This window comes from Delphinus delphis, chromosome 3 (genome assembly GCF_949987515.2).
Source record: "Delphinus delphis chromosome 3, mDelDel1.2, whole genome shotgun sequence".
NCBI lineage: Eukaryota > Metazoa > Chordata > Mammalia > Artiodactyla > Delphinidae > Delphinus > Delphinus delphis.
Window position 1 is genome coordinate 16,619,049 of NC_082685.1, and position 120,295 is coordinate 16,739,343.

The 120,295-nt window shown below is 46.7% G+C and overlaps 3 protein-coding genes and 2 non-coding genes across 7 annotated transcripts; 3 read left to right on the forward strand and 2 right to left on the reverse strand.

Moving 5' to 3' along the window:
- Nucleotides 1-3,624: 3,624 nt before the first annotated feature.
- Nucleotides 3,625-15,859, reverse strand: SH3BP5L (SH3 binding domain protein 5 like). 2 transcript variants are annotated; one of them, XM_060008182.1, is made up of 7 exons: nt 15,768-15,859; nt 14,708-15,322; nt 9,634-9,696; nt 9,336-9,464; nt 7,685-7,846; nt 6,041-6,214; nt 3,625-5,474 (listed from the first exon to the last, which is right to left on the reverse strand). In XM_060008182.1, the coding sequence occupies exons 2-7, from the start codon at nt 14,888-14,890 to the stop codon at nt 5,028-5,030; spliced, it is 1,158 nt and encodes a 385-aa protein (XP_059864165.1). In that variant the 5' UTR covers nt 14,891-15,322; nt 15,768-15,859; the 3' UTR covers nt 3,625-5,027. The 2 variants fall into 2 exon arrangements, with proteins under 2 accessions (XP_059864165.1, XP_059864166.1); XM_060008183.1 differs by having other exon boundaries at nt 15,778-15,827.
- An 8,974-nt stretch (nt 15,860-24,833) lies between these two features.
- ZNF672 (zinc finger protein 672) lies at nt 24,834-33,482 on the forward strand. Its single transcript, XM_060008184.1, has 4 exons — nt 24,834-24,977; nt 28,635-28,790; nt 29,506-29,609; nt 30,912-33,482. The coding sequence occupies exon 4, from the start codon at nt 31,150-31,152 to the stop codon at nt 32,548-32,550; it is 1,401 nt and encodes a 466-aa protein (XP_059864167.1). The 5' UTR covers nt 24,834-24,977; nt 28,635-28,790; nt 29,506-29,609; nt 30,912-31,149; the 3' UTR covers nt 32,551-33,482.
- Nucleotides 33,483-33,981: 499 nt separating this feature from the next.
- Nucleotides 33,982-42,603, reverse strand: ZNF692 (zinc finger protein 692). 2 transcript variants are annotated; one of them, XM_060006735.1, is made up of 12 exons: nt 42,469-42,603; nt 41,605-41,792; nt 41,291-41,322; nt 40,684-40,947; nt 40,095-40,143; nt 39,877-40,002; nt 39,313-39,534; nt 39,148-39,225; nt 38,972-39,050; nt 37,377-37,491; nt 34,598-34,697; nt 33,982-34,455 (listed from the first exon to the last, which is right to left on the reverse strand). In XM_060006735.1, exons 2-12 carry the CDS (start codon nt 41,778-41,780, stop codon nt 34,158-34,160), a joined length of 1,539 nt encoding a protein of 512 aa, XP_059862718.1. In that variant the 5' UTR covers nt 41,781-41,792; nt 42,469-42,603; the 3' UTR covers nt 33,982-34,157. The 2 variants fall into 2 exon arrangements, with proteins under 2 accessions (XP_059862718.1, XP_059862719.1); XM_060006736.1 differs by lacking the exon at nt 42,469-42,603 and adding an exon at nt 42,293-42,376.
- A 21,460-nt stretch (nt 42,604-64,063) lies between these two features.
- Nucleotides 64,064-64,169, forward strand: TRNAL-CAA (transfer RNA leucine (anticodon CAA)). Its single transcript has 2 exons — nt 64,064-64,101; nt 64,124-64,169. It is a non-coding gene; the product is annotated as a tRNA-Leu (tRNA).
- Nucleotides 64,170-64,473: 304 nt separating this feature from the next.
- Nucleotides 64,474-64,545, forward strand: TRNAE-CUC (transfer RNA glutamic acid (anticodon CUC)). Its single transcript has one exon. It is a non-coding gene; the product is annotated as a tRNA-Glu (tRNA).
- Nucleotides 64,546-120,295: the final 55,750 nt, after the last annotated feature.

A 120,295-nucleotide genomic window follows, 5' to 3' on the forward strand; every position in this document is an offset into this window, starting at 1 on the left:
TACTGCCCTGCATCACCCATTAGCTATGTGCACCCCCGTGCTCCTTACCTGGATGTCCCACCCACGGTATTATATTTTCTGGTCTTCCTAGCAAGCCCTACCACGGTGTTTTGCAATCTGAAAGATCCTGGTAAATATTTCTTAATAAACCACACATATTTTTGCCAGCCAGTGAAATGGTCCCCTGGTGTCCTTCGTTCAGGCTATGGCACAGGGTGGTAGTCTGGGGCTCAGGAGTGGTGGTAGGGAGAAGCCAATGGGATTTCCCAAGAGGGGAAAATGGAAGGAGGGTGAGGAAGGGAAAGCGATAGGATACTAGCGAGGACAATAAAGGTGAGCTCTGAAGAGACAGGGCACACCACAGGCACAGAACATCTGGTCTCAAATGACACCAGCCCCAGCAGACCTGGCCCAGCTTTCACACAGCTGATGGTTCCAGTGACATGCAGGGAGGCAAGAAGCCCCTGTCTGTGTCGGGACAGACAGGGTTCAACTCTGGAGTATGGACCCTAACCCGTACCCCACCATGCTCCCAGGCCCTGCTGCCCAGTGTCCAAGAGGTGAACCTCGTAGTCCTGCAGGACTAACACAGTAAAGCCCACAGAGCTGGAGACCCAGATCTCACTTCGCCTGCTTTCTGGTGGTTGCTGCCCCCTGCCGACAGAGCAGGACCATGACAGCACTAGAAGCCCATCTCCCCTCCACGCACAAGGCAGAGTCAGGAAGACTTCCAAAATCATATCCAAAGAGGGGAACCCAGCCCTCAGTGGGGTCTTTATAAACAGCCTCCTTGTTTAGCACAAGATGGGACGAGGCCTCCTTTCATGAACTTCACTGCCTTCTGAAGCTTCAGAGAACTGCTAACATACATCATTGTGGCTATCAACCTGGCATTGTGCTACGCACATGTAGATTTTCTCATCATACAGGTCATAAAATTGAAGCATAGAGAAACTTGGGAACTCCCCACTTGGAGACATGGAGTTCCTAGGACTGTGGATACAGATCTTATCTCCTAACTGCAGTACTAACAAAGTACAGATCTTCCTAGATTTACAATGGGGGTACATCCTGACAAACCCATTGTAAGTTGAAAATACCCTAAGTCAAAAATGCACTTAGGGGACTTCCCTGGTGGTCCAGTGGCTACAACTCCGTGCTCCCAATGCAGGGGGCCTGGGTTCAATCCCTGGTCACAGAACTAGATCCCACCTGCTGCAACTAAGAGTTCACATGCCGCAACTAAAGATCCTGCAAGCTGCAACAAAGATCCCGTGTGCCACAACTAAGACCCAGCGCGTCTAAATAAATATTTTTTTTAAATGCACTTAATACACCTAACCTACTGAACATCATAGCTTCGCCTAAGCTACCTTAAATGTGCTCAGAACACTTACATTAACCTACTGTTGGGCAAAAACATCTAACACAAAGCTTGTTTTATAATAAAGTGTTGAATATCTCATAGTTTATTGAATACTGTACTGAAAACTGAAAAACAGAATGGCTGTATGAGTATAGAATGGTTCTAAGTGCATCAGTCGTTTACCCTCATGATCGTGTGGCTGACTGGGAGCTACAGCTTGCTGTCGCTGCTCAGCATCAGAGTATTGTACCTCATATCACTAGCCAAGGAAAAGATCAAAATTCAAAATGTGAAGTACGGTTTCTACTGAATGTGTACTGCTTTCTCATCATTGTAAAGTCAAAACATCAAGTCAAACTATCATAGGTCAGGGACAACCTATAATCTGGTAGAGATTTGGATCGGCGCAGGGAGAAGGGAGATGCAAAAGCGTTTTCTGAGCATCTATTAGGTGCTGGGCGTGAGCTGGGTGCCAGGGAGACTGAGGCCCAGCTGCTCACTTGAGGGGGACATAGCTCAAAAGAAGTCATTACCACTAGGACATATGACATGGGGAGAAGAGACTCCACATCCCCCATAACTTGACCATCTCTTGCTTACTTTAAAATTCCTTGACCATCCTGTTATTTCTCAGCTCCCCTTCCCAGTAAAACTTCCTAAGAGCTGACTACACACACTCCCTCTACTTTCTCACCTCTAGCTCCTGTGAGGGGCTTCACTCAAGGGCTGAAGTGTTTAGACTCTAGAGTCCAACTGCCTCCATTACCTCCTACAAGGCTAAGGGCAGAATGGGCACCCCTACTATGCCTGTATTCTTACCTGGAAAAAAGCAACTGTGGTGCTACCTACCCCATAATATTGTTATGGGTACTAAATGGATCGATGCATATGCCTGGCATGTGAGATACACAGGGTGAGTGCAATCCACTATTGTTACGATAGGGCTAGGGGGCACATTTGCCATGGTTAGCCATTAGCGCCAACCCTCACGTTCTCTCTCCACTATTGCCTTTTCTGGTAGGTGATTCTGCATGGAGAAACTAGGTGGGCACAGCCTGCCCTTCTTTTCTAGGGTTCCTTTGCACCAGGAGCCTTACAGGTTCCACACTGCCACAGACTGGGTAGGGAAGTATGACCCTGGGGAATCATCTCAGAAAGCCCACTTGCCCAAGGACACAGACCACACATACAGTCACAGCAGCTTTTCCAGTGATAAAGGAAGTATTTTGGCACCCATGTGCCTTATCACACTTTGCTTATTTCTCAATTAATAAGCCAGGTCAGGAAAGGCAGTCTCACACCTGGACAGTCTGGTCAAAGGGTACAAAGGCTCCTAATGGCCCATCTACCACCTGAGGTCACCAGGGTCACTCTTCTGCCCTCCTGTCCCTTCAATTCCTGGCCTTCACCTTGCCCCTTAAAGATCTTCAGGACACCCTTTTCCCACCAGGTTTCCAGTGGGTCTCCCCCTCCTCCTCCCTGGCAGCACCTTCTCCATCCCTTAGCTGACTCCCTCCTCACCTGGCTATAAATATAGGTGCACCCCTGGTGAGGTTTGGTCGAGAGCCTTCACTCTCCACTTCCTCAGCTCCTGAAGTTCTCATCTCTTCCCCAACCTGATTCCACCAGATGTTTCACAGGCAGTGGGTCCAAATGTATTCAAACCCCTCCTGACCCACCAACAGGTCAAGCCCTGACTTGGGAGTCACCTTTTATCTATGTTAAATTTTAATTTCAGATAGATGACAAACAACTTAGTATCTAAGTATGTCCTTAACACTGCAGGGGACAAAAACATCGTTTATCTGAAATTCAAGTTTAGCTGGGCATCCTGTATATTTGCTAAATCCCACAAGGCTACTTGTCCCTCCCCTTTCTTCATGCTCACATCCAGGATTGGCACCATCATCTTGTCTGCACCACCAGTGGCTGACAACACCCACTCCACCCTGCAGAGCCCTCCTTGGCGGGTAAGCTGGAAGGGTAGGGGGTTGCAGGGCACCACCGACTTGGTGCGCATTCACCCCAGCCCTGTGGCCATAAGCCTTCCCTCCTCTCATTGCCTGGGTTTGATCCATCTCAACCTTCACCTCCCAAGAGACCTCTGACTACCCCACCAAAAGAGCATCCCGCTTCACCCTGTTCCTTCCCACTCTCCATCCTCACCCCTTTCTCCTCTTCCCTCCCTGAAAGGGACAATAAACATTACTGTTACATAAACTATTTTATTTAAATAAAATCAGGGGCAGACCCTTTTCCCCCATACACACAGGCACATGCATGCACGCACGCACGCCCACGTCCTCCCCCTTCTTCCCTCCCCCCATGGCCACCTCAAACCTGGCAGTTCTCATCATGACCAAACTGCCTCAACCCTGGGACAGGGAGACACCTTCTATTCGAAGGCCTGCTCCTCCCCCAGTCAACGGCAGCAGCACACAGGCCTAGGCACAAGTTCTCCTGTCCAGAGTCCAGCTCTCAGCCCTCCTGGGGTGGGACAGGAGGATTGGTGCTCCCAAGGCACCTAGATCCAGTGTGGCTTCCCTACCTTTCCCCCGCCCCACGCAGCACAGGAGTACCACCAGACACCTGAAGCAGCTCCCTATGGAGGGCGGGTTCCCTCACCCCAGGCCAAACCTTCCCCATATCAGTGGAGGCTCTGCAGCCAAACCTGAGCACCCCCCAAGGGATCATGGACTAGGTACTGTTTGGTTTGGGGAAGAGCGAGGGAGAGCAATTGAGCACCAAGTTCCCCAACTCTACCCTGCAGGAGGATGCTGAGATTTGGTTCAGCATCCTCTACCCAGAAAAAGTAAATTAACCTAACTCCACAGCAGGAATGGCAAGGCCTTCAGCCATCAGGACCTCACTACATCTCCATCCCCCAACATGGACTCACTAGCACCTTGGCAATGTTAAGGACCCAGCCAAGCTGGGGAAACACCACACACACGGGAGTCTGTTTGGAGTTGGTGGTGCCCCCTTTATCAATGATGAGATTGGGTTTCACCTTCCCTGACACCAGTATCCCTCAAGTCCTGCTTTGAGGCACACATAGCAAAGTGGCTTAGGTCATGAGGAGGGAGCACTAAAGGGATGGGTGGTGTCTTCCAGAGTCACACAGTCCCACAGTGCATCTTACATGTTACACACAGGCAGGCTGGGACAGAGGACTGGGGCGCTGGGCTGCTAGGAGGGCTCGGCAGCATCCCTGCCACTCGGGACCACTCGGGAGATGGGTAGGTGGGAGGGGCACCCGTCCATTCACTCAAGCTTGGGGGGGCCAAGATGCCAGGACCCAGGTCCAGCACCCACCTTCTCTGATGGTGTCCCTGTGCCTTCTAGACAAATTTCCCTGAGGGGAAAAACCAGACAGATGGAAGAAGTCAAAAAGAGGGCAGCAAACAGTATCAGACTGTGAGGGGCCAGCAGGCGGAAGGGAGATGTGAGAGCCAAAGACAAGCCTTCTGAAAGGGTAAGGCAAAGAGAGCTGCCACCTGTCGGGGGCAGGGCAGGGTGAGGAAGACAGGACAGACTCAAGACACAGCCAACCTGACCTCTCTGGGGGAAGCGAGGGCCCGAGGAGAGGGAGCTAGGAGCCTGCAGGGCCCTCCATGGGCCAGTGGTGGTTAAGACTGCACCAGCCACCCTGAGCACAGGGCTACAGGCTGATACTGCGCTGGTGGCGGCCGCTACGACCCCCACTCCGGGGACCCAGCTCCTGGCCATCCAGACTGGCGTGGTCCGAGAGGCCCCGCAGGTGCTCCACGGAGTCGCACTTCTGCAGGTCTGAAGCCACAGTGCGCAGGCTCAGCAGGCTCAGCGTGTCCGTGTCGGGGGCAGGGCCAGGCCCCAGGCTGACACCCTCCTCCAGCCCCCCGCCCTCGGCCCCCTCGATGATCCCGCTGTCCCCATCCTCGCCACCATCAGGCCCGGCCTCGGCCCCCACTGGGGAAGAGCGCAGCTGGCCCGCGGGGTGAGGGAGCTGGCCCCGGCGCCGCGCATGAATCTGCTCGCTGATCTGCTCCAGGTTGCGCAGGGCGACTGAGTAGCGGGTCTTGGCCTGGGCTACCTGCTGCTCCAGCTCTGTCACCTTGGCCTTGTGCTCCTGCAGAGGGAGGGTCAGAGTCAGGTGACCCTCTGGGCAACTATCCGAGGCCCCTGGAGCTGCCAAGTCCTGTCAGGCCCACTCAGCATTCTGCGCTGGGGTCTCCCGTCCCAGGCCCTCGGCTCTGCTCACCACCAACCACTAATCTGCAGTGCTCCACCCAGCCTCTCTCCACTCCTCCTCCTCCTGGGGTCCTCCTTCCCCAGCAACCTTCCCTGCTCCTGCCTGACCTTCCGGGGCCTTCCTCCCACGTCTTCATTCCCACCCGCTCTTCCCCCTCTCCCCATTGTTGCCTTTCCCTATCTGGCCGATTCCTTTGCCCCATTCTCCCCGGTCTCCCCCAATTCTCACCTTTTCTCCTTCACCTCCCTTCTCTGCCAGCACTCACTTCCTAACCCCACCTCCCACTCCTGCGGGGTCATTCTGAGCACACCGGTTCCTCTGCACTGGCCTGGTGGATGGCCCAGAAAAGCAGATTGGTGTCCCCTCTACCTGCCCTCCCTTTCTATGCCTGCCCCCTCCCCCATCCTCCATCCACTCACCCTCCCCCTCTCCCACTCAGCTACCTCCAGGATCTGGCTGAACTGGGCCTTGAGCTCGAAGTAGGGGCGGCTCTTGCCAATGGCCCGCCGGAGGGTCTTCTGCAGGGCCTGAACCCGAGCCTCAGCCTGCTGGCACAGCCGCGTCACCCGCTGGTGTTCCCGCTCACCACGAAGCCGCTCCTCCTCGGCCTCATTCACCTGGCCCAGGTGGGATGGAGGGCACACATCACTGAACTCGGTCCCACCCTCCTGCCCCTATAGCCTGCTCAGGCTGCCACTCCAAATGTTACCCTGGGGGAGATCCCCCACTGCAGAGCCTGGAGAGAGTACTGAGCTCCCAAGACACAAAAGAGAACAGTGAGTCCTTGTACCTGCCTATTGTTACCTGTACCAACCGCCTCTCAGGTTCGTTGCTACCAAGAGGTGCCGGGGCCCTCTGGACCACTTGTGAGCGTGTAGGGAATGTCCACCTGTGAGCACATCTGCCACAGCCATGGTCCTCAGAGAGCCCTCAGTGCTGGGGGCTAGGGCTGGGGGAAGGGAGGAGCCTCACTGTGGGGAGCCACAGCTCTGCACTGAGTTCTCCAGGTTTCTGTGCCTGAGCAGGTAGCAGGCAAGGGCTCCAGCCACCTCATCTACCAGGACCAAGGGGCTGACCCCGCCTACACACAGTTTCAACAACCCCTCCCTCGGTATCATGCTCTCCTCTGTGTGAGTTCCAGAGTGGAAGTGGAGCTCCTGCTCTGCGTGAGGCCATGGGCCTGGACTAAGGAGCACACAAAGAACCTCAAGACATGACTACTCCTCAGGAGCTGACACGTACTGCTACAGACTAAATGTTTCTACCCCCCCAAAATTCTTATGTTGAAATCCTAACCCTGAAGGTGGGCCCTCTGAGTGATGATTAGGTCAAGAGGTGGGAGCTCTCACAAATGGAATTAGTTTCCTTATAAAAGAGGCCTTGGAGAGCTCCCTAGCCCCTTCGGCCATGTGAGAACACAGTGAAAAGACAGCTGGCCATCTGGGAACCAGGAAGCAGGCCCACTGCAGACACCAAATCTGCCTATGCCTTGATCTTGAACTTCCTAGCCTCCAGAACTGTGAAAAATAAACATCTGTTGTTTAAACCACCCAGTCTGTTATTTTATTGTAACAGCCCTAATAGACTAAGACACTTGCCCTTTACAAGGTGAAGGTGGCAGACTAGAGCTGATGCCAGGGGTCCTCCCACTCCCTGGTAGCCATAGAGTAGCTTGGAAATAATACACAAATCGTACTTCAAAAACCAAGGTACACTGGCAGAGCTCAAAAGCAAGAAAGGGAGAACATTCAGCAAATAGAAGCAAGGGGTCACAGCTAAACATAACAAAAGAGTGTTGAATCCAGAGCAATCAGCAGGAATGAACTATTTGGGTTAGTCCCACATCTGGAGGCAAAGGTTCAAGAAGAACCCAGAAAGACATTCTAAGTCAGAAGGAAGTGTATATGGGATACACTGGAGGCCAAACAGGGCAGAGAGCAAGGACCAGATTTTGCCTGAAACAGAATCAAAACGGAGGGAAGTCTGGAGTGCAGGAGAGAAAGGATTAAGGAAGGTGACAGGATGCAGGGAAAGGAAAGGAAGTACAGGAACTGGCAGGAGGGACCTACTGGCACTGCCTGGCTCACCTTGCAGGTGGCGTGGTTGAGCATCTCCTGCCACGTGGGGTCCAGCCGGTTCTTGTCAGCCATGACGCCCTGCTCAGCCACAAACACCATCTCCCGGGCAGCGTTGTGCATGCTCACAGCCCGCTCATACCGCAGTGCTGCCTTCTGTGTCTCCTGCTGGGCCTGGAGGGAAAGGACCATCAGGATAGGGAGCCGCAAAGGACCCCTGGCTGCCCATGGAGACCCGCCCTGGGCAAGGACAAGAGAAGGAGGAAGGCCCACTGCAATGTTGGCTTCACTTCCCAAACTGCACTAAGAATAAATGCTGAGGAAGTAAAATTCTATGAAGAATACGTTGCAAGGATATAGCTCAGAGAAGAAATATATGTAGAAAAAGAAGGATACTGCAGTGGAGGGTGAGTGTGTAAATCCAGCGCTCTCGAAGGCTGCTGGCCTTCTGCCCTAGGGAGAACAAAGAAAAATCCACTACCTTTAGTTGGAAGGTGGTTAGTTGATGGTTGAGACCATCAACTCCAGTCCAGCAGGTAAACTGAATGAAATAACCAGACAAGTGCTTGGAGATATCATCACAACCATATTTACCAAACAAAAAACTGGAAACAAACCTAAGTTTTCAGTTACAGAGAACTGGTTAAACGAATAACAGTACATCTAATATAAAGAAATATTAAGAAGCCCTTAAAAATAATGGCAAGTATGGGTATTTCTTGACATGGAAACATGTCCTAATATAATAAAGGAATAAAAATTGTACATATGTGATCCCATATTGGCAGGATATATACAAAAAAAATTTAAGGAATTATTTGTGCTATATTAATCACATTTTTTATTTTCTATGTTTTATGATGCTTTGATATCTTGGAGGCCTTGCTGGCTCTCCTAGGGCTGGCTAATTCCTACAGACACACTCCTAGGAATGTGAGCACACTCTTCATATGCAAATCAACCAATCCAAAGCCCATCTATCACACAGCAAGCCAGTATTTCCCCTGCCCTAAATCACTGAAGGGCCAGGACCAGAAAACTAGAGACCACCCCTATAGCCCAGAACCTGCCTCAATTATTCAAACTAGCCAATCTTAAATTGGCTCAAAGTTGCCTACCCTGCCCTACCCATTCCTTCCCATAAAAACCACAATAAAGGCTCTACAATAAAAGCTCTAAGCCAAGCTTTCCCCTCACATTTTCTGCCTCCTCACCCACTCAGGTACTTCCCCATGTAGCCCTGCATGATGTGGCAGGTCCTTTTCTCTTAGGAACTGTTAAGTCATAAATTCTTCTTTGAAGGCAGCTGTCTCTGTGTCTGTCACCTTACCATACTTGACTAAACAAATCCCAGGTACAAAAATCATGAAACATGCACATGGTTGGATTTGGGGAAATATCGGTTTTCTTCTCCTACCTTGTTTTATAGTTACAGGTTACAATTACAGCCTTCCAATAGTGAGCCCACATTATTTGTGCAAAGAAAAATTTAAAAAGAAGGAAATGGGTAATGGGGTGGAGGAGCAAACAAAGAAAAGAGAGACATGAACCAAGGGGAACAGAAGAGGAAAAGAATGGTGATCTATCTCACACCCCATACAGAGACAGAAGAGTACAGGGCCAGGCTCTGCATGCGGCCCCTACCTCAGAATGTGGGTCATACCTCCTTAGCCAGCCGCCGAGCCTCATAGTAGGGCCGGGCCTTCTCGATGCAGCTCCCCAAGTGGGAGCCCTGCGTGTTGAGCTTCCTTGCTGACTCCTGCAGGATCCTCCGGTAGGTGGTCCTGGCTTCCTGGCAAAAGGATAGGGACATGGGCAGAGGGAGGCATGCATGTGGGTCCCAGCCCCTCTTGTTTTCCATACATGCCTCTTCCCCTGCCACTGTACTGAAAGAGGAGGGAAAATGATGAAAACACCTTTGGAACCAGCCCAGGAGTGTGTGGAAAAGGAGCAACACTCACATCCAGCTGCAGCTCCACCTGGTTGATCTCCTCACTGGCCTGGTTCAGATGCTCCAGCTCCTCCTGCCAGAGAGGGGCAGAAAGTTAGAGCAGTGGAAGTAAGCAGCCTCACATGAACCAGGCAGGGCAGGAGCACAGTACACAGAGGGAAAGCCCAGCCAACCAGGGAAGTGTAGAAATGCAGCAGGAGGTCATTGTCAAATGCCTCCTGTCAGAGACAGAGTAATATATAGCCTCCTGTAATCCTCACAATTCCACCTCTAAACCCCCATTTTAAAGATGAGAAAATTGAGGTTCAGAGTATGGAAAACTCCTATGCACACAGCAAAGTGGCAACAAGCCTGTGCTCTCTCCATCAGACTGCACCACCTCCTCCTCGTACTCCAGCCAGAAGGAGTCTCCTTCAGGGCTAACGGTCTCTGTCCCAGAGAGAACACACCCGCTGGGCCATTCACTCAGCATACTTTTACTACACACTTATCACAGTTCAGCACCATGAGACCTGAGGATTCAGAACACAAAGAGGTGGCAGCTCCGGCCCAATAAGTAAGCAACAGGCCCTCAGTGGCGTGAGGAGCCACGTGAGGGGTGGGCATGGTAGGGGCTGGGAATCAAAAGGAGAGCAGGTGCCCAGGGAAGGCAGATTATTGGGTGAGAAGCCAGAGGGGCTGTGGCACAGGGACAGGATACTAGGGCTTCTCCCAATGGCAGGGGGAACCCCTCAGAGACTAATGCCACCTGGTGGTCTAGGAAGGCAGAGATGGGCAATGTAGGGAAAGCTTGGAGGGGCCAGGGAGACAAAAGTGGAGGCTGTCTGTAGTTCTCCAGGTGGGAGAGGAGAGGGCAGACCCCAAGGAAATATAGGATGCAAAATCATTAGGGCTTCGTGGACAATTAAGGTCAAGATTAGAGAAGAATGCATGGTTCAAGAGGCCTCTAGGCCTGCTTGGGCAGTGGTGACAGGACCCCAGGTAGATCCTGTGGGAGGGAGGGAGAGAGAAAGAGGCTCAGGAAGAAGTCACCAGACACGCTGGCTTGAACGCCTCACTGGTCCCAGGGCTGGCAAAAGAAGCAAGCCACCCAGGCCTTTCAGTGGCAGAGAGCAGGGAGGGTGCTGGCCTTGAGTATCCTCCCCTCCCCTTGGTGAAGTTCCTGGGGTCCAGTGAGCCAATGACACTCCTGAGGAGGAGCAATACCCAGAGAGATGCCTGATGCTCGGCTACAGGATCCTCCTCCAGGAGCCCTGCAGCCCCTGGACAGGCCAGCAGTAGCCAGCATGGTGTCTGCTTACTGCCCATGGCCCAGACACAACCTGCACTTGGTAGTGAGTGACACTGCCATCACTGCTCTCACACCTCATTTGGCCCTTCCAACAACCCAGTGTGTGATCCCCCTTTAGTCCATTTCTATACCCCATCTCCAGCCCTAAAAAACTTGAGTCAGCAAGTAAGAATCTAAGAAACCAAGTTGTGTGCTCTAATTACAGTGTAAGGTAGAACACAAAGAAAGAAACATATAACAAATCCAGGCATGTGAAAGGCTCTGGCTATTGACCCACAGAAGCAGGCATGTCTTTCTATACAGAAACTCATATCCACGAAGCACCTCCAGCAATTTAAAAAAAGGCCTCCTGTTGACTCTGAGGTCTGCCCTGCGGAGTCACAAAGCTCTTTCTAGCAGGACAAAGAGACTGGCGAGCAGAGCAGGCTGGAGGGCAAGGTGGGCAAGGGGGTGGGGGATGGGGGCAGCCCGGCCAGGGCAAAGCAGAGCAGGAAGCCAACAAGCAGCCAGGGCTCTGTTTTGGGCCGTTGGCAACACATTCCATTTGGCCTGCTCCACCAGGGGACTCCTGGCACCCGGCTGAAATGGAATTCAAGGAGGATGAAGTCTGAGTCAGCGTACGTCATCCATCTGTGAGCCTGCAGCCAGCAGGGAGGGCAGCCTCCTCAGAGCACACCGGGCGCATTCCAACGATGCCAGGCCACTGAGTCAAAGGCACGGGCGCTTGGGCTACAGATGTTCCTGCCCAACTTGTGCAAGCCATTAAAACACTCAAGCCCAAAATGGAGTATAATCTCATAAACTGTGAATCACTATGTTGTACACCTGGAACTTACATAAGATTATAAATCAACTATATCTCAATTAAAAAGAAAAACACTCAAGCCCACAGTCATCAGCAGGGCCAGGGTGATACATGACCCAAAGACTCAGAAATAAGGTAAAAATGACTGCCCAGAGAAAGCTAAACCGACACATCAGACGACGCAGAGATTGCAGAGTCACTCTGAGGAGAAGCAGGTGAGTGCACACATCTACTTACCTGAGGAAAGAATGTGCCATCATAAAGGGGGCTAAGAAAAGTCATAGGAGAGGAGACCCAGGCCCATCCTAGTACAACCCTCCTTTATTCCTTCCTGCCACTGGGACTCTGTCTCTCTCAGAAAGCTGAGGACCAGCCTGGAGGCCTCAGAGAAGTATGCTGAGGTCAAGACACAGAGACACATCCAGTGGACTTCCCTGGGGGGCAGCACACTCCACGCAGGCCTAGAGCTGGCCTCTACCTGGCTTCCCTCCAACTTCCAGAAGGATCCCACCAGACAAGGAGGCACAAGCTGCCTGCCTGCCAAGACTCCCCACCCCCCACATCAGAAAGAGCCTTGCCCTAAGGGACCATTTCTGGTAGTTGAGAAAATACCTGAATAGGGTCTCCACCTTTGGGATATCCTTGGATCAGTGGACTCTCACAGGCCACAATTAGAAGCACTTCTCGCCCCACCCAGAAGGAGAATTCACATATCTGGGCACAGCTCAGGAATGGGTGCTTTTAAAGTTCCCTGGTAGGCTCTGATGGACTGAATGCACTGATCCATTCAAAGTGCTGAAATATAGTATCAGGATAACATGATCTTGTACACTGTCAACACTAAAAAGAAACTCAAAAGACACATACCCCAATGTCTTTCTCATCCAGAAGAGCCCAAACCCAGAAGGTCTGAATGCCACCGGCCTCCTCCATGAAAGGTACCCCTCACACCAAGCTGCCTCTCCCATGTGGCAAGAAGATGCTGAATGCCTGCTGAGGTCAGAGCACTGGCCCAGCTTCATCAGCGAGGGAGGCCTCTACAACATGACCTTGCCTCCCTACGTAGCCCACAACATTCCACAATGTGCCCTCCAGTTTAGCAAGAGAGACTAAGGTCCGCCTGCCCCTCTTGCTCCAGTAACACTGCAAGCTCACTGAAGACAAGGTGAATCTTACTGCTGCTCAGTAGTCTCCAACCCTCACAGAGCTCATACAACAGAACCGTCTGTGATGATGGAAATGTTCTACATCTGCAACTGCCAACAGCACCTGGGGAACTGCATTTTTAATTTTTATTTATTCCTAGTTGATTTAAGTATCCACAAGCAACTAGTGGCTACTTTACTGGACAGCACAACATGAAAGCTGCCTTTTCATACTACCACCTTTGCCTGTGTAAGCAATGGAAAAATACACAGGAGCGACTGAGCAAAGAAACTGCAGTGGATTCTCCTCTGGAAGGGGGCAAGGAATGTTGCAGAGGGGTGTATGAAGGACGACAACCAGGCCCTCCTCCCTGACAAACAGACAGAGGTCTCTTTCTCAAAGCACAACCTATGAACTTTCATCAAAGACAGGCAAAAGAGTTTGTGAAAGAAAAGAATCATAGCACTATGTCAGAGCAGAGCAGAAATGAGTTGAGCAAATCGGCTAGACCAACCCTTCACTTTACTGATGAAGAAACTGAGGCTTGGAAAGGTTACATAACTTACATGAAAATCACAAATCATCCGGCCAGAGGCTGCTTGAATCTCAGCCCAATGCTTTTTTCACAACTTGTTTCCTCAGTGGACAACAAATCTATAAAGAACTAGCAGGAGAAATTGAGCTGTTCTCAATACAGTGCCCATGAAACACAGCAGAAATAAATTACTAACTCATGTCAGTAAACAAATGGCTCATTACTGCTCCACTATAAGCACAGACACGGTTTCTCCACACACATCCTGGGAAACCCCACCAAGAGAGAGCAGGAAGATGCTAGGATGAGCTTTGAAATCTCCGTGACTCACTGAAGTAATCTAATAAAGGTTTGTTGACAGAAAAGCCCAGGAATGAGAGCCCCGGGATGCTCTTGCTCACCTACAGAGGTGTGAGTCACCTCCACATCAGAATCCTGGAGATGCTACCATACCAAATGGCAGACTCAGGCCCCAAACACACAGGAGCACCCTGGCCCTCACCTGTCCAAACAGCTTCTCCAGGAAGCCCTTCCCTGCCACTGCCCAGAAACACTGAGATCCAGCCTCATTTGGCCATGCATCTACTACACATGGCGCCTATCCTCCTCCCCCACTGCTCTGAGGTCTCCTTCACAAAGTTCTGCCCTTCTACCAAGTAGCCTGTAAATGCTCCAAGGCAACAAATCAACTCTTCCATTCATTTGACTGACCCAGCATCCTCAGAGCCAGAAATCTGTATTATTAAGGACTGACCACAATTGATACAACGTTCTGAACACATCAGATTTCCTTACAGGCCTAAGCCTGATGCCACCTTTATAAGACATGAAAGGTCTCACCTCTCACAAACATGAATGTCCCTGGGAGGCACTGATGAGAAAGCAGGAGAGAGGAAAAGATTCAAAACTGCCTCCCGATCTCAAAGCCATCTTCTCTCACATCCCACTCATGCTACATCTCTGAGCCAACAGCCCCTTTGTTTATTTGGAAAAGAAACAACAGTTCTACTCTCTACTGACCTAAAGTGTGCTTCCTGCATCTATTGCCAATTTGTCACTTCACTTCATCAGTGAAGCCTTCAGCAACACACCCCAGGCACCCAGGCCGGGCCTTTCTCTGTACTCACACCGCACACAACTCTTTTCTCGCTTGTCACACTATACTGCAATGATTTGTTGACAAACTTGTTTTCCTTTCCTGCCCGTGCACTGGGAAAAGAGTAAGTCTAACCCCTCATTTATCTGACAGCTCTTCAGAAAAGCTGGAATCTAATCTCCCTATCTCTCCCCCAGCTCAGTCTTCTGACCTGTATTCTAGGATCCAGTTCTTCTTCTTCTCTTGGGGACAATTTGGCTTCACTGCTGTTGCTTCCACCTCCTCCAGGCTCCTCTGCAACTGGGCTCCGTGGGACTTCATCCTCTACAACCTCAGGCCGAAGCTCCCCCTGTGGGGTCTCCCGTCCCCCTGGAACCTGCCTGAGTTCAGCCATGCTGATGGGGAGAGGGCACAGCCCTATACAAAAAAGAGGACTGACATGCTGGGACCAGGGCCCCAGCTTGGGGCTTCCTGGGCTCTGGGTGGCAAGAAGAAGGGTTTCTCTTCTCAAAGGGTGGAAAAAGAGGGCACAGGAAGAACCTCACACTCGGTTAGAGGCCGAGATTCAAGTTGCCGGTGGGGTCCCAAGAGCTATAGCCTTGTATGTGCAAAAGTCCTTCCCTCCCCGTCACGGGGAGTCCACCAGAAGAGACCCGGAGCAACAGCTCCGAGACAGGAGGCAAAGGGGGCCTGGATCCTGGGCCGAGGCCTGCGAGGAGGAGCACCATTCGGGAGGGTGGAGGCAGGCGCCTCCAGGCTGTGGTGGCAACTGGAGAGAAGGCTGGGCCTGAGCAGAGGCTGCTGGATGAGAGTCTCTGGGGAGTTGCTGGGGAAACAAAGGCCAAGTACATGGTCAGCATTCGAACGTCGGCCACCAGCCCCTTCCAACCCCTCAGCCTCCGAAGAACCCGGCCCCCTTCCTCCCACACCCCCACATTCCGACCAACCCCCTCAACTTCTTTCCCGCGTTCCAGGCTCTCGGCCCCAGCCCCTCCCCCACCAGCGCCTTCCAGACTTCCCTCCGCACTCTCATCCTCTCCACCGTCTCCTCCAACCCTCCCCGCTTCTGTTCTGGCCGCCCCATTCCACCCCCACCCAGCTTTGCAAATCACCTTGTAACCCCCAGCCCCACCCCACCTCCTCTTCTCTCTCTAACCCTGTGGACTATCCGAGCCTCCCATCTCCAACCCCGCTCTTCTTAAATCCCAAGGACCCTAGCCCCAGACCTCCTACGCAGCCGGGAGCAAAGGCGCCCCTCTTCTCGGCATTACCTCAGTTTACCTTCCCTTGCGCGGACCTTCTCCACTGCGAACAATCTTCCCCCGCCCTCCCGCAACAAGCCTGTCCAACCAAGTACAACAAGGCCGCGAGGAAACGGAAATACATCATCCTGTAGCAACGCCCTCCTGCCCTCTCGCCCCTCCCCCTCACGCTCGCCCGCAAACCAGGCCACATCTGGATATCCCCAGCACTCATCCCCGCCCAGCCTTCGGTTTCCGTACGAAATGGTGCCTCACGGCGCTGACGCTCACCTTACGTTGCCTCCGGCCCATCCTCCACCACTGATAAATGACATTGAAATATGAGAGGGTTGTGCTGAGAAAAACTAGGGTGGGTAATGGAAGTCGAGAATCTCTGGTGAATAAGGAAGTGCTAGAAATAAAACGGAGATTGGACAATCGTCTCAAAGAGATTGCTGCCATCTTACTTTACGGCGCTGGGTTCTGGTTACACACAAAGTCACTTCCGGCCTTGCCCCGGAAGTCGGAAGTGGGCTTGTGGGCTTGTGAGTTTCCGGCCGTAGCAGTCTTCGTCGTTCAAGGCAGGCGCGAGCGGACTCTGCTGCTGGGACGAGGGGTAGTTTTCCAGGAATGACTGTCCTCACTCAAGTGAAGTCAGCGGTGCCCTTAGTTCGTAACGGGGTGTAAACGGCAGCTCTGATAGGTAAATCTCTCCTGCCGGCGTCCCCCCCATGGCCCCAGCGCTGCACTTCGCCAGCCCCTTCCCGAGCTAGGCCCTGTCCCACTGAACGTCATTGCAGTGGGGTCACTGATTACCCCATGAACACTGTTTAGAAGTTTCGTTAGTCTGAACTCAGTGCTCTCGTGCACGCTGCTCAGAAGCCCGCGAGGAGGAGGAGTTTGTTTACATGGCTTTGTGTATCAATGAAAGGACCTGACCTAAAGTCATCACTTCTGAGTGTCGCCAGGAGAGGCCTAAGGGGAAGGCTTCAGGATGGATGTTTTACTTTTGCAAAAGACCTAACTTCCTCTGAGGTGAACAAGTCAAATGGACTGAATTTTTCCTTCTTCCCTTTGGAACTCCTCCCTACATCCCCTTGCCCCATGAATAACCACATCAGGGAAAAAAAACAAAAAAAATTTTTTAAAGAAGTAGAGCCAAATATATTTTTTAATATATTATGATTTAAAAGATGTTTAATATATTATGATTTAAAAGATGTTTTTCGACAAAATTGGAAATTTTATTTTTTAAATTCCAGAAGTGATTTTTCTCCAGTGAATCAGCGAGACCCTAACAGTTCTAAGTAGACAGATCTGATGGATAATGATGCCTCAGACATATCACATTCCTTTTTGTTATTAAGGTGCCGTACAAAAACCATGAAAATTACATACAGAAATCAGAAACTACTTATTTGTTATCTACCAGTCTCATGAATTTTGCAAAACTGGAGTTTCACTGTAATGGTTCTATTTAACCTACCATCTTCTGTGTACCCTAACCTGAATTTTCTAAACCTTTCCTGTTCAGCACTACTACAATATCTATTATCCTTATATTTTGTCCCACAGCGTCTTTTGCCTGTGCATTCATTCCTTAGCAGGCATGAGCTTCAAATTGTCACATATCTGTTGCATTTGGTGGGAAAACATCTTAAATACATGTAATGCCCAGACTGCTCCTAGATCACATCCTGAGGTTCAGTAGCCTCCCTGATGTCTCCACTGGCCTCCCCCAGGGTTAACTCTCACTCACCAAGAGCAAAAGTGATCTCATCATGTATAGACTGTAATATCCCCAGCGGTTTTTCTGCTGAGTTTGGATAATGTTTCAGGTAGCAAGAGGTTAGCTTCTGAGTCACCCTTGTCCTGGGTTTCCTCTTACTTCTCTGACCTGTTGGTTAATTCCTTCATACAGTGTGTTTACTGAGTGTCTGCTACATGCCAGGAACTAGCAGCATGTAACTTATAGTCTGTGGTGCTCATTTTATAAATTGGCAATATTCAAACTAATCACAACTCAGAAATATGTTTTACCTTGCAACCTAGTATACATATATGTATGTAAATATATTCATAACAAAAGTTTCAGGAAAATATCTTTACTCAATATGCAAACCGTATTAATATTTGCTATACTATTATTTTTAATGCTGGTGGAGACCTATTCTGTTGATTTCATGAGCCACTCTCAGTTTGAAAACCCTGCCCTAAATGTCAGTGCTTCCCAGGCCCTGATGCTAGTCTCTTACCTCATGCAGCCTAATTTCTCTGAAAGCCCTCAACCAAGTGCATGGCTCTGACTCCTACCCATGGCTACTGCTCCTTCCTTGGACCTCTGTCTCTACCCAGAATCCCCACAGATCACATTCTGAGATCCAGAAGCTTCTCAGACCAATGGCCAGTCCATGGCTGCCTCTCACTCATTGTGTACAAATCTGATTTCATCCCCTTTTCCCAAATCCTGCTGCTGCTTCTATATTTACTTTGTTGGTGAATGGTTCTAATCATCAACCTATTTACTCCAAGGAGAAACCTAGAAGACATCCTAAATGAATCCCCGTCTTCACTCTGCATCACATTAAGTATCTCAGAGAGATCCCTCCTCTCCATTTCATTGCCATTGCTTCAGCTTAGACCTTCCTCACCTCCCCTGTAGATAATATACCTCAAGAATCTTCTAAATTAGCTCTGTAGAATAGAACTTTGAGCAATGATGCTAATTTCTGTAACCACACTGTTCAATATGGTAGCCACTAGCCATGTGAGGGGTGCTTGAGAGCTTAAAATGTGGCTAGTGCAACTGAGGAACTAAAATTTTAAGTTAAGATAGCCATACATGGCTGGTGACTAATATATTGGACAGCACAATATCAATGTTCTCCCCACCACAAGTGTACTGCCTTCCAGTCCCTGACACAAATAAACAACCAACCAACCCCTGTTGATGAATGAATGAAATATAAAAATATGAAAGCCATATAAAGATGTTAGTAACATCACCAATTACTAGGTAGCATTACAACTCATCTCTTTTATTAGTAAATTAATTTCTTCATACAAAAACTCTGTTATCTTCATGTTTAAAAGCTACCTTTATTAGTTTGTTTTTTTCTACCAGTAGAAACTACCTTTTATGGGTTTTTTCCTATCAGTCAAATATTTAATAAATACCACCATCAGTTGCTCATTAAACATATTAGTTGACTAGTGTATAGTGATAGAAAGCAGATCAGTAGTTGCCTAGGGGAGTGGTAGGAGGGATTACAAAGTAGCACACAGAAACTTGTGGGTAATGGATGTATTTTCTATCTTGATTGTTAGGAAGATTTGATGTGTGTATACGTTTGTCAGAAGTTTTCAAACTTTACATTTCAATATCTGAAATTTTGCATGTCAATTATACCTCAGTAAAGCTGTTTTTTTAAAAAATCTGATTGAATACTTGCTGCTCCCAGAAATAGAGTCTACCAATAAAGGTTGATAAAAGGGACAGCCTTTACTCAAATGCCAGAATTATTTCTACCCTTGTTAAATCTACTGGGTTTTCCAGAAGTAAATTATTTTCCCTGACTTGCTCATGTCACTTGACAATAAAAAAAAGCAAACACTTATGCAGTGCTTATCTTGTACAGGCACTGTTCTGAGCAGTTTATATCTATTCATTTGATCCTCATGACAACAAACTGAGGTATATTGCACCTCCATTTTACAATTAAGGAACTAGAGGTTAAATAACTTGATCCAGTTTAGTGGAGAGTTGGAGAGAACAGACTGGAAAGGCAGGTTGGAACAGGTGAAAAAGGGACTTAATATCGTATCAGGAGAGTAAACTTCATTTAGTGGTTAATAAAAACCTTTGACAGTTTTTGAGCAGGAGTATGACACAGCCAGAGCTTATTTTAGGGAAATTCATATGGCAGTTCATAGCTGTATTCGCCGATGCCTGGAACACTACCTGGCATATAGTAGGCCCTCCATAAATGTCTTGAATATTTATGGAACCATGTTGGGAGTTATTTATTGATGTAGATTTGTGGAGAAAGACAACCATTGGGATCCAATATTTTCAAGTTGTCAAATATGCCCATAACTTTATTCTTGACCTTCTAACTTTCTCTCACTACACTCATTATTACTGTTCCAATTATCATTCCCGTCTATAATGACTCCCATAAGAAACAAAAATACACCTTCCTGTATTTTCTCTTCATGGTTTGAGTTCTCCCCTCCATAGCTACACAAAAGAAAGTTCTGTAATCGAGCCCTCTTTCACATGTGTGTCAAACCTTGTGTACAGTCATCATGTACAAATTTCTCTTTTCCAGGTTAAATATTCTCAGCCCATTCAGTTATGTGATGTATCTATCACCATCCTAGTCACTCCTCTGGGACTGGCCAATGTCACTTAAATGCATGACATCAATACCGAACAGTGAGTCCAGAAATATCCCAATTAGTCCATTTATATGGCTTGAAAAGCTTTGGAATTATCCTCAACCAGTCTCCTCTACACCAGGGGTCCCCAAACCCCAGGCCACGGACCGGTACTGGTCCGTGCCTGTTAGGAACTGGGCCAAATGGCAGGAGGTGAGTGGCAGGCAAGCAAGCAAAGCTTCATCTGTATTTACAGCCGCTCCGCATCGCTTGCATTACCACCTGAGCTCCGCCTTCTGTCAGATCAGCGGTAGCATTAGATTTTTATAGGACCGCGAACCCTACTGTGAACTGCGCATGTGAGGGATATAAGTTGCGTGCTCCTTATGAGAATCTAATGCCTGATGATTTGAGGTGGAGCTGAGGGAGTGATGCTAGCGCTGGGGGATGGCTGCAAATACAGATTATCATTAACAGAGAGGTTTGACTGCACAGAGACCATAAAAAGTCAATTGCTTGCAGACTCATATCAAAACCCTACCAGTGAGTGGCAAGTGACAATTAAGCTGCATCTGGTGGCAGGCTTTATAGTGGCAAGTGAGTTGATGTACTTCAATTGTACAGCTGCATCTGCTGGCAGACTTTAAGTCAGAATAGGACACATTTTAGTCCGCGCATGGCCCGCCCATTATTTTATTTACCACTTCCATCCGCGCCTCTTTCCCACACTGTACACTTGTCTCAGTCATGTTTTGGTAAGCCCACAAGCTAACCCTAGCCAAGATGAGTAAAAAACAAATGTCGCTGGAGAGCTTCTTTGAAAAGGGGGAAAGACCCAATGATGGGACAGCAGAAGACTCTAAGACGCCAACAAAAAGAAAGCTGCATTTAAAAGAAAATACCAGGAGTCCTACTTAAATTATGAGTTCATTGCAACAGGTGATTCACATTCTCCAAGCCCGCTTTGTATAATATGTGGCGACTGGCTATGCAGCGAAGCCATGAAACCTTCAAAACTGCTTTGCCAAATGAAGACCAAGCACCCTGCATTAAAAGACAAGCCTTTGGGGTTTTTCAAGAGAAAAAAATGTGAACACGAAGAACAGAAGCAATTATTGAAGGCCACCACTTCATCAAATGTGTCTACACTGAGAGCATCATTCTTAGTGGCTAACTGCATTGCTAAAGCTGAGAAGTCTTTTACTATCGGGGAAGAGTTGATCCTGCCTGCTGCTAAGGACATTTGTTGTGAACTTTTAGGAGACCCTGCAGTTCGAAAGGTGGCACGTGTTCCTCTTTTGGCTAGCACCATAACTAGACGAATTGATGAAATAGCAGAGGATATTGAGGCACAATTGTTAGGGTTAATGAGTCACCGTGGTACCCAATCCAGGTTGACAGGTCTACTGACGTTGACAACAAGGCAATAATGCTTGTTTTTGTGCAATATATTTTTCAGGAGGATGTGCATCAGGATATGTTATGTGCACTTCTGTTGCTAACCAACACCACAGCTGCAGAACTATTCAAGTCTTTGAATGATTACATATCAGGAAAACTGAATTGGTCATTTTGTGTTGGTATATGCACGGACGGAGCAGCTGCCATGACTGGATGGCTTTCTGGTTTCACTACCTAGGTCAAAGAGGTCGCTTCTGAATGTGAGTCTACGCACTGTGTCATCCATAGAAAAATGCTGGCTAGCTGAAAAATGTCACCTGGACTTAACAACGTTTTTCAGGATGTGATTAAAATCATCAACCACATTAAAGTACATGCCCTTAACTCACGTCTCTTCATGTAGCTCTGTGAGGAGATGGACGCAGAGCACACACGTCTTCTCTTATACACAGAAGTGAGATGGCTTCTAAAGGTAGATCACTGGCCAGAGTTTTTGAGTTACGAGAGCTGCTCCAGAGATTTTTAGAAAAACAGTCACCACTGGCAGCACATTTCAGTGACACAGAATGGGTTGCAAAACTTGCTTACTTGTGTGACATATTCAACCCGCTCAGTGAACTCAATCTGTCACTTCAGGGGAGAACGACAACTGTGTTCAAGTCAGCAGATAAAGTGGCTGCATTCAAAGCCAAACTGGAATTAAGGGGGCAATGAGTGAACATTGGGATTTTTGACATTTAAACATCAGCAGAGATTTTGAAAGAGACTGAGCCAGGGCCTTCTTCCTCCCAGCTGGTGCATGATCACCTATCTCAGCTTTCAAAAGAGTTTGTGCATTACTTCCCAACCACAAAAGATCCCCGAACTGGGAAGGAATGGATCCTCGACCCATTTGTGAATAAGCCAGGTGAATCGACTTCATGCTAGAAGAGGATGAACTGCTTGAGATCGCAAATGACAGTGCCCTTAAAAGTATGTTTGAGACAACTTCAAATCTCCATACATTCTGGATTCAAGTCAAGGCCGAATATCCTGAGATTGCCACAAAAGCACTGAAAAGCCTGATTCCATTTCCAGCATCCTATCTTTGTGAAGCAGGGTTTTCTGCAGTGACAGCGACCAAAATGAGATTACGGAGTAGGCTGGACATAAGCAACACACTTCGGGTGTCACTGTCTCCCATTGCCCCCAGATGGGACCATCTAGTTGCAGGAAAACAAGCTCAGGGCTCCCACTTTATGGGAGTTGTATAATTATTTCATTATATTTCATTATATATTTCATTATATATTACAATGTAATAATAATAGAAATAATGTGCACGATAAATGTAATGCTCTTTAATCACCCCGAAACTGTCCCCCACCCCCCACCCTGGTCTGTGGAAAAACTGTCTTCCACGAAACAGTTCCCTGGTGCCAAAAAGGTTGGGGACCACTGCTCTACACAATGCTACCTTAAAATGTATCTACATCTCCCACCTCCATTCCTTTCTGGTTCAGGCTGTCATCACCCTAGGCCTGCATCCTGTGTCTGTTTTCCACTTACTTGCCTCCTGCTGCCAGACTTGTACTCCTTACACCGTGATGCTATACATGGATCAGCAGACATTCATTGAGTATCTGTGATGAGCAGGTACTGTGCTCATGCTTCAGGGCATTGTTTATGAGTGGGGCAAAGCCCCTCCCTTAAACTATGGGGGAGAAAAGCACATTCTAGCATAGGCATCTCCAGGTTTATGGAGATGGCATTTGACTAAACTGTTAAGAATGTGTGGATTTCAAAGCAGAGTTCAATTGCATTCCAAAACCACCACAAGCTAGGAGGAGAGGCATGGATTAGATTCTTCCTCATATCCTTCCAAAAGAACCAACTCTGCTGACACTTGAGCTCAGACTTCTAGACTCCAGAACTGTGAGAAAATAAACTTCTGTTGCTTAAGTCACTCAGTTTGTAGTACTTTGTTACAACAGCCCTAGGAAACTAATACAAGCCCCAAACTAGAAACAACCCAAATGTCCATCAGCTGTATTTATTCAGTAAAACAGGTAAAGTATGGTATAGTCACACAATGGAATACTATACAGCAACAAAAATGAACTAACTACAACCACACTCAACAATATGAATAAACCTTACATATGTAAAGTTAAGCAAAAGTATCAGACTCAAAAAGAGTACATATAGTATGATTCCGTGTATATAAAGTCAAAACTATAAATTAGCCCAAACTAATTTATGGTGTCAGGATTATGGTTACCCTTTCTGTGGGAGTAGAGACAAGAAGTGCGCCGAAGGGTTTTCTGGGGTTCTGGAAATATTCCATTTCTTAATATGTGTGCTTATGCATGGGTTTGTTTAGTTTATAAAAAAGCAAGGGGAAGGTCTGAGGGATCTAAGTGTACACTGATTTAGGGAACCCCTGAGCAGGGAAGAGGGGTCGGAGCTCTGGATGAGTGGCAGGATGTGTGGTACTAAGTGACCTTGAAAGGAAGATTAGAAATGGTAAACAATGGTCCTGAGAGTCATCATCCAGAGTCTGATAGGCAGCCCTGAAGAGGGGATAGTCACATTCCCCAAAGCGTTTCCGGAAACCAACACTAACAGCACATCTCAGTGGAACACGACATTGCACAGAGAGCTCAGCCAGTAAGATCTTGTAGAGACAATTGGCAAGCAGGCCAGGAGTACCCCCAACCCTGGCAGTGCGACCCTGGATAGGTCATTAATTTGTGGGTGCCTCCTTGGCAGAGCTGTGGCGAGGATTAATATAATAGGTATGAAGTCTGGTCTCAATGTAAGAAGTCACTAACTTACTGCCGGGACTGTTCGGGCGGGTGGCCCCCAAGGCCACACAGAGTCGGGCACCCGTATCCCCGGCTGTAGCACCCGCGGGGACCCCCTTTGGCGACCCAGCGGGCGCCTGTGAGCCGCAGGAAGACCATACAGGGCATCTGGACCCAGCCACTGGATGCTGAGGCGGTGCACGTGGGTCAGCGCCTTTTCCTCTGATTGGGGTGGAAGAGACCCTGGGAGGGGACGTGGACAAATGAGGAGGCAGGGACTGGTTAAGCCTGGGTAGAAGGCGGGGCCTCGACAAGGGAGGGAGGCGGGACCGGAGTCTCCCTAGGCTCCGCCTTTTAGCTCCGCCCCCTTACTGGGAATTCTGGCTTGGGCAGGCGAGGCTGAACCTTTAGTGGAGCCTTCTTACGTCTCCTAGTCCTCCCAGCAACCGGTGACGCGGCCCTCATGAGGCACACCACTGGCCAACCCGGGAGAGCGGGGCTGGAGCGTGACCCCCAATCCCGAGGCGCCTCCCAGCTCCCCCCACTCGGCGGCCCCGCGCTCCGCCAGCTCCTTCCCTCCCTTCCCCGCCCCAGTCCCGCAGTGCGGCAGGCTGGGGTCGGCGAGCCAGCTGAGTGCGAGCCGCGCGGTGTCCGAGGATCCAGTCGGCGACCGGTGAGGGGACCGAAGGGCCGGGAGGGAGGGTTAGCGCCGGGCAGTGATCCCCAACTTGCGCCCGGCTTCTTCCCTCCGCTCCGGGCGACTAGGGTTTGCAGCCGTCGAGAACGACGCCCCGGCAACGAGTGACGCGGCGCCGCAGCGGAGCAAGCGATTGGCCGGCGCACGCCCGCTGCTGCCTCGCGGCCTGCTCCTCCCAGGCCTTGCCCTCCGTATGTCCTCGCCAGTCCTCCCTTGGTGACCTTCGTGGCTGGCGGCCCCACGATGCGGACATCGCCAGGCTGAGTCAGTTTAAAAGGGTAGCGGCAGCCTCTGGGCTCGGTCGATGTTAAACGCCCCCTACTCTCCACTACGTTTTTGGTGCCCTGTCTTGTCCTTCGCGTGGGCTGGCGCCAAGTGTGAAGAGCTGGGGTGGGCCCGGGGTGGGAAGTTTCGTGCAAGGAGAATCTGACCAGTAACTCGTGACGAAAACTGACTGATGAACCCGGGATTGGCTGCGCTGCGGGAGGGCCAGGGAAGGCGACCTGCTCCTGTGGGGCGTTCCTCATTCCTCGAATAGTTGTGCTCAGCTCCCGTTAAGTACTAGGCACCAAGTCTTAAAATGAGTAACCAATGTCACTACTTACTCTCGAAGCTGCCGGTGTGTGGGGAGGATCTACGAAAGCCCCACACTGCTCTAATCCTGTTAAGTAGTGTTCTTTTGGGGGGGTGGGTCGGGGGGAAAAGACTTTAAAAAGGTCTTGCAGAACGTTTAGGATGCTTAGGTGGTAAGAGTCAGACCTCTTTTTCAGGGTTCCATAAAATTTACCTGGGGAGAGTAAATCCTAAAAACTCGGCAACTGCAGTTCTCAGACTTAACACCTTCCCTCTTTTCATAGGAAACATGATCGCAGCTTCCTTTACTGAGTTTTCTCAGGCAGGAGTGTTAGACACCCCACGTCCCCTGTCCAAGGTCACACAGCTGGTAATGGAAGACCCAGAATTTGGACACTTGCCTCTCCGGTCTCCTACACAGGTTGCAGTTAAGGACTTAGTAAACCAAGCCAGAGTATTTGCAGTATATGCAGTAGATAGGGCTGTGGAGGATAAGATGACTAGAGAGACACCCTCTCCTCCAGGAACCTAACGTTTGAAAGAATTGTATTCCAGATTAATACATCATTTAAAAAAAGTATTAGATGCCTTATGTGTGCCCAACTTCTTGCTAGGCCTATAGGAAGAGTGCAAAAGTACCATATAGTCCCTTCCTCATCCCAGTTCTGGGCTCCTCTGGCTCTTCTGGGCTGTAGTCTTGCCCATGTGTGAAAGGAACATAGAGAATAATCTATCCTACTATGTTCTCTCCCTGTTAACATACATACATTCTCCACACTTCCCAGATTTCACAGGAAAATCTTTGTGAAAAAACCTTGCAAAAGAATCTGTTTGGATCATGATCGGGCTTGGGTACTTGGAATGGGGAGGGAGCTGTCATTCCTGTTTCCACCAACTCCTTAAACATGTCAGACTGGATCCGAAGCCGGAAGGGGCAATGTCTTTTAAAGTACTGGACCTTGTTTCTGTTATGGGAAAAAGGGAAGTGAGCACTGGCCATTCTGGTGCTCTGGATTTCATACCCCATGCTCACCTAGAAAAGAGACCGAAACCTTTCCAGAGTAGATTGGGAATCACTGTTTTGGAGGAGTGAAGGTGCTAGTAGGGCTTCTCTGAGGAGGGATTATTGTAGCAGAGCCCTGAATGAAGGAGGAGAAAGGGCTTTCAGGTAGAAAGAACTACAAGTGGAAAGGCCCCAAAGCAGGCTCCAGAGGGTCAGGGAAACGATTCCATCCATCCAGTTCCTCCCCCCTCCTCCTCCCAACAGTGAGAAGTGGGTTATTTGCTTCTAGATGGATGTAAATTTCAGCAGCCTCTAGGGGTGTCTCAGAGTCCTGGAGACTACATTGTCATTAGGGCTGGGCAACAGACTTTAGGACTGGGACCAGGGTGGGGGTTAAGTATATATAGAGAGGCCAGCAGAAGAATCTTCTCTCCCGAATGCAGCTACTGCTCCCCAAACCACTTCTTAGGCTGACTGTTTCCTTTCCTTTCCTCCACCAGGACCGCAAAGGAATCCACCGCAGAGTACACAGAGTGAGCCCCGGTCCCATGGTGGTCCCTGGGGCCGCCCGGGGCTTCCTGCTGCACTGCTGCCAGCTGGCCAGGGCCAGGAAGGGTTGGGGACTATCGGGGAGAGCCTGAGACGGGCCTCCCAGCCTGCCATCCCCTTCCTGTCCCTGGACCCACCTGCCGTCCTTGTGGCTCTGGATGAGCTTGCGCCACAGGGGAACCTCAAGTCACACGGGGTAACCAGTAGTACCCACCTCAAAGGACTACTGGGAGGATGAAAGGGGTACATACACAGAAACATATGAGAGCCATTCCGTATTGATGCTAGTAATAACTGGAGAGCAGCAGTGATAGGCTTTGCATGAGTTATAACCCCAAGTCCCAACCAGGTCTCCTAGATGGCAGTACGGATATTCACTTTCCTGAAGAGCAGATGGGCCCTCTGGAGGGTATGGCCAGAGCCCCACATCTTAGGAGATGAGGAGAGTGGCTGTCTTCTGGTTACTGAGGCTCTAAGGGTCAGGGCAGTTGGTGACCTCTTCCCATGCAGTCCCCTTCAGGGACTGTGAGGTGGGTCAGCCTCCCTTTGTACATTGTTCCAGGGTTTGGAAAGGCCATTTGGCAAACACTATCTAATAGAACAGAAATGTGAGCCACATTTGTAATCATCACTTTTCTTAAAAACAGGTGAAATAAATTTTAAAACTATATTTCATTTAACCCAATATATATAAAATATTATTTCAATATATTGTCAACATTAAACATTATTAATGAGATATTTTGTATTCTTTTTTCATACTAAGTCTTTGAAGTTAGGAGTGTATTTGACCTATAGCACGTCTCACTTTGGACCAGCCACATTTCAAGTTTCAGTTGCCACATGTGGCTTGTGGCCACTGTAGCAGACAGCACAGCTGAGACAGCCCTCAGACCCACTCCTGCAGCCCAGACCAGTTTTATCCAACTCTGGCTTCAAGATGGAGGAATTGTGAGATGATCACTTGCCCCAGAAATGTTGGCCTGGCAGAAGAGATAACCAGGGAGGAAAATCTTTATACTGACTGAACATCACAACTCAGAAGAAAAAGAACTACATTTCTCTCACAGTAGATTGTTAGTAAATGTACTAAATCCTGATTAAGTCCAACACTCCTGTGAACAGTTAGATATGGCATGAAATGCCTGCAATATCTATTAAGAAAAAAGTTTCATGGTATACGAAACATTTATTGTGAATATTAATTTTTGCCATTAGCTTATCTTCTTAGTAATTGTCTTTTATTAATTATGTATAATAAGTTTGTAAGTATTAAATACTTGAAAGGTACTAAAATACTTTAAAGTATTGAACAATTAGGACTTTTCATCAATTCACATGTAATTACCCCCTTCCCTCTTTCGAAGCCTCCCTTGTACTTATTTTTTTCCAAAAATCAAAGAAATTTGGTGGTATAGCAACTTCAGAACTCAATCAGGAAAATGATGGTTAGGACAGTCTAGAAATTGTTCTTCTTTTGGCACAGTAATATTTTTTTTTTCTTTCAGATTTCTTCCCAAGCATAGACCCTTTCCTTCCAGGGCAAGCTCCAGCATGGGGTGAGGTACAGAAGAGAGACTTGAAGGATACACCCTGGCACTCAAGCACAAAACCCGCACCCTTGACCAGGGTCTCTTATTCCATGTCTGTGATGGGGCAAAATGGTATCTTTGTTTATATGTCATTTATGTGTGTGTGTTTTCATTTGTGCATTTGTCTTTCCTTCCTTGGGCATGTGCCCTTGAAGGCAGTAGCCTGGCAGAGGGTGTAATCCCAGAAACTTGGCCTGAGAGGTGCCAGGGTCTCCAGAGACACTCAGGTGAGGGGGAATACTCACTAGGACATAAGCATTGCTCTCTTTGCCATTTGGGATCAACCACTGACCCTTGAGAGAAGGTTGTATTCACACAAGGGCAAACATTCTTTTGAATTTGACCAGCTATAATTAGCAGCCCAAGCAGGTGCCTGGGCTGAAAACTGTCTCTGGAAGAACCAAGAAACTCCCTCTAAAGTCTGCTCTCAGGTCTGCAGAGGGGCTCTTGCCCCTGCTTGCAGATTTTGTTTAAAACTCATCCTCTTTGAATAAGATGTCTAGGATTTAAAATACTCCAGACACCCCCCCCCCCAAAAAAAATAGTGTATGGGCTGGGGTAGGGTGGGGGGAGTGTCATAGATGAAACGAAATAGCAAAATGTAAATAGATGCTGAAGGTGAGTGAGTGATTTGTGGTACTATTCTTGTTAGTTTTTTATATTTGAAAATATCCATTTTAAAAATACTCTCTTCCAAGAAATGTTTCCTTCTTTCTCTTCTACCTGCATCTGTCCCCTTTGTTCAGTTTAAATTCACATTGTCCCTCTTATTTTATCCTTCCTGCAGGGCACAGCACATCCTGCTCCAGAGGCACAGGGAGAGAACATGCTATATCCACCACTCCTTCCCAAGAAGGAGGGGAACAGAAGCTTCAGAGCCCACCCCTGCAGGTCTGTAGTTTTAAAGGCTTTTTTCAATTGACCCTATTTGCGTCCAAAAGATGAGGACCCCATCTATGGGGTGTTTTAACCACAGCTCTGGGTATTTGAGTTTCCATCTGCTAATAAGAAAGTGACTGATGACTATTTTATTTGCTTACTCTCACTGATCTGTTGGGTGACATGGCCTATAACTTATAGTGACTATACCTGTCTCCCGTGTCCCACTGAACTGAACTGGGGACAGATCCATGGGTCTTGAGGGGAACAGTCAGTGGTGAGGCCAGTCAGGTGAGGAGAGCAGCCCAATTTGTGCTCTAAATAAAGGGCATAGGAGGTTCTGTGCACAAATGCTGACCCTGCTCACAGAGAGCCACCTGGACCAACTTGTCAGAAGGATTCAGGGATACCACTTGAGATAAAGAAAACAGCAGAGCAGATTCCATCCCCATGAAGGGGCTTCTTTGCTACTCCAGGTTCTCAGATCCCTGGAGCTGGGGCAATGAGGAGAGTCTGCAGAATGTTTGCAAACAACTTGAATGCCCTGAGAATTAGAAAGGATGTCCCTTCCTTCTCCCCAGCCTTCCCTAGAAATGGGAAGATCACTTCTTTGATAATGCCATCAACTTTTGATAATATTCTTTGTGAATTATCCATGCTTCCTTTTACCCCTTTCCTGGGTCCTGAGTTGCTTTCTCAAGGCTAGGCCACAGAACTTTGAGGCTGTGTACTGATGTGGTATGATTGTGTATCAGGTGCTGTCCAAAGCCAAGGAGCAATACTTTGGGTTTTCTCAGATACCTTCCCTTGCCCAGATCCCAGCCGTTCCTGAGCCTTTTGCCCAGGCTGCTGCTGGATAGGTTTATGCTTCACCGCTTCCAACCCAGGCCTGGCTGGGTTCACACTGGTTACTCAGGAAACCCTGGGTCTTCAGAGGAAGGTGTTGATGTGGTTTAGGCCCAGGGGACTTCTCATGACCCATCCCTCCTTGGTCGTTCCCTAGTGCATCTCCAGGCCTAGGTCCCTGGGCTAAGGTCATAAAACAAGCTGGACACCCTTCCTTCCCTCCCGAACAGTGTACTGGAGGAAGGCTCCCCTCTTGAGTCCCTACTGCCCTTCCTGGTGGCACAAGGACCCCTCCCCCCCCATATTTCTAGGACTCCCATGGCTTTGCCTCCTCTTGGAGAATGGAACTCCAGAGATGGTCTAGCTGGGGAAGGTACAGAAAACAGGGAGCCTGTGCTTGCCCCTCCATTCCCCAAGGTGTAGCTGTCATAGATGTTGCTGGGGCTCACAGTGACCTTCTCCCTGCAGGGCTCACGGCACATGGTAAACCTAGCTGCAGCCCACCTCTGAAACAGCCACAGCACCTGCTGTGAGAGAAGGAACCCTGGAATCCGCGGACCAGTTTTCCGGGCCTCCCTCTCTTCCCTCTGCTACCGTTCCCTTTCTAGGCCTTAAGAAAACTGAAAATAACTCTCAGCTGGAGGAGGTGGACTCCAGAGTGTGAGTGGCACGCTGCACCCTGAGGGCGCCCGGCCTGGCCCTCATCATGCTCGCTGCTGCCTCAGAGGCAGCAGCCGGCAGGCCTTATGGGTGCAGTGAGTGTGGAAAGAGCTTCCGCTACAGTTCGGTGCTGCTGCGGCATGAGCGCGCCCATGGTGGCGACAGCCGCTTCCGCTGTCTAGAGTGCGGCGAGCGCTGCGCACAGGCCGCAGACCTCCGTGCGCACCGACGCGCTCATGCAGGCCAGACGCTCTACATCTGCAATGAGTGTGGCCAGAGCTTCCATCACAGCGGCCGCCTTGACCTACACCAGAGCGCGCACAGGCGGCGCAGCCGCTCCTGCCGCTGCCGAGCTTGCGGCCGCTGCTTCCCACACCTCCCGGCTCTGCTGCTGCACAGGCGCCACTGGCACCCTCCTGAGCTGCCGCGCCGCTGTCCGCTGTGCCCTCGTGCCTTCCGCCAGAGCGCACTGCGCTTCCACCAGGCACGGGCACACCCGTGGGGGACACCGGCCGTGCCCGCTGACACGCTCCATCGCTGCACTCAGTGCCCGCGGGCCTTCCGCAGCGGTGTGGGACTTCGGAGCCATTTGCGTGTCCACACGGCCAGGAGCCCTGGTGACTCCACACTTCGGCAGCCAGGCACTTCGGACGCACACCAATGTAGTATGTGTGGCAAGAGCTTTGGCAAGAGCTCCACACTAACGCGACACCTGCAGACGCACTCGGGTGAGAAACCTTTCAAATGCCCAGAGTGTGGCAAGGGCTTCTTGGAGAGCGCCACCCTGGTGCGCCATCAGCGCACGCACACGGGCGAGAAGCCCTACGCCTGCAGCGACTGCGGGCGCCGCTTCAGTGAGAGCTCCACGCTGCTGCGCCATCGGCGCAGCCACCAGGGAGAGCGGCCACACGCATGCACCACGTGTGGCAAGGGCTTCGGGCAGCGCTCCGACCTTGTGGTGCACCAGCGCATCCACACAGGCGAGAGGCCCTTCCCCTGTACCGAGTGTGGCCGCTGCTTCAGCGACCGCTCGGACCTCACAAAGCACAGGCGCACACACACAGGCGAGAAGCCCTACCGCTGTGAGTTGTGCGGCAAGCACTTCACGTGCGTGTCCAACCTCAACGTGCACCGGCGCAACCATGCCGGCCACAAGCCCCACAAGTGCCCTGAGTGTGGCAAAGCCTTCAGCGTGGGCTCCAAGCTGGCACTGCACCGCAAAACGCACCTGGGCGAGCGGCCGGCGGAATGTGCGGAGTGTGGCAAGTGTTTCAGCCACAGCCGCTCCCTGTCGCAACACCAGCGGGCCCACACACGTGCTCGCGCCGCCGCAGCTACAGCTGCCGCTGCCACTGAGGCCAAGGCGGGCACTGCCCTCATCTTTGCTGGGCAAGCAGGACAGGAAAAGCCAGGGCTTTTTGTGTCTCAGTTGAGAAAGACTTGCTGAGAGTCTTCTCCGGAGTGGGCTTGATAAGCACTTTCATAGTGCCATAGGGATGGGTGGGACAACTCGCAGATGGAGTTCTGTGGAAAGACAGCGTGGCATATTACCTTTCTCCATCTCTGTTGGTAGCACTTCACCTGGCCTCTCGCTGCACCCCTACACCTGCTTCCTCTGTCAGCTCTTTGCCTGTTCTCTGTCCGTCCTTCTCCCCCTCTGAGGTGTAGGTACAGGGGGAACCTCCCAGACCCCACACGTGGGAGAGCGCCCAAGTATTGGTGTGTCCCATCCCTGCTGCTGTGCTCTCAGGTGTTTCCTGTTTTCCCATCAGCATCCTGTCTTCTCTTGTCCCATCTCCTTTTTCCAGCCTGAGTGTCCTCTACCTCTTCTTTCTAGATACTTTTGGTGTACTGCCTCTTCAGTTAATGACCACAGATGTGGCTGGAGTCACAGGCCCTGTGGTTTTCTTGCCTCTTCCTTTCACTTGACTGTTAGTCTCTCTGCTGCTTTCTCCCTCAGCTTCTGAGAGATGGGAAATTTGCAGAGAGATAGTGGGAAAGCTCACTTCACTGAAAGATATCTCCACGCCAGAAGCACCCGGAGAAGTGCTTCACACCATGTAAAGGTGGGCAGGAGCTCTCAGCGTGGCTGCCCACCTGTCCCATGGGACAGACCTGTTGGTGTACAGATCAAGGTGCCTCTCAGGACAGTGTTCTCCAGGTGGGGGACATCAACCCTGGGACCTGAGTCAAGACCACATGGGTCCACAAAGCTGGGCACTGCCAAGTGCAGTAAGAACGCTATACACAAATTAAGCTTGCAGCCATGAGGAAACTGAGCTCCACAGAGGCCACAGTGCAGGGATGAAAATTCCCTGTAATTGGCCAGCGATTTTTTTGCTTGCAGGTGGTGAAATAAAGAATTATTTGAGTTCCAGATGCCAAGAGCTCCCTTTGTCAAACCTGAGGCTGCTGTATTTGCAGACTTCAGGAGTCACGCAAGAGACAGGCCCTTTCAAAATTCCAAGGTCTCTGGTCCCTTCCCAAGCTAGCTCAGCAATCTCGCACATATAGGCCCCTCATTTTTGCACTGGAAGGCAAGACTCTTTAGGGGCCCCTATACATTTGGTTCTCTTGGTTAGTGGAGAGTACAGATGTGGCCCAGGAACACATACCTCTAATCCTACTCCAGCCGAACCCTCTGGAATTACCTAGTGCCTTGCTTGAATGCAAGAGTGGAAGGAGTGCCAAAGCGAATTGGGAAAGAAAGCTGGGTCTTCAGGGTGGGTGCAGGTGGGGGTCTGCAGAGAGAAGAATAAGGCCTGCACTCAGGGTGCACTCAGGCACATTCCAGGAGAGCCTGCTTCCAAAGGAATCAAGATTCCTATACCTCAGGTGCCAAAACACTCGCTCTGCTGCTCTGCTCACACACGTCCATGTAAAATACTGGGTTTATTCTGTCCTTTAGGAAGACTAAAGTAGCCTGGCTCCCCTAGAGCACAGTCTTGCCCCTGCCCTGCACTCCCCATCACCCTAGTCCCCAGGGACCAGTCATCTGGCCCTTCTTGCTCCTTTCCAGTCCCTGGCTCCCCAAATTCTGGGGAGTGCTCACTGCTAAGGGAGCAGTGTGGGAGGCTGAGGAGCCAGAGAGGGCCTGGATCCCTCGTCGGTCCCCAGGGATGCAGGGGCAGAGATGCTGGAACAGGACTCCAATGGACCAGCTAATTCTTGTGGGGCCAGGAGCAAGGCGGGGTGGCTTTTGCTGCGGTGAGCTGTGACACTGTCTGGCTTCTCGAAGCGCTTGCCGCAGAACTCACAGGGGAATCGCAAGGCAGCCACCGTCTCTGCATGCTTGCGCCGATGCCAATTCAGGGACGCCTTCTGGCGGCAGGTGAACCCGCAGATCTCACACCTGAGCCAGGGACAGCAGGGGGAAGAAACGGGCCTCAGCCCATCTTGACTTCCCCAGGGGTTCCTCCTGGTCCCAACTGCCCAGATGTCCTGCCAGCACCTCCCCATTTCCCCCCACCCCGGGCTCTCTTCCCCACACTCACTGCAGGGGTTTCTCTCCAGTGTGGATGCGCCGGTGGATGACCAAGTTGCTGCTGGTGCGGAAAGACCGGGCGCAGAACTCACAAATGTAGTCTCGGGTATCTGTGGGCACATGGGGGACAGCCCAGCATCCATCCCCAAGCTGAGGCCCTTCCTTGGTCCACCCCCACTGTCCCCCAAAGGAGTACTGTCCCTATTCAGCCTGCATATCTTACTCCTCCCACCACCCCCCAACAGTGCCGTGTGACCTGTCAGACGCCCTGTGGGTGTCAAGAGCCAATCCCCTCTCCTTTCTCCCTGAACCTGCCCCCCTGCCAGCTCTAACAGCACCTGCCCATCGCCCGTCTCCAGCAGTTCTCACAGGCCTGCTGTGGTTTTTCTCTTACACCTCCTGCAGCAGAGGAGGTAGCCTTGCTTTTCATGGCATCCTGTAGACCTCTGAACCACTGCTGCTCTGTATACCCTGCCATCAGACCACGCACACACCCCTACAGCCTTCATCCCCATCACGCTCCCGCACTCCACACAGCTCTGGCTCCAGGCCCCCTCCTCAGCCATCACCACTGCTGTCAGTTTGTTTTCTACATGTCCAGCACTCCCCTCCCCTGTTCCCTGACCTTCACTGACCTGGCCGCCCCCCACAGCCCTTCTCAGCCACCATTCCCAGATCATGCCCCATCACTGCACCACCTTGAAATCACAATTTCAGACATCCCAGTTCCAGCCAGGGCCCCCTACCTTGTCCTGTTACAGTTATCCCACAGTTCCAGGCTGCCGGTCCAGCAGCCCACTGCCTTCCCACTGTCCCCCTCCCCTCTCTTTGCCCAGTTCATTTCCAGGGCATCTTTGTAGCCTTCCTCCACTCACACTACCAACTCACCTGTCCCTCTCTTCCTCAGCTGTGCCTGCTCGGTTAAAGCCCAACTCAGGACAAATACAACCCTTGGCCTGATCCAGGCCGGCACACGTACGCCAAGGGGGGCGGAAACACAACCTACAACACCCCACCCTCACCCCACTTTGAGCTCTACTTCCACACACAACTACAAGTGTCAAGTCTCACCCCCGCCGCACACACACAATGCCTCTGCATCTCCTTGGTCAGTTCACTCTCCCACTTTCTAGAGTTCAGAAGGGCATTTTCCACACGACCTCCTCTTTCTACCAACCTCACTCAGCAGTGACCTCGTTTTATAAGTCACCAAGAAGAGGAGCCAGGAGAGAATGCCCACATCCTCCCCCCACCTAATCCACCAGCCAACTTGCTTCTGTGCCCATATATGTGAATAGTCCCTGCTTCCCTGTGGCTGCCCTCCAACTGTGCTCAGATACACCCCTCCTCAACGACTTAAGGTTGCTCAACCCACCCTGGCATCAGCAAGCCTTTCCTCTCTGTGGGATCATTCCCATCTCTGTGGTCAGGCTCACAGCCCTCCAACTTACACCTATTTCTCTGCTTGTCTTCACAGTAGAACTCTGAAGAGTTGTCCATACTTGCTGTCTACACTTCCTTAGCTCGTCTCTGCTCTGAACCCAGTCCATTCTGGCTGTCATCTCCCTTGTCACATGCCATTTTGTCATCTGGTCAAGGATGGCTTCCCATCGCCCTGCCTGGTGGCCTGTTCGCATCCTCATCTCACTCAGCTCTGCAGCACCGGCACATCTCACCCCTCCCTCCTCCCTGGAGCACTTTCTCCACTTGGCTCCTCAGATACTGCTCTCTTCACCTGCTTCAACAGCACCTCTGTAGCTGCCCTTCCTACCTGCCCTGCTCAGACCTCTTCTCTACCTATGTTCACTCTCTCCCTGTAGGAACACTCCACCCATGGCTCTAAACACCATATGCTCATGATGAACACTTTTTTCTTGCCCAACATCTCCCCTGAACACGAGATTCACGTTTTCTGGGATACCTAAGTAGCATGTCCCAAATAAAATGTCATGTGCCTTTCCTGAGGCCTGCTTCTCCCTAACTTTCAGGAAGCCACATCACCTTCTGCCCAGTTGGCTCAGGCTGGAACCCTCCAAGTCACCCCTGACTCCACAGTCCTACCCATGGACAATCTGTTCTTCCCACAGTAGCCCTGGCTCCATCTTCACTCTCTTGTCAGTCTCCAGCCACTTCTCATCAACTTGACTGTCTAGGTCACTATCACTGTGCACTGCACATTCCTGCTATCCCCTATTCTCCACATGGCAGCCACAATGCTCCTTTTAAAATCAGTTCTGTCCCTCCCTCCACCGCACTGGTGCCCATCACATTTGCCAACCGATGGTGGTCTTGAAGGCCCCTACCACCTATCTGACCTCTCTTCCTTCCTTTCTAATCTCCTGGCCTCCTCTCCATTCCTGGAACAGGCCTGCAGATGCCAGTTTAGGGTCCTCTCATGTGCTGCCTCTCATGTGGATGTGGCGAAGCCTCCATTCCTCCCTTCACTTAGGTCTTTGCTCAAAGCACCTTTCACAGCTCTTTGTAGCCCTTCACTAGAGTGGACATCTTAGGTGAGTACTGCCTGCTTTATTCACTGCTGTAGCCCAGCACCTAGAACAGTTTCAAGCAGGGAGGATCTAAACACACAGAGAGTGCAGGATGAGTGTGTGAGTCAGAGTTATCCCAGAGCAGTGTGACAAGACCTGCAGATAGGAGATGATTGGCCTCATGGGGGAGGTGAAGGGACTCACAGAGGGAGGGGAAGGGACCCACAGAGGGAGGGGAAGGGACCCACAGGGGGAGGGGAAGGGACCCACAGGGGGAGGTGAGGAGGCATTTCCACCACTCACCACTGTGCAGCTTCACATGCTCCTTCAGGTGTTTCTTAAAGTTGAAGGACTTCCCACAGGCCGGCTCTGGGCAGGAGAAGGACTTTTGGTGGATGTGCTGGTACTTCTTGTGGTGCTAGGGGAGGAAGCACATGGTTTCCTCAGGGCAACCACCAGAGCTGACCCAGCAGGCAGGCTCTTCTGCCCTCTCCCACAACAGTTCTCCTTGTCACCGCCAGCTCATATCATCCTGGCCAGTCCTCACCTATACATGAGCACCCCAATCCCATCCCTTCCTGACCCCAAACTCTGCCCTCACCCTATCCTGCCCTCAACTTCCATTATCTCACCTCTTCGTCACAACCTCACCTTGCAATGCCCAGGTCCCTGAAAAAAGTGCACTTCTGGTGACACTCTTGGTTCCCTAACTATGGATTTGCCATCTGCCAGGGATGGGAACACATTTTTTGATGGGTATGATTATTCTCCTTGATATCAAAATCAATGTACAACAATATCACTCAGATGGCCTACTTTTTATTAATAGCTCACCATGGGATTATATCATTTTCTCCTAAATCTGCTTTGGAAGCACACACACACACACACACACACACACACACACACACACACACACACTCCTTCTCAACCTGGAACACTTTTAAGGATAGTGTGTTCTTCAACCTTAACTCCCCAAGTATTTCTGGGAAATATTTCTCTTTTTATCTGGTCTAATTTCACATCCTGGCTCACTAAGTTGCATGCGCTTTCCCTTTCTCCATAATCCTATTTTCCCATAATTAAACTGCTACTGGGGGCTACTTCAGTCTCCTCCATTAATAGACTCAAGTATGTCTGACCAGCCCTGCTGAATGTTCTTCTCAGAAGCCCAGAGCTTCACCACCACTTGGGGACCTTCCCCCCTCCCAAATCCCATCCACCCAGGCTTCACCATCCCTCGGGTCTGGGTCCTCTCCCGGCCTCAGAGCCCTGTGAGAGCTCTGGCTGAGTGTGGGACTGGGACTCTTCTCTCTCTGTGCCTCAAACCTCTCCTGCAGTGAGGCTGGGGACAGGTCTGTCCCCTAATCCTCCTGGAGTGAGGACCACCCACATGAGACAGCAGGGCGAGGCAGCCCGATGGAGTGAGGAACCGAGCACCATGACACACTAGATGAGAAGCCTTGGGCAATGCTTGACATTTCTGTTTTCCTTGGTTTCCTCATCTGCAAAGCAGGAGTAGTACCAGCACCCACTTCATAGGAATGCCGAGAAGATCAAAAGACTTGACACCTATCAAGTGCTTAGAATAGTCACTAGCACCCCAAAAGCCTGAGGAATGCCACCATCATCTGCATGTGGTCATCAGAGGGCCTGTGTAACAAGCAGTAGTGGGCAGCAGCTGCGCACCTGAGGCTTGGTTTTCTGCCTTATCTACTAGTCATCTGGATTAGTGATTATCAACTATAGGCAAGCTCTGCACGTCCATCCCAACTCTTCTCTCCCTGGCTCTGAACTCCCCCCACACCCTAGGCTTCTTTGCCTCAGCTTTTCCTTCAGCCCTTCTCCTCCACCCATGAGGCTACACAGAACCCAACCTGTACCCCTCACATCCTCACATTCAAATACTGCCGGTTTGAGAAGATCCTTCCGCAGCCAGGGAAGTCACAGGGCAGCAGCTCTCTTTTGGCAGCTTTCCTGGGGGAGGAGAATAGGAAGCATGAGGACTTGTGCAGGCTCTCCTCCACCTCGCTCTGCTCCCTTCCCCACCCAGAGCCACTTCCCCCAGTCCTACCTAATTCTCTTGGGGCCGATCTGAGCAGTGTCCTCATCCCATGCCGAGGCCAGAGCAGACTGAGCCTGACTCCCAGGGCTACGGGCAGCAAAGAGGGAGCAGAGGGCCTCGAGGGAGGGCCATGTCCCAGGATGCCCCTGCCCTCTGTCTCAGCCATCAGGTTACCTGGCCAGGGGCTCAGTCTGCTGGTCTGCTTGAGGGGTCCCACTGAGCTCTGGCTGTATCCTGACTTCCACAGGCAGAGGAGCTCCAGAACCCAATGAGGATGCTGATGAGGATGGCGAAGCAAGAGGAGTTGGGACAGCTGCAGGGGCCGGGGGTATCTCCCCATCCTTAAGTGCATGGGTGACAGGGGAAGGGGGTGGTCTGGGAGCATCTGGCTCACTGCTGAAAGGAGAATGAAGAAGAGGAAGGCATTATCTCCCTGGATTCTCAGCCAGCCCCAGCCCAACCCCAACCCCTAAATTGCAAAGATCCCAAACTCAGAACAACCCTACCCCTACCACAGGCTCCCTGTTCATACCTACTTTCAGCTTTCATTTTCCGCCAGAGCCTAACTTCCTTTCCACCCAATCCAAAGCCTCTAGTTCTTTCTGCCTTTTCCAAAGCCTACCCTGCCCTCTCCACCAACAAGCCCCTCCCTCAAGTCTGCAAAGCTCTGGGTTCCCCAGCCAGTCACCCCCTCCCTCCTCCTGCTCTGCTCAGCATCCTCCCTCAGCCCCAACTTGCTCATCTGGGGAGGAGCTGTAGGTCCATGGGCTGGCATCACTGAGCATCTCCTCTTCATCCTCATCTTCCTCTTCCCCGTCTTCTTCTCCTAGGGATGGGAAGGCCTCTGGCGGGGGTCCCACCTCTCTGCAGGTCCAAGGAAGGCAAGCATGAGGTCGTGCTCCCTCACTCCCATTGTCCACCCAGGTCTATCTTGTCCCCCCCAACCCCAAACTCACCTGGGCAACCTGGCCTCCTCAGTCCTCTCATCATGCTTAGATTCCAAACCTGTTGGCATAGGTAGGGTCAAAGGGGAAGGAACCCTGTATTGGAGGGATGAGGACAGGTGGAGTTCTAAGGTCTGAAGTGGTAGGAAGACTCTTAGGAAGGAGGAAGAGGGGGCAGAGGCTACTGGAGTGGGAGCGGCTGTTTTATTTTAGAGATGGTACATTCACATGGTTCAAAAAAAAGGGTTTTTTTTTGAACCATGTGAAAAGTCTCCTTTCCAATACTATACCCCAGCCACCTCATTCCTCCTACAGGTAACCTGGTTTCCTACATGCCCTTCCAGAAATATCCTATACATTCAAAAGTACATACAAATATTTTCCCTTCTCCTCTTATTTTTCCACCAACGGTAATATACCATACATCCAATTCTGTATTTTGCTTTTCATACCTAAAAGTATATTTGAGGATGTATTTCCTTGTCACCATAGAGTTTTTCCACGGAGAGAGGATCATTTTTAAAGAATGGGGTTCTGAGCTACAGGGACAAGAACACTTTTCCCTCCTTTTTCTCCATAATTCTTCTTTCCCCCAGCCTACCTGCGGGCTCTGGCCCACTCCTGGCTTCTGGGCACCAGCTTCTCTGGCCAGTACTTGCAAGGGGGACCGGATTGGGCTCCTCTGGAGATGTGGGGCCTGAAGAGGGGCCCCAGGAGAAGGTGTGGCCGGCTGAGCACTCCCACACAAACCCCCCATCTCGGCCCCCAGGTCCCCGCAGCCCAGGCACCAGGCTGCACTCTCGACTGTGAGCATGAGACAGGAGCACCAGATACTGCAGACCCTTGGGGGCCACAGGCTCAGGACCTAGAGCAGTGAAGGCAACAGTCAAGGTGAGCTGGGAGGTCCTCTCCTCTCATCCTGGAGATCCACACTCAGACAGCCCTGTACCCCCACCCCCTGGGCAACCCTGGTCCCTAATCCAGTTTACCATTCTTCAGAGCCCAAACCCCAGGGTTCTGAGATATTGCTCCCTTCTCCACAGGCTGCCTCCTTGGGCTCCCCAACTCCCCCATCTCTTCCCAAACTCACTCAAGGCTCCCTCTTATCCAATCCCCTTAGGGAGGGTGTTTCTGGGTCACACAACTCCTTGTTGCCCCTATTCTCTCTCTGGCTTCTAATCCTCTACCCCTAGCCATTCCCTACCCACCTGCACAAAGCACGCAGCCTGAAGAAGTGTACCTGCCAGGGGGACAAGAGGCAGGTCAGGTGGGGGCCCATGTGGCCAACTGCCCTCAGCTCTGGGCATTCACACACTTACGGGGTCCCCTATTCTCCTGGACCAAGAGGTGGGGGGAGACCCTGGGAGGCCACAAATCACACTGGCCTTACTGCTGAAGTGATAAATCTGCCAGTGGGAAGGAGCAGCAGGCCAGCACTTGATGTGGGGGAAAGGGGGCGGGTAGGGTGCTGGGTGTTGCAGCCTGGGTGCCCTCCGCCAGAACCCTTGACCCGGCCCCTAACCGGTCCAACAGGAACTTGGCCAGCTGCGAGTGCAGGGAGAAGCCCAGCTGCTCCTTGAGGAGGCACCACTGTTCCATGTGGCCGCCCAGGCGGATGCGGCACTTGCTGCGGCGCGCGTCCAGCTGCCGCCGCTTCTCTCGCCGCCTGCGGGACGCGTCCGCAGGGGAGGCAGCCATGAGTACCAGGGCCTGCGGGGTCGGGGAGACACGCGTGTGGGCCGACCTGATCCGAGGCCAGAGGCCCCGGCTCCACCCACCGCTGGGGCCTCAGTTTCCTCAACGGTGAATTGGAGCAGAACTAAACCACTGCAATAGCATTCGCTGCCACTGGGTCCAAACCACCTCTGCTTCCATTACAGGGCGTGTAAATTAGCGCTATGGGGTGGGTATCTTGGGGGTGGGAGGCAGGGGTACTGCATCAAAGTCAGAATGGCCTGATCCTGGGCCCACTGACGTGAAGAACTGGAGCTATGGGTAAGGAAATTTCGACTAGGAAGGGGCAGAGGGTAAGGTAACAGTTTCATCTTCAAAAGGGCATGGGTCTTTACTGGTTGATGAGGGAAGGAGAGGTCGTGTGCATTGGGAGAGCTCCTCATAGTTGGGTCGTTGTGGGTGGAGCCGGGACAGGAGGGCGGGTAAGGGGGGGTCTGGGGCCCACTCCGTCTCGGGCCGCCCCACTGAACACTCACACTGCGTCGGATGGGCCAATTCCTAAGGCAGCTCCCAGGCCGCCCAGAGCTCCCGCCGCGGCCCACTCCCACCCCGGCCTTACCTGAGCGCCCCCACCCGCCCTCATCCCGACTGCGCCTGCGCCTCCCCAGCATCGCGCGCAGGCCCGGAGAGCGGCGGGAGGACAGGGGCCCACCTAGCGCGCGCCGCCTCCGTTTCTCTTTTAAGAGGAACCCGTCCCCCTTCGCGTCGGTGGCTCCAGCTTGGAACTGGGGCCGGGGCTTGCCGGGGAGGGGAGAGTCGGAGGCTGGCTGCGCGCGCCTGCGCACTAACCGCCCAGCGCAACGCCTGCTGGGAGCCTTGATTCCCACACGAATTGTTCAGCTTCGTTGCTGAGCCCTGCGGGGGCTGTGGACGGGTCGCTTCCGCGGCAACCGCTTGTGCTTGGTGACCAAAGTTATGGGGAAATGGAATAAGTAGGGCGAAGCCCTCCTCCCTTGCGCCGACCCCAGCCCCTTCAACCTGCCCAGGGACGTGGCTTCTGCAGTTGTTCCTACTTTGTACTTAACCTTCGTTTCCCCCCACCCCACCCAATTGCCACCAAGAAGCAAACACGTGCTGCAGAATCAGACACTTTTTTTTTTTTTTTTTTTTTTTTTTGCGGTACGCGGGCCTCCCACCGTTGCAGCCCCTCCCGTTGCGGAGCACAGGCTCCGGACGCGGACGCGCAGGCCCAGCCGCGGAGCTGCACGTGGCACCCTCCCGGACCGGGGCACGAACCCGCGCCCCTTGCATCGGCAGGCGGACTCTCAACCACTGCATCACCAGGGAAGCCCCAGAATCAGATACCTTTAATACCAATTAGAGCCCTCTCCAGACCCCCAAGGCAACCACCACCTACGGCCCATTCCCTCTGTTTCCCGTCAAAAGTCATCCGAAAAGTTGCCTAGATTTGCAGCGGACTATTCCGCATTTCATTCCCTCTTCAGTTGACTCGCATGGAGCTTTTCTCTCCACCGAGCCACTGGAATGGCGCTTGTCAAGGCCACTTGGGATAGCCACTTTGCTAAAGGCAGCGGTCAGTTCTCTGCCTCTCTACCCCTAGAGCAACATCTGACAATGTAGATATTTCCCTCCATGCAACGCCCCAACCTCCACTACAGGTTGGCTTCTGTCACTTCACACACTCCTGGTTTTCCTCCCTCCTCATCGGCTCCTCCTTTCCTTTGCTGGATCTTTATCCACTGTCTAGGCAAAACAGATTGAGTGTCCTCTGGTTTGGGCTTTGGCCCTGGACAAAGTCCTCTCTTATATTTCTTCTTGTTTGATGTATTTGGCCCCATGGCTTTAAATACAGTACACTGATGACTCCCAGTTTATATTTCCAGCCTAGCCTTCTTTCAGCTCCAGACTCATATCTAACTGCCCACTTTACACTGATAATTGAGTTAAGAACTAGAACAGTGCCTGGCACATAGAGAGCAGTGACAAAAGCTAATTGATATTTTCTCAAACATGAGTGTGGCTAACACATAACACTTAACAATCCTTGCCCCTCTCCTATCTCAGTAAATGTTGCCATCATCCACCCACTTGTTCAGAACAAAAACCTGGGAATGATCCTTGACTCTTCTGTAATACCAACACCATATATTGATACATCAGCTAGTCCTGCTGATACTATCTGTAAAAATATATCTTGAATCCAATCACTTCTGGCCCTCTACACTGCTAAAACCTTACTCCAAGTCACCTGTATTAGTTTTCTGTGGTTGCTGTAACATCACCACAAACTTGGTGGCTAAAAACAGCAGACATTTTTTCACTCATAGTTATGGAGGCCGGAAGTTCGTATCAAGCTGTCATCCGGGCCATATTTCCGGCAAAGGTTCTAGGGGAAAATCCTTTCCTTGCCTCTTGTAGCTTCTAATGATGACCTGGCATTATCAGGCCTGTGGCCACATCACTCCAATCTCTGTCTCCCTGGTCACATTGCTACCTCCTCTTTTGTCTGTATCAAATCTCCCTCTGCTTCTCTTTTATAGGGACATTTGTGAAGGTATTTGGACTGACCTAGATAATCCAAATAATCTCTCCAACTCAATATCCTAAAATAATCACATCTGCAAAGTGTTTGCCAGATTGATCTGCTTCTTTCCACTCTCACCCTCACAAAGCAGGAAGGAGCAAATCTCCTGCTTAAAACCTTTCATGTTTACCAGTACAATCCCAAACCCTTATTATGGCCTCAAGGCCTGTGTGGTCTGGCCCTTGGCTGCTTCTCGGCCACCCCACCTTTCCTCACTTTGTCCACTCCGTCCTACTATTCCCACTTTTTTGCTATTTCTCAAATGTACCAAGCATGCTGGAGGGAGTTCCTTCTCTCCCGATCATCCACTCCCCAGCTCTTCATGGTGTTGTTTCCTTCTTACATATATCTCAGCTCCAAGATCACCTACTCAGATCCTTTTTGTCATTCTCTGCCCCACTGTGTCTTCTTCCTTCTCCGTCATAGCACTCATAGTTCTCTGAAATCAGTTTAGGAACTTATTTGCTTGTGTGTTTGTTGTTCGTATATGATGATTGTCGGCTATCCCAAGCTTCTCCTCTGTGGCCTAAACAGCCCAAATGACATGCTGTCCGATCATAAGCTACCCTTTAGGATGAAGCCACTATGTCCTGCCGATATCATACTCTTGCATTGTGGTACCAATGACTCAACATGATATTTGTCTGCCCAGTATAAGTTTGGAAGAAAGATCACCCACCTTATTCCAGATACTTTACTAATTAATGAAGATCTTTCATTAATCAAAAGAACAGGACTCCACAGGGGACAAACAGAAAAAAAGACTTTATTCTTTCCCTTCATGGTCCCTTACTAGACATCTGCAAAATCCTAATTTCTCTGTCCCATGGATGAAATCACAAGCGGGTTCCATAATTCTTGGTTACTCTTAGATAATAAAAAGTTCTTTATTGATTTGAGACCCAAGAACACTCTTGGTTCTGTCAGTCTGATACTGTTCAAAATAATAAAGCTCTAAACTCCTTAATCCTCCAGTAACCCTCTCCAAAGAAATCCTCTTTTTTTCTCTCAGCCTCTCTTCGATTTCTTACATCATTGAAGTAAGGGATAAGCCAAGCCTCATCCTTTGTAATAAATCCTCAAGAGAAGCACTAACTTCTTTGGCATGGAGGGGAAGGGGGGATTCTCTATATTTGTTCTCTGCCTTTAGTGATACCTTAGCCCAATCTGAGACTTTAAGAGTTCCATTCTTTCACCCCATTGCAAAGGTTAAGATTAAATTTGAGCTTTTTGTAGCTTTAGCCCTGTTGAGTTACACAGAGTTTACAGTCTCTTGAAACTGCCGATTTTTTTTTCACGGGAAGTTCGTAAGTCTCCCTATGAAGAACTTGTGAGCTAGGCGACGGGATCCATGGGGGGCATTACATTTATCCTCATGACATTTATTTTTCCTGGACTCCAGATGGCAACCTAGCTTCCTCCTTATCCCCTGCCTTGGGAAAAGCCATATCTAATAATACTGCTGTATCCTCTTAGTTCTCAGTATCTTCTCTCTAAATAGAAAAACCAACTTCCACTCCCCTGGTCCAAGAAGAGCCAAACTGCTACAGCGTTGTAACAAACCGGTGATCCGAAATCCTGAGAAGGCTCATTTGAAGTGGAGAAGGAGCACTCCACAGGCAGTTTATGCCCCAAATTTCCTGAGACCCACAGACAGGATTAGACCTTTTCAGGCCCCAAGTCTATGCACGAGTCCTTCCTCCCACCCTTTGTCTCCCCCTCATCCAATCAACGTCCGGCATCTGTTTTCTCCAGCCAATTAGCATCTCGAGGAGCCCTGTCCCGTTTGTCCTCGCCCCCTGACCATCAGTCGGCGGTGCCTGCGTTCTGAGGACAATCACACCCGAGTATGGCCCGCCACTGCCCTCCTTGACGCCATGTGGGCGAGGTGGGACTGTAGATAAGAGTCGCGGGCCGCCTCTGCTCTTGGCAGGATAGCTCGCCCGCCCTGCGTCTGGAGACCCAAGTCCCAGCCCGGGAGGGCGGAGGACACGAAGGAGAAGGAGGCCGGCTCCCGGGAGACTTCGCCGTCGGGAATGTTGCAGCAGCAGGGGTGCTTTCGGCCGCTGCGGCAGGGGACGCGGCGGAGCACAGGACGCCGGTCGCAGGGAGACATTGTGTTCCAGGTGCTGAAGCAGCAGCTGTCCAGCGACGCCGTGGTCGTACTGCACGTGGTGGAACGGGGCCTCTTCAACCAGATAGCGCGCGAGGTGACCCGGCTCAGGCGGGAGGGCGCGGACCTACGAGACGAGCGTCGGGCCACTGGGACTGCTGAGATCCGTGCCGCCCTCCGGTCGCTCTTGTCCGCGAGAGCTGCGTTTCGTGCCCGCACGTCCTCCTTCCTGGCATGTGGCCGGAGGGTGTTCCGCGCGCTGCCCGCTCTAGTCCGGAGGAGCGGGCTCCGCCTGGGGTCTCCCTGGGACAGGCCCTGCTGCCGAATGCTTGCGGAAAATCGCAGATTTACAGATACAACTAGGTTATCATCCAGGCTGTAGCAGAGATACGTGCACCTGGGCCTTTGGTGTGTTGGGGAAGAAATGAAGGTGTTTGCGGAGTAAATACCCAGAAAAGGAAGAAACATTTAAAATCAGGCAGGGATGGCATGGGCTCAGGTAAAAGTCCAAGCAAACGTGGGAGGTTAGAATCCAGGCACCTGGACCACTCCTTATGCCTCACCCCCTGGTGAAGATGGAAATAAAGGGAAATCTGATTTGCTCTCAGTAGAACCTGGCTTCTTATGTGCTGCTTTGTGGGATGTATGTGATGGGTGAGGAAAGCTCAGACAAAGATAGGGTTCCTCCAGTAGAGGAAGTGTCCTGTCTCCTCCCCTCCATCCCCAGTTCAGTATTTCTCCTCTTAGTCATCTTCATCCCCTGTACCAGGTCTTTGCACTGTCGTGCTTGTGTATTCAAATGTAGATGAGAGGTGAAGAAGCCAGAAGGGCAAGTAGAGAGTGCTGACAAAACACTAGCCACCCAAACCAAGCTTACTAGGGGAAGAGGAGCCTGAAATGAGGACTGAAGGGTAAGGAAGAGTCCTTCCCATTACCACACAGGCCCCCTACATTTTTCTCCTATTTCCTGGCAAGCTAGGACTCCCCACCTAGAACTCCCTGCTGCTTTCCTCTCGTCCTGCTCCACTTCCTGGGTTTATTCCTTCCCTTTCATTTCTGTTCTCTCTTATTCCTGTTTTATTCTCTCCATCTACTGTCATTTCTTCTGTTTTACTTCTGACTACCCCTTTTTCCTCCTTTCTGGCCCTCAATGCATATTCTTGCCTCCCTTTTCTTTCTGTCTTCTCCCCTTTTCCTTGCCTGTCTTTCATCTATTTTTCTCTGTACCTAGAAAGTTTTACATTTGGGCCAAAAATGGATCCAACCAATCCTCTACTGCCATCTCCCAGCATCAGGCTTCTAATACAGAAGAATTTGTGAGTTACCAGCATTCTGAAGTCCTTTCTTCTAGTTCTGTTCTTGTTGCATTCCCCTCCTGGTCTGTTCAGTCCACTCACCAGGCCGTATGTGGATGGTTCCCAAATGAACCATCTCTCCTTGCTTCCACCCTCCCCAGGACCTGGTGAGTCTTGCCCTCCACAGACTGTCCATTCAACTGGTGAGAAATGAAGCCACTTCCACCAGTGAGAACTGGGAAACATGGTTGGAATTCCCTCATTGTCAATCTTCAGTTTACTTTCTCCAGGAGCATCTAAAACAGCTGTGGCTAAACTTCCCGTTGGGAGCCCTGAGCAGAGACTGCAGTCTGCTGGATTAGACTGTTGGTCTTCATGCCTCATTAGCCTTGACACCCTTTAGGCTTTCTCTGAAATTCATGCAGAGGCTAAGCACACCATCCCTCTTTTCCTAGCCCAAAACCCTAATGAAAATGCTCTACCTTGAGAGCTAAATAGACAGGACTTGATCAGAAAGCAACTCTTAAGAATCCTAGAAGCCTGCTATAGCTGTGTGTAAAAATGCTCCCCATCAGTGTGCTTCCCATAGCCCTGTTTATCTAGAAGGCCTGGAAAAGGAGGAAAGGAGGTAACCTGCTAACAGCTCCAGCAGTAAAATAAGGTGAGAAGCATGTTTAGTAGGTGAGGACATGTGTTGGGAAAAATTTTTGTTGTAAGGCCTGCTTCTGATTATGCCAACCCTCTCCCTGGGTTGTAAAGACACCCAATACGATGCCTAAAACAAAATGCTTACCCCTCAGCCCTCTCCACCAAGAAAACCCAAGTCTGGCTATTGCATCTGTTGAGATGACTACTTCAAGTGTATTAAATGAAGTCTTGATATTCTGAAGGCAGTAATTTCAGACTAGAAAGCAAAGCTGAGCTCTTGGTGGACATCGGGAAAAGGAGATGGGATCTGAAAGTTGCTTGGTAGCAAGAAGTTGATGGTGTTCAAGGGGCATACAAGAAAATTGTGGGAGACAAGTGAGGTGATTCACATCTCCACTGAGACTTGAAAATAAGTCTGTATTTTCTTGGAGCACTTTAAGGTCATGACAACAGAATGAACAATGATATGGGGGTGGTCATGAGGAAGGGCTTGCAGGAAACATTTTCTCCCTTACCATGTGCACCACTGAAGTCCAACACCGAGAGAGGAGGAGAGTTGGCAGAGCACTGTGGGAGGCTTTTTAGAAGCTATTATAAGACCCTCTTTGTAACCCGAGCATCTAGACCTACTGAGTCACCTACTCCCTGCCAGCACCATATATTGGAGCCTAGGAGACAGCAGATGTGATGCTGGTAAGTCCTCCAGGATCTCCAAAGCCATTACTAGCTGAGGGTCTAGGCCTTGCTCATCTACTAAAGCTCAGTTTATCTTGAAGGTATCTTGTCTTGGGGGTGGGCAGGACAGGGGAAAGGGAATGTCGAAGGAGATCAGAGAAACAACTGGGAAGCTTGGGGGAAGGACTCTGAGGCACTAAGGAGACAAAGTTCCAAGAGCAGGAAGAAAAGACTCCTCTAAATTAGATGACCCTGACTCTTCATTATTGTTCCATCCTCCACCCCATCACTCCTACCCTGCCCTAGCCTGGCACTACCTCCTCCTCAGCCTGCCCCCAATTCTTGCTCTGCCCATCATCTCCACTTCACCCAGCTCCCTACAGCAAGGTAAGAAGACACCTTAAGTCCCAGGACATTGTTATCTTGTACATGTGCATCTACTTCCAGGAGGTGAAACAGCAAAAAGGCAGCCGAGTGGAGTTAGAACCAGAGTCAGGGGCATTGCCTGTAAAGAGTTTAAATACAAAATAAAAGCAAATAAGTCAGTGCTTTTTAATTACCATCATACCCTATCAATCATAAACCATGTTAGTGATAAAACACTTGGCCCAGGTAACATCTCCTAGTGGTCTAAATTCTAAACAACTGTAGAATTACAGTTCAGTTAGTCTGTCTCAAGATCCTTATGCTTCAAGTAGCACATTCTTGTTTGTCCTTTAATAAACATTATATTCTACATGGAAGTTAATTTGGAGAACTCCCATTGCTGGGTTGGCCCACTCGGCTACACATGCTCACTTCCAAAGTAAGTTCCTAACAGTTTGGTTTGGAAGCATTTGAGCTCACTTTGGGCACATATAGCATCTCCATGGCTTAAGGTACCACATATACCTGCATTTAAATAGTGGATTCAAAATAAACCATAGCACAGTGGTTGTAAAGATGGAGATTCAGCTTGAGTTAAACAATTCTGTCATTCTACATAGCCACTTGCCTGGAAGCTAAAGTGGCAAAACGGTGTAAACTACAAAGTGTAATATGTTTGGTGAGCACAGATTTTAGTTTATGCATGAAATATTTCATGGAATTTGAACATTTTTTAAAATTGATAAAGCTAGAATAAATGAATCTAGAAAAGAAAATATCACATCAGTAGTAGAACTTAGCCAAATAGCTTTAAAGCTTTCCTCAGTCCTGCCCAGCAGTCCTAAAAGCTGCATCTTCTTGCTACATGACATTTCAGTTCCTCTCAAAAGGTATTCTAGGTATTTCAAGTATCTTGCTCTAACACCACCTTTCTTTCTAGTCCACTCCTTCTGGCCCACTCCTTTTTTTTTTTTTCTTTTTACATCTTTATTGGAGTATAATTGCTTTACACTGGTATGTTAGTTTCTGCTGTATAACAAAGTGAATCAGCTATACATATACATACATCCCCATATCTCTTCTGTCTTGCGGCTCCCTCCCACCCACCCTATCGCAACCCTCTATGTGGACACAAAGTACCGAGCTCATCTCCCTGTGCTATGTGGCTGCTTCCCACTAGCTACTTTACATTTGGTAGTGTATATATGTCCATGCCACTCTCTCACTTTGTCCCAGCTTACCCTTCCCCCTCCCGGTGTCCTCAAGTCCATTCTTTGTGTCTCAGTCTTTATTCCTGTCCTGCCCCTAGGTTCTTCAGAACCATTTTTTTTTTTTTTTTTAGATTCCATATATATGTGTTAGCACATGGCATTTGTTTTTCTCTTTCTGACTTAATTCACTCTGTATGACAGTCTCTAGGTCCATCCACCTCACTACAAATAACTCAATTTCGTTTCCTTTTATGGCTGAGTAATATTCCATTGTATATATGTGCCACATCTTCTTTATCCATTCATCTGTCGTTGGACACTTAGGTTGCTTCCATGTCCTGGCTATTGTAAATAGTGCTGCAATGAACATTGTGGTACATGACTCTTTTTGAATTATGGTTTTCTCATGGTATATGCCCAGTAGTGGGATTGCTGGGTCATATGGTAGTTCCATTTTTTTGTTTTTTGAAGAACCTCCATACTGTTCTCCATAGCGGCTGTATCAATTTACATTCCCACCAACAGTGTAAGAGGGTTCCCTTTCCTCCACACCCTCTCCAGCATTTATTGTTTGTAGATTTTTTGATGATGGCCATTCTGACAGGTGTGAGGTGATACCTCATTGTAGTTTTGATTTGCATTTCTCTAATGATTAGTGATGTTGAGCATCCTTTCATGTGTTTGTTGGCAATCTGTATATCTTCTTTGGAGAAATGTCTATTTAGGTCTTCTGCCCATTTTTGGATTGGGTTGTTTGTTTTTCTGATATTGAGCTGCATGAGCTGCTTGTAAATTTTGGCGATTAATCCTTTGTCAGTTGCTTCGTTTGCAAATATTTTCTCCCATTCTGAGGGTTGTCTTTTCGCCTTGTTTATGGTTTCCTTTGCTGTGCAAAAGCTTCTAAGTTTCATTAGGTCCCATTCGTTTATTTTTGTTTTTATTTCCATTTCTCTAGGAGGTGGGTCAAAAAAGATCTTGCAGTGATTTATGTCATGGAGTGTTCTACCTATGTTTTCCTCTAAGAGTTTTATAGTGTCTGGCCTTACATTTAGGTCTTTAATCCATTTTGAGCTTATTTTTGTATATGGTGTTAGGAAGTGTTCTAATTTCACTCTTTTACATATAGCTGTCCAGTTTGCCCAGCACCACTTATTGAAGAAGATGTCTTTTCTCCATTATATATTCTGGCCTCCTTTATCAAAGATAAGGAGACAATATATGCGTGGGTTTATCTCTGGGCTTTCTATCCTGTTCCATTTATCTATATTTCTGTTTTTATGCCAGTACCATACTGTCTTGCTTACTGTAGGTTTAGTATAGTCTGAAGTCCAGGAGCCTGATTCCTCCAGCTCCATTTTTCTTTCTCAAGGGGTCTTTTGAGTTTCCATACAAATTGTGGGTCTTTTGAGTTTCCATACAAATTGTGAAATTTTTTGATCTAGTTCTGTGAAAAATTCCACTGGTAGTTTGACAGGGATTCCATTGAATCTGTAGATTGCTTTGGGTCTTTTGAGTTTCCATACAAATTGTGAACTTTTTTGATCTAGTTCTGTGAAAAATTCCACTGGTAGTTTGATAGGAATTGCATTGAATCTGTAGATTGCTTTGGGTAGTATAGTCATTTTCACAATGTTGATTCTTCCCATCCAAGATCATGGTATATCTCTCCATCTGTTTGTATCATCCTTAATTTCTTTCATCAGTGTCTTATAGTTTTCTGCATACAGGTCTTCTGTCTCCTTAGGTAGGTTTATTCCTAAGTATTTTATTCTTTTTGTTGCAGTGGTAAATGGGAGTGTTTCCTTAATTTCTCTTTCAGATTTTTTACCATCAGTGTGTAGGAATGCAAGACATTTCTGTGCATTAATTTTGTATCCTGCTACTTTACCAAATTCATTGATTAGCTCTAGTAGTTTTATAGTAGCATCTTTAGGATTCTCTATGTATAGTATCATGTCATCTGCAAACAGTGACAGCTTTACTTCTTCTTTTCTGATTTGGATTCCTTTTATTTCTTTTTCTTCTCTGATTGCTGTGGATAAAACTTCCAAAACTATGTTGAATAATAGTGGTGAGAGTGGGCAACCTTGTCTTGTTCTTGATCTTAGTGGAAATGGTTTCAGTTTTTCACCATTGAGAACGATGTTGGCTGTGGGTTTGTCATATATGGCCTTTATTATGTTGAGGTAAGTTCCCTGTATGGCTACTTTCTGGAGGGTTTTTATCATAAATGGGTGTTGAATTTTGTTGAAAGCTTTTTCTGCATCTATTGAGATGATCATATGGTTTTCTCTTCAGTTTGTTAATATGGTGTATCACATTGATTGATTTGTGTATATTGAAGAATCCTTGCGTTCCTGGGATAAACCCCACTTGATCATGATGTATGATCCTTTTAATGTGCTGTTGGATTCTGTTTGCTAGTATTTTGTTGAGGATTTTTGCATCTATATTCATCAGTGATATTGGCCTGTAGTTTTCTTTTTTTGTGACATCTTTTCTTTTTTTGTGACATCTGGTTTTGGTATCAGGATGATGGTGGCCTCGTAGAATGATTTTGGGAGTGTTCTTCCCTTTGCTATGTTTTGATAGAGTTTGAGAAGGATAGGTGTTAGCTCTTCTCTAAATGTTTGATAGAGTTTGCCTGTGAAGCCATCTGGTCCTGGGCTTTTGTTTGTTGGAAGATTTTTAATCACAGTTTCAATTTCAGTGCTTGTGATTGGTCTGTTCATATTTTCTCTTTCTGCCTGGTTCTGTCTCAGAAGGTTGTGCTTTTATAAGAATTTGTCCATTTCTTCCAGGTTTTCCATTTTATTGGCATATAGTTGCTTGTAGTAATCTCTCATGATCCTTTGTATTTCTGCAGTGTCTGTTGTTACTTCTCTTTTTTCATTTCTAATTCTGTTGATTTGAGTCTTCTCCCTTTTTTTCTTGATGAGTCTGGCTAATGGTTTATCAATGTTGTTTGTCTTCTCAAAGAACCAGCTTTTAGTTTTATTGATCTTTGCTATCGTTTCCTTCATTTCTTTTTCATTTATTTCTGATCTGAACTTTTTGATAGCTTTCCTTCTGCTAACTTTGGGGTTTTTTGTTCTTCTTTCTCTAATTACTTTAGGTGTAAGTTTAGATTGTTTATTTGAGATGTTTCTTGTTTCTTGAGGTAGGATTGTATTGCTATAAACTTCCCTCTCAGAACTGCTTTTGCTGTGTCCCATAACTTTTCGGTTATCGTGTTTTCATTGTCATTTGTTTCTAGGTATTTTTTGATTTCCTCTTTGATTTCTTTAGTGATCTCTTGATTATTTAGTAGTGTATTTTTTAGCCTCTATGTGTTTGTATTTTTTACAGATTTTTTCCTGAAATTGATATCTAGTCTCATAGTGTTGTGGTAGGAAAAGATACTTGATATGATTTCAATTTTCTTAAATTTACCAATGCTTGCTTAGTGACCCAAGATATGACCTATCCTGGAGAATGTCCCATGAGCACTTGACAAGAAAGTGTGATCTGATGTTTTTGGATGGACTGTCTTATAAATATCAATTAAGTCCATCTTGTTTAATGTATCATTCAAAGCTTGTGTTTCCTTATTTATTTTCACTTTGGATTATCTGTCCATTGGTGAAAGTGGGGTGTTAAAGTCCCCTACTATGATTGTGTTACTGTCAATTTCCCCTTTTATGGCACTTAGCATTTGCCTTATGTATTGCGGTGCTCCTATGTTGGGTGCATAAATGTTTACAATTGTTATATCTTCTTCTTGGTTTGATCCCTTGATCGTTATGTAGTGTCCTTCTTTGTCTCTTTTAATAGTCTTTATTTTAAAGTCTATTTAGTATCATATGAGAATTTCTACTCCAGCTTTCTTTTGATTTCCATTTGCATGGAGTATCTTTTTCCATCCCCTCACTTTCAGTCTGTATGTGTCCCTAGGTCTGAAGTGGGTCTCTTGTAGACAGCATATGTACAGGTCTTGTTTGTGTGTCCATTCAGCCAGTCTATGTCTTTTGCTTGGAGCCTGTAATATATTTACATTTAAAATAGTTATTGATATGTATATTCCTATTACCATTTTCTTAATTGTTTTGCGTTTGTTATTGTAAGTCTTTTCCTTCTCTTGTGTTTCCTGTCTAGAGAAGTTCCTTTAACCTTTGTTGTAGAGCTGGTTTGGTGCTGCTGAATTTTCTTAGCTTTTGCTCCTCTGTAAAGGTTTTAGTTTTGAATCTGAATGATATCCTTGCTGGGTAGAGTAATCTTGGTTGTAGGTTTTTCCCTTTCATCACTTTATGTATGTTCTGCCATTCCCTTCTGACTTGCATAGTTTCTGCTGAACGATCAGCTGTTAACCTTATGGAGATTCCCTTCTGTGTAAATTGTTGCTTTTCCCTTGCTGCTTTTAATATTTTTTCTTTGTATTTAATTTTTGACAGTTTTTTTAATATGTCTTGGCATGTTTCTCCTTGGATTTATCCTGTATGGGACTCTGCGCTTCCTGGACTTGATTGACTATTTCCTTACCCATATTAGGGAAATTTTCAACTATAATCTCTTCAAGTATTTTCTCAGTCCCTTTTGTTTTCTCTTCTTCTTCTTGGACCCCTATAATTCGAATGCTGGTGTGTTTAATATTGTCCCAGAGGTCTGTGAGACTGTCCTCAATTCTTTTCATTCTTTTTTCTTTATTCTGCTCTGCGGTAGTTATTTCCATTGTTTTATCTTCCAGGTCACTCATTCATTCTTCTCCCTCAGTTATTCTGCTATTGATCCCATCTAGAGTCTTTTTCATTTCATTTATTGTGTTGTTCATCATTGTTTGTTTCATCTTTAGTTCTTCTAGGTCCTTGTTAAATGTTTCTTGCATTGTGTCCATTCTATTTCCAAGATTTTGGATCATCTTTACCATCATTACTCTGAATTCTTTTTCAGTTAGACTGCCTATTTCCTCTTCCTTTGTCTGGTCTGGTGGGTTTTTACCTTGCTTCTTCATCTGCTGTTTTTTTTCTGTCTTCTCTTTTTGCTTAACTTACTGTGTTTGGGATCTCTGTTTCGCAGGCTGCAGGTTTGTATTCCCCGTTGTTTTTGGTGTCTGCCCCCAGTGGCTAAGGTTGGTTCACTGGGTTGTGTAGGCTTCCTGGTGGAGGGGACTAGTGCCTGAGTTCTGGGGGATGAGGCTGGATCTTGTCTTTCTGGTAGGCAGGACCACGTCCAGTGGTGTGTTTTGGGGTGTCTGTGAACTTATTTTGATTTTAGGCAGCCTCTCTGCTAATGGGTGGTGTTGTGTTCCTGTCCTGCTAGTTGTTTGGCATAGGGTGTCCAGCACTGTAGCTTGCTGGTCGTTGAGTGGAGCTGGGTCTTAGCGTTGAGATGGGGATCTCTGGGAGAGCTTTTGCTCTTTGATATTACATGGGGCCAGGAGGTCTCTGGTGGACCAATGTCCTGAACTCGGCTCTCCCACCTCAGAGGCTCAGGCCTGACACCAAGACCCTGTCAGCCACATGGCCATGGCTGGAGATGGGTGGGAGGCACGGGCTGCGGGCACTCAGGCTCCCCGGGGATGGGCACAGCCAGTGGCACAAGTTTGCAGGTCTGGCGGGCACATGCGTGGGCAGGTGGGCTGCGCTGGGCTGCTCTGGTCCACTCTTGACCCCACTGGAACTCCAGCCTGCCACCTTGTTACTGACCCACTCCACCTCTGTCCTCCCTCCTCACTTTGCCCAGCTTCCAGTCCGGGTTCTACCATTGTAGTCACTCCCCTGGTGCTCACCCTTATGTCCTTGCCCCCTCTCCTTGTGTCTTAATCCCTTGGGATTAAGGGAGGCCCAATCCCTTGGGCCTCTTCCGTTGCAGAGCACAGGCTCCGGACCTGCAGGCTCAGCAGCCATGGCTCACGGGCCCAGCCGCTCCGCAGCATGTGGGATCTTCGCGGACCCAGGCACGAACCCGTGTCCCCTGCATCGGCAGGCGGACTCTCAACCACTGCGCCACCAGGGAAGCCCCCTATGCATAAATTTAACCAGAAAGGTGAAAGATTTCTACATTGAAAACTAAAAAACATTACTGAAATAAATTAAAGACATAAATAAATGGAAATATACTCCATATTCATTGCCTGGAACACAATATTGTTAAGAGTCAAAACTACCCAAAGTGATGTAATCTGTAACAAAATTCCAATGGCTTTTTTTTTTCAGAAATGGAAAAGCCAATACTCAAATGCATCTATAATTACAAGGGCCCTCAAATAGCCTCAACAATCTTGAAGAAAAGAACAAAATTGGAGGACTCACACTTCCTGATTTCAAAACTTATTACAAAACTATAAAAAAGTTATCAAGACAGTGTGGTACTAGAATAAAGATAGACATATAGACCACTGGAATGGATTTGAGAGCCCAGAAATAAGCCCATATATCTAGGATCAATGGATTTTGAATGATGAGGAAAGAATAGTCTCTTAAACAAATGGTGTTAAGACAGCTGGATATCCACATGCAGAGAATGAAGTTGGACCCCTACCTCATACCACACACAAAAATTAACTCAAAATAGATCAACAGCATAAATATAAGAGATAAAATAATAAAACTATTAGGAAAAATAGGGATAAATCTTTATGACCTCCAATTTGGGAATGGATTCTTAGGGTACCAAAAGCATGAGCAACAAAAGGAAACTAGATAAATTACACGTAATCAAAATTTTAAAAATTTGTGCATCAAGGACATTATGAAGAATGAAAATACAACCTACAGAATGGAAAAAAATATTTGCAAGTCATATAGCTAATAAAGGTCTAGTATCCAGAATATACAAAGAGCTCTTACAACTGAATAACAAAAAGACAAACACCCCAAGTTTTTAAATGGACAAAGAAATAGCCATTTCTCCAAAGAATACATACAAATGGCCAAGAAACACATGAAAATATATTAGTCTTTAGGGAAATGCAAATTAAAACCACAGTGAGTCACCACTTCATACCCAGGAGGGTGGCTATAATCCAAAAAAAAAAAAAAAAAAAAAAAAGCAGCTGGGGAGAGAATAGGAGAAATTGGAATCCTCATACATGGCCAGTGGGAATGTAAATTGTTCAACAACTGTGGAAAATAGATTCTAATGACCCAAAATAGAATTACCAATAACCCAGCAATTCTATTCCTAGGTATTTACCCAAAGAATTGAAACCAGGTACTTAAACACATGTACACATCAGTTTATAGGAGCACTATCCATAATAGCTAAAGTTGCCCAAATGTCTGTCAATGGACAAATTGTGATATATCCATACAATGAAATATTATTCAGCCATGAAAAGGAATGAAGTAATGATACATGCTACAATATGGATGCACACTTACTTGGCGTGTGAGCTAAGTGAAAGAAGCCCTGCACAAAAGAGTGTATATAATATTCCATTTATATGAAATGTCCAGAATAGGTATATTCACAGAGATATAAAGCAGATTGGTGGTTGCCAGGGGCTAGAGGAAGGGAGGAATGGGGAGTGTTGGCCACTGAATTATGCCACCCCAAATTTACATGTTGAAGCCCTACTCCCCAATGTGATGGTATTTTAAGATGGGGACTTTGGGAGCTAATTAGGTTAAGACAAGTTCATGAGGGTGGGGCCCTCAGAACCATGAGAACATAAATTTTTATTAAGCCATCCAGTCTATGGCATCTTATTACAGGAGCCCAAGCTGACTGAGACAGGGAGTAACTGCTTAACAGGTACAAGGTATGCTTTTGTGATAATGAAAATATTTTGGAGATAGTGGTTGTACAACATAGTGAATGTACGAAATGCTACTTTGAATAGTTAATTTTATGTTATATCAATTTCTCCTCAGTTTTTTTTTTAATAAATGTATTTATTTATTTTTGACTGTGTTGGGTCCTCGTTGCTGTGTGCGGGCTCTCTCTAGTTGCGGCGAGTGGGGACTACTCTTCGTTGCGGAGTGCAGGCTTTTCATTGCAGTGGCTTCTCTTCTTGCGGAGCTCGGGCTCTAGGTGCACGGGCTTCAGTAGTTGTGGTGCGCTGGCTTCAGTAGTTGTGGCTCGTGGGCTCTAGAGCACAGGCTCAGGGGCTTAGTTGCTCCGCTGCATGTGGGATCTTCCCAGACCAGGGCTTGAACCCATGTGCCCTGCATTGGTAGGTGGATTCTTAACCACTGTGCCACCAGGGAAGTCCCTCCTCAGTTTTTTTTTTTTAAACAAACAAAAACCATGAGAAGTAGTCTCACCACATGGCCAGAGGAGTCCAGAGAATGCTAAGAAGTATAACAACACAGGATCATTGCCATCAATACAACACATCATGTAATGTCTGTTTTCAAACAAACCCAAACCTTGATTCTGTGGTCTCCTGCAGCTAGCATTCCGTATTGCTGATGCCATTTAGGGCAGAACACCTCCCAAAGGGCATCAGTATGTACTGTCATCACCTCCAGTCTGTCCTCCAAGCTCACCAGAACCCTGCTCCACTGGGTTCTCAAGTTACTCTCCTCAGCAGCATTGGACGGTTGATCACTTTTCTTTTCCTCTACCCTCTTTCTCCACATGGTTTCTACAACACCACAGTCTTCTCTTCTTCTTTCTTTCCCACTGGCTATTCTTTCTCAGCCTTCTATGCTGCTTCCTCCTCTTTCTCAACTTATTGGAACGTCCCAGGGCTCAGTCTTTGGCCTCTATACCCACTTTCTAGGTGAGCTCATCCTGTTTTATGCCTTTTTTTTTTTTTTTTGCCCCAGGCGGCACGCGGGACCTTATTTCCCCGACCAGGGATCGAACCCGTGTCCCCTGAAGTGGGAGCGCGGTGTCCTAACCACTGGACTGCCAGCGAATTCCCTGTTTTATGGCAGGGATACAAGTAAATACAATTTATTGGCCAATGACCTTCCACTTCATATCTCCCACTGTACTCCAGATGCTTGTATCTATCTGCTACTTGACTCCTCTAACAGGCATTTAAAATTTTTTTAAATTTAATTTTATTTATTTTTTTTATACAGCAGGTTTTTATTAGTTATCCATTTTATGCATATTAGTGTATATATGTCAATCCCAATCTCCCAATTCATCACACCACATGCCCACCCCCTGCCACTTTCCCCCCTTGGTGTTCATACATTTGTTCTCTACATCTGTGTCTCTATTTCTGCCCTGCAAACCAGTTCATCTGCACCATTTTTCTAGGTTCCACATATATGCATTAATATACGATATTTGTTTTTCTCTTTCTGACTTACTTCACTCTGTATGACACTCTCTAGATCCATCCATGTCTCTACAAATGACCCAATTTCGTTCCTTTCTATGGCTGAGTAATATTCCATTGTATATATGTACCACATCTTCTTTATCCATCTGTCTGTCGATGGACACTTCGGTTGCTTCCATGTACTGGCTATTGTAAATAGTGCTGCAATGAACATTGGGGTGCATGGGTCTTTTTGAATTATGGTTTTCTCAGGGTATATGCCCAGTAGTGCGATTGCTGGGTCATATGGTAGATCTATTTTTAGATTTTTAAGGAACCTCCATACTGTTCTCCATAGTGGCTGTATCAATTTACATTCCCACCAACAGTGCAAGAGGGTTCCCTTTTCTCCACACCCTCTCCAGCATTTGTTGTTTGTAGATTTTCTGATGATGCCCATTCTAACTGGTGTGAGGTGATACCTCATTGTAGTTTTGATTTGCATTTCTCTAACGATTAGTGATGACTAACAGGCATCTTAACCTTGAAGATCAAAATCAATACTCTCCCTCCTCCACAGTCTGCTTCCTCCCTGCCTTCCCTATTAGCCAGTTGCTCAGGCCCAAAGTCCTCTAGGTACTCGCCACTTCTTTACTTCTTGTGCATCAACAAATCTTACTGGCTCCATCTGGCTCCATTCCATATCCAGAATTCAACTATCTCTCACCACCTGGCCTGCTGTTCCCCTCGTCCATCCAAGGGAGCTTGCGCTAGCCTCTCAACTCTTCTCCCTGCTTCATTCATGCACTCTGCAGTCCACTCTCCATATAGCAGGCAGAGGATCCTTGGAAAGCAGCCCATATCTTACCAAACCTCAGCTCTCCTCTTCACTCAGCCTGGCACCAGGCCCTCTCGTTCAGTTCCAGCCACATTGTCTGTTTTGCACTCCTTTCTGGCCTTTGCATCTGTTCTCTCTCTCCACAGATATTCTATCTGGTTGCTCCCTGACTCTCTTCAAATGTCTGCTCAAAAGCCACATCCTGAGAGACCTTCTGAACCACTTACATCTCTCTCTACCCTTCTTTCTCTATTTTTCTTCACAGTACTTATCACTCCCCACATATAATGATTTTGTTTATTTTCCATCTTTCTTTGCTGGAATGTGAGCTTCTTGAGCGCAGGCATTTTGTTTTCTTCTCTGGTGTATCCCTGGTCCTTGCCCTCCAGGGTCTCAGAGGATTTTCTGGGTGAGCTAGAAGGAATGAAGACAGATCAAGCATGTTGAGGAAAAAGCAGCTAGCTCACTGGGGTACATGGGATACTGTGAGGTAAGGTCAGGCTGGTCAGACGTTCCTGAAGGCCAAGTAGGCCACCAGAGAAATTAGGATATTATTGTCAGGGGAGGGAAAATATCCCTCCCCTTCTCTCAGTGCTTATGTCTTCCCTTCAGTTAAGGCTCCAATGTGAAAGAAATGATTATCCAAAACTTGAAAGTAGAAAAGAGATTATTAGTGTGACAAAAGCTCCCTCTTTGACCAAAATTTAGTCAGGCTCCTCTGAGCCCTCTTTTCAACTAGGCCTTGATCTTGCGCTTCCATGTCCTGCCTTGTAGAGTCTAGTTTTAATAAGAATCCTGCTAGTTAGTCTAGTGAGGATCCCCCCACCTTTAATACCTGATCACCCTCCACAGCTAATCAAATTCCTCATCCCCACCATTCTCCAGGTGATATCTGATGACCCAGGCCTGCAGGAATCCTATTAAATCAGTTTAGCAAGAATCTCTCTACTCTTGATGTCTCTTCTCAGCCATTTTCCATCCAGAGACCCCACCGTGCTCCTTAGCCAGAAATCCCCACTTTTCCTTGCTGTATTTGGAATTGAGCCCAGTTCTATTATATAAGGTCTCTTTTCCCCTATTGCAATAGTTCCTGGATAAAATATGTTTTTAATGCTTTAACTGTTATTCAGCTCTGATTCTCTTGGACACTAGGTGTCCTTACAGCTTAGCATTGTCTAGCAGATCTTTTGGGGATTATCTGATTCCATGTGCACCTTTGATTGGCTTCTACTGACTTTATTTCACAATTCCATATGGGTAGAAATTAACTTGTAGAAAACCGATAGTAATGCAAATGGTTTCTGTCTGAGTGCAAGGCCAAAGATTCCTATTTATAGCAATACAAATAAAATTTGTCAAGAGATGCACCTGATTTATCTCTGGTGGAAAAAAACAACCCCAAAGTAGTGACCATACCGTAAACATCACAGTTTATTATACCCTTAATATATTAACCTATCTTCCATCTGTTAGCAATCTCTTTTCAACATTCCTTTGGCTGACTATTAAAAGAATAATGGGGACTTCCCTGGTGGCACAGTGGTTGGGAGTCTGCCTGCCAATATGAGGGGACACGGGTTCGAGCACTGGTCTGGGAGGATCCCACATGCCACGGAGCAACTAGGCCGTGCGCCACAACTGCTGAGCCTGTGCTCTGGAACCCATGAGCCACAGCTACTGAGCCCACGAGCCACAACTGCTGAAGCCCATACGCCTAGAGCCCGTGCTCCCCAACGGGAGAGGTCAGTGCAATTAGAGGCCCACGCAATGCAACGAAGAGTAGCCCCTGCTCGCTGCAACTAGAGGAAGCCTGCGTGCAGCAACGAAGACCCAACGCAGCCATAAAAAAAATTTAAAAAAATGATGTCTTCAAAATCTCCTTTGAATTGGTTATAACATCTTACAGAGCCCCTCGTTAATGAGTTGAGTAAAATCTTGATACATGGGCATCATTCATATTTTTGCATGGGAGTCATGTGTTTTACTTTTCGAAAATTATTTTTAGAAAAAGTCACTGCAGTGAGGTCTTACTTGATCAAGCCGGTCTAAAAATAGACCTCCACCATCTCATTGCCCTGCTTTTGTTTTGTCCTTACAGCCTGTATGTTTGTTTGTGCTGACTGTGCCCTTCACCGGCAGTCAGCTTGCCAGGGCAGGGACTTTGTTCCCTGCTATATCAATAACGACTCAATGAACAAATGAATGAGTGAGTGAGTGAATGGTATGTGGTCTGGAGCACAGGAGTGGGGTCTTTCCATTTGATGCTAAAGCACTCTTGCTATCTTTGCACTCTTTTGTTAACTGCTCCCCTGAACTCTTTTTAAACTAGGCCTGTCTTTTGGACTTCCATGTTTCTCTCTACAATGTCCATTTTTAGCAAGAATCCTGCTAAATATGTTTAACCAGAATGCCCCATCCTTGATATATGATCACCCTGAATATATAATGGGGCTCCTTGTCCTCTACCATCTGCCAGGTGATATCTGATATTCTGGCCTACCTTCAGCAAGAACCCTGTTAGATCGGTTTGTACAGAATCCCCCCCTTAGTAATTTTCCATCCAATGACGCCCTCCCAACCTCTCTCTTTGGCTATAAATTTCCACTCTCTCTTGTTGTACTCAGAGCTGAGTCTAATCTCTCCTCCCCCACTGCAAGACCCTGGTGCAGTGGTACCTACACATATCTTGCTAACTCCCCCTTTGAATAAAGTCTTCCTTACAGTGCTTTGACAAGTGTCATGAATGAATTTTTTTTCTTGAACACTGATCTCCCCATTATCTCTAACCACGGCTGGGGGGCTTGGCAGAGGAAGAGGGGTGCACCTTAAGAGGATGGGTATGCCAGGGACAATAAGGCAGAAAGCCCTAATAATTTTGAAATAACAACAGTAATCACTGTCGCTTACTCTGTGGCAATTCCAGTGCTTTCTTTGTATTCACTCGTCTAGCCAGTTTTCGAAGCTAGGGCCAGGAATGTGCGGCGGGAACCCGGGATCTGGCAGTGGCGGGTAGCCCGGGTGGGCTGCATCCTGGCGCTTTCTCTTTGTCTTTGCTGCTATAGTTTCCCTCCTTTGCTGGGCCGGGTGGTCACTAACCCCTCTGGTTTTCTAGAGGGATTGTCCTTGCTTCTGGAGATCCGGCTCGATTTCTGGCTTCGCCCGGGAGAGCGAGGTTGGGTACTCCGGAGTGCCCGGTGTCCCCCAAGAGCTCCGCGGCTGGCGGCCGGCGCCCAGCGGGCGGTTCTCCTTCGCCCTGGCCGGGCGGATCCAGCAACAGCCCGCCCGGACCGTGAGCCGGAGCCGCGCAGCAGACTGCCGCAGGAAGCAGGCTCTCTACGAGTAAACAGCTCACAGCGTGTCAGGATGGCCGAGTGGTCTAAGGCGCCAGACTCAAGGTGTGTACCTTCCCTGTGGGCATTCTGGTCTCCGAATGGAGGCGTGGGTTCGAATCCCACTTCTGACAGGCGTTCTTTTACCACTTTCGGCTAAGCTGGCTAACATACGTAAGCGCATTTACCCCGTGCTACTGGCGTGGTTTTTTTTTTTTTTTTTTCCTGTTTTCTGAGAAGGCGGCCATATTCAGACTTTACCGTTCCTGCTGTTCTCCACTGCCTGTTTTCTCGGATTTACAGTGGCCGAGAGACTGTCTAGGTGGAAGAGGGAGGCGGTGTAAGTACCCGAGATTCATGTAATCATATTCACGAACCCAGTTTACGTCACACCTTCTACACTTAGTCTAGCTCGATGTAGAAGCTGCTCTCATGTGCTCCCTGGTGGTCTAGTGGTTAGGATTCGGCGCTCTCACCGCCGCGGCCCGGGTTCGATTCCCGGTCAGGGAAAGCTCCATTTTTGTTTCAACTAAACCTCAACGATACAGTATTTGCTTTCTTTTTGGGAGAAAGGAATTACCAGAGGTGAGAGTTACTCTGGTTAACGGGTGCTAGCTGTGTGTGAATCATTGTCCTATACCTACGATACCTTAATTAGGAAGGGAAGAACATTGTGGACAGCACTAAATGATCCCAAAAGAAAACCCTGGTGCTGCCACAAGTGCCAGTCTTCCAATGCCCAGGGTTAAAAAAAATCTCCCCGAATGCCCAAACCACCATTAGAATGGCAGATGTCACCTAGAGGGGGACTCAGGAAGGTCTTAGCTCCTCACAATGGCTCAGACAAGTTTTGCTATGAAAAGAAGTCAGGAGATTCTCTCCCCCCAACATCTACCTTTTTATTTTGAAAGTAAATTGAAATAATGAAAACAATGACCCAACGAACACCGGTGTTCTTTCTACCTACATACGACATAGGTTAATATTTTGCCATATTTTCTCTTTCTCTCTAGACAGATAGAGCTTCCCCAGCCTCCCACCCATTTGAAAGTTGCAGACAGTATTACACTACTCCATGTCACACCTGAGAAAATTAACGTTAACTTGTCATCATCAGATACCAGTGCACGTGCAAATTTCCCCTAATTGTTCCCAAAATATCTTTTATAGCTGCTTTTTAAACGTTTTTATTCTAGAAATTTTCACTGCCCATTTTTCTATTGTGACACCTGCGGAAAATAATCTATTTTAATAATAAAAACACTGGTCACACTTAAGTTCTATCTTAATAGTTGTATAGTATTTTGACCCTCTATGCTTAATTTGTTGTTTTTCAAAGTATTCATTTCTCCCTGGGTACCTTTTTTAGCCCTTCAGGCCAGAGCTGTTAGGATATATTCTACCTCCACATTAGTTACAAGCGGGCTTGCCAAACGACCCCAGGTCTTGGACAAATAATTTTGCCTCTGCTTTTCTGTGTGCTAGCAGTTGGCTTTTTTTGTAATCTAGCCTTGTGTGGAGTATAGCATGGTGAATGATGGCTGGTGGTCAGGTTGAGCTGAGTTCAAGTTCTGACTGGACTTTTCAGAAGGCAAGATGTCTATCCTCTCTAAGCTTTAGTTTTCTCATCTATAAAACTGGCCAATCAAAGGATGAAGACGAAAGAGAATGAAAATCCATCTAACCTTTAAGTTTCATTTTGAAATCTTCCCTCATCTTCAAAAGGAATTGGAAGGAATCTAGAAATAAAAAACAAAGGATTTTTTAAAAGCTGGGAAGACATACATCTAAATGTAACTGATTTTCTGTACGTGGTAGGATTATGAAAAATTTAAATTTTCTTTGCTGTAATGTCATGCATTTGCTGATTTTTCTACCATGAGTATATAAAACTTATTAGTAGAAGAATAATACAACTTATTTGAAAAATTGCTCACACCTTACACAAAAATCAACTCAAAATGAGTCATAGATTTATATGTAACACATAAAACTATAAAAACTTTATAAGAAAACAGGAGAAAACGTTTAGGACCTAGGGCTTAGTGAAGAGTTCTTAGAAATGACAATAAAAACATGATCCACAAAAGAAAATATTAAATTGGACCTCATCAAAATGAAAAACTTATTCTGCAAAAGACCTTGTTAAGAGGATGTAAAGACAAGCAACAAACAGGAAAAAAAATTTGCAAACGACATATCTGACAAAGGGCTTATATCTAGGATATAATAGAGAACTCTCAAAACTCAATGGTAAAAAAGCAAACAATCCAATTAGAAAATGAGCCAATGACATGACAAGACATTTATGTTCAACGTTATTGAAGTGCAAATTAAAATCACAATGAGATATCACCACAAACTTTTCAGAATAGCTAAAATAAAAAGCAGTGATAACACCAAGTGCTAGCGAGGATGAAGAGAAAGTAGGTCACTTATTCATTGTTAGTGGGAATGTAAATGGTATAGCCATTTAGGAAAGAGTCTGGCAATATTTTACAAAACTAAACATGAACTTACCATATGACCCAACAATTACATACTTAGGCCTTTATCCCAGAGCAGTGAAAGCTGATATTCACAGAAAAACCTGTACACAAATGTTCTTGGCACCCTTATTGTAACAGCCAAAAGACAGGGAAACAGGGAACAACTGAAATGCCCTTCAATAAGTGAATGGTTAAACAAATGGTGGTACCACCATACCACAGAATGCTACTCAGCACTAACAACAAATAAACTATCGATGCAGGATACAACTTGGATATACCTCAGGGAATTACGTAGAGTGAAAAAGTCAATCTCAAAAGGTCACATACTGCATGATTCTATTTATATAAGATTCTATAAATGATAAAATTATAGTGACAAAACAGATTAGTTGTTGCTAGGGATTGTGTTTATTGGGGGGTAGGGAGTGGGGTGGAGGTGACTACAGAGGCATAGCAAGAGGGAGATCTTTGTGTTGATGAAATAGCTCTGTATCTTGATTGTTACATGCTCCCTACATAATGGATGACATCAGCCTTCAGCAGATATAATCCAGGAAGAAGCCCACCTCTGGCATCCCAAGGTTTTTCCTATTTTATTTCTGACAAACACCATCATCTGTCACTTGTCACATTTGTTTGAACATGTGTCATAGTCCCTGCTATGGACTGAACGTTTTTGTTGCCCCCCCAAATTCTTATGTTGAAACCTAATCCCCAATATGATGGTAGTCAGAGGTGGCGATTTGGGAGGTGATTAGTTCATGAGGGTTGAGCCCTCATGAATGTCATTAGTGCCCTTATAAAAGAGACCCCAGAGAACTCCCTTGCTCCTGCCACTGTGTGAGGACACAGCAAGAAACTGGGCTCCCGGTAGGCAGGCCCAAATCTGCTGAATCTGCTGGCACCTTAATCTTGGATTTTCTAGACTCCAAGATTATAAGAAATAAATGTCTGTTGTTTATAAGCCACTCAGTTTATTATATTTTTGTTATAGCAGCCCTTATGGAATAAGACAGTCCCTAAGCTTGTCTCCAAGTTCACCAAAGGCAGGATTTGGGTCTGATTCACCAGATTTCAGAGCCACTGTCAGAGTGGTTGTGAACTTCATGTGTACAGTGTGAACTCCATGTGAACTTCATGTGTACAGTGAGATAGACTGGGGACTCAGTGAGACTGGGGGTGCCAGCCCCTATGGAGGTGAACACGAGGAAGGAGATAGAAGCCACACTATGTAGGGAAGTGGTTGAGGTACGGGTCCGTCAATGTTGGGAAAGTCAATCACCAATGAGGCCTGAGTGTCTCTGCACATTCCTGTTGGATATGCTTAAAATGCAAGACCCTGACTGCTCTTTGCTCGGGCTGTTTCTCAGAGCTGTGTTTTAGTGAGCAACGTTGAGGGATGAGATAATGCCTCCTCCCCCAGCTCCTACTCACTCCCCACAAACGCTTACTGCTTTCTACACAACTGGTCAATTTTCTGAGTTCAGTGTTCCTCAGCTGCAATGCAACGCCACTAAATGCTTGGTGTCTACCTGGGTACCTCTGCATTGCCCCCATTGGGACTTGGTGGCTTGGGGTGCTCGTGCTACTTGCTGTGCATGAGTAATAAAATCCTTTGCCTCTGACCCATGAGTCTTCTGCCAGCATCCATGAAACTGTGGCAAGCTAACTTGTTAGCTTACAAGCAGGATAAGATCCCAGACCCTCCCAGCTGGAGGAGGGTTCTTGGATACTTTGTTGTTCTGTCCTAGCCTCAGACTCTAAAGAGAATGACACTTTCTCAGCTGGTTCTGAAGGTAACTTTTTGCCTTTGGTGATGAACTGTCCTTTAACCTCATAGTCACCTGGCCCCTTCTTGTGACCCTCTGGGTGATTACTCATACCTCCAAGAGGTCCTTTAGGGACATAATTCAGGCCAGGTCACTGCCAAATGATGGGCCTCTTTAGACCTCATGCATCTGTCTGCCTGAAAGTTCTCATCAGTATTGACTCCATCTGTCGCCTCCTCACCCCTCAGCGCTGCCAGGCAAAGAAGATCCAGGGGGATAGGAAAAGGATGGAGGACAGACCATGCAGTTTTGATGCTGTGCATTCTGAGAACTTCTATCACTCGAGCATTCAACATATTCATTGCTGAATGTCAACAGTGTGAATTGTTGTTTCAGGAATACAAAAAAAGAATAAGACAGAGCCACTGAGTGTAGGAGCAAGAAGATTTGGGGTTAGATGACTTAGGTTTTGATCCCTCTGGACCAGCATTTGTGACCGCAGGCAAGTTATTTAACCTCTTGGAAAATCAGTTTTCCTCATCTATAAAATGGAGTAATATTAGAATATGTACACTGGGGGTTGCTTTAATAACGTGGAAAAGCATTGAGCATGTTGCTGGCCACAAGGTTGCCTCCATCTAAGTTCCCAACTTCTCTTAAAATTCACAGTCACGGGAGATGGAGGAGTAGACATGGGAAGGGGAGGTAGGACTAGACTCAGATTAAAGGAATAACAGAGGAGCCAAGGACCCCAGACAAGGTCCTTGGAAATCAAAGCCCTCCCTAACTCTCAGCACTCAATGCTATAATTATTTAGATGCCACCCAGAATGTAGGTAAAACACTTAGTGATAGCCTTAAACTTAATGAATGCTTTACTGTTTTAATCACTATATCACACGTTGTTGTCGTTGAGACATTGCCTATAAATCCAAGGTCATGGGTGGCCAAATATTAGATGGACTCTGTTCCTTGGCCTTACGTGGCACCTCTTGGTTGGCGTCTTTGGAAAAAGGTGGAGATAAAGTGAGAGAGTGGATTTTGAGACTTTTCCTGGTGGACCATGGTGACCAGAGTTACTCCAATTCCTGGTGTCGTAAAGTTGGCTATAGCTCCATTTTTTTTTTAAATTGAAGCATCGTTGATTTACAGTATTGTGTTTCAGGTGTAGCTATAGCCCCATTTTGGAGTGGGGTTCTTTTGGGTCTCTGGGGTCCTTGGTCAAAGCCGTGCCCACAGCCTCTTGGATGTTCTGTGCTGCCCTGAGCCCTCATTTGATTGCTGTGTCAATCCAGCTGGGGGGCAGGGTTGTGTGCTCCCCAGCAAAGTGGACGTGTCCTTCTGGCTTGCAGAGTTCCTGGGCATAGTTCACATATTGGTGGGGAGTGAAGGAGGCAAAGCCGCCCATGGAGTAGGGGTCCTGGCTCCAATGCTTGACCGTGGAATAGGGGCACAGGGCCCACACCTCCTCCTTGGGGAGATCATGGACTACTGCCAGGTCGTCCAGGACAATATCAATTGCCCAGGCACGTCCATGACAGCGAAGAAAGAGGAGTCATCGTCCAGGGTATAGGAGGCCAGGATGACCCCTGTGCCGTTGGGGAAGATGTGGTTGGCATAGAAGATGAAGAGAAGGCTGATCGGTGCTGGACTTTCCCCATAAGATGCCTTTGTGCTCCCAGAAATGCTGCGTGCAGGTCAGGATCACTTTGGTGGCACTGCTGTAGTGGACGGATCGCAGTGCGTCCTAGTTGCCATGGGAGAGAGGTGGCCTGAAACAGAGGAGTCAGGCAGCCTTGGCTGTGGTGGCTAAAATCAGGTAATCGGCGGTCAGACGTGACCTGGTCTGCAGAGGGTCAGGCATTCGGTAGGTGATGTGGATGTGGTCTCCGTACGACTCAACCTCCTCTGCTGGCGAGTGGATCTGGACCGTCCCGGGCAAGAGGGCAGCATGCAGGGCCTGGGGGAGCTGGTCAAAGCCCCCAGCGATTTCATCAAACCTGAGAGTGAGCAGGCAAGGGAGAGACAGGGAGGCAGGTTGATGGACAAGGCCAGGCAGAGGATGGGCCATTTGGACTGTACAGAGGCTGAGCCCTCTCATGGACCTGCTCTAGCCTGTGTGCTAGGGAGGTAAGCCATTGGCAAAAGGAGGGCATGCCGGGTAGGGTGGCTCTTAGCTCCGGGGAACTAGAGATAGGTGCCATTTTGGGGCTGACAAATCAGAAAAATGCATTCCCTCTGGGCAGGTACAGCCCCTTGCCAGAGCCTCAGGCTTGAAACATGGATCATGCCTGGCTCGCAGTCACACACACACCCCACCCCCCGCCTCCTCAAGTGGTCACCCCACTCGACCTGCCTTAAGACCCTCCTCTTCCTTCCATTTTCCCTTTAGGACAGTCCCTGGCCTGAATATAAATGGATTTACCCTGAAAAAAATTCTGGGAGGAAGGGAGAAGATGCTATTGGGAAAAGAAGACCGGATGCTCAAATAACTGAGCCAGTCCCCTTGGCCACTGAATGCTTGCAGGGTCTGTTGACCTCTCGCGAATAGCTGTAGCCTTTTTTTGCAGGAATTGGGTCACAGAACCCTGAGGGAGAGTGAATTCCGGTCTATTTTATCTTTGTGGCCCCAGACCATCCTGACAGCCACCAGGGGTTTGGTGGTTGGGGTCTGGAGTTAGCACCCCTGATACATCTTCCTGGGATGAAAGACAGTGAGACCCCTTGTCTGTAACCAGAGAGCAGGTGAGGCCCAGGGCAAAGTAGATCTGTAGCTTCCTGATGTGACTGCCGCTTAGCCAGAGGTTCTTAAAGTGGGGATCCTAGACAGAAAGACAGAAAGCAGCAGCAGACCTTGAAACATGTCAGAAATGCATGTTCTCTGGTCCTAGCCCAGATCTACTGAATCAGAGACTCAGAGTGGGGCTCAACCTTCTGTGTTTAACAAGACCCCTACTGATTCTGAGGCTCATTGGAGTTTGGAAACCCCTGCTTTCCCCTCTTGCCCATTTCTTTTGGGATTTTCCACCAGATTTATCTGAACTTTCTTTCGACCGCTGTCCTGGTTAGTAGTTGGCTAACCCATGCCCATTTTCCCATTTCTCCACCCCATTTCCCACTGGGGCTCCTGGAAGAGGGAGATGATGGCATGCAGGGTCTCCAAGAAGGCCTCGTAGTGGCCAACATCTGCATTCGGCAGGTCCCCAGTCATCTGCACGGCCCCCCGGCTCAGGTTCCCCGCCTTAATCAGGTATCCCTGCAACCAGCCGACCACGTGCAAGGAGAGAAGGCAGGGGAGTCAGATCGTCTGGAAGCCAACATGAGAACCCTTGCTTTGCATCCAGGGACAGGCAGAAACAGAATTGGACAGAGTGGAAAGGCCAGACCATTCAGCCGGGCCCCTTGGGGCTGCCATGGGTCTACTTGTACTAGGTTCTGACAGTCTCAAAATGCTCTCCTTTGTCCTAATAACAGGAAAACAGCTAACTTTCAGTGCTACTTCCCACATACACACCCTCTGATGAGCCCTTCACTTGTACAAGCCTCACATAACCCTAAGAAGTAGCTTATTATCCCTGTTTTACAGGTGGGGGAACTGAGGCCCAGTCTTCCTGTCAACTGCAAGTATGTTGGGCTGCTTACACTGATCTGGAGGAATCTAGGTACTGAGTAATTTTTCTCACCCTGCCCTCATCCCCCACCATCACACTGTGGTCCTGGCTAGCCCACCAGCAAGCGACCCTGAAGTTCTCCCTGTGGAAGTGCCCATTGAGGATTGTGCCCTATGCTTCATCCCTGCTCCTTTCTCCCAAGCAAGGCCAGAGTTCACACAACAGAACTGGCCAGGAGGGCTTCACCTGTTAGGGTGACCAATTGTTCAGCTTGCCGAGGGCTGAGGGGTGTCCAGGGATGATCTGGTACCCTTGTCACCAGTGCAGCAGCCCTGGAGGCTGGGCACTCAGGGGGGCAGTCCTGACAGGGACTGCCAGGATGACAGGGCATGGCTGGTCTCGCCTTAACCTGGGCAAAAACCTCTATCAAACATGCATGTTTAGGGCTTCCCTGGTGGCGCAGTGATTGAGAGTCCGCCTGCAGATGCAGGGGACATGGGTTCGTGCCCCGGTCAGGGAAGATCCCGCATGCCGTGGAGCGGCTAGGCCTGTGAGCCATGGCTGCTGAGCCTGCGCGTCCAGAGCCTGTGCTCCGCAACAAGAGAGTCCACAACAGTGAGAGGCCCGCGTACCGCAAAAACAAACAAACAAAAAACATGCATGTTTAAACCAGAGACAAGGCGGCAGGGCCCCACCATCCCAGGAAAAACAACATCACAAAGTTCCCGGAGACACGCTTCAAGATCTGCAGTGAAGACAACCAGAACCCAGAGAGGGTGGTAGGTTCCCTACCTCTGTGCATGGGATGCGTGGAAGGTGGGGGGTAGGGGTGGGCAACTGAGAATCTTCTCTAGCTTGACTTATTCTCCAAGCCCTGTACCTCTCCTCCCTTTTTCCTTCCCTCCCCCCCCCGTTTCCCTTCCCCCCTTCCTTCCCCTCCCTCCCACCACCATTGTCCTCCAGGAGCTTACATTCTAGCAGGGGAAGCAGACCATAAACAAATTAAACAAGTAAAATATTCACTACAGTGTGATAAGCATTAGGGTGGAAAATATTGCAGAGAAAGGAAGATGGGAGGGTGCCAGATGGGAGGAACCTCAGTTCAAAGTGGACACTTGAGCCATGACCTGAAGAAGGTTGAGGGGCAAGCCATGTGATATCTGCAGGAAGAGCATTCCAGGCAGAGGGAACGGCCAATGCCAAGGCCTTGAGGGTGTGCTTGGCTGAGTACGAAACAGCAAGAGGTTGGAGTAGGTGGGTGAGGAAAGACCCCCTCTCCATCTTGGGCAGCCCTGAGCCACAGGCGGGACTATGCCCAGGGGCAGGGTCTGTGCACAGGCTCCCTCTGGCTGCCTGCTGGGGAGGGTGGGTCAAGGGTTAACATGTTCCTCCTGCTACAAGCTGGAAAGAGGGTGGGTGGTCCTGCCGTGGTTTCCATAGATTGTGACAGGGTGGGCTGTGGGCAGCAGGAAGTGGGTCCCAGGACTGACCTTGGTGGAGAAGGAGTCGTACTTCTCCAGCACCTGGCTGCAGCTACTGCTTTTCAGCTCCTGCACCACCTGGGCATGGAGGAAGGAGGGGCATTCAGTGAGAACCAAACCCCACCCCACACGGGCACTCACCTCAGCCTGGTCCAGCCCCCGATGTTCCCACTCCCTCACTCATGCTTCTACTTGTGTGTACGTCAAAGGTTGGTTTATATATGTTCTCTCCTGGGTTCAAGGACTTTGTCCCACAACTAGTCTGAATGTCCCGAAGGTGGACACTTAACTATTGGACAGATTACGGGGCTGTAAAGTTAGGGGCCAGAGCTCCCCCACCAACCTGGGAGTTACAGAGGTGGGAAGTCTACCTCCTTGTTTGTGTTGGACACATTTCTGTAGGCCTACGAGGCCACTGTGAATAGTACGGACAAAGCGGGAAACCTGGCGCCACCGTGGCAGAGTGAGGCTGGGTGGGGTCCGAGAGTTTGGTATGTTCATACTCCCCAGCAGTGATTCTAGGAAGAGCTGTTCTGCCGTCTTCCACTCCTCATTTGCTCTGACCTGATAGCCCAGCGGACGCGGGTAGGCCTGTACCTCCTCCACGCGCTGTGCACCCTGTTGACCAGCACCCAGCTCTGGTTGTTGGAGGTGCGGAACTTACTGAGCTTTAGCCCAAACTTCCTGATGAGCTCATGAGAGAGCCTGTGGTGCGAATCAGAGACAGCTCAGCAGGGACAAGGAAGCTGCCAGCCGTCCCTGCTCCAGGGGCTCTGCTCTTTGCTCCCCACAGATTTATTGGGGCTACTGGCCTCTATCCAAAGACAGAACTACAGACCCCCTTGTCACTACACTAATGGCGGCAGGGCCACGAGGGAACAGGGCCACCATTCTTGTGGCCACATCACACCAGGCTTGTCCTCCGTTCTGGCCACGATCTCTCTCGTTTTGTCTGAGACCTCTGGCCTCAAGGTCCAGGAGGTTGCATGAAGAGCAGTGTCAGGGTCCTCTGGGCTTATCTTCCCTGGAGGCCATGTGCATCCTTCCCAAGCCTCCAGGAAGCATCCTCCACCACCCTGCATTCTCCATGGAGCAGGGCCCCCCTTCAGGATGACCCTCCATGAGGTCACCTGATGCTAGTTTCTGGTCCCAGGGCTCCCACCAGACGCCACACCCTCCTCGATGGACACTCATTATTCCCATTGTTAGCAAACCTAGCAGGCCACTTTTGACTTTTCAAGGTGCTCTCCCATCCTAATTATCTTTGGGGATCCTCCACATTGGCTTCTAAGCAGGCAGGGCAGGTGCCATTATGCACAGTATATACATTAAAACATTGAGGCTGTGAGTTGGGGCAGACCCAGGCCTGCTGACTTCCAGGAGAAGACGGCCACTCATTGCATTTGTCTTGGCCTTGGTGTTGACTGCTGTTCTAATCGTGTGTTCTAACTGTGTGTTTTGCGTCTTCTTAGGTTCTGTCTATTTGATACTCATGAATCACAGGGCCGAACCACATCTCTCCTGCATGTCAGCTTGCCTAGAGCTCTCCTTTCAGTGAGCAGACTGGCTGACCCAAGGCCATGTTCCCACCCACACACCAAGTAAATATCTCCCCTGCCCTAACTCACCCAGGGCCAGGTACCAGGCAACTAGAGACCACTCCTACAGCCCAGGGCCCACTGTAATTATTCAAAGCAGCCAAACCTAAGCTGTTTACTCCGTCCCACGTTGCCTTTCCCTCAGAAACTCCAATAAAGGCCATGGTCTGTGCCTTCTCTTTGCTCCTGTCTTCTGCCTCCTGACCATCCCAATGTATCCCCAGGGCCCTGTGTGGTGTGGTTTGTCTCCTTCTCTCTGGAAATGTAAGTAATAAATTCTTACAGTGGCATTAACCTCTCCATGGCTACTCATCACCTCCGTAAACTAAAATCCCGAGAGTACAAATGAGACAACTGCCCACACCCCAGCCTTCCCTACCCACTCCCACTTTCCCCGACCGTACCTGTGGTTGGCGGGAATCCTCATGGCTCCCAGCTCCACATACCATTGTGCTCCAGGCGTTCTGTGGGTCTCTATTCTGCCACCCACACACGCCCTGAGGCCTCCAGGACAGTCACCTAGAAAGACAGCACTTTCCTGACCTCAGTGAGGCTGGACACATCCCCTCCTAGCAGACCTAGCTCCCACAGCCCTCCTGCCTCTTCCCCAGGTTTCCCTTTGTTATACAGTCAGACCACCCAGTTCTCCTAGCCCTTCTACCCCCACCTAGAGCCCTAGACCCAGTCCCCTGCCCCAGCTCTCTGAGGCTGTCCACTTCCCTCTCTCCCAGGTTCCCCATGCAGGACCCTCCCACACCCTATCATGTACCTGGTGGCCAGCGTCCTGCAGGGTCTTGGCAGCGGTGAGCCCTGCCATGCCCGCCCAATCACCACTATCTGTTTCCTTTCTGCTGTCTGCCCCAGCCTGTCTTGGGCCAGCCACAGCATCTCTTCATACTGGGGGTCCTCAAAGCACTTGACAAGCCAGCTGTTGAAGGCCTGGGTACCCAGGCTCAGCACAGACAGGAGGGTGAGAGCCAGCCAGCCTGTGCACATGGCTGTGTAGATGTCAAGCAAATGACTGAGGACCCAGAAGTCCTGCTGGTCTTAACACTTGCTTTGAGGAGTGGTTATATCGCTAGACCTGTGATGCAGCATCCCGGCACTCCCATTCCCTTCCCTCCCTACTAAGGGGTGTCTTAGTCACCAGGACTGCCAAGCTGCCCCCAGTGCCCCAGATGGTCAGCACTGCCGCCTTGCCGCCCACTCTCAAGGAATGATGCAGGATGGAGCCTTGCCCAAGGTGCCTGCCCTTGGCCATCTGGACTTCCATCCATGAGACCAAGCCCTCAGTCCAATGAGGGACAGGTGAGGTGGACCTTTCCACCACATTGGGTGCCCCATTTCCCCCTTGGAGTTGATAGAATATTTGTTGCAGTGAAAAGACCTAACTCACTGGCTATGGAAGGATAGGGTGAGGATAGAGAGTATAAAGGCATCATTTAATAATGTTAACAGTTTCTGAGATGTGCGTGGCAGTGTACCAGCTTCCCAAGCCCCAGAGAGACATCGTGAGGTCGTTTCCCAGAGGTGGCCAAGGCTCACTGAAGTTAAAGACTTTGCCCAATTGTGAGCCTGCATTTCCACACCTGCCTTGGACAGGGTTCCATTTATTCTGGCTCATACATTCCCTCTAGGAGCCTATGAAAGGTGTGTGTTTTGTGACTGTCATTTTCTTATTGTTGTCCTTGTTGAAATTATTATCTGTGTTCTGGGCTGAATTGTACCTCCCCACCAAGTCATGTGTTGAAATCTTAACGCCTAGTACCTCAGAATGTGACTGTATTTGGAGACAAGGCCTTTAATGAGGTGATTAAGTTAAAATGAGACTGTTAAGGTGGGCCCTATGCAGTGTGACTAGTGTCCTCGTAAGAAGAGGAAATTTTGACACACAGAGAGACACCAGAGATGTGGGCACAGAGCAAAGGCCATATGAAGACACAGGGAGAAGGCAGTGATGTACAAGGCAAGGAGAGAGGCCTCAGGGGGAACCAACTCTGCTGACACCTTGATCTTGGACTTCCAGCCTCCAGAACTGTGAGAAATTTCTGTTGCTTCTGCCACCCAATCTGTAGTATTTGTTGTTGCGGCCTGAGCAGACTGATACAGTTTGTAACCGAGTTTCCCTCTGTATTTTTCCCGAGGGTAGGGAGAAGTGAGGGTCTGGTTCTGGCTGTCAGGTCAGACTCATCACCATATACCTTTAAAATGTGCATTCATTTTTCTATATAAGGATCCAGGCGAGCAGTGTGTGAATGTATCCTTGATTCCAATCTCAGGATTTATGTTTAATTCGGGCCACCTTTCCCCCTTCATTTGTGATGGTATAGTGACATTACAGAAAAAGAAAACATAGAGGGACAAATCGTTTGTACCCCCACTGCCTTGCTTTCCCACCCGGTTCCATTTATCACCATCAACAGTTTTCTGCGATTCCTTCTACTCCTGCACAGAGTAAGATGTGAGGCAGTTGCCCAATCTCCTATCTTCTCCATTTTGGACCAGAAATCAATCCCTTTTGCATATAGCCTGGCTCATAGTGGGCACTTGACATATTCGTGGAATGCAGGAGTGGACGGATGGTCAGATGGACAGACAAATGGATGAAAAAATGGGTAGACACATAAATGAACAGATGGGTGGACAGAGGAAAGAAAGGGTGCATGGGCAAACCCTCTGGGGCTTCCTACAATGCCTCCCTCTGCCCTCTGCATTTCATTACAGATTTCAAGCTTGGGGACAGTGCTCAGCCCAGACTGTCTGTCCTTTAGTCTACCAGTCTAAAGGTTGACTCTATTTGCCCTGCCTCTCCCACTCTCTTGAGGGCCTCCTTTGCTTCTTCAGTCTCCCTCTGAGAACCCATGTGCCTGACTTTATAATTTCTTTTACTTATAATTACTTTCACTTTATAATTTCTTTTACGCACATACATTTCAGAATTCAGCCTTCCTCCACCCTCAGCCATCCACCTTTTCTTCAAGGAACAAGAGTGGGGCTTATCCCTTCTCCCTTCCTTGAGGTGAGAAATGGAATCTGACCCATCCTGAAGTCGTAAGTTTTGTCTCTTTGTCTCCTTACCGCTTGTGATATTTATATTTTAACCACAGAACTGTATTGCTGGAAAGCAGTGTTTAATATTGTAAGCAATTACAGCATCTTGCTCAGCCATTAAGAAACAAGAAGATGCACAGCTGGGCCTTCTAGGAAACACAAGTTCTTTGAGTGGAGGAAATTTGCGTGGAGTTACACTTTCCCATCCGCTGCTTGGCCCTGGAAAGTCAGTCCCTTTGGGCAGAGGGCTCCCCAGCTAAAGAGGAGAGCAGAACAACACATCTTTGAGCTAAAGGAGCTGCCCAAATTATCCAGCTGAGCTCTTGATTTCACCCAGCAGAAACCAGACCAGGGAATCTGTGTTGGCCCTGGTGCCACAGAGGTATTCATTATTTGCCAAGGTAAGTTGACACCAGACCCACAGCCCTCAATCCACTCTTTACCCTCCTGAACTAATCAACCACTGCCTTAAAGAGCTGCTGCATCTTATCGCTGGGGTGGAGACACCACTGAGCAGCCCGGATGCCTGCCCTGAGAGCCAGAGAGCAGGTCTGCCTTGTCCACTCCAGTGAGGCCCCACACCTGGCACAGCTATAGCTCCACTGTGACTACTTGCTGTATAAATGAATAAATGTAAGTGAGGTGTTGATAAACAGAATATTGCCAGCCCTATCAGTAAACAAAGGATGTCACAGTCATCAGTGAATGCAGTCCTCCAACAGGAGCTGGTGAGCCCTGAGGAAACTCAGGAAGGAAAGCATACCTGCCTTCTAGCAGCCATCAGACTGCAGGCACTCCCTCCGGTGAGCCCTGAGGAAACTCGGGATGTGAAAACACAGGATACTGGCCCCAGATAGCTGAGGCACATATCAAAGGAATGACTTCAGGGAGCCCAGACTCTTGCATTTTCCCATACACAGAAAAGCCCTAAATGCCTTATCTTGGGATATCTGGTTTTCTTTAATTAACAATAATCTTTTGATGGTCAGACTACCTGCCATTTCACTGCAAGACTTCTATATACCCTGGCTCTCTCCCTCACCTTCTTGGAGCAGTTCTCTCAGGGTTACTTGAGATGCTGCCTCATGGACTTGAAGTCCTAAAAATTCCCGCCAAATAAAACATAACTCTCAACTTTGAGGTTGTGACTATTTTTTTAGTCGACAGCGTAGATATGGAAACCACCCATCCTAGGTCTTTAAGAAATTTTTTCCCTTTGTCCCCTCCAAAATACACGTGTCAGATGATATGTTTCCATTATTGGTTTGGAAAGTAGAGTCGCCCTAGGCCCAGGGGCAGGGCAGTAGGGGAGGCCCAGCTTAGAGCCCTGGCCTGGCAGGATAGCTGTGGGTACTCACAGACTCTCAGCATGGTTCTCGGGCCCCCAGGAGAGAGCTCACTGCCCCCAGGCTGGTCCCGCTGGGGCTCAGGTCTGTCTGAGAGATGTGGGCAGAGTTAGGAGCTGTATTCTCTCCCGCCTTGAACTTCCCAGCTCCCACCCTTTTAATTGCATCAGCTCTAGGGCCTGGGGGAGGTGCTGGAGAGGGGAGACTGAAGCGGGGGATAAGCAGGCAGAATCCAGTGCTCTCCTCTTCTCCACCTGCCACCATACCTGCTTCTCCTTGCCTCTCCCTACCTGGATTGAGTGAACACTTGCCCCTCCAGTTTCCTTGGCTAGAAACCCTGAAGTAGATTTGAGTCCTCCTTCTCCAGGGTCTTCACCTCCAGGTTTCCAGCCCCCTCAGCTCTGCCTCCCCGGGGCCTCTCACTAGCCCCCACAACTTCTTTGCTAAGGCTCCCTCCCCAAACTGGCCAAGACACCCTCTCCACATCCCTCACAATGGTCACTGCCTCAGGCTCTCCCCTTCTCTACCTTGGCTACCACCAGAAGGACAGTTCTAAAAATGCAAGTCAGGTTATGGCAACCCCTTAACTTAACCCTGCCCAGCCTCTGGTATACTTTGCCTTCATTTCTGCTAAAGCTCTAATTTTGCATGATTATGCCTTTATCTATTCGACTGGCGTGTGAACTACGTGACATCAGGGTGCTTGCAGTTCTTTATCTAGGATGCTTAGTGAAGCGTGGGTACGCAGTGGTGCTCAAAGAGCGCTTTAGCAGTGAATGCAGGAATGAGGTGTGGGGCTGTGTGCCCGTCTCGGCCAGCAGCGAGGCCAGAGGATGATTCCATGCCACTTCTCTGAATTCAGGCAGTGCCCTTGCTCTTTTCACCTCTGCTTAGACTTGGATCCTCCCACCAGGGCTTCCTGGTCACCCCCTACTGCTGTGCTTCAGGATTTTCAGGTTAGATTTCCCCACCTGGGGTTTACCTCTGGTTGCGAGCCCTGCACTTCCTCCTCTTCTGGGTTCCCAGTGTATTTTTGTTTTCCACGCACACCTCCCACTTCTGGGACTCAAGTCTGCTATAGTTCCTGTAGTCCTCTCATTCTGAGAACTGCCACCCTCTTCTGTCCCGCCCTTTGCTGAGTGGTGGGGATTTGGGGTTGCCCAGGATGTGGTGGAGCACAAAGGCCAGGTGCAGCCTAGGCTGCAGAGAAAGGGTGGGATTTGACTGGGTAGGAAGTGGTAGTAAATGTGTAAATGTGTCAGCACCCGCTCCTGGCACACCTTGCTCTCTGCTCTCTGAAACCAAGAGCCATGGAAGGGGGCCTCAAGCTTGGCAGTGCTTAGCAAGGTACTAGCCAAGCTGTTCAGCAGGGATGCTGGCATCCTGTTTCAGACCTTTCTAATCACCTCCCAAAGGGCCCCCACTCTGCCACACCTCTCATGCACAGTAACCAAAGGAGATAAATGTACAAAGTGCTGGAGATCTTTGGAGATAGGCATAGTGTCAGCCAGGGCTGAGGGTAAGCTTCTTATTCTGATGGCTCTTACTCATTTGTTGATTCATTTATTACTCATTCATTCAGCACATCTTAACTGCACACCCTACTGAAGTGCCTGGGATCCCTTAGGAAAAAACCACACAGGACTTCCACTAGAGGATATGCAAATGAACAGGCATCATCATTAATCATCAGGGAAAGGTAGATGAAAACCCCAGTGAGATTCGTCTTAACATCCATTAGCCATTAGAGATGGATGAAATTAAAAGACTGACAGTAGGAAGTACTGGCCGGCATGTGGAGCAACTGGAACTCTCATACAGCGTTGGTGGGCGTGTAACTTGGTACCGTCACTTTGGAAAACCGTGTGTCACTATCTACTAATACTACATATATGTACACCCTATGATCTGGAAATTCCACTCCCTTAGTATATATCCACAAATGAGTGTATATGTCCACCAAGGACACAGACAGGAATGTTCATAATGGCCCCAAACTCAAACTCACATAGATAAACAATATATATAAAGTATATATTCATACAACACTACCCAGCAGAAAAAAAGCAATTAAGCAAAGAAAACAAAACTAACTACTGATAACACTTCTCAACCAACATGGGTAAATGTCACAGGCATAAATTTGAGCAAAAGAAACCTACTATATTATTTCCTACATGATGTTTAAAAACATGCAGAACTAACCGCTGGGGATAAAAGTAACAGTAGGGATTACCTCTTGAGGGTATTGACTGGAAAGGAGCACTTCTAGGGTGATGGAAATGTTTTATATTGTCATCTGGGTAGTTGTCACTCGAGTGTGTGAATATACACAACTTCATCGATTAAGATATCTGCACTATGCTATATATAAATTATACCCTAGTAAAAATGTAAAAACAAATTCTAAATCATAAAAAGTACCCACATGCTAAAATTAAAATTGCTTTTTTCTAAATTAAAAAAAGGGAGGAAGGAGATAACAGTGCAGGAGAGAGAAAGTAAACAAAACTGTGAATAGTATGTCAGGTGGCAAAAAGCATTCTGGAGAAAGACAGGAGGGCACAGGGCATGAGGAGACCTGGGGAGGGCTGGAGCCCAGAGGGAAAGGGGGAGCAGGCAGTCAGGTGTGAGGCTGGTGGGGATTCAGGCTGATGTCTGCTGAGGACCTCCCTGTCCCACAGCCCACCTGCACCGCTTCTGAGACCCAATTAAGGCTTTAGATACCCCAAGTACTGACAAGCGAAATTCTCAGTAAAACATTGCCAAACTGCAATAGAAGAGAGGACAACAAAATTCTGGTTTATGTTTAAAAAATATCCACTATTGAACTGTTGGGGAACCCTCATTCTTTTTCGAGGAGTGCCCCGTGTTGCCAGGGCCCAGGGTGTAGGTATGACATCACTCCTGCTAACCCAGCTCTGATGTTATTTCACTCACTCCCCACCCATACACCTGGAGGCCGGTCCTCTTACTACTGCTGTTTCCCCATGAGGAGGCCAAGGCTCATGGGAAGGAGTCAGGGACTTACTGAGGCCTGGTCATATTTGCATGCATGTGTCTGAGCTGAGGGTGAGTCCATCTCTGCCCGGCTTCTGAGTATGCCCTGAGCTGTTCTTCCTGGGGGGAACTCTTGCAGGTCTAGACTGAAAAAAATGTGACCAACATCTGACTCAAGCCCTGGTACGTCATTGACAGAACAGATGTGCACACAGAGGAGCACACCAGAGACCCAGCAAGCAGATTAGCTCTCAAGGGTGGGCAGTGCTGCGGCAGGGCTGCCACAGAACCCCAGTCCTGAGAGGTGGACACCCCTTCAAGATGGTGGGGACCGGGCTTCCCAGGTGTGTCTTGGGACCCATGTTCCTAGAACTGGGACCTGACTATGTGGGCTAGGGCTGCCAGCTTCCCGGGTACTTGTGCCTTGGTTGCAGAGTGAGCTCTGCTTGGGGGTTCCCCCAGCCCCTGCCTCATCAAGCATCCTGGACCTGTTCTCCAATTTACTCAGAGCCAGAAGAGAGGAGGGTCTTCAGGGTGCCTGAATATGAAGACATTGGTCAAGGGAGGGTTTAGCAAGACCTCAGGCCTGTGCTGGGGGAATGTGTCCTGGGAGAGTCAGTCCTGGAGAGGGGCCTGTTCTGGGAGGAGGTCTGTGCTGGAGGAATCTGTACTGGGAGAGTCTATCCTGGGAGGTCTATCCTGGGGGAGCCATACTGGGGGACCTGTGCTGAGGGACTCTGTTCTTGAGGGGCCTGTGCTGGGAGGGCCTTTCCTACTTGCCATCTGCTGGGATGAGACAGAACTCAGGGAAGGGGCCCCTCGAAGGGTGGGTTGAAGATGATTTGTTCCATAGTCCCCTGGGGATTAACCTGCTCACTGAGGGTAAGGCTGGTGGAGGCTGGGAGGAGATACGAGCAGGTCATGGAGGCTCCGATAACTAGAAGGAGGAAGACATTGAGACAGGCAGGGTGAGACCCTGGGTAGGTGCCCTGCCTGCAGTCCTACAGGGCCTGTCCCTGGCCTTCACCCCCTGCCCTTTGCCCTCCTCTTTTTGCACCTGCTCAGCTCCTCCTCCACACCCATGGCTTGGGGTGTGAGAGCCCTCTGGAGCCCGGCCTGCTCATGCTGTCTGCATCCCACACAGTAGATTATCACTGAGCCCTGCCCTTGTGTCCTCCTCTTGGTACAGGTGTCAAGTAGAGTGAAACAGACATGGTGGGTGGGCTACGTGGGCCTTGCACCACCCCACTCTCCTCTGCAAGCGTAATGCAGAACCTCACAAACTGCATGGAGGCCTTTGAAAGGGTGGGGCATGCAGGGTAGGGAGAGGGGAGAATGAACATGGAACCAGGAGGAGGGGGTGGCACACACACAAACCCTGACTTTGTACAGCTCCAGACCCACCCGCCTCACCCCCATGGAGGCTGACTCACCCACAAGTCATGCAGAACCTGCCCCTGAGACACGTCCTCCTCTGCCTACATCAGCTCCCAGGAAAAAGGGAGACAGATTGTCCTTGGGGCCACCCCAAGACCATCTTACCCTTATGAGAAAGTGAAATGACAGGATGCAGGGAGAGGCATCCCTCCTTTGGTCACAGATGTCCCATCCCACCCCAGCCCTTGTACCAGCTCACCAAGAAGCCAGTCCCAGGGAAGGGTGCTGGTCCAGATGAAAGAAGACCAGGCCTCAGGTCAAGGGTAGGTGAACACACCCTCTTCAGGGGTGGCAGGCTGGTTAGAGGAGGGGTTACTTACAGGGTCTGCCAAGTTCATCCTGAAAGGCTGTGCTGTGAGAGGAGGTGAGGGGCCTCATGCCCAAGTGCCTGCTTAGAGGTGGGGCACGGGCACAAGGTCAGGGCTTGAGCCTAGCCATCAGCATCTGGGAGAGTGGGCGGAGTTCAGAGTCCAGGGCAAGGACGTACCCATTGTGTTCCTGTCCCCTTGTGGCTGGGCTTCCTGGTCTCACTTCCTCCTGCTTTTCAGATCTCCACTGACAGGCCCTGCTGGAGTACAAGGAGAAAAGGGTGGGATTTCAGGGCTGTTGGCCAAAACAAAATGCTAAGGCTTGTTTTCCTTCCCTCAGCAGACGTCTAGGAAGAAGTCCTTCTGATGCAACAGGAGCATGTGCAGGAGAGTACCAATCAATGACCCAGCAGGACCAGGCCACCTGAGGCTGGGTGGGTGGGGCTGACCCTTGGTTTCTACCTCTCACCACCTCCCTCCACCTAGCTCCTGTGCTCATTTCCCAGCAAATTCTGCCGGGAGTAGGTTGGGGTGGCCCCATGCATGGCTTAGCTCTCCATCTTGAAACCTGGTCTTCCTTCTCTCGAGAACTGCACATGGAGGAAAAGTTCTGGTTTGACCAGCAGCCTTTAGATGCCCCTTTGAGGGATGAGGCAGCACAGTGGAAGGTCCACAAGTTGAGTGGTGCCTGTGGCCCAGACTGCACTCTGCCCTTGCCTGTGTGTCTCCAAGCTGCTCTCTTCCTCCTGGAAACCCATTTCTCCCACCCTTGCACCCCACCTGCACGTCTGGGGTCAGTGTTGTCCTCCCCATGATGGGTGGGGCTGTGGAGGAGGTGGCTGGAACACCTGCCCGTTGTCTTTCTTGGCTCTCTGCCTGGGTTTGCTGTGTGTTTGGCTCGTCACACATGTCCAGTCTGTTGTTTCTGAACCCCACTTTGCCCTGACAGGAGAAGATTCATGTCCCCCCACAATCTGAACTTCTATTAAAAGCTGCCAGTGAACTATCATTGCCTATGAACCAGCTTATATATTTGGCACAGATTTTCTACTTGCTCAGTGAGGTTTATCCTGGCTCCACTGATCCTCAGATTCCATCTGTCCCATGTAGAGTGGTGCTTCTGACCCTGAGGTGCTCAGAAGCAAGGCTGTGCCTCTGTCCTATGAGGTGCTCTGTGCACAGGGATGCAGCACGGTAGGGAAGGCTGGGAGAGGGAGATGGAGGGACAGGGAAGTGAAGGAGGGCCAGAGGGAGGGAGGAAGAGAGTCAGGAAAGGAGAGAGGGAAGAGGGGGAGAGAGAGAGGGAGGGTCAGGAGGAGGGAGGAAGCGAGGAAATGAGAAGGGAGGGAAGGGAAAAAGAAGGGAGGGAAAGAGGGAAAAAATGGCAAGATGGATGCCAAGTACTTTCCAGATTTGGACACATGGGGTCAAAGAGCAGGCACATAACAGCGTTTATTAAATCACTGAAAAGATCAAGAAAATAATCCCTGCCTTCGAGTAATTCCTGTCTGCATACAGTAAACAGCTGTACTGAACAATAACTCCACTAGTCACATTCCTTCATTTTTGTCACTCTCAAATACACCTGTGTACCTGTGGCGTACAGGCCCCGAGTATACGGTGGTGAATAAGGCAGGCAAACATCAAGGGTCCTACGGAATTTACAATCTAAGGACAGACAAAATGAAAGAGTAAAATGTACCTTCCATTGTTGGGTGATGATAGTGCCAAGGGTTAAAACAGCAAAGGAAGGGACAAGAAGTGATTGGGGTGGCTCCAGTTTTAGGTGAAGTAGCAATCCTGGGTGGCTATCTGGAGTGTGTGGTGGTGTATGTAGTGGAGATGCAGAGTGATGGAGGTGTGTGTGGGTGGATGGTGGAGGAGCTGTGTATAGTAGAGCTGTGTGTGGTGGAGGTATGTGTGATGGAGCTGTGCAGACTGGAGAGGTGTGGTAGTGGAGGTGTTGTTTGTGGTACCGGGGTGTCCGTGCAACAAGCATCCTTCCTGGTGCCTCTGGTGGTGGTCCCATCCTGAATCAGTGACCTATGGTGCTGTCCGTCCAAGCCTGAGATGAACCCGAGGCCATTTTTCCCACGTTCCTGCCTGCTGCTCCAGTGGTCAGTTTTCTCCCCAGGCTCTCCCCAGGCTCGTCGACCTGCAGGACACCTGGCCGGATGGGGTCCGTATTGATTTTAAGCCTTAGGACTGCCAGAGGGATCTTTTCAAATATGTCAGAAAAGGGCCCACTCTGCTTGTCTCCCTAACCCCATGCCTCTTCATTTTGATCAGAGGAAAAGGCGAGGGCCTGCAGAGCCCTCCAAGTGCCCACCAAGCTCTGCCCCTATTACTCTTCCACCTGGTCCATACTCTTTTCCCCTTTTGCCTTTGGCTTCAAGCACACTGACCTCCTGCAGGTCACTGAACAGTTCAGGCTGGCTCCAGCCTACTCCTTTGAATGAGCTGTTTTCTTTGCCTGGAATGGTCTTCCCTAGGTTTCTCAGTGGCCCTCACCTTCTACAGCCTTTGCTTAAATGCTACCTTCCCAGTCATACCTTCTATGACCACACACCTGCCCCACGCTTCACCTGCCTCCTGCTTTATTTTCTCTATAATACTTGTCATCTTCTAATAGCCTATATATTTATAGTCTCCCTCTACAGAAAATGGAAACTCCACAAGGTCAGGGAATGCCATTTTGGTCACTGCTGTATCCCAGTTCTTGACCCATAGTAAGTGCTCAATAAATATCTATTGAACGGGGAGCTCAAAATATTCATTAAATTTGAGACAGCAGAGTAGCTTTTTTTTTTTCAGAATCTTTAGGACAGAGGGAGCTGAGTTGTGGGGACCTTCCCATTTCTCAGGGACCTTCCCCACCTGGGACTCTCCTCCAGCAGGAGGCTGCACTACAGTTGCTCCAGTCTGGCCCATCCATCTCTGGCCAGGCTGCTGGTGCCCCCTTGGAATTACCAAAACACAAGGTGTTCAGCATGTAGTGTCCCCCTTTCCCATCACAGGGCCCCCTCCTTGGAGGCCAGGCACTTGAGTATCTCTGGTTCTTAATTAGCAGCTCTGTTTGGCTAGGTGTGGGTGGTGAAGAGAGGGGGCGGTAGGTGGTTATATCTCTCGGGTGAGCAGGGGTAGTATTGTCTCCCCATTGTGTGCTTGAGTGTGGCTGTAAGTGTACATTGCTAGAGGCAATTATTGTGTATTTTGTGTTGAATGAAGAGATGGCAGGCTCTGTCTGTGTGATGGTATGTGGGAGTGTATGTGGAGCCACTGTGGAGGTGATTATGTTTGTGGGTGTCTCATGTTTACACCCGGGGGCCTGTGCCTCCCTTTAATCTCTAAGACTGTATGTGGGTCACGGGACATACACATGAGTGCACGAGTATAGGATGCACCCCGCTAAATTCTGCTGTACGAGCCCAGAGTTTTGGAGATTTGTCCGGACCACAGAGAACTCCAGGCAAAGGAGAGTCGCTCCCTCTCCTTCTGTAACAGGGAAGAGACAAATTTGACTACATGTTGGATCTGTTTCTTTTACTAAAGGTTAAAACCTTTGCTTTCTGCTGCTTTTGTTCACTAAAAGGATACTGTCTATACATAATGGCCTGCCTTGGGGAACCTTGCCACTCTGCCTGAATGTTAAACCAAAGTGCCTTTGTTCAGGGAAGCATCCTGACCCTGTCCACCTGCGGATGGCTGCAAGAAAGAAGAAATTAACACAACCCCTCTGAGGCTGGCCATTCCAGGGGACATTTGCAAAACCTAATGGCCTTTTTACTTTACTTCCTCATCTCCTCGCCCTCTCTATTCTATAAAAGAAACTGGTATCCAAACCCTAATAAGATGGTTCTTTTGAGACATTAGTCTGCCATCCTCTCGGTCTGCCAGCTTTCTGAATAAAGTTGTATTCCTTGCCTCAACACCTCGTCTCTGATTTATTGGCCTGTCATGCCGTGAGCAGAGCGAGCTTGGACTCAGTAACAATCCCAACCTCTCTTTCTCTCTTTCTCATCATATAACATGCAGATGTATTCTATTTACAGCTAACGTACGAAGATAAAAATGTAGGAAATTAGCACACTAGGTGATTATTCAGTTTATCAGTTTGCTTATTTATTGTCTCTTGGACAAAGTAATTTAGATCAACACTTGTAAAATATTGCAACACCATTCAGTTTTGAAATCAATTTGAATTGAAGAGTCATAATCTTTTAATGAATGAATGACTAAATGGATTTATTTATTTTTATTTCATCCAGAAACACACTCACAGACACACTCAGAATGTTTTTTGAAATTGAGTTATAATTGACGTATAACATTATATTCATATCAGGCATACAACATAATGATTCAATATTTGTATTATTGCAAAATGATCACTACAATAAGTCTAGTCAACATCCATCACCAAACATAGTTACACATTTTTTTTCTTGTGATGAGAACATTTAAGATCTACTTTTAGCAACTTTCAAATATACAATGCAGGGCTTCCCTGGTGGCGCAGTGGTTGAGAATCTGCCTACCAATGCAGGGGACACGGGTTCGAGCCCTGGTCTGGGAAGATCCCACATGCCACGGAGCAACTGGGCCCGTGAGCCACAATTACTGAGCCTGCGCGTCTGGAGCCTGTGCTCCGCAGAGAACAAGAGAGGCAGCGGTAGTGAGAGGCCCGCGCACCGCGATGAAGAGTGGCCCCCGCTTGCCACAACTAGAGAAAGCCCTCGCACAGAAACAAAGACCCAACACAGCCATAAATAAATAAATTTTTTAAAAAAATTTAAAAATATATATATACAATGCAGTATTGTTAACTTCAGTCACTATGTGGTGTTGTACATTACATCCTCATGACTTGTTTATCTTATAAGTGGAAGTTTGTACCTTTTGACCACCTTCACCCATTTTTACCCACCCCTCACTGCTTGCCTCTGGTTACCACCAACCTGTTCTTTGTACCTATGAGTTCAGGTTTGTTTTTTTATTAATTTTTAAAGATTTTATATATATTCTCAGCTATCTTTTAAATAAAATAAAATGGAGTACATTTGAGCAGAAAATATTAGAGTGACCACCCTTAAAACTAAGTATTTTATATTTTATTTATTTATTTGTGGAACTTTTGTTTCCATTAAAAACTTAGATGTAGCTGGGTATACAGTTACATCAATGGATAGGTACCTCTTGGGTACTGGGTAAAGATGTGAGATATATTTCTTCTTTCACTGGGTGATGATAAAATATTTGAAAGCTAGTGAGGCTATTCTAATATTCCTTAAGTATAATATATCCTAAATACACATATTTATGAAGAATATATATTGTGCCCTACATTAATCACTTTCGGAATTTGCAGTCTATTGGACGGGCCTCCTGTGACTAGTCTGTCTATGATAGGCCTTAGTCCGCTCCCAACTCACCCTGTACCTCCCTTGCCTCACATTTGTCACTTTACGAGGCTGGTGGTCATCAGAGGCCCCCTTTACTCACGAGATTTCAGTGTTGGGGGATGAAGCAAACCCAGGTTTGGTATTTAGAGTATCTGATATCAGAACAAGAGCTAAACCTAGATCCAGAGAGATTTCATAGTGTCCTACATTTCCCAAAACCCAAAACTAAGCACCAACTGGGAAGTTTTCTCAGGCTAGTTGTTTATTGCTGAAATTGGATTCCAAATTTCTCTCATGACCAAACCTCTGCATATTTTACTAAAGAATAGCAACCCTGTCCCAATTTTATAGGAAGAACCTGACAACATAGCTTCCAAGGCCTTAAAGGAGAGTTTGATGAACTCACCTGCCCCTTAGGCATCCCAATTATCAGATTCCCTTTTACCTTTTTTTGTCTTTGAAAAGGAAGGGAACGCCCTTGGACGGTTCATCCAACAATACGGGGACTACCAGCAACCTATAGGGTATTATAAGCCAGCAGCTGGACCCAATGGCACAGGGATACCCCCCTTGCCTTAGTGTCATTACGGGTACAGCCATTTTGGTTAAGACCACTGAGAAAATCACTGTGGGATCCCCCTTTAACCATTTTTGTATCTCATGTAGTAGAAGCTCTCTAGAATCCTCATCACAGTCAACACTTCTCCGTCAGCTGCCTCACCTCCTATGAAGTCCTTTGGTTAATGCTGTTTATGTAACTCTTCTATGTTCTAATATCCTTACCCATGTTACTCTCCTCCCTCCATCTGATGTCCCTCCTGACTGTTGAATGCTGATGGATCACTTTCTGATTCCTCATGATGATTTGCAGAAAATTTCTTTGAGTAACACTGACTTCTCACTGTTCACCGATGGTTCCTATTTAAAAGGTGACAATGGTAAATATTGTGCTGGGTATACAGATGCAACTCCTTTCGATGTTGTTTAGGCAGCATCTTTACCATGGCTACCTCAGTCCAACAGGCTGAGTTAGAGGTTCTTACACAGGTTTGTACTTTAGTCAAGGACAAAACCGCCAATGTTATACTGATAGTAGACATGCTTTCTGTGTAGCTCATGATTTTGGAATGTTGTAAAAGCAGTGTGGCTTCCTTTCTTCCAGTGAAAATAAAATTTATAATGGTTCCCACGTGCAGGAATTATTAGATGCAATATTTTAACCTGCCACTTTAACTATTATTAAGATTCTGGGGCATTCTAAACTTGACTTTCTGGAAGCTAAGGGAAATCACCTTGCTGACATTTTGGCAAGGAATGTTGCCCTTAAAGGGGCCAACAGCAGCCAAACCTCTGTCATGGGCCAAAGGACTATCTCCCCAAATGATAACTTAGAAAAACTGCCTAGAGAAACTTAACAATTGGCCTCAGGAAGGAAAAAACAAGATTGGAAATTCAACAAAATTGTTGATTTGATAAAAAGAGAAAACTCTGGTTCAGACCACATAATAACCCCTTCCTACCAGAGACTCTAAAAGTCCCACTCCTCACCACTGTACATGCATTAAACCACTGGTCTACTGACAAAATGGTAGCATTCATTAATCAATGTTGGTGGGGAAAAATGAACAAGGCCACAAAATTACCTACCACACTGCCCCCACTTATATAAAGTACAACCCAAGGAAGCCTATTTTTTTTTTTTTTTTTTTTTTTGTGGTACACAGGCCTCTCACTGTTGTGGCCTCTCCCGTTGCGGAGCACAAGGCTCCAGACGCGCAGGCTCAGCGGCCATGGTTCACTGGCCCAGCCGCCCTGCAGCATGTGGGATCTTCCCGGACCGGGGCACGAACCCGTGTCCCTTGCATCGGCAGGCAGATTCTCAACCACTGCGCCACCAGGGAAGCCCTGGACCATTTTAAAAGTCTTTATTGAATTTTGTTACAACATTGTTTCTGTTTTATGTTTTTTGGCCACGAGGCATGTGGGATCTTAGCTCCCTGATCAGGGTTCAAACCTGTACCCCCTGCACTGGGAGTCAAAGTCTTAACCACTGGACTGCAGGGAAGTACCTGACCCAGGACATCTTAATTGGCCCAATGGACAATTCAAGGTCTGGCAAATGGATTTCATTCAACTTCCTTCATCTCATGGATATAAATATGTTTTAGTCATGGTCTGTGTGTTTTCACACTGGACTGAAGCCTTCTCTTGGAGACTACTGCCTCTTCTGTGGCTAAATTCCGTCAGGAAAAAGTTATCCTTACCTCAGAAACTCCTTTCAAACTTCATAGTGATTGAGGGCTAAGACCTGATTTGCTGGGTAAGTACTTTAATAAACGGTGCTATTTGGCAGGTTTTACAATTCCACTGTGTTTATTACCCTCAATCCTCTGGTTTAGTTGAATGCACTAATGGCATTATTAAAACTCAGTCAGGGACTTCTCTGGTGGAGCAGTGGTTAAGAGTCCGCCTGCCAGTGCGAGGGACACACGTTCGATCCCTGGTCCTGGAAGATTCCACATGCCACGGAGCAACTAAGTCTGTGCGCCACAGCTACTGAGCCTGTGCTCCACGAGCCACAATTACTGAGCCCACATGCCACCACTACTGAAGCCCGTGTGCCTAGAGCCTGCGCTCTGCGACAAGGGAAGCTACTGCGATGAGAGAACCCCTGCACCACAACAAGGAGTGGCCCCCGCTCACGGCAACTAGAGAAAGCACATGCGCAGCAACGAAAACCCAATGCAGCCAAAAATAAATAAATATATTTATAAAAAACTCAATCAGCAAAAATTCGTAGAAGCCCTCCAAATACCTTTGCCAAAAGCATTACCATTGGTCCTTCTAAATCTCAAGATCACTCTTTTTGTACCCCATAAACTCTCATCCTTTGAGATAGTCACAGGATGCCCGATGCACTTGTCTCCTGCTTCTTTTGACCCACAGATGATAAAAGGAGATATACTTCAATATTGCAAAGACCTAATTGCTTCTATTAAAAGTAACCATTGCTTGGTAAAGCAGTCTTTTCACAGTGTGCTCTTGGGAGATGAAAGCCTTAAGCATCATACCTTGCAACCTAGATATTTCATATTGGAAAATTCACCTCCAGAAGAACTCTCTTTAACCTCACTGAAAAGACTCCTATCAGGTACTGCTAACCAACCTTGTGCTGCCAAACTCCAAGGAATAGACACTTAGATTCACATGATACAGCTAAAGAAAGTTCCAAACCTTGACTGGACCTGCACATCATCTGGTGACCTTAAAATAAAAATTTCCTTAAACTGAAGCAGATGACATCTGATGAGACAACTTTCCCAAGAATCTGGACCAGGACTGTTGCAAGTTTGTCACCAAACCTTTGATGATACATAACACTTCAGATGATCTTCAATGTCTATGATTTTGAACTTTAGGTAAAAAGTGTCTGAGACATCTCTCTCCTACCTCTCCTTGTTACTTGAATGTGACCTTAATAGGTCTCCAATTGGTGCACTTTCTCTCCAACGTGAGACACTATACCCAGGAAAGGTTTTTCTTGACATCGAGATGAAAAGTCGCTGACTAGAAAACCTGACTCTTGATCAGTTATGCTTTCAGAGCAAGATCTTGCTTCAAAGGAGGAAATATTAAAAAATTAATCATCAGAAACCTCAGTTAAAGAGAGTTGGGAGAGCAGAAGGGGGAGCTCTCAGACCTTGCAATGATAGCAGAGCCCAACAGGATGAAGAGACTCATTTTCTGGTAAGGATGCAGCTAACAAAAAGCCGTGGACTCTTTGTTTACTATAGCCCACCCAACTTCTTTTTTCCCCTCAATAAAAGCATTCTCCTTCCCTTGCTGCGCAGGAGACTTGCACATGGTTGCAGACTCCGAATTGTAATTCTCTGCTGATCCCAAATAAACCCATCTTTGCTGGAGAAACATCTGGCAATCTATTTATTTCAGGTCAACAAAGCTCACATTTGTTGTTGAAGCTCCAGCCCCTAGCCTGGTGTCTGGCTCAGAAGGCTCGTATGGAAAATGTTGAACTGAATTCCAAATCAAGAAGTGAAGATAGTCCTCCTCTGAGATCTGCATTGCTAAGGCCTGAGGCATGTGGCAGAGGCTGGGTTTGGAAGGGAAGGTCTGGGATCTGTTCTGGCTCTGTTGAGTTTTGGGTCCTCAGGACCATCAGTTTCTCCCTGACTTGCAGATGGCCACCTTCTTGCAGTGTCCTCACATGGTGGAGCAAGAGAAGGCTCTGGTTTCTTCCTCTTCTTCTAAGGGCACTATTCCCATCAAGGGGGCTCCTCCGTCACGATCTCATCTAAACCTAACTACCTTCCGAAGGCTCCACCTCCAAGCACCATCACATTGGGGGTTAGGGCTTTGACATAATGAATTCAGCAGAGACACAAACTTTCAAGTAAATAACACCTCTTGTCTCTCCAGTCATCTTCTTGAGTAAGCCCATTGTCCCTTCTGTGTTCTGGGGGTCCTGGGGAGCAGAAGATTCAGGGAGGGGTGGTGCTGGGCAGTGGAGAAGGGGAAAAGTGAGGGCAGGGCCTGGCCTGGCCTGGCTCAGGGAGGGGCAGAGCTGGCTCACAGCTGTGCGAGAGGCAAGTGACCTGGGTGCCCAAGGCTTTGGCTCCAGTGCGAATAGTCACAGTGGTTGACCACTCTTTCTGAGCCAGGTTCTGCGCTTTACATACTGTGATTCATTTAACAGTACAGTGCTATTTCTTCCATTTTAGAGATGATGAAAGCAAGGCTCAGAGACACCAAGTAACCTGCAAGGCCACACCATACAGCTAGAAACAGTGGAGACAGCAGAGCCTGGTTCCTGGTCACTCTGTTTGTCATTCTGGCTCCCAGCATCAGTAGGAGTGTGTGAGGGAAGGAGATGGCCCACAGTGACTCACAGGTCAGGGGCAGCTAACACTTTAGGGTGAATTGTTGCCAGTCAAGGAGTCTCTGGGGTCCCCTTGGTTCTGGGGGAAGAAGAGGGTGAGGGAGGAGAGGCCCCAGAGAGGTGGGAAGGTGGACCGACCTGCTTACTCCTCGTGTGGCTCCAGCAATAGAACCCTGAACCGTGGCGATTTCGGCAGCTGTACGCTCCTTGGCTGGGCTGCTTCCTTGATCTCTCGTTTGCTCAGTGTTATTCACCTCCAGACCTCAGACAGGAGAGGGCTCTTTTGCCCACTGTGTGTCCTGTGGGCCCTTCTCAGTGGCACCCAGGCTCGTGTGGGTCTTCCCTGCTCCCTTCTTCCTCACTCCTCCTACCTTTGCTGAAGAATGTTTGGGGCTTATGAGTCCCCAGCAGCACTGAGTCTGGAGATTCTGGGCAAGATGATTGATAAGGTCCCTTTCCAGCTCTGCACTCTGTGCTCAGTCCTGTCACCCTCACTGCCTTCAATCCAGGGAGAATGATGGCCAGGCCACTTCTGCCCTGCCCAGAGCTTCATCCATGGGCCTTGGGCAACAGGCTTGTCTCTACACTTAGCTGAGAACTACTAAACTGGCATCAAGTGTCTCCCATGCTTAATACTTTACCTTGACGTCCTGCTTCCTACTGACTTTTCTACCAATATTTTCCCTCACTATTTACTTTTTAAATTTTTAAGTGTATTTTATTCTATTTTTTAAATTTAAAATAATTTATTTTATTATTTATTTAAATGTCATGTTAAACTCGTGGAAACATAGATATGTCTTTTAAAAACAATATCTTATTTCAGAGAATTTGTTTAATTCAAAGAAGAGAATTTAAAACAATAATTCTACTAACCATGAAATAACTACTATTAACATTCCAATATATTTTCAATGCTAATGTCTTTTCAGAATATGAGTTGTGTAGTATGTACAATATTGTATGCTAATTTTTCTACCTACCATTTTATTTTATTTTATTTTAAATTTTTTTTATTGGAGTATGGTTGATTTACAAGGTTGTGTTAGTTTCTGCTGTACAGCAAAGTGACTCAGTTATACATACACATATATCCACTTTTTTAAAGATTCTATTCCCATATAAGTCATTACAGAATATTGAATAGAGTTTCCTGTGCTATTCAGTAGGTTCTTATTAATTATCTATTCCATATATAGTAGTGTGTATATGTCAATCCCAGTCTCCCAATTTATCTCTCCCCACTGGTAGCCACAAGTTTGTTTTCTACATCTGTGACTCAACTTCTGTTTTGTAAATAGCTTCATTTGTACCATTTCTTTAAATTCCACATATAAGCGATATCATAAGATATTTGTCTTTCTCTGTCTGGCTTACTTCACTCAGAATGACCATCTTTAGGTCCATCCATGTTGATGCATATGGCATTATTTCATTCCTTTTTTATGGTTGAGTAATACTCCATTGTATATATGTACCACATAATCTTTATCCATTCCTCTACTGATAGAAATTTAGGTTGCTTCCATGTCCTGGCTATTGTAGATAGTGCTACATGAACATTGGGGTGCATGTATCCTTTTGAATTATGGTTTTCTCACTATATATGCCCAGGAGTGGGATTGCTGGATCATATGGTAGTTCTATTTTTAGTTTTTTGAGGAATCTCCATACTGTTCTCCATAGTGGTTGTACCAACTTACATTCCCACCAACAGTGCAGCAGGGTTCCTTTTTCTCCACATCCCCTCCAGGATTTATTGTTTGTCAATTTTTTGATGATGGCCATTCTAACCTGTGTGAGGAGATACCTCACTGTAGTTTTGATTTGCATTCCTCTAATAATTAGTGATGTTGAGCATTTTTCATGTGCCTCTTGGCCATCTGTATGTCTTCTTTGGTGAAATGTCTATTTAGATCTTCTGCCAACTTTAGGACTGGGTTGTTTGTTTTTTTATTATTGAGCTGCATGAGCTGTTTGCATATTTTGGAGATTAATCCCTTGTCAGTTGCTTCATTTGCAAATATTTTCTCCCATTCTGTGAGTTTTCTTTTCGTTTTGTTGATGGTTCCTTTGCTGTGCAAAAGCTTCTAAGTTTAATTATTTTTGGTTTTATTTTCATTACTCTCAGAGGTGGATCAAAAAAAAACCATCTTACTGCAGTTTATGTCAGAGAGTGTTCTGCCTATGTTTTCCTCTAAGAGTTTTATAGGGTCTGGCCTTACATTTAGGTCTTTTATCCATTTTGAGTTTATTTTTGTGTATGGTGTTAGAAAATATTCTAATTTCATTCTTTTACATGTAGCCGTCCAGTTATCCCAGCACCACTTATTGAAGAGGCTGTCTTTTCTCCATTGTATATTCTTGCCTCCTTTATCAAAAATAAGGTGACTATATGTGCGTGGGTTTATCTCTGGGCTTTCTATCCTGTTCCATTGATCTATATTTCCATTTTTGTGCCAGTACCATACTGTCTTGATTATTGTAGCTTTGTAGTATATTCTGAAGTCCAGGAGCCTGATTCCTCCAGCTCCATTTTTCTTTCTCAAGATTGCTATGGATCTTCGGGGTCTTTTGTGTTTCCATACAAATTGTGAAAAAAATTTTCTACTTCTGTGAAAAATGCCATTGGTAGTTTGATAGGGATTACACTGAATCTGTAGATTGCTTTGGGTAGTATAGTCATTTTCACAATGTTGATTCTTCCCATCCAAGAACATGGTATATCTCTCCATCTGTTTGTATCATCCTTAATTTCTTTCATCAGTGTCTTATAGTTTTCTGCATACAGGTCTTTTGTTTCTTTAGGTAGGTTTATTCCTAGGTATCTTTATTCTTTTTGTTGCAATGGTAAATGGGAGTGTTACCTTAATTTCTCTTTCAGATTGTTCATCATTAATGTATAGGAATGCAAAAGATTTCTGTGCAGTAATTTTGTATCCTGCTACCTTACCAAATTCATTGATTAGCTCTAGTAGTTTTCTGGTAGCATCTTTAGGATTCTATATGTATAGTATCATGTCATCTGCAAACAGTGACAGTTTTACTTCTTCTTTTCTGATTTGGATTCCTTTTATTTCTCTTTCTTCTCTGATTGATGTGGCTAAAACTTCTAAAACTATTTTGAATAATAGTGGTGAGAAAGGGCATCTTGTCTTGTTCCTGATCTTAGAGGAAATGGTTTCTGTTTTTCATCATTGAGAATGATGTTGGCTGTGGGTTTGTCATATATGGCCTTTATTATGTTGAGGTAAGTTCTCTCTATGCCTACATTCTGGTGGAGTTTTATCATAAATGGGTGTTGAATTTCATCAGAAGCTTTTTCTGCATCTATTGAGAATGATCATATGGTTTTTCCCCTTCAATTTGTTAGTATGGTGTATCACATTGATTGATTTGTGTATATTGAAGAATCCTTGCATTCCTGGGATAAACCCCACTTGATCATGATGTATGATCCTTTTAATGTGCTGTTGGATTCTGTTTGCTAGTATTTTGCTGAGGATTTTTGCATCTATGTTCATCAGTGATACGGCCTGTAGTTTTCTTTCTTTGTGACATCTTTGTCTGGTTTAGGTATCAGGGTCATGGTGGCCTCATAGAATGAGTTTGAGAGTGTTCTTCCCTCTGCTATATTTTGGGAGAGATTGAGAAGGATAGGTGTTAGCTCTTCTCTAAATGTTTGATAGAATTGCCTGTGAAGCCATCTTCCTGGGCTTCTGTTTATTGTAAGATTTTTAATCAGAGTCTCAATTTCAGTGCTTGTGATTGGTCTGTTCATATTTTCTCTTTCTGCCTGGTTCTGTCTCAGAAGGTTGTGCTTTTCTAAGAATTTGTCCATTTCTTCCGGGTTGTCCATTTTATTGACATATAGTTGCTTGTAGTAATCTCTCATGACCCTTTGTATTTCTGCAGTGTCTGTTGTTACTTCTCCTTTTTTATTTCTAATTCTATTGATTTGAGTCTTCTCCCTTTTTTTCTTGATGCGTCTGTCTAATGATTTATCCATTTTGTTTATCTCCTCAGAGAACCAGCTTTTAGTTTTATTGATCTTCGCTATTGTTTCCTTCAGTTCTTTTTCATTTGTTTCTGATCTGATTTTTATGGTTTCTTTCCTTCTGCTAACTTTGGGTTTTTTTTGTTCTTTCTCTAATGGCTTTAGGTGCAAGGTGAGGTTGTTTATTTGAGATGTTTCTTGTTTCTTGAGGTAGGATTGTATTGCTATAAGCTTCCCTCTCAGAACTGCTTTTGCTGCATCCCATAGGTTTTGGGTAGTTTTCTTTTCATTGTCATTTGTTTCTAGGTATTTTTTGATTTCCTCTTTGATTTCTTCAGTGATCACTTGGTTATTTAGTAGTGCATTGTTTAGCTTCCATTTGTTTGTAGTTTTTACAGATTTTTTCCTGTAATTGATATCTAGTCTCATAGCGTTGTTGTCAGAAAAGATACTCGATATGATTTCAATTTTCTTAAATTTACCAAGGCTTGATTTGTGACCCATGATATGATCTATCCTGGGGAATGTTTCACGAGCACTTGAGAAGAAAGTGTATTCTGCTGTTTTTGGATAGAATGTCCTATAAATATCAATCAAGTACATCTTGTTTAATGTTTCATTTAAAGCTTGTGTTTCCTTTTTTATTTTCATTTCGGATGTTGTGTCCATTGGTGAAAGTGAGGTGTTAAAGTCTCCTACTATGATTGTGTTACTGTCGATTGCCCCTTTTATGGCTATTAGCATTTGCCTTATGTATTGAGGTGCTCCTATGTTGGGTGCATAAATATTTACAATTGTTATGTCTTCTTCTTGGATTGATCCCTTGATCATTATGTAGTATCTTTCTTTGTCTCTTGTAATAGTCTTTATTTCAAAGCCCATTTTGTCTGATATGAGAATTGCTACTCCAGCTTTCTTTTGATTTCCATTTGCATGGAATATCTTTTTCTATCCTCTCACTTTCATTCTGTATGTGTCCCTAGGTCTGAAGTGGATATCCTGTAGACAGCCTATATATGGGTCTTGTTTTTTATCCATTCAGCCACTCTGTGTCTTTCAGTTGGAGCATTTAATCCATTTACATTTAAGATGATTATTCATATGTATGTTCCTATTATCATTTTCTTAATTGTTTTGGGTTTGTCATTGTAGGTCTTTTCCTTCTCTTGTGTTTCCTGCCTAGAGAAGTTCCTTTAGCATTTGTTGTAAAGCTGGTTTGGTGGTGCTGAATTCTCTTAGTTTTTGCTTGTCTGTAAAGGTTTTAATTTCTCCGTCGAATCTGAATGAGATCCTTGCTGGGTAGAGTAATCTTGGTTGTAGGTTTTTCCCTTTCATCACATTAAATATGTCCTGCCACTCCCTTCTGGTTTGCAGTTTCTGCTGAAAGATCAGCTATTAAGCTTATGGGGATTCCCTTGTATGTTATTTGTTGTTTTTCCCTTGCTGCTTTTAATATGTTTCCTTTGTATTTAATTTTTGATAGTTTGATTAATATGTGTCTTGGCATGTTTCTCCTCGGATTTATCCTGTATGGGACTCTCTGCGCTTCCTGGACTTGATTAACTATTTTGTTTCCCATATTAAGGAAATTTTCAATTATAATCTCTTCAAATATTTTCTCGGTCCCTTTCTTTTTCTCTTTGTCTTCTGGGACCCCTGTAATTCAAATGTTGGTGTATTTCATGTTGTCCCAGATGTCTCTGTGACTGTCCTCAATTCTTTCATTCTTTTTTCTTTATTTTGCTCTGCAGTAGTTATTTCTACTATTTTATCTTCCAGGTCACTTATCCGTTCTTCTGCCTCAGTTATTCTGCTATTATTTTCTTCTAGAGAATTTTCAATTTCATTTATTGTGCTGTTCATCATTGTTTGTTTTCTCTTTAGTTTTTCTAGGTCCTTGTTAAACGTTTCTTGTATTTTCTCCATTCTATTTCCAAAATTTTGGATCATCTTTACTATTCTTACTCTGCATTCTTTTTCAGGTAGACTGCTTATTTCTTCTTTGTGGGTTTTTACCATGTTCCTTCATCTGCTGTGTGTTTCTCTGTCTTCTCATTTTGCTTAACTTACTGTGTTTGGGGTCTCCTTTTTGCAGACTGCAGATTCATAGTTCCCATTGTTTTTGGTGTCTGCCCCCAAGGGCTAAGGTTGGTTCACTAGGTTGTGTAGGCTTCCTGGTGGAGGGGACTGATATCTGTGTTCTGGTGGATAAGGCTGGGTCTTGTCTTTCTGGTAGGCAGTACCACGTTCTGTCTTGTGTTTTGGGGTGTCTGTGACCTTATTTTGATTTTAGGCAGCCTCTCTGCTAATGGGTGGGTTTGTGTTCCTGTCTTGCTAGTTGTTTGGCATAGGGTGTCCAGCACTGTAGCTTGCTGGTCATTGAGTGGAGCTGGGTCTAGCGTTGAGATGGAGATCTCTGGGAGAGCTTTTGCTGATTGATATTATGTAGAGCTTGGAGTTCTCTGATGGACCAGTGTCCTGAACTCGGCTCTCCCACCTCAGAGACACAGGCCTGACACCCAGCCAGAGCACGAAGACCCTGTTAGCCACAGGGCTCAGAAGAAAAGGGAGATAAAAAGAAAGAAAAAAATAAAATAAAGTTATTAAAATAAAACATTTAAAAATTATTAAAAATTTAAAAATTAAAAATAATTTAAAAAGGAAAAAGATAGAAAGAAAGAGAGCAAGCAAACCAAAAAACAAATCCACCAATGATAATAAGCACTAAAAACTATACTAAAAAAGAAAGAAAAATAGACAGAGAGAACCCTAAGACAAATTGTAAAGGCAAACTTATAGAGACAAAATCACACAGTGAAGCATATGCATACACACTCACAAAAAGAGAAAAAGGAAAAAATATATATATATATTTAAAAAAAGGAAGAGAGTAAACCAAATCAATATACAAATCCACCAGTGATAACAAACTCTAAATACTATACTCAGATAAACATAAAACCAGAAACAAATTAGATGCAGCAAGCAAACCCCAAGCCTACAGTTGCTCCCAAAGTCCACCACCTCAATTTTGGGATGATTCGTTGTCTACTCAGGTATTCCACAGATGCAGTGTACTTCAGGTTGATTGTGGAGATTTAATCCACTGCTCCTGAGGCTGCTGGGAGAAATTTCCCTTTCTCTTCTTTGTTCACACAGCTCCTGGGGTTCGGCTTCGGATTTGGCCCCACCTCTGCGTGTAGGTTGCCTGAGGGCTTCTCTTCTTAGCTCAGACAGGGCGGGGTTAAAGTAGCAGCTGATTACGGGGCTCTGATTCACTCAGGCTGGGGGGAGGGAGGGGTACAGAATGTGGGGCAAGCCTGCGGCAGCAGAGGCCAACATGATGTTGCAGCAGCCTGAGGTGCGCCGTGTGTTCTCCTGGGAAGTTGTCCCTGTATCACAGTACTCTGGCAGTGGCGGGCTGCACAGGCTCCTGGGAGGAGAGGTATGGATAGTGACCTGTGCTTGCACAGAGTCTTCCTGGTGGCTGCAGCGGCAACCTTAGTGTTTCATGCCCATCTCTGGTGTCTGCGCTGATAGCCGCACTTGTGCCAGTCTTTGGAGCTTGTTTAGGCAATGCTCTGAGTCCCCTCTCCTCGCGCACCTGGAAACAATGGTCTCTTGCCTCTTAGGCAGGCCCAGACTTTTTCCCAGACTCCCTCCTGGCTAGCTGTGACACAGTAGCCCCCTTCAGGCTGTGTTCACGCAGCCAACCCCAGTCCTCTCCCTGGGATCTGACCTCCGAAGCCAGAGCCTCAGCTCCCAGCTCCCACCCGCCCCAGCAGGTGAACAGACAAGCCTCTCAGGCTGGTGAGTGCTGGTCGGCACCGATCCTCTGTGCAGAAATCTCTCCACTTTGCCCTCTGCACCCCTATTGCTGCGCTCTCATCTGTGGCTCCGAAGCTTCCACTCCGCTGCCCCCCATCTCTGCCAGTGAAGGGGCTTCCTAGTGTGTGGAAATTTTTCCTCCTTCACAGGTCCCTCCCAGAGGTGCAGGTCCTGTCCCTATTCTTTTGTTTCTGTTTTTTTTTTCTTTTGCCCTACCCAGGTATGTGGGGAGTTTCTTGCCTTTCAGGAAGTCTGAGGTCTTCTGACAGCATTCAGTAGGTGTTCTGTAGGAGCTGTTCCACATGTAGATGTATTTCTGATGCATTTGTGGGGAGGAAGGTGATCTCCATGTCTTACTCCCCTGCCATCTTGAAGGTCTCCTCCCATATGATGCGTTTTAATCCTTTGCAGTATTTTTGTTATTGAAGTTCAAATTGTCCCATCCTTGGCTGGTGGGATTCTTTTCAAGTTGACCTTTGAGTACTTTAGTCATAACCCTTGCAGTTCTGCTAGATTCCTGGCTATCTGGTCTGACAAGATGTTCTAGGCTTATTTTGTATATTTCTGTGCCAGATCGAGAATCAGTCATTTGTCCAAGTCTCCTTGGTTTCTTTAACAGGTAAATGGTATTTCAAAACCATAATCTGTTCTGGGGGCTAGGAATACTCAATACTACTAGGTTGGTTATTATTGGGTTGGGGAAAAGGTTTGTTCGTTTTTTCCATAAGAAAGCTCTAGTAGCACTTAGTTGTCTTTAACTTCATTTGAAAATTTTGTTAGATTGTACTGTGACAACTGTCATATCAGTGTGCATTAAAAAAAAACTTACCAAAATTGGTGAATTTTTGTATAGCCATTTTAATATTGAAGATGGAAGAAAAAAAGCAACATTTTCAGTGTATTATGCTTTATTATTTTAAGAACGGTAAAAACACAACTGAAACGCAAAAAAAGATTTGTGCAGTGTATGGAGAATGTGCTGTGACTGATCGAATGTATCAAAAGTAGTTCACAAAGTTTTGTGCTGGAGATTTCTCACTGGATGATGCTCCATGGTTGGGTAGACTAGTTGAAGTTGATAGCAATCAAATCGAGACATTAATTGAGAACAACTGACGTTATACCATGTGGGAGATAGCCGACATACTCAAAATATCCAAATCGAGCATTGAAAATCATTTGCACTAGCTTGGTTATGTTAATTGCTTTGATGTTTGGGTTCCACATAAGTTAAGCAAAAAAAAACCTTGACCATATTTCCGCATGCGATTCTCTACTGAAATGTAATGAAAACGTTCTGTTTTTAAAACAAATTATGATGGGCAATGAAAAGTGGATACTGTACAATAATGTGAAATGGAAGAGATTGTGGGGCAAGCAAAATGAACAATCTCCAAGTACACCAAAGGCCGTTCTCTATCCAAAGAAGGTAATGTTGTGTATATGGTGGTATTGGAAGGGAGTCCTCTATTATGGGCTCCTTCCAGAAAACCAAGCAATTAATTCCAACAAGTACTGCTTCCAATTAGACCAACTGAAAGCAGCACTAGATGAAAAGCGTCTGGAATCAGTCAACAGAAATCGCATAATCTTCCATCAGGATAACACAAGACCGTATTTTCTTTGATAACAAGTCAAAAACGGTTACAGCTTGGCTGGGAAGTTCTGATTCATCTGGCATATTCACCAGATATTGCACTTTTGGATTTCCATTTATTTCAGTCTTTACAAAATTCTCTTAATGGAAAAAAATTCAGTTCCCTGGAAGACTGTAAAAGGCACCTGGAACAGTTCTTTGCTCAAAAAGATAAACAGTTTTGGGAAGATGGAATTATGAAGTTGCCTGAAAAATGGCAGAAGGTAGTGGAACAAAACATGTGAATACGTTGTTCAGTAAAGTTCTTGGTGAAAATGAAAAATGTGTCTTTTATTTTTACTTAAAAACCAAAGGAACCTTTTGGCCAACCCAATATTTCTAAGCCTTTTCAGTGGACAGAACTGAAACATTAGACACTTCATAAATTCATACTTACAAATTAAATTCAGGTCCACAGATTTTTAAAACTAAATCTCTTCTATATTACATTTTAATCTCATTTCTTAAACACTGAGAATCCTGGCTCTCAAGGAAATAGGGAATAATAGAATTATCATATTTTATTATTATTTGTTTGCTTTTCCCCATACACAGCAGTTTCAGCAAAAGTAATGCTAATAATACCACCAACTTTATAATTACTGAAAATAGATTAACATTTTTTGTTGCATTTGTTCTGTCCATTCTCTCTCCATTCAAAATATGTTTGTACTATATTTGCATGATTGGACCATACAGACAACTGCAAACTATATTCTCTGTCTTTCAAACTTCACTTAGTATTAGTTGTACAAGCAACTCTGCATTTAATGCTCACCTCTATTCTTCTTCTTTTTTTTTTTTTTTTTTGCGGTACGTGGGTCTCTCACTGTTATGGCCTCTCCCGTTGTGGAGCACAGGCTCAGGACCCACAGGCTCAACGGCCATGGCTCACGGGCCTAGCCGCTCCGCAGCATGTGGGATCTTTCCGGACTGGGGCATGAACCTGTGTCCCCCGCATCAGCAGGCGGACTCTCAACCACTGCGCCACCAGGGAAGCCCTCACCTCTATTCTTTATGTCAATTTCTCTTGTCATTTTCTTTGCCTGACCCTGCTCTAGCACATACATACAAAAGGACTCATAGGAACAATCTTCTTTGAGCTCTTGCATGATAATAACAGTTTGTTTATTCCCTTTTGTCACAATGCATATCAGTTTTGCTGGTCAGAAAATCATTGACCCACATTTTCTTTCCTAGAGTATCTTAATGTGAACTTTTTTGGCATGAGTATTGCTGTCCAAAAGTTTGATGATAGTCTAATTTGTTTCCCTTTCAAGTCACTTGCTTTTTTTACCTACACACCCAATTGATTTATTTTCTTTTTCTCTCAAGTCCAACAATTTTACTAGTATGTATCTTGGTATCACTCATTCCAGGCTGATATACTTAGATTTATGGTGTATTCTTTCAAATGTAGGTTCAAATCTTTTTTGCTTCTTTCTTGAAAGTTTCTTGAATTATAGCGTTCAGAATTTGTTGTTACTTTGCTTTAGTTTTCTTTATCATGTACTCCTATTATCCATATTGTGGATTTTCCTTACTATGTTAATTTTTTTTTTTTTACTTTATCTTGAATACTTTCTTAATGTCTTCTAGTTCTTTTTGAACTCATAGGTGATCAAGTCTTGACATGTCAAAGTCTTGACATGTCTTTCTGGAATGTTTCCATTGTTGTAGAGATTTTATTCCACTCTTAATCTCTTTTTTTCTTATAATAGCATTGTATGGAAAGTTGTAAACAAGCAGGACTCTATGGGGCCTTTCTGGGACTGACAGTCCTGGCCCCCACCCCCACCCTGTCCCCTGCATCTGGTTTGTAGAAAAACTTTAGCCTCCTAGGCCTTCCCTGAGTTCCAAAGAACAAATTTAATCAGAGAAGTGAGAAAATGCAGAAACAAAGGAAAACAGTCAAGCAAGGCAAAATAATAATAGTTTAGCCATTAAACTAAGGATCTTTATTTCCTTCTCAGGGGCCAAAGGTAATATTCTGAGCCATATCCTTGAGCTATTTTGCAGATACTGAAACCTCCACCAGGTGGAAGAAGCTAACTACATGCCAACCACAAGCACATAGACCCCAGACTGCTTTGAACCAGAAGGTTGATGATGTTGACTCCTGATTACCTCACCAGCAACCAACCAGAAAAATGTCTATGAGCTGATCACACCCGCTACAACCCTCTCCCTCACCCTGTCTTTAAAAACACACCCCTCAACCCTCTTCCTCACCCTGTCTTTAAAAACCTTTCCCTGAAAACCATCAGGGAGTTCAGGTCTTTTGGGCATTAGCTGTCCATACTCCTTGCATGGCCTTGCAATAAATGCTGCACTTCCCATCACCACAAACCAGTGTCAGTAGATTGGCCTTACTGTGAATGGGTGAGTGGACCCAGATTTGGTTTGGTAACAATTTGACGTTGATATTTTTCTTTTGTTCATTTCCCTGTGAAATAAGGAGACATGGTTCAGTATAGTTTTCAAATTTCATGGAGCTCCCTCTTCTATTGCTTCTTTGAAGTGTTCTAAAAAGTGGTGGCTTGCTCTCTCACATTTCCTGCTCTACTCCTGCTCTTTCAGAGCACAGTCACTATTGGATTGGGCAAAACCCCTTCCAGTTTCATCTGCTGTTCTCAGATTGGCCTGCTGAACTTTCCAGTAATACCTATTGGCAATTTTGTTGTTTTCCTGTTTTCAGGTTGCCAGATATCCTCTTGTTTTCCTTTGCTTCCCCCACACAGACCCCAATAGCATGCCAGTGTTGTGACCCAGGATTTTGTCCTCACCCCACTGGTACTTTGGGTTCATAGGGATACCTTGTCACTTAATTTTGTTATAAATACTGTTAATGAGATCTTGCTATCTAGTTGCTCTGGTTGTTTCTATGAGGAGACTTGAGTAGAGTAAAAAGTCTACCATCAATACCAACTTCCCATAATCCTTGACTAAACTTTTAAATGCAAAAATGGGGGGAGGCAGTTGTAAAAGTATTAGTTAAAAATACAGGTGAAATTATTTCATAATCTTGAGGTGCAGAAGGTCTTTCTAAGCATAGTATTAACCAAACATTAAAGAAACCCAAAAGAAAACATATGTATTTGACTACATAAAAATTAGGTATCTGTGTACAGAATCCAGCATAAACAAAAGACAAACTTTTGTCTTTTGTTGGGGGCAAAAACAGGAGCAAATGTGCAGTTTATGAGAAACAAATACTATTCTTAACATGTGTGCACTTACAAATTAATTTTAAAAATTAACTCCCAATTCATAAGAAAGAAGATGAACAAGAAATTACAAAAAACATAAATTAAGATGACAATCATTTTAAGAGTATGGGATTTGCAAAGTTTTTTAAAAAAGAATTGGCATAACTTTCCTGGAGGGCAATTTAGTAATGCATATGTAAAACCCTTAAAAACACACACACACATTCCCTCCTACTCAGCAATAATACTTTTAAGAATTTATCCTGAGGAAATAATCACTCAAGTGTTGCAAAGATGTGTAAAGGAGGTTAATGGAAGCATTGTATTTATATAAGAAATGTTGAAAAAATCTAAATGTGGTTCATTCATTGAGGGATTTGTTAAACAAATCACTGTTAATTGAAATAATGGGATACTTCTCAGTCATTCCATAGATGATGTAGGGGTAGATTTATTGACCTTGAGAGGAATCAATGATACATTGAGTGAAAAGCCAAAAAACTTTAAAACAGTCATCATAATGTGGTAATACAAAGGCATTATTTGTTTAAAATATAAGCATGTGTTAATGTGTAGGAAAATTCTGGTCGGTTACTATCAGAAATGTCTACTGGTTTCCTGGGGCAAGGTGGGCTGCCTACTGGAGGGGTGCCTTGCCTGAATGAATGTGTATTGTACTTACTATCTGAAAAATATTCCGCTGAAAATTTACAAGGCCACCTTCTCTGATTATGGGGCCCGATTTATCCACCCCCTTCCTGAACTCATATTTGTAGCCTACAGTCTCTACCACACAATTTAAGACTTAATTATATGCCTTAGTCATGTGTTATTCAATAATGACTTCATGAATGTCTCTCAAGCCTTGCCTACCTTCAGTGCAAGCTCCTCAAGACTGAAGGTTGTTTTTCTGCTTTTTTTGCTTTGGAGACAGTATAATAACTGTTGATGGAAATAAATAGTCCATAAAAGGACTAGAAAAGAGTTTTATTTGAGCCAAGCTGAGGACAATAGCCTGGGAGACACACATTCAAGAAACAGTTGGGGCTTCTCTGGTGGCTCAGTGGTTGAGAGTCTGCCTGCCGATGCAGGGGACACGGGTTCGTGCCCCGGTCTGGGAAGATCCCACATGCCGTGGAGCGGCTGGGCCCGTGAGCCATGGCCACTGAGCCTGCGCGTCCGGAGCCTGTGCTCCGCAATGCGAGAGGCCACAAGAGTGAGAGGCCCGTGTACTGCAAAAAAAAAAAAAAAAAAAAAAAAAAAAAGAAGCATTTGAATTGTGTGCTACCTGACTACAAAATAGGGGAGGCTTATGAAGGTAAAATCCACAAAATTTCATAAGTTGTTTGTCAAAAGTTAGGATTGGAGCTGGCAAGAAGTAAGGGTACTTGTTAAGCAAGGATTGGTTGGGGTCCAAAAGCGTTGCAAGGGGAGACCTTGATACCAAGAGTTTGCAGCTGGCAGTGGCTAGAAGATATTATTTTGAGAATGGCTGATGGTACCTTTGAGTCTGATACAGTTCAGAAAATTCAAGTTCTCAGTGATGCAGGAAAATATCTGAAACCATATCCACAATGGCTGCCCTGTTCCATTTTGGATGCCTGAACCACAGTTACTCCATTTTGATTTTTAAATACATTATTTTCTTTAACGGTTTAATGCATGTTTGACGGGCCATAATACAGGCTGTTTTAATTAGCATAAAGTTAAAGTTAAATCATGTATAAGCCAGAATGACTTCCTCAAGCCTCAATATGTGAAAATTTCTTCCATCATAATCGAACACCATTTGTGGAAAGGTTAAAAACAACCTTACATGTCTACTACAGTCCCTTAAAAATATGGTCCGAGGGATAGTCAGCTCCTATTTACAGGTGAAAATTTGGAGAGGTCCAGGCCACTTATGCTCACTCTTAGGTACCTGTGATGGGCATAACAATGGTCCCCCGAAAAGTCCATATTCTAATTCCCAGAACCTGTGAATGTTATGTAACATAGTAAAGGAGACTTAAGGTTGCACATGGAGTACATTGAACAGGGTTGCTAATCAATGGACTTTACAATAGAGAGATCATCCTAGATTATCTGGGTGGGCCCAATGTAATCACAGGGGTCCTTAAATGTGAAGACAGAAGCAGAAGAGCAGCTCAGGGTGAAGTGACATGAAAAGGACTCAGCTCAACATTGATCCTTTGAAGACAGAGGAAGGGGCCGTGAGCCAAGGAATGCAGACAGCTTCTAGAAGCTGGAAAAGCAGGGAAACATGTTGCCCCCAGAGTCTCCAAAGGAACACAGTCCTGCCAACACCTTGACTTTAGCCTAGCAAGACCTGTGTCAGACTTCTGATTTTCAGAACAGTAAGACCAAAAAATTTTATTGTTCTAAGCCATTAGATTTGTGTTAATTTGCTACAGCAGCAATAGAAAATGAATACAGCACCCAACAGATTTACCATCATTTGAATTCTCAAACCTAGTCCAGTTCAGAAACAAACCCCCTTCACATTATTAGACTCAAGACTAATAAAGGGATCCCATCCCATTCCTCCATTTGGGGGTATGTGTGTGGGACTCTCAGAGAACGACAGTGCTTGACAAAGATAATCTCACGAGTCCTGCTGATCCCTACCTCACCCCCATCTTTCTACACTGGAAGCTGGTAAAAAGAGAGAAGAGTCAGGGACTGGTTCCCCAACTGCTCCTTTCCTAAATTCTGCATCCAGAGATCTCTCTTACACTCAGTGTGGTAACTGATATCTCTCAGGTTGGTGACTCAGTTTATGTATTTATTTATTTTGGCCACGTGGCGTGGCTTGCGGGATCTTAGTTCCCCTACCAGGGATTGAACCTGGAACTGGGCCCATGACAGTGAAATCACTGAGTCCTAACCACTGGACCACCAGGGAACTCCTGGTGACTCAGTTTAAAGTGAAGCAGAAAGAGTCCCATTTTTTGAAAATTTATTTTATTATTTATTTTACTTTTGGCTGTGTTGGGTCTTCATTGCTGTGCCTGGGCTTTTCTCTAGTTGTGGAGAGCAGGGGCTACTCTTCACTGTGGTGTGCAGGCTTCTCATTGCGGCGGCTTCTCTTGTTGTGGAGCACGGGCTCTAGGTGCGTGGGCTTCAGTAGTTGTGGCTTGCGGGCTCTAGAGCGCAGGCTCAGTAGTTGTGGTGCACGGGCTTAATTGCTCTGCAGCAGTGGGATCTTCCTGGAGCAGGGCTCAAACCCGTGTCCCCTCCATTGGCAGGTGGATTCTTAACCACTGTGTCACAAGGGAAGCCCAAGAGTCCCATTTTAATATCCTGCTACACAATCAAATATGTAGCAGTTGCTAAATAAACACATGCAGCCCTTGAGACTGGCCTATATATTAAATCTGATGTTACAACAAAATTTCTTATACAAAGTCCTTGATGGGTGAGCGTTTTTCATAAGTTCATCTTGTCAAGTCCCCATCAAGCTTCTGTTCTTAGCTACCTTGGAAATAGATCTCTTCCCAGCAAGCTTTCCTAACCTGCATAGGTACATCAAAGTATAATGTGTCCCCTTTAATAATCTGTTTTAAGGTATTTTGTGCAAACAGTGGTTGTCAAAGGCTTTGCTGAGATTATCTCTGGTTTGCATCAACTTGCCCCACGTCCAAACTGGCAAAGTGATGAAGACAGAGCTCTCAGCTCCTGTCATATGCCAGGTTTCTACAGGAATGCTTACAGTTTATTGGCATAAAGATAGAAATTAGAGTTGTCAATAACATGCATGTATGAATTCTTATTATCAATGATATTATTGTTATCAATATCATCAGCCTGATACTTGAGTGTACTTCCATTAATATAAATAGTGTTGTCTATATCAATCCTAATGTGATCACCTAAATGAGCTCTAACCTCTGGGACTAATTACTCTCTTGTGCTGAGAAATGAGGGTGATTGTTGATTTGGTACCAAGGGATTCATTATTTTCAGGGCTCCTCCAGGGATTGTTTCTGCTCCATCGGAAAGTTTGATCTCTTTGAATTAAAATTACAGACTCAGGTTTTGAACAAACAGTACAACTGAAAAATGTCTTCCCAGGTGTTGGGATGGGAAATGGGGGTTGGGGGATCTGGTTTCCATGTGTGGCTTGGGTCGCACAGCACATGTGGCCTGAGCCTGGCCTTCTGGGGACAGGGAATGCTGACGGGTGTCTTGGGATTACCATAATAAGTCCTCCTTAACCAGTGCCACGTGGGTCCTCCCTGGAGTGTTTAACAGGAAACTTTAAAAAAAATGGATGCTTACTTTTCTGTGATAATGAAAGCAGTCAACAGGGAACTTACAGTGGAAGAATCATACTTTCTCAAAGAGCAGGCTAACCAGAAAATCTCAAGAGGACAAAACCCTGTGGCTTGCTGGCAGCCAATTCACTCAACATGGTCATATTTATATGTTTATATGCATACATACATATATGTGTATGTGTGTATCCACACATAGACACATGTTTACTATTTATTTAGAAAATTTTTGAGACTTACAGAAAAGTTACAAAAATAGTAAAAAGAGTATCCCTTTCACCCAGACTCTCCAATGCTAACCGTAGTACAGTTATCAAAACCAAGAAGTTAACTAAACTATAGGCTCTACTCACATTTCACGAGCTTCTTCACTAATGTCCAAGCAGCACCTCGTATTGCATTTGATTGCCTTTGTCCTCTTAGTCTCTTTCCATCGCTGGTGGCTCCTCAGTCTTCTCTAACTTTGACACATGTTAAGAGTACCACTAGTTTATGTTGAATGGCTCTCAGTTTGGGTCATGCATTTTGGTCAAGAATGCCACAGAAGGGATGTTGTGTCCTTCTCAGAGCATTGTATCAAGGGATATCTGATGTCAGTCTGTCTTGTTAGTGATGATGTTAACCTTGATTAGCAAAGACAGGTTTTGAGTTAAGAGATGGTGGAGGAACGCACACCACAACAAGCAGAATGTTCCAGCCTGGGCAAGTGGCCAGCCATTGCTTTGGGAAGTAAGTATGTCCACTCACTGCCCTCAGGGGAACTTAAACCTGAAGAGGACTTCTATCCCTCAGGTCTGGGCTGTGCAAAACCACTATCCGTTCTTCAGGGGTTTAAAAAATGTGGCTGGCTTGATGGAAGGCACTGGCTTTGGCTTTGTCAATCCTATTCTCTAAGTTAGTGTTTCTCAAACACGTTTGACCATGATCTACAATAATAGCAGTAGTAATAAGAATGATGAAAATAACAAAATAAAGGATACTTACTGAGTCAGACATGGTACTAAATGTTTTACATTTAATTGTTTTAATTCATTTCTTATGATAACCTTGAGGTAGTTACTATTATTTATTCTTCAAGAAATTGAGACCCAATGAGATCAAGAAATTTGCCCAAGGTCACAGAGCTCCTAAGATGCAGGGGCCAGGACTCAAGTCCAGGCCTCCAGGCCCTCGAGTCTGACCCTTCCCCACATACCATGCTGCCTTCAGCCAGCGAAAGGGTGGTAGGAGTAACACATGTCGTGAAAGGACACAGCCCACTCATGTACACACCCACTCCCCACACCACACACACATCCTCACACACACTTACGCAGTTACACACACAGTTACTCATACTCACGCAGTTACATCACCAAAATAGAGGTTGTGCCGAATCTACCTCTACCAGGCTTGACGCCTGAATTTTTGTCTTGTCTTCCATTTTATTTTTAAAAATGCTGGACTTTGCTGACGACATTAATGGTTCTCTGAAGGATGGGGAAACCCTGCCTACATCCCACTAGCCTGAGAGATGCTCACACTATCCTTTCCTCTATCTGTCAAGCCTGGGGCCAGATAGCAGAGGGACCCAGAGGGTGAGGAGAGTGTGGACTGGCTGTGACACAGATATTTCTGGGAAAATCTGTAATTATGAGTGTGGAATATGGGTTAAACTTTTTGAGTTTCCTCATGTAAATTTCAAAGATGTTGGATTCAGTAACCTATCATCCCTTCTGCTTAATAAGAATTATGTGCTTTGATGGAAAGTACAGAGGACCGTCAAAGATACTTTTAAAAAACGTTTTGAAGAAAAGTCCAACCCCTTGTAGCCAAAGTCTTTATAGCCAATTTCTACTTTTCTAGGCAATGACCAACAAAATGAAAACTTCTAAGCCCTTTGTGAGGTCTATGAAGGAAAGAGTTGACTCAGCAGGTCTGGAGCTGCCAAACCCTGCACATTCCAAAGAAGGCTTTGCCTGGCTCATGGGAGGTAACTTATAAGGCCTTGGAATAACTTGTCTGATAAGAGTGTCTTTGTTTACCTGGAGCTTGGGCCACCTCAGATAGTCTATACCAACTTATGTTGTTTGACTTATGTTGGGGGCCTTGGGCCATGCAGTATCAGCTTGACCTCTGAAAGGTCTGGAGACTAAGGTCAGCCAGCAAAATTGACTCCCAGTAACAACCCTGAACACCAAGGCTCGGGTGAGCTTCCCTGGTTGATAATACTCTGTGTTGTCCTCACTGGAGAACTGAGCACCGTCTATGTGACTCCACCAGGAGAAAACAACTGGAAGCCTGCTCCTGGTCTTTTCTGGACCCTGGATGTTTTACCCTTGCTGATTTTAATCTGTATGCTTTCACTGTAATAAACCATAACCATGAATGTAACAGCTTTTCTCAGTTCTGTGAGTCGTTCTATCGAAGCTGAGAGTGGTCTTGGGGACCCCCAGCAACAGGCTATTGTTTGGGAACTTAAACAGAAAGAAGCCAGAGGGGCGTGGCTGTGGCTGCTATCTAGTTTTGCTCTGACTTCAAGGAGACCAGTGCCTCTCCTGCAGTGTTAGTTCTTTTTGGTGGTGAGTGGCCCCCATACATGTGGAGGCCATACTGCCAGCCCAGCTGAACACACACTGGGGTGACAAGGGGGTGAGTGTGAGCAGCGAGGGGTCTGCTGCTCAAGGGAGCAAAGCTGTGGCAAGACTGCCTTTGAGCATGTTGTGACTGAAGGACTCTGGCCCCGAAAAAGCAGCTGAGGGAGAGGCAGGAGCATAGGGCTGAGGATGGGGAAAGGCTCCTGTCTGTCTTTGGCGGACTAGGGAAAACAAAGTCAAGACTTGCTTTTTTCAGAACCCTGTTAATCAGTTCCCTAATTTAATTGGAAAAGTGTTTTTCTGATATCCCTCTGGGGGAGAAGGAGTTAAATTATAGGGAAACAAGCAAACTCCGAGATGAGGGAACTGCAGCCTGGGGTGCCTGGCTGCTAATGGGGAGGTCCAAGTTCAGGGGCCCTGTTCTATTAAAAATGAATGATTGGAGAGTGACTCAGTGATGGTTGTCATACTGTGAGGAGATCAATGTGTTTCAGGAAGAATTCAACCCGAAGTTTCTGTTTTATCTCCACATAACAGAAACTTGAGTAGGATACAGGACCCTAAGCGCCTTCCTTGAGATTTGTCTGAATTGCCTGGTCTCCCAGGTCACGTCAGGGAGGCCAGTGCCCTGTCCTCTCTAGCTTGGCAGCTGAGATCTGGCCTGCATGCACTGGTAGGCATCGTGGCCAACTAAGGGACTGAAGTTTACTCAGCTCAGCCTCCCTTGTGGGGAGGACAGGTGGCCTGGAAGGGGCTCCACTCCCACCCTGCAATCTCATTCAGGCTTGCAGCTTTCAATACCATTTATATTGATTACCCCAGTGTATCTCTCTAGCTGGGAACTCCACGTGGGTCTATTGGGGTGTCTAATAGGCACCTCACACAGAATAGGTCAAACCGATCTCCTGATCTCTGTCCATCTTGGCCCTGACCTGCCTACCCTCCCAGTCTTAACCAGCAGTAACCCCACACTTCTCCAGGGGGTCATTCTGGACTCCTCTCACACTCACATCAGTAAATTCCATCAGCTCTACTTTCAACTTCACAGCACCTCCACTCATCCTGGTTCCAACCACCATTTTCCGTCTGGATATCTCTGTAGCCTCCCAGCTTCTCTCCTTGCATTTGCTGGGCCCCCTTTTATCTATTGTCAACACGGAAGCTAGAGACCTCATCTCTCAAGTCTTTACCTGAAGACAAGGGCATCACACACTATGGGTTGTAGGACACCCAATTAAATTAGAATTTTGGATAAAAAATACTTTTAAAATAAAAAGATATATATTTTAAAATCCAAGAAATGAGTTATTTATATTCATTGCAACTCTTTTCATGTGCTTATAGAAGACATGAGAAAGAATAATACACTCCTCTGTTTTCAGTTTTTCTGTTTTCATGTTTCAGTGTCTTTCCTCATTTATATTTCTATTAATACTATATGTTTAATTTTGCATAGTATATACTATATATTGTCACACATAAGTATCATGGAATTAACACACTACAATATTAATGTAGCATTAATATAAGCATGTGCATTGCATTCCTGATATTGTATAATACATGTTATGTTTAATTGTGCATATATTTATCATCCCTGTGGATATTCTTTACCAAAAGTAATTCTTAACTTTACATAGGACATTAAATCCTTAATCGTACAGAGTACATCCAATCAATTCAATTGTCGTCAGCATGTATATCATGTTCAGTATCATCTCTTAACAAGCAGGTTCTGAGAAACCAGCAACCTCGCGGTTAATGCCACTTTTATTGCCCTGGGCCCGTTAATAGCAGGAGATTGTAGCTTGACACAATATTTGGCATCTGGTTCTTTCTTCAGAGCCAAAAATCTGAAGTTAACTTTAATACTTTTTTTCCAAAAATTTTTCATTAAAACTTAGCCTATTTCTCAATTAAAGACAATTTCAAAATTTGCATTTTTAGAAAGAATTCTGCTTTAATGGGCTGATATTTTCCAATTCCTATTATGTAGGTTTTTCTTCCTCCTTCTCACTCCAAATTTGAATTTTTTTTAAAAAAAAATCCAACTTATAACAATTATTAATGTAGCTTATTTCCAAGCAAGGCACTGAAAATGTCTACATGCGGTCTTCAAACCTCCGTAAACATGTAGACTTGGTCTTGATTTTTAAATTAATTTTTGGTAAAATTACATGTGCTAGCATCCACATTGCAGGGAGAATGCTCTCTAGATTATAAAGAGCTGAAAGGAGCAGGCATGGGGCACACTGTTTATGTATCTCATTACTCCTTGCTCAGTTCACCTTCATGGGTCACAGCCGTAATAAGAATTAAGCAATAAATGAAAGTTTGAGTTATACTCAGCAGCATATATAAGAGTTGGCAAATTTCATGCTAGTCACTGTGGGCATATGAACTCAACAAAATTTGGCATAAAGTGTGTTTAAGAGAAAAAAGAAATAAAGTTAAATTTTAACCAAAGCCATAAAAAAGCTCCAGCTGAAATAAAAATAAGCTACAAAAGTGACTTTAACATTTTTAAATACATGAAAACTAAGACCCCATTATGCTGAGCCCTAAACCTAAACGACTCATAGAACACGTTTTGTTTTCTTTTTGCCATAATACTATGAGCAACAGCTTAAAACACAGAGGTGGGATGATGGATGTCCTTAAAGGAGACAGGAAAGCAGGAGACACACAAAGACACATGTGAAGGGATTTCCCTGGGGGTCCAGTGATTAAGACTCTGTGCTTGCACTGCAGGGGGCATGCAGGTTCAATCCCTGGTTGGGGAACTAACATCTTGCATGCTGTGTGTGTGGCAAAAAATAAAAATAAAAATAAAAGACACATGTGAAGAAGAGACAGAGATTGGACTGATGCAGCCACAAGCCAAAAAACACCAAGGACATTCATCATTGGATTTAAGGTCCACCTTAATTCATGATGATTTCACTTTACCTTTATTACATCTACAAAGACTCTTATTCCAAATAAGGTCATATTCTGAGGTTCTGGGTGCGGGCCCAGCCGCTCCGCGGTATGTGGGATCTTCCCGGACCGGGGCACGAACCCATGTCCCCTGCATCGGCAGGCAGACTCTCAACCACTGAGCCACCAGGGAAGCCCTGGGTGGACATATCTTTTGAGGGGGCACCATTCAACTCACTACAAGGCGGATTAAAACCTCCAATACCACAAGTAAAGAAACGGTTTCTTTATTTAAAAAAAAAAAATTCCTTCAATATACTCCAAGAAGACAGTCCAGTGTGAAAATTAATAAAAGGGAACTTTACTGTATTAGAGTTGAGAGGCCACAAGGGGGAGCGCCACACATGTACCACTGAGTCAATACGAATCTTAGTAGGAAGAGACACATACTTTGCATCTCTGGCTGGAAATGACCCTACTTTACCACTGCCGCATGAGGAAGAAAGATTTTTTTTCCTTGCTTGGCAACAGCACATCCAATGTGAAGTTGTCACAACTCAGACAATGAAAAGCCACCATACTTCAGTGGACTTTTTGTTTGTAACAGCCCCTCCCAACTTTCCCTTCTCCTCTCTAAAACAGTTTCTTCTCCTTTGCTTTATGGGACTTGCAGGTGGTTCGCCATGATTGCATGTCCCAAATTGCAGCTCTTTGCTGCTCCCAAATAACCCATTTTTCAGGTAAAATATTTGGCTGTTTTATTGTTTTAAGGTAACACCAGTCAAGGAGAGAGCACCTGAGCCACTAGATGGGCTCACCTGGAGGACACTGTCACCCACTACTCCATCATTCTCCTCTTCCCTCTCTTCTCCACCTTCAGTCCATCTTTTCATGACTATCTTTTTCACCGTTTTTGTTCTATACTTACTTCTCACCGTATCTTAGATTCCCTCTTCCCCAAATCTCTATGATCCTAATAGCCCAAAGTAGGGACCTGATATTTCTGGTGGTTTGTATGCTGTTTATTCTGGAAGAGTGTTTGCTTCTTATTCTCAGATTCCTCCATCCTCTATTTGAGGTCATTCATGAATGAAGAGCCACAGTCTTCAGCACACGTATTGCTGTATGAATAGTGAAGTCCTTTCATACACCCTTTCTATTATCTGAGGAGGAAGGAATTGGGGAGCTAGAATGGAGGGGGAAGGCTCAGTGTAATCCCTCCCCAGGTTAAACTCTATGAATCAGCTAGGGGTTGTAAATATTTCCATTATTCATATGGGAGTGAGGAACCTAAATTCTGAGTGGAACAATCCAGTCATCCAAGCAAAATCTCAGATTTTTACTGTGCATTTTCTCCTTGGTCCAAGTCACCAAGGAGAAAATGGCTTAGGTCAGGATCCTAACCATTAATTAAGACAAAAGTGGGTATGAGCTGGATAGGTATTTCTTCATCTAGAAAAGACAAGCCAGTCAGTAACCTCCACTAATTTGCTAAACAAGGTCCCAAAAGAATGAGGATTCCAGTATGCATGTAACACCAAACCCCTTACCTCCCACCAAACCTTCTCCTTCTTCCATCTTTCACTTGTCAGTCAACGGCAATGCTATTCTTCTACTTGTGAAGGCCAAAACCCTTGAGTCTTCCCTGCCTCCTTTCTCTCATGTTCTACATCCAATCTATGAGCAAGCCCTATTGTGTCTCTACCTTCAAAGTATATCCAGGATCCTACTACTTCTCTCTGCCTCCATTATTTGCACCTTGGTCCAAGTCACCATCATATCTGGTCTGAACCACTATAATAGCCTCCTGTCTGGCTCTTTGATTCACCTCAGAGGGCACTTATAAAGGCTTCATCAGACTGCATTCCTCCTCTACTAGAGCCCCAAGCACACACAGAGGCTGGCCACATACCTGGCACATGATTTATGACTTCTCCAACTTCATTGTTTTGACTCCCCTTGTTCACTCATCTCCAGCCATGCTGTTCCTCCAAACTGCTGGGCTTGCTCCCACCTCAGGGCCTTTGAACATGCCGTTCTCCCTGTTTCAAGTATTTTCCTCCTTGAATTCTGCATGGCTTATTCTTCATACCTTTTGGCTTTTCCCTCAAATATAATTTTTTCAGGGACAACTTCCATGACCACACTATTTAAACATTCCCCTTCCCTGATTTTTTTTTCTCCATAGAACTTTCCACTTTGCATACCATATATTTCACTTGTTTGTTTATTGTCTGTTTCTCTCACTGGAATGTAAGCAGTGACTGTCACAGAGTGGGCATTCAGTAGATGGCTGTTGAATGAATGAATGAATGGGATGTAGGTTCTGGGGAACAAAGGAAGGTAGGAAACACTGCATTTATGTTACCTAAAATAGCACACCACCCTCCCAGAGCTCATCTTCTACCCCCTTAACTTGCTTCATTTTTCTTCACAGCACCTATCACTTTTGATACTATTTGTTTCTTGAGTGCCTCCTCTATTACAAAGTGAGTCCCATGAGAACAAGAACTTTTTGTTCTCCGCTGTATCTGGTCTGCCTGGCAACAATACGTATTTGTGGAAAAAACAATGACAAACTTGAGTGTGCCCTCGGCTCCAGAATCTCACAAATGGGCATGGTAACTTATTTTTCTGACCCAGGTGGTTTACACTTTACAGTGACCAAAATCCTTATGAGAAGTGCCAGGGTGGAGAAGAAAATACAAAATCTTCACTACTCGCCCCTCTTCTTGAATGTTTAGCACAGTTTGGTCCCAAGGATTTTTGTGTTTAGAAAAACCCTTGGAGGCCAAGGCACCCTTTTCTGTAAAGTCACTTCCTATATACTTTATGGAGCAGAGCCTCAAAGTGTGTGTATGGAGAGGCGACGGGAGTGGGCCAGGCTGGAAGGGGGATTCCCCCGCCCCGATTTCTCCGCCCCCCCACCCCCCACCGCGCGGCGCGCAAGGTACCTTGTCTGCAGACAATTTTAGTTGTTGTAACTCGTGGAGCAGGGGTGTGGTGTGCTACTGGCACCTGGTGGGTAGAGGTGAGGGATGCTCAAAATCCTAAAATCACGGCTGCCAGAGTTAGCAAATAAAAATACCTGTCGGTAGGGTCGCCAGATGAAATACGTAACTCCAAGATTAATTTTAGAGTATATTTTTATCTGAAATTCAAATTTAACTTGGCGCCCTATATTTTATCAGGTGATCCTACCTGCAGTACATGGGACAGGGCCCCACAACAAAGAATTATCCAGACCAAAAGTCCAGGGTGTGAGGTTGGTCCAGTGACGCAGATTGTTGGGCCTGGCCTCGGAGTTAATGATTCGGTAGGTCTGGGGTGGGGGCCCCAGGATTTGCATTTCTATCAAGTTCCCAAGTGAAGCTGCCATTGGTCTGGAACTACATTGGAGAACCACCGACCTAGAAAGAAGAAAAGA

Bases quoted from the DNA above. Each gene is read 5' to 3' on its own strand.
- SH3BP5L (XM_060008182.1), bottom strand. From the start codon at position 14,890: ATGGCTGAACTCAGGCAGGTTCCAGGGGGACGGGAGACCCCACAGGGG. The intron at 9,697-14,707 runs GTCAGAAGACTG...CCTCTCTGGCAG, and splicing joins AACTGGATCCTAGAATACAG to GAGGAGCTGGAGCATCTGAA. The intron at 6,215-7,684 runs GTGAGCCAGGCA...CACCTGGGCCAG, and splicing joins TCAACCACGCCACCTGCAAG to GTGAATGAGGCCGAGGAGGA.
- ZNF672 (XM_060008184.1), top strand. From the start codon at position 31,150: ATGCTCGCTGCTGCCTCAGAGGCAGCAGCCGGCAGGCCTTATGGGTGC.
- ZNF692 (XM_060006735.1), bottom strand. From the start codon at position 41,780: ATGGCTGCCTCCCCTGCGGACGCGTCCCGCAGGCGGCGAGAGAAGCGG. The intron at 39,535-39,876 runs GCAAGTTGGGGC...TTCTCCTTTCAG, and splicing joins TACAGCTCCTCCCCAGATGA to CAGTGAGCCAGATGCTCCCA. The intron at 39,226-39,312 runs GTAACCTGATGG...TGCTGCCCGTAG, and splicing joins CAGACTGAGCCCCTGGCCAG to CCCTGGGAGTCAGGCTCAGT.